Source organism: Sinohyriopsis cumingii, chromosome 2 (genome assembly GCF_028554795.1).
Source record: "Sinohyriopsis cumingii isolate HCF-2022 chromosome 2, ASM2855479v2, whole genome shotgun sequence".
Classification (NCBI taxonomy): Eukaryota; Metazoa; Mollusca; class Bivalvia; order Unionida; family Unionidae; genus Sinohyriopsis; species Sinohyriopsis cumingii.
In genome coordinates, this window is record NC_142962.1 from 104,123,379 (window position 1) to 104,267,557 (window position 144,179).

Sequence of the window (144,179 nt, forward strand, 5' to 3'; positions counted from 1 at the left end):
TTATGTAAATTTATATAAGCACAAATTATATCCCAGATATTTCATTGTTATAGTACTCATTATAGGCTATTAGGCAAATTTATAAAATTATTTAGAAGAAAATGTGTCGGCTGCAAAAGATAATTTTATTTGTGCATGGTTGTCTTTTTCTAGTCTTTTTGGTTTAAACCGCTTGGTTTCAATGTTCCAAGGCGGCTTAAACCAAGCCCTCTATGTCAGAATGCTCTTTCAAACTGGGTCAAAATTCAATGACTCAGTGGTTTTTCAGAGGTCATTTTATTCATGCCATCGTAAACTGAATAAAAAAAGTTATATAATTTTTCTCCATTATGAAAAGATGCTCTTTAAATGAATGTGTCTTCTAAGGGCTGTTCCAGTAAAATATACATGGGATGCAGGGAAGGCACTTTTAAAGTAGAATAGTCACCCATAGATGCAATTTAGAATTTTGTATTGTTTTCAGATGAACTCTTTGGGTAATCTGAGTAAACCAGCATACATTTTTTTAAAACGTACCTTCCCTGGGCAACATGTATGTTTAAATGGAATAGCCCTAAAGCATGCTTAATTGTGGGTTTTTTGTTGTTGCAATTTTGCCACTTTGATGAATAACAATTCTTTAAAAATATTTTCAGCTGTCATGATTCACTAAGCTAGAGAACATTTTGAATAGTGTTTGAGAATAATCCTGTTTGTTGATTTTAAATAGCTGCAAAAACCAATGGTCCTGATGATGCTGTAAGATCATAAGTTTCCAGGCATGAAATACTAGAATGAGAAGAAGAAAAAAAAGACGTTCTGTTTTGGTTTTGAAAGAAGACATATTTAATATCATTAAGTTTACAGTAATAATGAAATGTACAATGAATCATACCAAAATCATAGGTTTACGAGTCCAGAGATACACCATCTTCCATGTCACTGAAAGTTCCATCTTCAGATTCCAGAAAATCATCATCATCCTCTTCTTCATCATCAAAATGTTCTTCTTCTTCTTCTGTATTTGTATTAGCATTCTCCTTCTTGTGACTAGATCTTTTCTGATGTACTCCCTTCAGACTTGGAACACATTCCCAGCATTTATCTTTCCAGCAATATCTGGGATAAAACAAAATGAAAATTTTCTGTACATTATGCTCAGACAATCCAATGAAATTCAAGCTGAATATTTTTAGTAGAGTTGGAGAACTTTCAATCAACTATTGCATAATAGCTTACTGACCAATTCAACTGCCAAGAAAGTGTGGGTTATTGTGTAATTCATGTTTCATCATGTGTCCTCACACAAAAGTCAAACAGTGGTAAATTCACCACTATCACTAGCTAGTGTGTTACATAATAACACCTAAGCTGCACTCTTCTGCGTGTGTGTGTGTGATTCGGATTTTTCTTATCGCTACAATTTCTGCAGTATGGCAGTTTATAGTGATGTCTAGCACTAAGGCATCATGCTGCAGACATGTAGCATCATGTCCCACCCAGTCACAATATCCTGACACCAGGTCAACCAGTCCTAATATTAACCTCTTAATTTTGAGCACCTAGTGAGGAAGCTGTTAGTACCATTTTTATAAGTCTTTGATATGACTCAGCTGGTGTTTGAACCTGCAACATCCTGCATTTGACTTGGAAGCTCTAACCACTTGGCCACTAGAGCAGTCCCCAAAGCTGAACTTGGGGTGCTCAAAAAGTCAGAGCAGCTTCAAAACCTTGTGAGTGCCATTATACAAATTCAGATTTATCATAACTTCAAAATTTTTCCACCCAATTTTTGTAAAACCTTCAATATATACTAAAATTCATTGTACTTTAGTGGAAGTTTTTGCTCTAGTAAAAGGTCACATTTTACATAAACATCGGTGCTAACAAGTTGGCAGAGTGATCTCTGTGTTGGCAATTATTAATTTTGTCAGAACTGGGGCCATTTAGGTATTCCACAAGCACAGGTTGTCTAGTTAATTTCCAATGTATAACACAAAATTTAATATGGTCCATGATACTTCTGCTAATGATGACATACCATCCTTACTTGCTTATAAGTCGGGTCAAACTGCAAACAACAAAGGTTCTGATCTGCCATAGCATAATGTGCCAGCAGATTAGGGCCTATGTTGTTTATTCTACTGATTACTCCTAACAAACAGCACAGACCCAGATCTGCCAGCACATTATGTGACAGCAGATCTGGTCTGTGCAGTCTGCAGTCGGACTTCGAGCATAGATGGTATGTATGCTAAGTTACATTTCATGATCCTAAACATGCTCTAAAATATTCAGTTATAAACTATCATAAAATGCTACTGAAAATCAATCTAATGCAGATGCTTTATCATAATTCATACTTTTTACAATATTACCATGCTTCAGCCATAAAATATCCTTCACATGTTGCCTTTTCTTAATCATCAAGTCTAACTGCATCATCATCAGCAGCAGGAAATAGTTTTTTGTCGCATCACTATAATTACCAAAAGAGCTTCAGCTTCCATAAACATTCTCATAAACTTAACCTATTGTTCTAGTAAGTCTGCATTGACTTTTATTCCATTTTCAGTAATCAATGTGATTAAAGTTTCCAAGTTATAGTCCTCTAAATTAAAAAACATAGGTCACATGTCTCTTTTCTCATCTATATTCATTAGTAATTACATTTAGAACAGATCCTGAATCACTCATGGTTTTATTAACAAATACTTTACTTAAGTTTTTATGAAATTTTCATTTAATGATTTAACATTTTATTTCTGACATTTTGTGTGATCCTCTACCAACAGTGGGTTTACCAGAAATTTGTTTTTTGTGAATCACTGATCATGATAGAAAAGTTATTTTAACAATTTTTATTACATACTCTAACTCATAAATGAGAACAATTTAATTTCCAACAAGATAATGATTTAGGCTCTGAATGTAACTCGAAATTTAATAACATTAATCAAAGGACTGCAGATTTTCCATGACATACACCACAATCAGCAACATAACCATTAAGCTTAACACTATTACAAAATAATCAGATGCCCAAAAAAGTATCAGGATCAAATTGTCTCCAAGTAAAGAGTGGGATGTTTGATTCACTAAATGTCTAGAAGATCATTGTTTCAAGAAAATTATTACAGTTTGAGATAACTGATGGGTTCTGTTTACTTCCTCTTTCTTATTAAGGGGGCCCCGAGTGGCCAAATGGTCTAAAGCGCTCCCCGTTACAGACCACTGCATGCGTGGGTTCGAGTCTCGGGCTCAGCCAATGTGGGTATGTGAGAAAGCTTGCTGGTAGCTTCTCATGGGGCAATGGTTCTTTCTGGGTTTTCATGAGTTCTTCCTCCACCATTAATACTGGTCGCCATGTATAGCCTATCCTGTGCTGAAAAATGGTGTTAAAACTTATAACAACAACAACAACTTTCTTATTAAGTTCTGTGTTCAAGACAACATTCCAGTTACTTCCTAACAGTCTATGTAGAAAAAAGTCATTCTGTATAGCTTCAAATATTTTACGAAAATGTTCGGGCAAGTAATTATTTTGGCACATAAAAATTTGCCAAAGTTAAAGTTTTACAGCCAATTCCTACTTCTTAAATCAAAACTTTTTCTTCTTCATCTATCTAGTCAATTTTTAAACCAAAGTAATATTTAAACAGAATACAAACACAAGAAAAATTGTATCTTTTTTCATGTGAGTATAGTTATTAGGATCCATTAGTTTTTTAATATATACAGGTAATCTAAGTTTTACTTAGATCGCTCCAGTGACCTAAATGGTTAGTACATCCACCTCAAATGTGAGAGTTACAAATTTGAACCCTGGCTGAGCCATACCAAATACTTGTATAAATGGTACTAGCAGCTGCTGCACTTGGCATTCAACATTAAGAGGTTAGTGTTAGGACTGGTCTGCCAGGTGTCAGGATAATATGATTGGGTAGGACATAATGCTACATGTCTGTGTCATGATGTCTAAATCCTAGACATCACTATAAACTGCCACACTGCAGATATTGTAGCGATATGACTGGAAAAATGTTAAAGCTATGTTAAAAATCCAAAGGAATAATTATGCAACCACTAAAATTTACTCATTAACTCTCATTTTACATGTATGTGTACCCTTGTACAAACAAATAAACTCTCTTGTTCACTGACACAAACATTGCATACATGCCAACCCCTGGTGATGAAAAAGTGTAATCCAAATGGACAAAAAGAGTTATCCAAGCAGAAAAATAATAATCCACATATAACATGATAAAAATTCAATAAGCATATGTACAAAATGATTTATTTATCCCTCTGGACTTTTAACATCAATTAACTGCTTCAAGTTTTCATATAAAACACTTTGAACTTTAAAAAGCAACAGACTCTCATATTGCATTTCGAAACATTTTTTATGCCAGCTGAGACTATGAATGTTTTGCACACCAGTAGAGTACTAAGTGCTGGGTTACAGAGCCTGGATTTGAATTCAGTTTTACTTTTGTTAACAATACTGAACAATCTCTCACAGTCAGCATTAGAATGGTAAAGAACCAATATTTCTTTCATAACCTGACAGAGAAGAGGAAATTTATATCTTCCAGTCATTGGGTCTTTTTGCTGGGAAATAAGATGAAAAAAATCAACTCTGTCTGTATTAAGTAAATTCTCAGGTAGAGTGCCAACTTGATTCTTCACGAGTTCTCCTTCTAATTTATCAGCAGCCTTTTCTGCAGCAAATGGTGCATCATATGACAGAGACAACCTGATATGAACAATGATGGAGACATTTTTCAAAATATAGAATGCAACTCACTTATGAATTCCAGTCATCACTGATGCAGCATCAGCTGAAAACCCCATACTGTTCTGCCAACTTATATTTATTCAAAGCATTATCAAGCAAATAAAAAATTGTTTTCTCCAGTGGAATCTACTGTTAATTCTGGTAATGAAAGAAGAGTACTCTGACTTTGCCCTTTTCAATGTCAAATTCTCTTACACAGACTGGTTACAACTTTTTATCATCATAATTACTACTCCTGTCTGTTGCAATACTAAATGGCCCAATCTGTATGGCTTCTGCAATTTTAAGTGAAGTATCTTCTGCTAAAAACCTAACAATATTAGATGATTTTGTTCTTGCACATGCATATTTTCTGCAATTTTGGAATCAGGAAACATCTGTTGAACAAAGGGCCAATGTAGTCTTCTACCGCTAAGGGTAGTCCGTGTTCTATTAAGAACTCGGTACATAACACCTCTGCATTTATAAAATTTGTGTCCACAATTTAGTTCTGCTGAAAAAAAAGAAGTTACCTTAGTATTGGAGTTAGTAAAATGAGTTAATTCAAGGTTTCTTTGTTTTACCATGACCAATATTAAAATCATTTCCACACAGCCTGCAAGGGGCGTGAAGATGCCCTAGAATGGAATGCTAAAGTATGTAATTCATGTATTCATCTCTGAATCGATTTTTTTGTCTTTTCTAATCCATCTGTGAAAGTATTTCAAAAAAAAAATTTGCTCTAACACATGCATCAACTAGAATAAATCTGACTTGACCTTTAGCACCAAATACCTACAGACTGGTTCTGTACCAGATATGAATTTGAACAAAGAATCTGCAAGCAAAGATTACAAGTTAGAAAACTGGTCTGCTCTCTCCTAACTAAGCTATACAGCTATAAGCTATACCGAGGTCAAAAGTTTGAAACTAGAACCAGCCTGTTTCTCGGAAATAAGGCAGCTGCTATGAACAGAGCATAATACTGTTAGGAAAGTGCATGCAAGTCTACGGACAAGTATACTCTTATGCCGTAGTTACAAAGAAGCCGTCTTTTCTAGAATACGGCCTGTGGGATCAGTGGAATTCTGCAGTGTGGCTGTTTATTGTTATGTCTACAGGGGCATCATGCCACAGACATGCAGAATGATGTCCCACTTAGTCACATTATACTAAATTCAGGCCAACCAGTCTTAACACTAACTTTTTATTGCTGAGCACCAAGCAAGGCAGCTGTTAGTACCAATTTAATACGTCTTTGGTTTAATTCAGCTGAGGTTTGAACCTGCGACCCTCTGCATCCGAGGCAGACACTCTAACCACTTATGCCACTGGAGCAGTTCTTGTTTGTTAGAAGTCCTAAGGAAACTGAGTTTGAATCCCAATGAAATCCTAAATGGAAGGCTATGACGTATGCTGTGGTCAGCGTCGTACTGACATGTCAACAGTTCTTTGTTGAATCACAGAAAATAATATTCCTGTTTTTGAATTCTGTGTAAATTTTGATAAATGTCTTTGTCCAAGAATTAATTTAGAGCACTAGTATTTCCAGGGAAAACAAACTTGAAATCCAAATAAATTGAAGAAAACAAAATAATTAGCCCCAAACTGGTCACAACATAAAACACTTTGATCTCTCAAGTGTTATGGCAAGAAAAACTATTATTTCTCAAAACATCAATAATAAATCTTGCTACAATGCAAAACAGATGCCTGAATGTGGGTCAGTCCTGTGGAAAAACCAGAGTTTGTAACAACTGCTACATGTTATTTGCCATGTACTCCAAGTATGGCCTCAATTTCACTTATTGAATCTTACTCTGAGAAAGAATTATATTAAAAAATGTTGTTTACGACAACTCTCACCGATTTCTGAATCAAGGTCAGGAACTAGGTCAGCATTTTATACAATGTCTCTATAAAGTTGTTTAGGTTAACAACAAAAATCAGTCAGAACTAAACACTATTCCAGTTACATTACAATAGCAAGCAATGGAATAACAAAAATTTAAAACTAACAAACAAACAATTAAATTATATCAAATATAAAATAAATCAAATATACATAACCCTACCAAGTTTTCAATTAATTCATCCAATCACTATCAAGCTTTCACTCATTCTATCCAGTGGCTACCAAGCTTTCTCTTAGCCCATCATCCACAGCACCAAAAGTTTGCTTCATTGTACCCTTGTGGCATATTTTACGATTCTAATGAAAGTTAAGACAAGATGACAAGAAATAAACAGTACCAGCCTCTAAGATCTATGCGGCATATATTACCACTAATATTTAGTATAGTCACCTAAATTTTACAGTAGACATGCATCAATGTTTTGGTGCTGAATTGGTATAGAAATGGCAGAAAGGTGCACAGGTTTGCTGTTTAGAAAGTCAGTTAACTCAAAACCAATCTAACCATTTGGCCAGACTAACTTCAAGAATCAACACTAACACTGCAGTTTGAAACATCTATGTCCATCTGTGGGAAATACTTGTTAAAGTCATTCTGATTACCAAGAAATTATGAATAGAATTAACACTTATAAAGGTTACTTAACAAATTTTCTGAAAGATGGATAAACAGACATATGGACGGAAATCAATAATGCTACATGCCATATTAATAATGTGGGCATAAAAAGACAATTCAGAGCACTGCTATAACTCTCTTACATATTTGACAGCATAGTGTAGTTTATATATCGTGTTGCTTACTTATTTATACACACCTGAATCCCTGTTTCTCTAAGGCCTTCCTAATAGTTGTTTGTGATGCATCTATCCCTTTTTCTTTCAGTTCTGTTTTAAGGTGATTTAAAGATGCTGACTGGAATTTACTTTGTAAATCAAGAACAGTTTTTCCAACCCATTCTTCTTCAGCACTACTAAACTTTTTATTGGGTTGATATTGTTCCTTTTTCTCTTTCTTAACTAGGCTTTTCACAACTTTCTGAAACAGATAATTTTGGGATGTAGATCTACAAATTATCACAATACATAAATACACACTGTGAATTATAATATTTTAGAATATAAACATTTTCACAGATACAGTCAATTTCAACTAGTGACACAGAATTTTCGTAAGTAGTTAACACTAAACTATTCCAATACATGTACCTTATCATATCCTATTTAGTGAAAATATTTTCATGACTTTAGTTTCCATGCAATAACATTTTGTGACTCAGTAAAAAAATTGTGACTTACAGTAGATAGATAAGTAGATAGACAAATAGGGAATACGTAACATATTGTGTAACAGTATACCAAAAGCACATTTCACTATTGTACACATAAAAGGTAATGGTTATATGATAATAAAATGAAAATCATTTTCAGATTGTCAATCAAATATCTGATAATTTTAGTGAATTAAAATACAAGTACAGAAGAATAAAACTCACTGGATAAGTTCTGATGATAAGTAAAGGATATTGTTAAAATATCTGAAGTGACTCAATTATATTTAGAGATCAGACTTTAAACTTTATAAATTGATTGTCAAGTTCTGGCACCTTTTCCAAAACACATAATCAGTTTGAGTACATACTCAAATGAAAACTTGTCTCTCTAACAACTTGCACAAAGTCCAATTTATGTCAATCCATCTTTGTAAAATCAATGTGCTGCCTAAAATATCATAAGTAATGAGATGAAGCCACTTGATGTCTTGGTGTATCATACTGATATAAATTCTGGAAGACATTTGATGTAAAATGATGTGGTTCTGATACATGTTTCTTTTTAATAAAAAAGAAAAACGATTAATACACCATTTTAATCATCATAAAAACAGCCTCATATAAGAATGATATAGCCAGTGTGAAAAACTTGTTGCCTTAAACTGGACACATTTGCTTTCTGTTGCAGAAAACAGGAATGACCTTATAACTGTCATACTCAAAATTCATTCATCAAAATACTCTTTCCTTTGCATATTTTACAAGAGGATAATCCATGGTTATCTAAAGGCAACCTGCTTAAAATCTGGTTGCCAAGCAGATTCTTCTGGTCATCCTTAAAATTACTGTAGTTGCCCCCAAAGATTACGATGATCAAAATTATTCAACAACTTTTGTCAAATATATTTAGTTCTAATTGCACACAGTAATATTGAATACTTGTAACTATTCATCAGTCCTGCTAAAGATAAGTGTCAGAGAAGTTTACACACATATTTAATCTATCTGAGATCAACAAATAAAAGACAATTAAACAAGTTTCCCTTTACTGATGTGTCGTCCGTCAGCATTCTAACAGTCTGCCATCCTTGACCAGGAACTTGTTAATACTTATGTTTATCTTAGTTTACATCATTATGGTTAACATTATTGTTAATCCAATACTATATGTCCTGTGTCTAAACTGTCAGGTAACTGTCCGCTTTCAATTTTGGAATTTTATTTACACATTATGCCACAAGCCAATATTAGATACAACAACAATTGCTGTATGTTACATTTTTAAACTTGCTATATTCATAATGCTAACATTAGCCAACAGAAATGTGTGCCCATTTGTTCAACAGACCAATCATAAAGTGCAGTACACAATCACGGGCATTCATTATCCCTATTTTTCATGGAAATTATGCCCAAAATGTTGCTATAAGCAGTTCAGATGCTTTATTTAAATATATATTACAAGGAGGGCACTTCAATGTTCATATGTCATGGTACATATCGTGTTTATATTTTTTAAAATGATTAATATTGTATTGCATCATTAGCAGTAATGCATGGTTCAATTAACAAGAGGCCCAAACTGGGCATGTTATTGTTTACCTGACTTACATAACTAAACTGTTGACCATTTCACTAATCAGGCTTATGTAGTATTGTAAGAAGACATTCCATTCAAACTATCTCCAAAACTATGCTTTACCAATTTTACTATATCCTAAAAAATTAAAAAAATCTGATATCCCAATGCCTAGGGTTCCATTAAATCTAGTTTAGGGCCCCTCTCATACTATACGCGAGTTACCTGTTGGTCCTGTCCCCCCCCTAAAAAAAAGGTGTTATTTACTCTGCCTGAGAGAAACATTGCACATGCCAACAAAATGTTGCATTTTCATTTTAAGTTCTTGAAAGACAATGGTAAATAATAAATATTCAGCTCCCTGCCAGGCACCATATGTAGATCCCTCCAAATTAGGAAGATTTTCTGCCTAATTGTATCAAAAGTAATACATAAACTTTGTTTTTGCAAAGTGAATGACGTACATGACATATGAATGGTTATCTTCGCTAGCTTTGTTTCAATATATTAAACTATCTACACCTTGGTGGCTCAATAAGATATTTCATTGCTTTGTACAAGCAATATCTATATGATTGAGACAATGAGAACACACAACTGGAATGGACTCTTAAATAGGCAATTTTCCACTGCCAGTTTGTGTCTGCATAAATACATCCTTTCTCTTAAATACACCTGTAATGGCTTCTCTCTGGTACATAGTTATACTTTTGATGTTAAACTTACAAAGTATCCTTCTGATGTCAATTGCCTCCACCATTTTTTGGGACCATTTACAATGCACAGTTGTTACACACTACTGGTTACTTGCAATTACATTTTAATGGAGGTAACTTGTGAAATAATGTCACCAGTAAAATTCACTGAATTAATCTCATTGATCAACCAAGGTGCATATAGGTTAACATTTTGGAACCTTGGCTAGCAAAGATGATGAGTGGGGAAGAGTACTATTTATGTTCTCCATATTTCATTTCTAACCTAAAATTAGTGCACACTTGTACAGTATGAATAATAAGCTGTCTCTCGCTGACTTGCTAATACATTGGTCATCAAACAAATCAAGCAGTACCAAGTGATTGTTTGACAGTTAAGCAAAGTTTGGGTATCAGCAACTTAAAAAGCTGCTGAGACAGTCTTTTTCATCCAAAAGGAACTAAGACATAACATAATATTTAATTCAGCAAACTCACATGGACAGAGGTGAGATGTGTAAGTGACTTGTAAAGGCGACCACCTCAGACCACTAGTCCTCCCAGAGCCTCTCCAAGCAAAGAACAAAAAACAAATATAATCATTACAATGTCAAACTTTTATATAACCTTTACTCTGTCAAAAAAGGGTAAAAAACCTTCACACTAGACCATCATCACGGGACACATCTCAAAGCAAAGCATCACCTCCTTTGACATGCAAGAGTTTATACTAGGATTGATCTGCATTTCTAAGCTCAAGATTGGCACATCTGTGCAACTCACTTTACATGTGAGACAAAGTTGGCTGGAATATCTTGAATGTTTAGAGAGCAATGACCCATAAAAATGTTTACTGCCAAACAGACTGATAGACACAGCAACTGATATATCCTGAATGGGGGGGGCACAATACACAACAAGAGAGAGTCCTCTGCCCAACCAAATTGCCTGTTTGGAGAGAGAATGATTTATGGATGATTTGATACAGATGAAGTTCATATTTACCAAGAATATACTGAATTGATCAGCATCACATCCTCCAGAAATGAAAACGTGAATGGTGGATTTGATGAAAAAACAGTATAAAAAAATATTAAAACTTAAGAACTGCGAACATAACAGACATATATAAATTTATTCACTAGAATATGCTCATCAAATTTCAGAGATACCTTCAGTGCATTTTTGCCCCAGAAACAAAAGAGTGGATAGCTGATGGATGGACAAATGGACCAAAACATTAAAAATATTTAAAGTGAAGAGCCATGTAAAGCAAAAGGCACATCTATACCACTAGTTCAAAGAGTGTGCTAAATGTCAGAGAGTCTTGTAATTGATTCTGGAATTTTGCCCCAAAAAGCAAATTTTAAGTAAACTGTGTTTCTTCGAGAATACTTACTCAAATTACATTAGCAATATTAGCCTGCTACTTCATGACTCAAGCCCTACTAAAAGACAAAAATCATCTTTTTCTGTCCACCTCATATAGACATGGGGCCATAACTCTTGCATATTACCCCTCTTGCCACCACCAGGTGTTGCTAGTTTTTGGCTGAGCTATATACTAACAAGGATGCTCATGTGGTAGGGAGGGTTTTTAAGTACTGTGATTGGGTAAGTGTTCTTGGAGAAACATAATAACTTAAAAACTTGATTTCTCCTCCATATATATTTACACAAACAGGCAACAGTAGGAGGGAATGCGGAGCATCCGACCTCTACCTCAGGTATCTCGTTAGGGAATGATGGCTGGATTCCCCATTCAAGCAATGACTCATTCCATAATTTCATAAGCATCACAGCTTAGGGTCACTTTATCTGTGACCCCAACATATAGTTAAGAAGATAATTATTGAAATCTTCTTGCCTACAAAATTTCACTGGCAAATCCAGCGAAGCTGATAGGTTGTGTTGGTTATTTTAACTGGGTCTGGTGGCCATCTGTGCGGCTGCCACCAGACCTACCAGATACACCGCTCCCTCGATAACTCGCGCCCTAATCTCATGAGTGGTAATCTTCATGAGGCAATTCTGATCTTGTCAGACCTCAAAGCATATAACCTATTTCAGCCATGAAGCAAAAGCTTTAGGGACAATATCCTGTGTCCCAGCTTTCACAGAAGAAGGAGGCATTTGTACATGCCATTACATGTCTCTGTGCCTATCAAGTAGTACTTGAGTGCACCAACAGGGTTTTGCATGGCTGCTGCTCTTGACTTCTCCATGAAAGAGATTGAATGAATGATGACTCTGGTTACCGACAAATACAAATCTATTTTTGGCTACAAAGCCTGGTCATGTCAGAAGAACCACTGAACCATCTGATCTGATCTGATCTGAAGATAGTCTGGGTCAACAGACAGTGCAAGAACCTTGCTTACCCTACATGCTGAAGCTATAACTATTAGGAAACATGTTTTGTATGAAAATAACGTAGGCAAAGTGTGGGCTAATGGTTCAAATTGATTCAAACTGAGCCATGTAAAAACCCATTACAGATTCCTTTCTGGAAACAGGGTGAGGGATTTTGGTTGATTGAAATCAAAAGTGGCTAAAAGATCTGAAAGGTCTTTATCATGGCCAATATCACATCCTCCATGATGCCGGAATGTATTCAAAATCATGGAACGGTAGTCTTTGATAGTAAATGGGGCGAACATTCTCCTCAAAATAGCCAGAGAAAAACAGTTGGCTACCTGAGGGATTGAGGCATTCAAAGGAGCGATGTCATTGAGATGGAAGCAGTCCATGAAAACATACCATTTTCCCTTGTAAACCTTCTTGCTCTCCAGATTCCCTCCACAATCAAATGTTTAGAATGTTTGTCTCGCAAGGCTGTCTGGATGGGAGAAGCATGCAGAAGAAGATGGTGTGGGCAGGGATGGAATACCTCAGGCCATGTTTGCTTGAGAAAATTTGGGTTGGCCAGAATCTTCTTAGGCAGATCTATCACTAGATCGAGTAGACTGGTGACCCAGGAACTGTCTCATGGGGCTATCAGAATCATCTTGCATTTTTGGTATCAGAATTGGTGGGGGGGGTTTACTCCTTCCAACTGATCGACAGTGCATCCAAAGCCCATACTTCTGGGTCTGGGACTGAAGAGATGAAGGTAGGCAAGTTGTGATTCTACCTTAGCTCAAAAAGATTGATGACTGGACACCCCCAGTGGGCGCAGATTCAAGTACAGACCGATTGATGGAGAGACCATTCAGTGTGAAGGACTTCACCCTTTTGGATAGAGTGTTGGCCAGGACAATGAGTCTGCCGGGAATGGATCTGATTTGTATGCTGATATGGAGATTGTTGTACCAGCATAGAAACTGCCAAATCAAAACACACAGGTCAGGTGATTTGGTTCTCCAGTTTCAGGAGGTAGGTCACCATTACAGAGTTAACAGATATAATGAGTACCCTTTTGTCTGAGAGTCAATCCTTCTAGAAGGGAAAGGCATTGACGACAGCCTTTATTTTCTAAAAGGTTGATGTGTAGAGGCCGTTCTCCTATTTCACAAGTTCCACTGACAGTAGTGAAGTCTGCAACAGGTGGGCACACCAACTATCTGCAATGGCATTAAGTAAATACCATTATTTCCACCTGGGGCTTCTCCAGCGGGATCTCCATGGTCAGTCAACCTGGGTTGTGCCACTGATACAAAATTGATCATTTCTTAACTTGAGAAATCTAGCTGTTTTGCTAACCTTTTCTTCTTATACCTCAGTCTGGTTTTCTCAGTCAGACCATCTCAGTCATGGTGTCCACATGCTAGAACTACTTTTAAAATGAAGAAACCCTTGTTGTCTTCTGTGTGCCTGATTGAGTTGTTATTAAATCAAACAACAAAAAACAAAAAACATCCATATATCAACCTGAGACTTTCCAAATTTGATAACACACCATACAAAACATTTTGAGTCAGAGAACACATACACATATGTACACAAAGTCTAGCTATTTGGTATTATGCTAGAAACTATAGTTTGTTACATACAGAATGGTGAATTTTATCCTATGTGAAGGCATAATTCAAAAAATTTTCAAGACAGCATCACTAAATGCAGCTAAATCTACCTAATTAGTTTTAAATACATATGAAGAATTTTGTACTGTTAGATACATTTAATGACGCTGACCTAAAAATTTACTGAACTACGGAGAGGATAAAATTTGTGATGCTGTGCGGAACAAACTATAACAGAAAACACTGTTCCTGGCACACAGACTATAAACATCACGGCTAAAAAAATCCAAACTCACTCAAGAGCTACCCCAAAGACAACAACAACTAGAAATGTGTTATGTCAGGCAAGCAGTCTTCAAACTTTGTCAAAGAGCCCCAGTTGAATCAAACAGTGTAAACGAATGAAAATTCCTGCACTTACCAATCAGAGTGGTTCATTCATCAGTCCACATGCTTTTCCACAAGAAGATTTATATGCAGCATATCACTGCACTAGTAATAGCAACATCTGCCATATTTACATGAAAGAAAATATTAATTTTCAAGAATATCGTGAGTTAGAAATTTCCTTTATCACTACAAACTTAGAACTGTATGGTAGTCTGTACCCAGTATTGTAATTTATCGTACCATTGCCAACAATAGAACTTTTTCCATTTGATGCCTTCTAGGCTATAATTTGAACTTAGGCATTTCAAGCATTCATTGACATTTCTACTGAAATGGCACAAGAAGGGAAAACAAAGCATAAATTAGCAATGCAGCATATTATAAACTTGCTAAAACTAACTCCCGTTACTAACAGAGTAAGTGAAAATAGTCAGTGTCAAATTATTATTTTCTACAAGCCATATCGTCATTGTAGATGCATTACCAACATTACAATTTATGCTGAAATAAGGTTCATTTCTTGCTCTTTTTAACTGTTTGTTTGGTTTGTTGATCAAAATAAGTGAATGAACAGTAATTTGCATCTAAAAAAAGCCACATTTTCACGGTTGGTCAAGATTCGGTGAGCTGAAGGCCTCACAAAGAAAGTAATAAAAGTTGAATTCTCTTGGGAAATTCCATTCTAACTCCAAAGCCACCAGGTCAACACCTAAATATAGCACCACATTGTAGAGCAGAGAACGGCCTTTATTTTCATATAAATTTGAAAAATATATGTATAAATTAAATTTTCTTTGTGAGCTTCCAAACATAGGTTCAATTTTCCGACAAAATATCTCAGCCATTTACAAAAGATGATACCTATATGCGCTGGAAAGCCCAATTTTCACTGAATATAATGATATGCATGACTCTGAAGTTTCATTAATTCCAGTCAATCGCAAGTGTGTAAACTGCAAGGTCATATTCAAATGTTTCGATTCATGAACTGTGATTCCAAATTAAATGACTAACTTCACATCAGCAAGTGATCCAAATTTTGGTCTTGTGTGTGAGAAATTGCAATAGCATATTGGTAAGTATTGTTTTTCTTGCTTTTCCAAACTATTATGAATATTTGCATGCATTTCCTTTTTATATTTTAATGGATTAAATAAGATACTCTTCAATAAAATGTGTGTGTACACTGCGACAGGAAGTTCACAATTACCATGTGCTAGCACGATATCTTGCATTCCAAGACTGCGAGAGTGATTTAATTTTAATAAAAAATAACTACCTATATTGATTCGATGAATTAGTAAGATGAGTGAATAATTAATCATTCTGTACATAAATATTTTGTATACTGCTTTTTTGTTGGTCATTTCCTTAAAGTTATTGGATGCATATAAACCTGAAGATGGTTCCTCTCTTACGACGTATTTCTTCTTTCTGTTGTTTTCATCAAAACATTTCTAGGTCGATGTTTCATTGTTATTTTTAGTTGGTCTCTCTGGGAAATCAACACTTTTATACTGTTATCATACATGAATAGTAATTAATTTGTCTGTCTGTCTGTTTCTTGGCTATATAAAAAAAAAAAAACACATTTCCATCCTCAGCATTAAAATATTTCAGATGTGTCATGATTTGGTATAATGTATAAATATATCAAAACATTTTTTGGGTTAAAAAAAAAACTGAAATGTGCTCACAAAGTTAAAATATCTAAAATTATACGACCTGAAGATCTCAATCTAAAATATACAAAAATAACTTAAAATTTTGATAAATATTTTAACCATGTAATATATCTTAAGTTTCAAACTGTGGAAGAAAATATGACAGTTTCCCAATTCTTACACTGATACAGGTCTTATAAATTATTAACTGTGCTGTTTTGCATATTTTAAAGAGAATGAAGACTTCCACCTTATGTCTTAAGAGAGAAAAATAGCCCTTGATAATCAAAAGCAAGATGTCATCACCTACAAGTTTTTTTATCCATCTCCATCTGCTTAAAAGTAAATTTCCTGTCACTTCTGATCAAATTCAAGAACTTTTTGAAAAAATTTGCTCAGCCTCATGTCAAGATGATTTTAGGCATACAGTGTTTTATCTACCCAAGCATCATGGGTCAAATACGCAAACTTTTCCAATTTGATGCACAAAAATTGTTGCCAGTACATAAACTGACGCACCTCAATGTTATTTCTCTGATTAACATAAAACAAAGGCATGGTTTAACTACTTTAATGGCTAGGTCACAACTCTCCCAAACAGAGAAAACACATGCACACCAGCTTCTTACACTAATGTTATCATAAGACAGAGGGTTATAACTGAGTGTAGAGCCTGGAGATAACCTTACCTGACCTGTAACTGTCAGATCATTGGTACAAACTGGATCTTAGAATCGTATCTTACCACACCAAAGAAAGAGTCAGAAAATAAACATGTGGTTTTAAAGTGACTCTCATGAGAAACTATTATTTTATGCACACCCTTGTCACACAATGAAACAACAATTTCAGTTTGTTCAAAGTTTCATCTGGCAAACAATTTTTGTTTCGACAAGTCTGATGGGCACCTCACTTTGAATACAGGATTGGCCTGAACTAAAATAAGAGGTGCCCTGGGTGTCAAGCTATCAGATTTTTTGTAGCACTGCTGGTGTAGATAAAAGATCAGTGAATTGATTGTTGCATTTTGTGGTCACTTACTCGGCCTTCTGCCTGTTTTCGTAACTTACATGTTTAACACTTTTCCCAGGATTTAAAATATCCAACAGTATGCCTGGAACAGCGCCAACTTTAAGTCTAGGCCTGGCATTTGCGTATCCTAGAGCTGCCATTTTTTCAGGATCCTTCTTGTAACATTCCTCTGAGAAATGCAATGAGCAGAGAGTGCTTTATGGTGTTGCTTTGAAATTGACTCGCTTGTAATAATGTATCCATACTTTCTTCATGCCTTTATCTTTTGGAAAAGAAAAAATGTTGTACACTGGCTTTTCTTAATGTGCTATTATACCTGTAAGCAACACAAAACGGCATTGTCTTTTACTCTGGCAACTCCCACTTGGGATGCTGGAGTCGCTACTATGACGTCACATCCTGAAAGTAACCGAATAGGCGCAGAAATTTTGCATACAAGGTCACAGAAATAAAGCTCCTAGAAGATATGCCAATATTAAAATATTGGCATTACGGTCACAGACAATACTTCAGAATAAGGTTTTCTTCTATAGTGCTTTTATTATCATTCTATATTTCCATTGATTTCTGGTCTCCTTTAACACTTTTAAATTTTTTCAAACAATGATAAAAAAACGAGAAAAAAAAACAACAAACAACTGACCACAGAAATCTACATGGGATGGGATGGCATCAATTTTGCAAATACAGTGATATACAGTTACACATAATTCATTTTTGGATAGGCCCTTTCCCCCCCCTTATGACCAGCTAAAATAATGTTTTCTTTGTTGTTCCAAGAGCAATTACAAGACATATTCAGCCAATAAAATTGTAATGGTTGTCCCTTACATTTTCAAATGGCTCTGTCTATTTTTTAATTTTGCATTTGTTTATATAGGGATCTGTGCCAATGGCCCACAAGTGTTTTTAATGGAAAGCCTCATGCCAAAGTTGCTTAGAATGTATTCAATCCTTTAAAAGTTTGTGAGTAGAAATGAGATTCATTACATTCATGACCACTCCAGTGGCCTAGTGGTTGGAGCATTTGCCTCGGATGCAGGAGGTCACGGGTTTGAACCCCAGCAGAGTCATAGGAAAGACTTATATAAATGGTACAGGCAGCTGCCTCGTTAGGTGCTCAGCATTAAGAGGTTAGTTTTAAGCCTGGTGCCAGGATAATGTGATGGGTGGGACATCATGCTACATGTCTACAGCATTATGCCCCAATGCTAGACATCACTGTAAACTGTCACACTGCAGACACTGTAGCGATATGACTGAAATTTTTTTAAAGCTACATTAAAAATCCAAATCAAACACACACACACATTACATTCATAACATGACATGTTACTGACAGTCATTGGTAACACTAAATACCTTCTCCACAGATAAAAAAAGGGGCATTTAAACAGTAAACTATATGTCTATCATACCTGCACTGGATCAAGCTCATCTAGCCTGCGCTTTATAACTCCATAGCTAAGCTTGGTTGCCTTCGCTAATCTTCGCTTTGGTGAGCGTAGAAGTCTTGCTGCCCCTTGAGCCTTCTCCGTTTCAAACCAATACAAAACATTTTGCAATACCTCACTAAGCTGTGGAAAAAATTGATTTTTCTTTGCATGAACCATTATCTCAAACATTCTAGTGAATTAATAGAAACAAGTATTTGAGTATCAGAAAACATTTCTGTCTTTTAATTTAAATTCTAGCATGTTTTATCATATGACTAATATACTGTCTAGGTTAATATTACTATAACACAAGCCTTCTATATGTAACACATATGCTTACACCTCATGTATGCATGCATTGAGTTTAATGGCACATCAGCACAATCCTGGCTATATAGTTTAGGCAGACCCACAGTGCATCCAAAATAAAGATAAATGCAAAAAAAACTAAATTTCTTAAAATACAATGGCATAGCTTTTACATAAACTACACTCTTTTAACCCTTTATCTCATAGAGTGCATGGCATTTTAGCCCTCTGATATACACGAAGCAAAGTTACCCAGTGCAGTGCGTTATAAATAGAACACCTGTTACCTATTCAACTCCATACACATAGGCCTGCCTGTTAACTGTTAAGCTGTGTAGTGTATTTTATGTTTAACAGCAATTTTAACCATTTTACATTTTTGGTACACATCTGTTATGTATGAAAAAATTTAAGAATAAAGATCGATCGTTATAGCTCTGTAATTATTTTTCACATAAGAATTTGTTATGTGCTTTAAAATCTTGAGAGAACTTGTTCACCATCAAAGTCAGTGAAGCCGCATGACCAACCGTAGCTGCCATTTCTCATACTCGAAATTTACAAGTTCTTCATCTGCGTCTACATTACTAAGGCATTTGAATTTGATAATTTATAAAAACTAATTGCTACCTACATCAATATCAGAGCCTTTACCTAAGTTATTGAAGCTTTCATAGTTGTTGTTGATGTTGTAGGGTTTAACGCCATTTTTCAGCACAAGATAGGCTTTACATGGCAGCCAGTATTAATGGTGGATTAAGAACAGGGGAAAACCCCGGAAAGAACCACCAACCTACGAGAAGCTACTGGCAAGCTTTCTCACATACCCACATTGGCTGAATCCGAGGTGAGATGGCAGTGATCCGTAACGGAAAGCGCTTTAGACCACTCAGCCACTCCGGGCCCCAGCTTTCATAGTTGTGATTCTAATGAAAAGTTCTGAACAAAATCCACAGCCTCCATTTTGGAGAGTGGAGAATAAGACCTAGTTACTTTAAATAGCAGATTTCGACCAGAGCATAAATAGCAACCACATGATCTGACGTAATGGTCATTCACAGCAATGGATGAGGTATCTAATAGGGGGTTTTCCCTGAAGGTGGCGCTAAGAAAACTGGCTAAAAATGACCAATGTTTACAGCAGGCATCAAAAGACGCTTCCATGCAAATGGAGTAAAGGCATTCAAAAGGTGCTTACATGCAAATGGAGTAGAGGTGTCTAAAGGCGCTTCCATGCAAATGGAGTAGAGGCATCCAAAGGTGCTTGCATGAGGTAAAGGGTTAAAAGGTCCAATGCCTTCTCTGCATGTATGCATCACAGGGCCTCTCTTAATTACCTTTTATTACATGCAGGAGAAGGTATAGGCAACAAAATGTATAGGCATAATGAATTAGGCACTGAGTAGATCTGCCATATGAGTACACATTATATATAAAAGAAGTCGGTAGAATAACAAATGCATGGAATGAATGTTATGTACAGCAAAGTTCAAAGAACTGAATAAACCTTAAATGGCTTTGTCATGAATATTTTCATAATGAAGCACTCAACATTTTAAGAAATAATCCAAGACTTTAAATTTCTACATGTAGTACTGCAGATTCCCGCTATAATGCCATAATTGGGGTCCAAAAAATTGGATCGAGTTAATATCAGGGTCACGTTAATGTATGGTTTTACAGTATTTTACTTTATTCAGAGAAAAACTCATTGACACATATACATGTATTCATGTCTAATGTATATGATCAATAGAGTATCAACACAGTTAACTATCGTGCCATCGTGGTATGCAGTTCATCCATAATGCATGTAATTCCATTGAAAAATTGCACACATATTTACAATATTCAATAATTTTGTCCCAGATCATTGTGTCTGAATTCAACATCTAATATACAGCATGAACAGAGTATTAACACCATTTACTTACCATCTGATATCCTACCATCATGGCATGCAGTTAATCCTTAATACATGTAATTCCATTGCAAAAATTACATACATATTTAAAATATTCAATAATTTTGTCACACATCATTATGTGTCTGAATTCAATGGGAAAAATCAACAGCAAAATTAGGTTAAGAAAAAAGAAACACATATACGGTTCATTATGTTCCAGGGTCTATGAATGGTGTCTGTACAAATTTCATACCGCTAAAATTTTCTCATATGCGTTTCTGTGTACATTTATCCATTGCAAATTTCCAATAATTAACACTTGTATGACTACAGCAAGAATAATTAACAATGAACACATGCTTTCAGCATGCATATAACTTTTACTTCAGATTTTGTGAATATCAAAAGAAATGTGTGAAAACTACTATGCTAATCATTGTGCAATGTGCAGAGAATGACTTGAGTTTGTGAACTTGCTTTTCCATAACAGTAAATAATTTTTATAAAAAATAGGAAATTAATAACGAGTTCATAAACAAACACCATACCCATGTAAAACCCGAGAACTAAGTGCAGTAGACCTGCAATGGTCACGAGTCACTTTTATAAAAATATTTAAGCTGAATGCATGTACAATTTAATAGCCATTCAATTTCCAGCGAATAAAGCAGACATTATTTACTGGTCAACTGACTGCATCTAATAACATCACCAAGCCCAGCAAACGTGTTGGTGGCTTTCATTTTTTGATGTTTATTAAATTGTGAGAATCTTTTATCAACCACCGCATTGTCTGCTTCTTGGTTGTGTATGCAATTAATGAAGAAACACATGTCAGCTATTGTTTGAGCAATGATTGTATACAGAATTAATTGAAGACAATCACAAAGACAACTTACTGGCTTTACTCATGGATCAGTAATAAGTAACATTTCCGATAATGTTTATTTTGGCATAACACTTCAAGAACCTGGCGAAATTGTTAAATTTCAGAAGCTATGCCATGATCATATTATATTAAAATTCATATGCTAACTCTTCCTCATAATGATAATAAACATTTTACACACTATTTCTTGTACTTAAAAAATTTTTTTAAATTTCCAGGTACAAGAAAAATAAACGTACATGTATTTAACATTTCAGGAACCACGCCACAATCGTATTGATTACAAATTCATATGTGAACTCTTCCTCAAAATGATAATAAATGTTTTACACTATTTTTCGTACTTAAAAACAAAATATTCCTGGTACGAGAAAAATACATGTACATGTATTTAAAATTTCAGGAACCACACCACAATCATATTATATTCAAATTCATATGCGATCTCTTCCCCAAAATGATAATACATTTTGTGTACACTATTTCACGTACTTGGACCCAAAAAAATTTTTTTCATAAGCAAATGAATATACGCAAATTCGGGAGCCACACCATGACCGTGTTATATCTGAATTTGGGTCGCGTTATAGCGGGGTTGCACTGTAACTGACTAAATTTGAGTAAAATGCAAACAGTATCAAACTTAGTAGCAAATATTCTCACATACTCCAGGAACTGGCTTTTTCTTTGTTTTCTTCACGTTCCCTTTCTTTTCTGCTGCTGTTCCTGAGGAAGCCTCTGTTGTTATTGTTCTATGGATGGTTGCAGATGAAGAAATGTAAAAGGAATAAATTATGTATCCAAAAGTATATGATCTTTGTCATGCATATGTATTGGTTTGTCATGCTTGATCCCACTATAATTTTGTATGATATTACTGTTTACATACTGTTTTTGGAAGCCATGGAGAAAAATATTCTGCTAAAACTGAACATAAAACATGTGAATAGTAATTATGATATAAAATACAGTGGACAGAAGAGATAGGTCAGTTTAGGACAGATCAAGCAATGTGCAAAATATGGTCATGAGCTTTTATTTCAAATCTGGAGGATTTTCATCAACCCAATTTTTAGCATGAAAATAGATAAAAATAACTACTTAACAAAATGTCCTTTTTTATATCAAAATATGCACATCATCTGATTTCATCAGTCCTTTCACATTAACTTGTTACCTTTCATGCTGTCCTTATATATTTTAATTTAGCTTTAATTTTTGTTAATTGCAAACCAACAAAGTTGTTTAAGTTGTAAATTCATTCACCAAGTGACCGAGACATACGTATTACATACAGGGCACGGAGAAGCCAAACAGCACTTGTCCTTTATTCCTGGAAGAGCTAAACATGTCTGCGAACATATGGTCAACAAGTACCCATCACCAGTGAAGAGTAAAATTTGCTTGTAAAAATTCCTATTACTGAACATTTTAAGAAAAATATTTTTCTAGTTACACGCTGTTCATTTCCATAAGAATTCCACCCCTATAAAAAATCTGCTGACAGTGCTGTTTAATTCACGCAGGTGTATGAATTAATGGATTATCCCAGAGAAATAAGTTAGACTTTTTTATTCAAGAACTTCTGTACAGAAATAGACTGCAATAGAATTATAAGCAAAGAATATTGTCTGCCATGTCATCAACTGTGGGATCAAGTGGAAGCATTCAAATGTCATGCAGAATAAAACCAGAATCAAATTCCACTATAAACTTTAAAAAAAAATTTTCAACTTGTATTTTTTTTTGAAGTACATGTATTACAATTCTTAACTTGAATTAGGAAGGAGAATTATGTTAGTATTCATATTTTCATACTACAATGCACAAAATATAGCTGAACATAAATGATATATGGCCAATATTAACATAAGAAATCTGCTACTTCAGTTGGTTATAAACTTTAAATACATGCTTTTGAGAATATAATAAAAAAGAAAATTTGCTTGTCCATTGTGAATACTGGGCATGTTTCATCTTGTGGGTGAAAAATTATAGTGTTTTACACCTGACACAACCAAATATACTAGACTATATGTTTTCAGGAATATTGGCAGCTGAAAAGAAGGCATCAGAGTAACACTGATCAATATAAATACTGCACTGAAACTTGAGAATAATTCAAACTCTCCAGTGCCAAATCATCTTCACTAACCGATATGTTAACCTATCTGCACCTTGGTGGATCGATCCAATATTTCAGTGCTTTGTAATAGTGACACAGACTGGATTTAATGAGCTGCTCCCTTAATATGTAATGCCAACTAATTAATGTGTAACAGTGGTGTACTGTACATTATCCACAAATGGTGTAGGCAACTGACTTCAAAAGGATCCTTTAACATCGAAAGTATTACTATGTCCCAGAGAGAAACCATCACAGGTGTATTTGAGGAAAAGGATGTATTTGTGCAAATTTAACACAGACCAGCAGTGGAAAATTACTTATTTAGGAATCTATTCCAGTTGTGAGCTCCTCTTGTCTCGATCATGTAGAATAAAAATCTGAACAACTTGATTTGGATTGGACGCAGTGGCTTGCTGCCACATCCAATGAAATTCACAGAACCAAAGCACTGAAATATTGGATCGATCCACCAAAATGTAGATAGGTTAACACATCGGAACCTTGGCTAGTGAAGATGCAGATCAGGTAACTTTCAATTTTTTCAGGTTAAACATTTCGCAATAGTTTCAAAAAATGTATGGGCTGCATCAGAAAACTGATATAATAAGTAAAAATCAGTCTATATTACCTCAGTTCAATAAAGAAACATTAAAACTGCAAAAAAATGATCAACTTATCAACAAATATTATACACAATAAATGGAATAAATCATTTAGTCCATCATACACTACACGAAGCAAGGTGGACTATGTAGACCTTCAGTTTTCATCACTACAAATAAATGTGGATGAATATGACACCACTGTCCCAACAGTTACATCAAGCATCTTGATGCCAACAATCTTTCTGGTTGTGCAGTAACAGGGTTCATACAGAATTCTGAATGATAAATTCAAAGACTTTTCCCAAACTTTCAAAGACCATAAACATAGATTTCCAAGACCTATTTTTGCTAACATTTTGTATACAAGTTATGTTATATGAGAAAACAATGAAAGCAAAATACTACAATATTGTTTAATGATGAAATGAAACTGTACGGTTCATCAAAAGAAAGAAATCATGAAAACTCGACTACATCCAAATCTAACAACCTTGGACAATTTTATTTGTGATTATGGAAAGAAATTAAAATGTGTGGGCTTATTTCAATTTTCAAAGACTTTTAAAGACCTCAGGGTAATCCACTCTATTTTCCCAAACTTTCGAGGCCTTGAAAATGCTAGCTCATTTTTCCCAAATTGTCAAGGACCTTCAAAAACCATATGAACCCTGAATGACACAGCCCATGCCTGTTGGTGAGTTCCAGTGGATCAATCCCATGGATATAAGTATGACAGCAACAGTGATATTGGATAGTTTTATTAAATTCACATTTATATCCAGAAAGGCTTCACAAACCTCTTAAAAACTATCTGTGGGCACCAGAAGCACTGTCAGTGTCCTGCATGTGGTTGTCCCCATATCATTGCAAGATTACAAATAACACTAGATGCTAGTGAGCTAGTACCAAATCTACACGGCAAGCTCAACTATGTAGTTCACATATGAATTTGCAATTATATCTGCAGCTGGGATGCTATATGTAAAATCCACGAAGCTTTACAATTTCACCAGCACACATAGGTGGTTCTCCACATACAAACAAATACAAACCATCGTACTGCAGCAACCAGTGAATTTCATTAGGATTTCTTTAAACCAATGAACAATGCTGTGTTCGGCAAGACTGTTGTGAATCTTTGGAAACACAGATTGTCTGTGATAGTAAAAATTATAAGGCTTATTGCTGACCCAGCACATTGATACACATGGATATCACTTGGTGGTAGGTGAGATCATGTTGGTAAAAATTATAAGGCTTATTGCTGACCCAGCACACTGATACACATGGATATCACTTGGTACTTGGTAGGTGAGATCATGTTGGTAAAAATTATAAGGCTTATTGCTGACCCAGCACATTGATACACATGGATATCACTTGGTACTTGGTAGGTGAGATCATGCTGGTAATATGCAGCACTGACTTGATTTATTGGTGCTTACCCAGATTTTTGATCATTGTTAGAATCAAGTTGTATATCATTCCAAGTACCAGGGTATTTTCTTCACAGTGTTCAGGGAGCTTCACTAATGCAGCAGTAACATCAGTGCCACCAGGATTTTTGAAAATCTGCATTTGTGTTCCCAGTGATTCCCACAAATGTGAACTTCTTTGCACCACATCAAAATACAAGTTCCAGTCAGAGCAGTTCTGCCATTATGTGTTTGAATGAATTTTGTATCTGCAGTACAAGATTTCATGCAGCATCACACACAATATGAAGGCATGATTGTGTTATGCATCAATTGTATGATATTGAACATGACATCAAGAAAATGGAAAAGCTCTGATGCTTTTACCACCATCAACTTCTCTGGCCTAAACCATCCAATCATGGTGACATGCTTCCAAAATCAATCTGTGCATTGATTATTGGCCATTTCGCATCAGAGAAAACCAAAGTTGTTGTTAAATATGACTTTGAGATGGATAATGTGAGATCAGTTGTACATAATTGTACCATCAGCAGAAGATCAACTGTATTATGATGTAGTCTGAGATTTTATGATAGTGCTCCAGCCATTAACCAAAAAGCAAATCTTTCACTGATGATTTCTTTTTCACAATTAATGAACCTACTACCTTGATTACATTGAAACATGTGAAGATAATCCTGACAGGTAAAATTATATGATGTTTTAACACCAAGACAATGCCACAAGAATATTTTCCCATGGCTGACACAAAAACACACATGATCTATAAAACAATGATGTGCACATGTACAGAGATGCCAAAATTTACCTGTCAATCATAACAATCAGTTACCCAGGTACCCAATCAAAGGGAAATTGTATTAAATGCGAACCTTAATTGATTTGTTGTAGGTTCAAACATGACAAACCCCAAGAGAGGTATAAGTGTAATTATTACTAATATGAGTGGCAAAATAGCATAATCTAAGTATACAAAGAGCAATCTATAATTATATTACATGTCATACTTACAGAAAACTATGAATAACGTACATTTAGCTTTGCTACTTATCTGAATCTGAAATTAAATTTTTTGTCACAAATCGGATAAATCCATGTGAATTAGTAATTGCAATTGATAAATTATTTATGCATAACATTCACTTTAACTAGTCTACATGTCTACAGTAATCTGCGTGATTAGTGGTAAAGTCCAAAAATGTTGTATGACATCACTATCAAATTCTTATCTCAAAATTTTTCAAGTGCTTATGATTTTTTCCTTTTCTGGATGCAGCATGTTTTTAAGTTTAACAAAATCCCTCTCCTCCAACATTTTCATTCTTATAACATCCAACAGTCACATCAATCAAGCCCATTTATCACGATATCTGAAGCCATTTATTTTCAATTTAGACTGGTCCGCTACATATGTGGTATAAAAATATAATGAATCTGTGACACGTGGTTTCACATTCAAGAAACCCATTTGATTTCTTGGAACTGCTTCATACACATACTATAAATAGAAAATAAGGAAATTAGTTGGAGGTCTAATGATGAACACAGGGGCTCATATCATTGTTTCCAATTTAATGATCAGTCATATATGTATCATATAACAAAAAAAGTTGTAACTAGGTGCAGCATGTCATTTTCCTTTGGCCAATAAGAAGGCATTATTCCATTCAGCGAGTTGCACCTGCATATTAAGCAGGTGCAATCATGGCAATATCTAGAAGTAGTGTGGGAAAATGGTCTGGCATTCTTTAAAGGTATGAGTAACCCAAATTTTGGATAGGCATATCAAGCTGAATGCCCGAGCTAAGCATTGGTAGCAAATTTATTATGTTATGTGAAACCTAGCTTGAAATATGAGCATTGATTCTTAAATAGGTTGTGTGAGAAAGAAATGTCCTTCCTTGTATTATTATACAGTACATGACAAGTACATTTTAAACAATGATACAACCCCCTGTGATGATGAATAAATGCACACAACACAAGCCTCAAACTATAATCGTTATTCTATGTCTTGATTTGAACCTGGAAGCTTTTTTTTAAGGGGGTATCCGGTTGTCCGTTTTATTACCCGGGTTATTATCAAAGGGACAGGTACCTGGTAACATGGGTACCCGATGGCATCTTTACACATGTACCTAAATAATTTGAGACAACTCAGCTGCAAGATTCTCATGATATTTCTTGGCAATCACATGCATGGTCTCGCAAACACTCATTGGACCTGGTGTGCTGCCTACCACTTGTGTGATGAATTCAGAATATGCTCATGTGGATCACCTCCAGCCGTATAGTTGTCTGGCTAGTGACATGACCAGTGGAACAAGTAAGTATCACGCTCGTTTAAACAAATTTATTTGATGTATATCATGCCCACTGCCAGTAATGTCATGGCCATGTTCTTTGAAACTTCTTTGCAGTTACAGAGATGTAACCGCAGAACATGTGATAAAAGTTGCAGAAACCACCACAGCGATGGTTACCATGAAAGCCAAAGCTACTAAATCCCTGTGGTTCAAGAAGTGGCTACAAGTCCAGTGGTGGCTGAAGTAATGGTGCCATGCATGTGCAAGTATTGATACAGTCTGTTATATTTAATAAGCTTGGCCTAAAAAAGAATGAGGGCTGTTCCAGTAAAACATATACCTCCCCAGTTGGCACTTCAAAAAAAGTTCTGAAGGAGGTTGTGCTTCAACTATTTTGATTCCGACAGTGGAAGGTTGGTTAGGAAAATCACTTCTGTTGTGGGTTGTGTTTACAAAATGAGAAATTGCTGGTGGGGCTGTCAGAAGAAAATAGCATTAAAAACCCTGAATATATATCTAATATCACATCTAACCCCCGTCCTAATGGTCTAATGTGAATAAAACACTGGGTCAGAAAATGATGCCAGTACAAACTATGTCAACGTCGCGGATATAAAACATGTGCTTTGCATAGTTTCAATTTTTATTAAACTTTTAACTTTAAAAGTGCATTTTGCAATGGTATTCATGCTGCCAGTAGCTGTGCTGATATTTATGACAGAATTTAGTGGCTGAAAGCGCCACCTCAAGTACATGTCAGTACATAAAAAAAAACATGCTATAATAGCTGGGCGGCAATATCAAAGGCTTTGACTGGCAGGTGGGTGGGAAAATCTACTTTATTTACAGTGCTTGAATTCACAGGCAGAAAGACCCAGAGATGTACATGTGGTCATTTATAACAGTACATCAAATAAACAATTTGAGCTTTCATTATTGTGTTCATTTCCGAATGTAGCAGAATAAGCAGTGCACGTGACCTCAGAATCATGACATGCTGAGACTTAGATTTGAATGAGTATTTTGGGGTTCAAATGCAAACTGACGAAGATTGTAACAAGATTCAGGAGAGTGCTAAAGTTGCTAGAACTGATAGCTTGGATGGTACAGTAGCCAAGTGTAAGAAAGTGTGTGATGCCTAGCTTAGTGCTTTGAATAAGACCTTCCTTGGATTGACAAAATTCAGACTCACTCTGATGGACAAACAAGAGCTATGTCAGTGTTATAAAGAATGTAGAAATTAAACTCAATAGCAACCAATAGTTCTTATAATTTGCGTAGTTTTCTGGGAGGGCACTGCAACATTTGCTGGCTGGACTCCTATTTTTACCAAAATGGGAGTCCTGGACTCCTAGTTTTAAAATCCTAATGAGACCTCTGGAAAAATTTTCTTTTTGGAACAGAGATATCCAAGAGAGAATACCCATGGGGCCATACCTGTGAGATGTTGAAAATTGCACAAGTAACTTGTTCAGGCTAGTTATGCATATGCATTTCAGACAACAGGAAATGAAAGGAGTTCTCAGCACAGAATAATATTCATACACAGAGGAGGAGGATCATATTAATTTCACAAACAATTAACAGAATTATGCTCATAGGGAACATCAGAGAATCCCTATAGAACATAATTATGTGTGTGTAGATCTCTAGTTGGCACAACCACTATGGCAACAAAAGAATAACGAGACAAACTTTCATATCATGCAGATTTATCACCAAATGGAAGTACATGCTCTCTATGTGCAAAAATTAAATCACATTAAACATAAGAGACTGACTGATCTGTGTAAACTCAAAGCAAGATGATAAAATTTGTCCTGTTTGTGTTCCGTTCTTCCTATTTATATTTTGATCATGGTGATATTTTCTGCAGACCTTTTGGTACTTAGTTCCAAGCTGTCATTTGGTATTTGTATTACAAATTGGATTACTATTATCTAGTACACAACATTTTGAAGCAGTGTCATTAACTAATGATGAAATTGATGACAAAATACTTGATGTCATTCTGATTTATGGACTCTTTACTACACTACTAATCTGTTAATCCTGATTCTTTTTTTTACCATCTTCTTTAGTTTTACTGGTACCAGAACTTTTAATAAAATTGTAACTTCTATTTTCTTGCAATCTAAATATTTGTAATCATGTATTATTGTCAAAAGGTAAAATGTGCTTAGTTTTGTTGTAAAATCTAAAACTATTAATTAGCAAGGGACTAAAGTAAAAAGTGGGCCAACTTCATGTGTGTATACATTATTGCCATATTACAGTGTTGTTAGAATCAATAGAATAGTTGTACAAGATGTATTTTGCAAAGTTGTAGAACCATGATTTGTACTGTCACCACATAATCCATTTAAATAATAATATCATTATTTCTGCATATTCCTATCAGTATTTTCCCAGTGGTATTAATTTTCTGATCTGATGTTGTTTGTTTCTTGTGCAATTTTTACAGATCAAAAATCCTCACATTATCATTTAAAAAAAACAATGTAATCTGCACCAAATTGAGTTGTTTGAGAAGAAATTCATTTTTTTAACCCAAAAATCACTTAAGCTATGAATTCAGGCATTGAAGTCTCACATTAAATAACATTTGAAGTAGCCATGATAGTAATTTAAGATGCAACTATACTAGTTTCACCTTTGGTATATTCAAATCTTGAATTGATGGAGGAACGTGGCTCCAAAATAAACACATCAATTTTAGAACCTGTTCATTGACTATGAATCAAGTATATAATCCTATATAATCAGAGTCCAACTGAATTGTTAGAAATTTTTTAATTCTTTTGACATCATAATTAGCTGTCAAATATGGAGTAAACCTATGGTCTTTCTTCTATCCCAACTAAGACCCCACCACAACCACATGACCACGCCCAATGATATCACAGTAATAATTGCTATACAACTAGAGATGACATCTCTTTGAGTATTTTGATTTCAGTAGAGCCTTAACAGAGTGGAACAGTAAGAAAAAGTGACAGATATTTAAGTGTTAGAGAGATATTTAGCAATGACTATTCCTCCCGCCACTACTCCCTCACTGGAGATCACACACACACAAAACTTAGAGTAAATCCTGAAATCCTGGCAGCATCCCTGCAGGGGAGATAACTTGACTATTTAATTTTATTGGTCTCTGGTTATCCCATGGTATTTCTGTTACTTGAACATTATTTTACAGTGTGTCCAGTCAGCGTGGTCAAAAAAGGCTTACAACCATTGAGAGTTGTTGAAGGACTCACTACAGATATGAAAGAATGAAAACCATACTATAAATCAGTGAAGATAAAATAGAGTATATATGGGTTTGACTGTCCCGGATTGGTTGATAATGAAAGTAAGATTTTAGTAAAAAGAATCTTTTGACAGCTTGTCCTACTTGTAACTGAAAAAAGTGAGGGACATTGTTTTATTAACATAATTTCGATCCCTTTACAAATCAGAGTTTGGAAGACTCGTTACTGAAATCAGCAGCTGATTCTTTGGTGCAGTTTTGAAAGCACACATTTCAAATTTGTGTAGGTCCATAAAATGGTGCAGCTGTTATGGTTTTCTTTTCACAAAAGCTGTCATCATAGATGTGTCTATACTGATACAAATTTGATCATGAGCACTCAAAATTTTAAGTTATTGAATTTTAATATCATGGTGTTTGCAAAGGTTTACAGGGGGAACTGAATTAGTACAGCGAGTCCTGAATTCTTGAGTTTTGTGCAGAAACATGGAATCCAAGCAGAATACAGCCAGAAATGTAGATGTTTTTAATCTTGGATTTAGTCTCTCTGTTGCATTTCACATTGATATGCATATTCACAATTAGTACAGTACAGTAGTAGGAAAACTAAGTGATAAATTTAGATACATATCATAAACAAGACAAACAGTATGTGGGGGGACAAGATCATAAGAACAGGCTGGAATGGAGAAGTATAATAAAAACAATAATGAGTAGAAGTGTGCCTCTTGTTTTATGTTTGCAACATTATTTTCTCAGCTTCAGTAAGAAATTACATCAAAGGGAAGATAATAAAGTGTACAGTTAACTAAACCAGTGTGAATTTAGCTACTTAAAAGATGTATCAAATCAATTTTAACCTTCTGGTTATATCTGTTCTGGTCTGTTTCTGTCCATTCTGGTGATTATGTCCACTGAATCAGTACGGTTGGAATTTTTTTTTGCAAATTTGGCAGATTATGATTATCGGTATACACTGTACTTTAACCTGAGAGATGTGAATAATTTTATTTATTGGTTTGTTGATTCTGGTTGTTGCTCAATTCAAATGTATCATTGAAAAACATTGATGCATTCTCATACTTTGTTACAAATATTTATTACAGATGCATATCTCCAGATATTGGTGAATATAGCTTGAATAAGTTATAACAGTTCTAGCTGGAAGAATGGACATTATTAGAGAAACACTAAGAGATGCTAAAATGTAAACTTTTTGGCAGTGTGTGATGCAGGATTGCTTAAGACTTCTCAGTCTCACATGCTCACCATGAAAAATCCATTTGTACCAACTGATGATGACTTTTTGGTAACTGTCAGAAAGGCATAATTGATGATATTCAATGGTCTAAACAAATTACTAGAGTCAAAATTTATAAACTCATACAGCTGTGGCAAAAATGATGGGCTAGTACCTTTGCTGCTGTTGCCACAGTGGATTAGTTGGTTGATTTAGTTTGGTCTGGTTTTTTTTGTTTTTTTAAACAATATATTAGGTGAAGGAAGAACCCCGAAAGACCAACCCAAATTGGTTGATTTGTGACAAAAACTCTGTGAGATGTGCAAGTGATGTAAAAGCTAGCACATTAGTACACTTGGGCACATGGAGCCTCTGTTGATTTGATGTTTATCTCCAACAGCCAAAGTCATTTAGACATGAAATCTCGAGTTTCGGTAGATCATTATGGCCTTTACACCATTTTCAGATGAAGACTATATATGGCAGCCAGTTTTACTGCTGAAGAAAATCCAAGTTCTTTTGAGATGCCAAACACCACTTATGTAGAACTATTGACCTTCCATAAGTAACTGACAACATTCTCATTTACACATTGGAGGCAAATAATCACATGACAAGCATCTTGTACAACTCAGCCATGGAAGCCCCTCAGATCTGTATCACAAGACAAGCATCTTATACCACTCTGCCATGAAAGCCCCTCAGGCCATAGGTATAAGTCTCATATGAAAGACTAGAAGTGGGAGATAAAACCTGTAACAACTGGATTGAAAGTGCAGAATGTTACTGATAGGCCATCAGTGATGACGATAATGCTGTTGACAATACAGTTAACTGCAATTACATTGATTTTATGAGTACTCTGGGGAAAATGATTCCTTGACTTTCATCCATTTTTTAAAATCTAATTAATGATATAAAAATGTTTGACTTGCTATATTTCTTTTGTTTTTTAAAACTTTATATTATTCTTGCAACAAGCATAAAAATAAGACATCGGTAATTGAAATATATGTTCTTACAAGAGATGATACAGTGTAAAAGCAGGCAGAAATAATACAACATCACTTACACTGGCATTAATGGGTTTTATTTTCTGACAAATTATGTATTAAAAGTTTACCAAAACTTTTATTGAAAAAAATAATATCAAGGAAACATAGCATCTGACCACACATTTAGAGCAAAACAAGATTTAACTATTATTCTAATCAAAAGCAGCATGCCTGAGAACAAAGAAAAATAGCAAAACATAGCGATCACCTTCGTAAACACAGTTTAGTAAGGATACAAATTCATGATTTATGTATTAAAATAGAAATCCCTATTATAAAATCTGTATTCATGGACATTAAATTAGTAGGTATTAAGGGACTGATCAATGACATCTACAAATAATAAGCCATAATAAGCCACCATGCAAATTTGTGATTTCACAGTATCAGAGACATACATGGCTGACAAACTAACAAAAGGACAAAAGATTGATTATAATGAATGAATACAAATAAAAATATGCAGCAGATTAAATGATATCTAAGTATTCAGTGGATTACCTCATGCCAGCTGTCATTTAAATTGCTTCTGTTCCCAACCCAGTATTAAAATCGCTTCTAATGTCCACAAACCCACAGCCAGAAATTATGTTTAAAAATATGCTTCTGTAGGGGAAGTGTTTTTCGATTAAAACATATCTGACGGTGGATCATACTTTTTTTTAATTGCTTCTATTGTGGGTTGGTTGAATTTGAAAGTGCCTTCCCCCTGGGGGTATATGTTTTACTGGAACAGCCAATGAGAAGGGGTGTTGTCAAATTTGCTAGTTCTTGTCCTTTTGACTGGATAGATTATATAGCAAAACTATTATCTTACTTAAGAACCAACAAAGTAGCTGTAGAGGTTCTACTGGTGATGGTATTGTGAGGTTGTACCTTCTTACAAGGTGTCCATTTTATTTTATCTATCGTTACCTAGAGGGTGATCGCCCTCAGTATTGTTGCCCGAATTGAGTAAATATTAAAATAAAGTGTGAAATTATAGATGGAATAAATAGAGATCTGAGCAGATATATAGAACAGAATGACACAAGCCCCTGTACGTGGAAAAACAAAAATTTAATCAATTACATAAACAACTATGATAATACATTACATAAACAACTGTGATAATACATTACATCAGGAAGATACACTTCTTTTTTAAATAAAACTTTCACCGAATTTCAAACAAATATATTTATATAAATAGCCAATCTGTTTTAAATGATAGAATTAGTTCATCATATAATCGAGTGAACAATCAAAGTCATTGCCTTGTACAACTTCATAACCTGCTTATTCCAGTCCACTCCAACTTCACTATGGTGGTTCCTCAAGGTCCTTTTGCTTTTTCCCCTTTTCCAACCTCCCTACTGTCTTTCCTCTTTTTGGCCCTCAAACTTTGTGTGTGTAGGTGAATAGGTAAGTATGCAGATACTTTGATAACTAGGTACGTGGATACTTCAGTGGATAAATCTGTGGAGCTATTTCCCCTTTCAAAATAAACAGAGAAGCAACCTAAATCTTCTGTCAGTTGTCCTACTGGAGAACAGATCATTACTCCCCTCTCGTTATGTCAGATATCGTTCTATCGGAATGCAAACAGATACCAAAGGCTATCTAGTTAAACTAAATGTGGCAGACCATAAACAAACCTAGTTTCACAAGATTAATGTACTTCCAAATGGTTATTTCATCACCAATTCCCATTAACATTACATGAGACATAACAGTTCTGTTCTTGTCTCAATTACACAAATGAATGAAATTCATTACACGGCTTAACTACGTTATTTTTAGCAAATACACATATTCAAGTCTTTATCATCTAAGATCGGTGAATTCACACGGATTCATGTAACTCATATCAACTAAAGTAATGCATGAAATCTTAGAATATCCAATTCCTATACAAACAAGACGACAAATTCAAACAATTCGTCAAATATATACATGTATAAAGAAAATCATTGTACGAATTCAGATAGATGAACTCAACACAGTTATACTCATATTGAGAATATTGATCTATGAATTTAAACAAATAAATCCATGCAAATATAAGCAAATAAATTCAAGTAAATCATTATATTGGTATCAACTAACTACATGAAATTGACGCAAATACCTTGTGCTTTCAAGCTTTGTTCACTTCTACTGCCAAAATTGTGTCTGTTGACTTTCCAGACATCCGGCCCCTTTGACCAATGTTTTATGAGAGAATTTCTTCCAAATTCAATCTCGGAGTCAACTTATATTTTTACTCTTGCAGGAATAATGCAGACTGACTAGATTTTTTCAATGTGGGCAACTGAACCCCAAGAAATTATGTGTGGGAACCACACCCCTTATTTAGCATAACAAATCAGTATTAAATATATTTACTGCCTTTTATAACTAGGTACCAAAATTGTGGTCAGCATGGCTTATAGAATTCCAAACAACAGATCTGGAAAAACTCAGATTCTGACAGTTCTGATATAAAATCGAAGTTAACCTCCATTTTTCTAGTTGTCTAATGGTTAAGTAAACAAAGGCTTAATTAAGAATCACTTCCTCTCTTGACACAGACATTAGAAATCATTGCAGTATAGCGATTTCACAAACACCTGTCCCCATAAATCTAATTAATTGTTCTCTGTCCCAAATTAATGTGTTCTTCATAGATGGACAGAAATTTGCATCCTTAAAATAGCATCTGACAAATGGGTCTAATGGGTATATGGGGAGAAGTTTCAAAAGCCTGCGGCAATAGGCAAAGAGTGGAAGGAATTTCAATAATGTAAAAAATTATACAAGTTTAGTTGGGAGTCACAGAGGAAGAATGTTTTAGTGAGGGCAGTATGCCCATCAATGATTTTGCAACTGCAGGCCATGACCTCGTAGACAGGTTGGAAATGTTCATGGGATCAGTTCATGCTGCAACAATGCACCAGAAGTCATTAATGAGGCTGTATCAATTTGCCAGCTGTTACTCACCAACATCATGGAAAAGGGGATATTTCGCTTGTCAATTCACAAACTTGTCTGAGACATAGATGATGCATTGGATGATGAATTCTGTGTTACATGAAATCACTAAAAGTCATTGTAAACACAACCCCAGGTGTTACCTTGATGATCACGTTTTCATCAATTAAACCAGAATTTTATGTGATTTGTGATTTGGATTTTGAAGGTAGCTTTAACAATTTTTCAGTCATATCACTACGATGTCTGCAGTGTTAGGGGCATCATGCTGCAGACATGTGGCATGATGTCCCACCCAGTCACATTATCCTGACACCTGGCTGACCAGTCCTAACACTAACCTCTTAATGCGGAGTGCCATGTTTACAACAAAATGTTTGCAGCGAAGGGCCGTTAAAACTCAGAAATGGACATCAAGTAAATCTGTGAAATACTTTATGTAATCAAAATATAAAAAATAGTTTCTTTTACAGTATTATAAGTAGAGTGTTGGAGACTTTACACCAACATGCATGATAAAAACTTATCCAATTGTGTACACCATAGTTTTGCATACTCTGCTGTTTGTATCCCTCTACCGATTTTAACAAATAAAAAAATAATTGATATAAAAAATGCATAAAACTTAGTCATTTCATTCATCATTTCTAACCCTGTTTTCACTGAGAGGTCCTTAGTGCCGTCAACTTATTTGCATTTAAAACTGAATGGAAACTCTCAATGTAAACAAGCAGGCAGACTGTTTTATTATATATTTAAAAAAGTCTATTTTGGTATAAACCGTGTCGTCTGCATTTAATATTTGCAATGTTCAGTTTTAATAGTTCTAAAACAAACTGAACCAATATAAAGAAGAAACTTTTGCATCACATGTTCAAAGAAATGTAACTCCAAAGTGTACAGAAATACTGAGATTAGTACTGACATAAACTACATCACATACTGTTAATTGAAAATATAACCCCACCCCCGCAAATATGGCGACAATCTTACTAAAGAAACTCCTGTACGATTCGAAACGACAAGAAGTTGGCAGTGTTGGGACCTCATAGCGACAATCAGGTTAGAAATTAGAAATTGATGACTGAAATGACAAAGTCCTGTGCATATTCTTGATTCGTATGTTATTCAAGTTGGTTGAGGTACAAACAAACGGGAAATTATGTGAATAATATACTGTCGTATATTTTCGCGTAATTTTAGTGGGCACACTGTATATAGTTCTTCGCTGCGTTTCTAATCCCCTGACATTGAAATTAAATTTTAATCCGCTAACCGTTTAAGTTTATTCATGTTGCACCCAAAACAACAGTGTACTTCCTCATCCATATCTGACTTCTTGAGACAAATTTGCAAATGTTAAGTTTGAGTATCTTTGGTGAATCGCATCTTATGCTTTCGTGAAAGAAAATCGGTGCGAAGGACAATTCTAGGAAGCTGCAACTTTATCCCCTAGTATTCGCACACCCTCCCGTTTGTTTGTACACCCCAGCCGATTTAAAATTTATTTTAAAAATATCCATCATACATATATATATAGGATATAAAAAAATGCACAAAACTTAGTCATTTCATTCATCAGTTTATTATTTTTAACCTGATTTGCGCCAAGGTGTCCCAAACACTGGCAACTCACTGGTGTTTATAAACAAACGGAAACCTCTGTGTTTGCAAGCAGACTGCTCACTGTCCTGTTCTAGTTTTTAGAACAGTCCACACGTGCTCGACACGGGCTGGATTTTGAAGACGATAAAAAAGCAATACTGTAATCTGAAGGATAAAAACTCATACGGATGACAAAATTACCTCCCATTACCCCCTTGGCCCGTTCTGACAGTGACATAGGACCCTGTCTATCATGGTAAAACCTATTTTAAGATCTGTTGGAAAAGAGAAATACTGCACACTTTTCAACCTACTCGGACAATAAACTTGAATGTAGAAGTATTTCACTCAATATAGGGAAGTGTTTCTGAACGAGAATGAGACAGGAATTTGGGTTGACGTTTTGCGAAGCTAATTTAAGCATACAGTAACACTGATGACATATCAGTAAATAAACTGAAGCAAATAAGAAAGAAAATATATAAAAAGTGTTGAAACAGTAGTAATTAATGAAAAATTCCCGGTTTAAGCTCACTTGGCCCACTACTACATTGACCATAACGTTTGACCCTCACCAGTAACGTATACGCAATTACACAGGTTGCTGAAGCAGCACTGTTTTTTCTTCATACATTTTGGGAAGATCAGTTTCATCGTTTTACATATATTTTGAAGACCTCTGAGTGAGAGTATTTTTTCATAAATTTTTAAGAACACTCGGTCAGCGTTTTTTTTTCCCGCTTAAATTTTGAAGACCGTTAGGAAAGCTTTCTCTGTATAGCGTTGAAAGAACAATTGACAACTTAAAGCGACCCTAACGTCTAGACCCATTTTAAAAAATATTTTAAGAACGAGTTTGAAATATTTATAATAAATTTATCAAGTACTCTCGTTCTCATCCTCAAAACTTTTGTTTACCGCCACCCCACCCCACCCCCCACCCCACTGTTTTTGAGTTGCTGGGCCTAATCCCCTTCTGGAAAAAACTAATCATTCTAACCACTTTTGGGGGCACTGGTTGATACGGCATGTATGTAAACACGTCTGTGTGTACCGAGGTAGCTATTTCTAGGCGCTCGTGGTCGTTGTGACACAGTAGATACCATATAGTTAATAAATTAACGATCGTATTTCGTTATTCTGTCTCGGTGAATACATGTACTTATAAAAGCATTCTCGAAACTAAGATAGATCAACCAAATAACCACAGGCCCTGTGTAGTGTTAAATTTTGACCCTTGTTGAATTCTGACCCGCCGGGTCATTTTTCAACGACCGTGATCAAAATTTCACGTTAAAATTTGACCCTTTTTTAAATGTCCTGTTAAATAACGACCCAGATGTAGTATTACATTTTGACCCTCGTTGAATTCTGACCCGGTCGGTAATTTTTTAACGTGATCAAAATTTCACGTTAAAAACTGACCCTTTTTTAATGTCCTGTTAAATAACGACCCGTTCAGGTGAAATTATGACCTTAGGGTAAAATGTTCTGTTATCAAAACTCAACGTTGATTTTTGAACCCGTTCTAAAATGAAATCAACATATTACTCAATGAGCTGTGTCTTTCTTAATTTTTTTTTCTTTTATCTTTTAAGGAAACAACTGTGTGCCATAGAATGTTGTTAATCTGTCACTATCGTAATTCTCTCCGTTATACTTTTTTTAAAATGTCTCAAAATGCGGAACATTTTCAAAATAGCTGAACTTTGCTTTGGACAAATTGGACAAACTGATAAATGAATGACTATGTTTCACTTCGGTAAAGTCGCAAGGTTCAGCAGGGCAGGTAAAATACTCAACAGTATATTAGCGATGATCAGGAGCGTAGCTGCCAACAAGGCAGAAAGGCAGCTGCCTACACAGAATTTTGACGATTTTTTTCAATGGTTTAAGTTTCACTCACGAAACCGATATGAAATCTATATTTATATAATACAATACATACGGAAAAGATGATTCATTAGAAGCAAAAACACGAACAAGTTAGTAGCAAACTCGACTTTATTGAATCTGTTCATAAGAATTTGACGTTTTCTTTTTATTTTTACAGTATTAAAACAGTACCAAGGTTCAGAAAGTCTCAACAAGATGCATGAAATGCCATCTCAGACCCTCTAGATTGGTACAATGTTGCCCCGTACCCACACACACCCCACTCCTCTAGCAGTTCGAGGCTTCGCCATTCAACATGCCTAATCATCAGTCATATACTAGCTACGTCCCTTTCTTTTTTAAATTTAAGGCATACATTGAATATGTGCGGTAGGTCCTCAGGCACCCGGCAATAATAGCAATTAGGATTGTGTGGGAATGGTCCTATGCGCTTGTCATAACTGGTAGCCAGTTTGGTTTGACCTGTATATATTCTATTAATTATCTTTTGATCTTTACTTTGGAGTACGGGTGGTTTCCTGTTTCTTTTGACTTCATTAATGATGTTGTAAAGTTTCCTACCTTGGGTACTGTCATTCCATTTTTTGCTGCCATTTTTTTTTTGTCATTAATGATGTTGTTAGGCTGTATATTTCGCTAACACTGTAGTCTAATTGGACGTGACTAGGTTCATTAAGTTTTTGTTTAGCTATTGAATCTGCTCGGTCATTTCCTGATATATTTATATGGAATGGAATCCATAGGAATTCTATGTGCTGTTTATTGTTGTTTAAGCTTTTTAGCGTTAAGTTGGTTTGTTTCAGAAAATTTTCTCCGTATTTGGTATTGTTGTTAAGTATTGAGGAGATGACGCTAAGTGAGTCGCTTATAATTACTGTCATCGGAGTGTTGTTAGTCTCGACCAATTTAAGTGCTTCTTTTATGGCCCAGAATTCTGCCGTATATACTGAGCAGTGGTCGGGTAGTCTATATCCTACTTTGATGTTTAATTCAGGGATGACAAATGCGGCTGCCGTTTTGTCTGGTCCTTTAGTTTTTGATCCATCAGTGTATATCTTAAGGAAATTTGAGTAGTTGGTGTTAATTTCTTCTGTTGTGGTGGTGTGTAATTGATGTTCTTGATCCTTTTTATTGCCATATTTGGTGAGGGAGATATTGATTTTTGGCTCTTCGTTGGTCCAAGGTTCGGTTCTGAAGTGCTTGTTTGTTTTATGTTAGAGGTTTCCATTGTAGACTGGTTCTATAAGTTCGTTCACTAATTTCCCTGTAGGGGTTAGGTGTTGCAGTTTATTGCTAAATGGTTTGTCACATTTTTCTATCGCTATTCTAGTGGGGTGGGAATTTGATTGGGATGTTAATTTGTCTGCGTATCTTAGAATCAGTTCTTGTCGTCGGAGACAGAGCGGGAGTTCTCCGGTTATTACTAGGAGTTCCGCTAGAGATGTTGATGGTAGCGCGCCAGTGATTGTAATGAGGGCTTTTCTTTGTATATTGTCTATTTTTGTAAGATGCTGTTTAGGTGCTGAGTTGTATATTTGGCATTCGTAGTCTAGTTTGGATCTAATCAGTGCCCTGTATAGGGTTAGCAGTGTTTCTTGATTGGATCCTCTGTCGGTCCCTTTAAGGTTTTTGAGGAGGTTGAGGTCCCTATTACATCTTTTAATTAATTCTTTGATGTGGTGTCCCCAGCTTAAGTGCTCATCGTAATACATTCCCAGGAATCGTGCAAATTTTTCGCACTTAATTTCATGATTTTGTATTGTCAGTGTAGGGAGATGCTTATTTATTTTACGTTTTGGGGTAAATATTACGGCTATAGTTTTTTCGTGTGCTAGTTTGAAACCCCGTTTGCCAGCCCACTTTCCTATGTTGCTTAAGCTATCTTGTAAGTCTTTAATTATTTTGTGGTTGGAGGGGTTTCCTGCTTTCCATATTCCACTATCGTCCGCAAATTGCGATATTTCAGTTAGGTTAGATGCCAAGTTTTTATCTAGGTCATTGATCATGAGGTTGAACAGAGTGGGACTGAGTACACTCCCTTGTGGAGTTCCGTTTTCGAAGGTTTGTAAATCAGAGTGAGTGTCACCAACTCTCGTTATTATCTTGCGGTTCGTTAGGAAGTATTCGATGAAGTTGTACATTCGGCCTGTTATGGCGTAGTGATTTAATTTGGTTAATGAGCATTTAGTCCACACTAGGTCGAATGCCTTTTCAAAGTCTATGAATCCCTCTGTGAGGTTCCTGTCTGATTTCCTTTTGGAAAGTTGAATAAGTAATTATTAGTAGAAAAAAAATGAGTGTTTCTTTTAGGTCCGAGCGCTTTTTTTGGGGGGAGGGGGGTAATCATATAGGTAATGTAAGATTTGGGTCTTAGGGGAATGTTTTCCTTCACGTCCTTGCTTCAAGTATATATACGGAAATACTCTAAGTCTGGCTACCCATTGTCGACAAGACATCAGTGAAGAATGAGTAGCAGAATAAGCAAACTGTTGGAACTCCAGATGCACCTGTAATATGCCAGGCGCCTCCTGAATGAGCTGGCAGCGGAGGCCATTGTAGAAGAAGGACGAATGAAAGAGGAGGAGGAGCAGAGAAGAAAGAAAGAAGAGGAGGAAAAGAAGAGAGGGATCAGGTCTCACCCTATGATGAGACCTAAGTGTGAGGCGAAACCTGAGGCGAGGACGCCTCCACAAACAATAGTAACAGTACCACAACGTCAACCACAGCTACAGATTCTTCCACCAGTAGTACAATTACCTGTGGTTCGCCCAACTGAAAGCTGGGAAGAAGAAATAAGGAGGCCACAACATCCTAAACTGCGACATAGAAGAAGAGAGAGGGAAGTTTATAGTATCCCAGAGACAGAAGATCGGGGTGCTGAGGCTAATCATCAAGCCTCTTCACTCCCATCTGCTACAGTCAACTGGGATAATTACTGGAGCAGAAGATGTGTTTGTAGAGCAAGACCTGGAAGGTGCCATCACTGACAGGTGTATGTAGAGTTCAAAAAAAAACAGCCCTTTTCAGGGCTAATCAAAAACTCTAAAAAAGAAACACTATTCAATTTGCCAATGTGAGAATGTGGAGTAGTGTTTATATAAACACTCCCTCCTTTCCTGGTGTAACTGTGTGTGTGTGTGTGTGTGTGTGTGTGTGTGTGTGTGTGTGTGTGTGTTTATGTGTTTGTAAGCGCTCACGTGCGTTTGTGTGGATGAAAGATTGTTGGGCTTTGTAAGCGCTGAAGTACGTTTGTGTAGATAGTAGAGAGTATGGTTTTTTAAACCTTCACGTGTGTGGATAGTATATTGTGGTTATGTTTCTGCTTTTCAGTGTGTGGATAGTAGATTGTGGTTATGTTTTTAGCTCCTCCCGTGTGTGGATGGTAGATTTTGGGGTTGATTTGGCATCTCTGCGTGTGTGGGTAGTAAATGGTGGGTTTGTTTCTGTTTCTTGACGTGTGTGAATGGTAAATTTTGGGGTTTGATTTGGCCTCTTCTCGTGTGTGGATAGTATATTGTGGTTATGTTTTGGCTTCTCAGCGTGTGTGGATAGTATATTATGGTTATGTTTCTGCTTCTCCGTGTGTGGATAGTAGATTGTGGTTATGTTTTTAGCTTCTCCCGTGTGTGGATGATAGATTTTGGGGTTTGATTTGGCATCTCTGCGTGTGTGGGTAGTAAATGGTGGGTTTGTTTCTGCTTCTTGGCGTGTGTGGATGGTATATTGTATGGTTTGATTTGGCATCTCCGCGTGTGTGGATAGTAAATGGTGGGTTTGTTTCTGGTTCTTGACGTGTGTGAATGGTAAATTTTGGGTTTGATTTGGCTTCTCAGCGTGTGTGGACAATATATTATGGTTATGTTTCTGCTTCACAGCGTGTGTGGATAGTAGATTGTGGTTATGTTGTTAGCTTCTCCCGTGTGTGGATGGTAAATTTGGGGTTTGATTTGGCATCTCTGCGTGTGTGGATAGTAAATGGTGGGTTTGTTTCTGCTTCTTGGCGTGTGTGGATGGTAGATTTTGGGGTTTGATTTGGCATCTCTGCGTGTGTGGATAGTATATAATGTGGTTAGTTTTTTGTCTCATTACCTTTGTGTGAATAGTAGATAATAATGAGAAGACAAAAGTAGGGGATGTTTTCCTTCACGTCCGTGCTTTAGGTATAAATGTAAAAAGGGCCCGTCATTCGCGCCATTCTACGGAATAAGCGAAAAGAAGATGGTAGCAGTATCTGACTTGTTTAACCAGTTGAAGGAGAGTTTGTATTGGATGATAGATGCGGAGTATGTAGTGGAAAGACTTGGACTTTGTAAACAATCTGAAAATAGCCAGGGAGAACATTGAAGGGATGATAGAAGAAGAGGTAAAGAAGTTGAGAGGTTTCATCTCGCCTGAATATGTAAGAGTCGGAACATTGAAGCAGTCTCTTGAAATTGTTATCAAAGTCAGGTGTTTTTTGGATGATATCTTCAATTCGACAGAGTGAGCTTTTGTCAAAAGGGGACGGGACCATGTCCATAAAGCAGAAGAAATTATGAAAAGGGTCTTGGAAGAAGAAGTCAAGAACGTTAAAGACACATGGGCAAAAGATAGGAAAGAACAAGAGAACAGAAAGAAAAAAAGAAGCATTTGAGAGAATGAACAAAAATTGGATGAATGTCCAGGAGAAATATAGAGCGATAGGTCATCCAGACTGGATTCCTGAGTCGGAACACAAAAATAAAGGAATATTGGGAAAATTTAGGAGATGGATAAAGAAATGGAGAAAGTAGAAGAAGAAAAAGCAGAAGAACCAAATGACTTTCATGCCTAACCCTCCAAATAAAATTATTTTTTAAATGTGGTATCAGTGTTTATAATCCACGATATATTCCCATGTTTATTTCCCCTTGACGCTAGGCAGGCCCATGATATATTCCTATGTTAATTTTCCCTTGACGCTATACAGGCCCAGGTTGTACTTAAAAGTACTTGTCGCTATATCGTCCCACGGGACCGTGTAATGGTAATTCCCATTGTCACTATAACTCTTGTCGCCATATCGTCCCAGGGTGGTTTGTAATGCTAAATCCCATTGTCGCTATAAATCTTGTCGCCATAACGTCCCAGAGTGGTTTGTAATGCTAATTCCCATTATCGCCCTATCGTCCCACTATACTACTCTGATGTCTTTCTTTAAATGTTGGTCTACATCTGAAAGTGCTCTACAAGTGTAGGCAATAATCTTTCCATTATTAGTTAATAATGTGCCTAGACCGACAGGAATTGCATATACAAGTAATTGAGTTTCCTTATTAGGATCGAATTACGCTATTATTGCGTTATTTTATTAAATTCTGTTTGAGTTTTTCAAACGCTTTATCGTTTTTCACTCCATTCCCATGATTCATTTTGTTTGGTTATGGCTCTAAGAGGGTCATTGATTGTTTGATGGAACGCAGCAGGCGAAGTACAAACAAAATTACATTATATCCATTTCAAACATGGAAGATAACTATATTCATAATTTCATTACTACATGTACTGCATTACATTGCTTTTGTTGATTGTATACATACTAAGCATTTCCTTATTGACGACTCATAAACCCATGTATGCATAACTTAAAACAATATCTGTTAAAAAGTGACCCGGAAATCTGATCAAAATTCAACGCTGCGATCAGTTTTCAACGACTGTGAAAATCAAAATTCAACATTAAGAACTGACCCTGGGTCAACTTTCAGCGAGCGAGGCAACCTCATTTGGGCCCCACACTTTCAAGCAATGCAGGTTTTTTGCTTGGGGCTTCGCGATCATGCTTAATGCCTTGGGCCTGCACATCATAGAGCCGGGCCTGAACAACCCCATATGCATCAAGCATTGTAGTCTACCCATGTGCTGTCTCTAAATACGATTTACTTAACATAAACACATAGCTTGTATAAAATGCATAACTTGATAACAGATATTTGACTCGATTTACGCATTGTAAATTACTTACATATAATTAATTCACTGGTTTCGTCTAGTCGGGAGGGAACTGATCTAGGACTTCGCATCGTAAGTATTAGTCATATGTTAACAACTTCCCAATAAACATGGAACAAAGTGGCAACGATTTCATTACTGAGGGACTGAACTATTTAGAATGTCTAGTACCCAGTCTTAGACTGTGGTTTTGCAAAACCTTAAATTAATTACAGTAATGAACTGAATGCCGTTAATTATTTTGTCCTTGCTTAGTTAATTGTCAGAGAATCATATTACCATACATCTTTACTGTTGTTCTCAAACGTAGATTAGTATTTAAGTTACAAATACTATGACACTGAAAATCCCGATGGTTTTCCAAATACGAATCAGTTGAGGGGGCAAATTAAATGGACATAATAAAGGAAAGATAAGTATGAAATATTCTGAACTTAAAGATTAATTGATTAAACAATCAGTAGTAAGAGAATATAAGGTTTTACGCGCATTTTTTGCCACTTTTTTGACATTTCTTGAAACATACCAAGCAAGAGTAATTTGTTCATTTTTAAGGTCTCCAGAGACACTTTTTACCACTTTTTGTTAACGAAAATGGTTTCCGATCTTAGCCGGGGGGGGGGTCACCAAACGTACATGGAGCTGAAAAAGGAAGAAATAAGGCATATTCTATCAACACTCAACCACCGAAAATGAACCTATTTTGGTATGTGTTATAAACGGTCAACAAATGGCAAAAATTGCGCTGAAACATTCATATTCTCTTACTACTATAAATATAACCGTTTAACTGAGTGAATCGAGGACATCATAGTTTTTAATTGATAATGTCCCAACGCAAACGTATTAATTCCTTCCAAACAGTATCGTTTATCGTCAAATTCAAACAGGCCGGTTTTAATAACAGAGTTTGTTGTTATTTTATGCTGATTAGTTCTGAAAGTGCTAAATTGTACTTTTGATAGGTTTTGCTGTTGAGAACGTCATTGAAATCGACAAATTTGAACTTATCTTTGACGTAACTTTTTGGTATCACTTTTGCTTGTTTTTACCTCTTTGACGCGATACGAGCTATACAAGCGCACAGATAAAATTTTGTTTAGAAATATTGCTGGTGGTGTCCAGCGAAAAGAACTTCGTCGTCGACGTAAATAAGTTTGCCGAATCGATTCCCTGTGAAGTAAAATATACAACCGCGGTAGATAATCAGCGATAAAATCGTGTTGATCTTGCCCAGTCCGGCACGAGATGTGTTGCTGCGCGCTATAACAAACTAGCTGCTTTACCGTCAGTCTCCAGGTGCCTCGGTCTTCGTCCAGCACTTCCCAGCCGTCGGGTGGAATGTCGCATGCCTTCATGTCCCTCTTGCACACATCTTTGAAACGGAGTGAGGGGCGGCCGACTCTTCTCGTGCCAGTGGCCAGCTGTCCATATAGGATGTCCTTTGGCAGCCTCCCATCCTTCATGCGTCAGACGTGTACCAGCCATCGAAGGCGGCGCTTGCTTAGCAGCGAGTACATGCTGGGGGTACTTGTACGGTGCAGGATCTCGCTGTGAGGGACGCGGTCTTGCCAGCCGATTTTCAGGATGCGTTTTAGGCACCGTATATGGAAGGAGTTGATCTGGCGCTCTTGCCTCATGTAGGTGCTCTAGGTCTCACTTTCATAGGGAAGGGTGTTGAGAACGCAAGCCTCGTAGACTTGGATCTTGGTGTGCTCTGTCGGCGCGTTGTCTTCCTACATCCTCTTCGTTAGTCGTGCCATGATGATGTTTGCCTTTCCAAGCCTTCTGTCCAGCTCTATATCAAGCGAGAGAGTGTTGCTGATGGTTAACACCAGATAAGTAAAGTTGTCGACTGCTTGCAGGGTGACACCGTCGATTTTGATGGAAGGGGCAATGGTGGTATCTTGCATGCTGACGTTTGTCTTTTCCAGGCTGATGATGAGTCCAAACTGCTTGCAGGCATCAGCGAAACGGTCTCCCAGTCTTTGGAGAGCGTCCTCGGCGTGGGTCACAAGAGAAAAGTCATCTGCAAATAGCATCTCCCTGATGAGCACTGACCTCACTTTGGTCTTCGATCGCAATCGTGCCAGGTTGATCAGCCTTCCGTCGGACCTGGTGTGTAGATATATGCCATCAGAGAACGAGTCGAAGGCGTAGGACAGGAGCAGGGAGAAGAATATCTTCAAAAGGGTTGGCGCCAGCACGCAGTCCTGCTTCACGCCGCTGTTGATTGGGAAGAAGGCTGAGGAAGATCCATCACACAGGACTGTTCCCTTCATATCGGCATGGAAAGAGATTATCATGCTGCGTTTTTTTTTTGGGGGGGGGGGGCAACCGATCTTACTGAGAACTTCAAAAAGGCCCTTCCTGCTGACCAAGTCAAAGGCCTTGGTGAGGTCGCGTGGAGTATGGGGATCCTGGGCTGCCCAGATGTCAGGATCCCCCTCTCGTCCTTGCTGGTGGGTTACAAAGGAATGCTGAGCATGATATTTGGCACCAGTTTGGATGCAGGAGCTGCCGGAAGGAAGTTGTAGTCGACACTCAGCCGCCTTATGGGCTCCATTCCGGATTTTCTGTCTGGGTTTGCTCCCGTAGCCTTTCCTTCTCCCGAAGATATCCACAAGGCAGTGGAGCCATCATCCAGTGGCATTAGTACACCAGAAAAAGAGTTCCGATTGATAAACGTACTTTAAGTCACGCTGAATATCAGTAATTGGTATATAAAGTTGATTTCAAACAATTTGAAAAATGGTTATTTAAACAGTATTATATGTTCTTAAATACATCTGGGCCAAGAAATAAATGAGGGAGACGGCATGTGTCACTTTTTATAGATATCTTCAAAGAGCGAATATCGAACAAAAACTCAGCTGATAAATGATAGTTTTTATTTTTTTAAAAACAAAGTGTCAGTGAATTCATGGAGAAAAAATGTTTCGATAGTGAAAAGGTTAAAAATGTTAAACATTCTATTGAATAAGGAAAATCAGATAAAAGATACAAAACTTCATTGAGTGATGCAGTACTTCGCCAGTTGAAGCTAGCAGGGACGAAATAGATCTAAAGTCTGGATAAGCATATCCTGCTGTCTTACAGTAAATATACGTGGAACGACAAAGCATAAAATGGCTGAGAAAGTTATCAAAAATATAAATATTTTGTACCAAAGCTATCTTCCTAATGCCACCTCCCACCAGCTAGGGGGTTTAGGGAGCGCTATGAGCAGAGAATTTAAATTGAAATAAACGCAAGCACATTGGGAATTAGAACCCATGAACTTAAAAGATAAGTCTATACAAGCAAAAAGACCATTGATAATAAACCAAAACTAATTATTGTGTGTATATTATTATAATATATTCATGTTGTGTAAAATTAGGAGAATCCATATTACACTTATTTGCGCTTCGTTACATCAGGTATTTGGGCCACATGACTTCAAGTGACCAAAGCTTGTTACAGATACCTGCTTACATTATTGGTTTACAAACAGGTAGAAATGTTTAATCAGCTGTCACTTAAGCAAGCAACTTCTTTCAGTTTCTTAAACTTCATAACATAATCGAAACATTCCAAACCCCTTTTGACACAACCAGTATAAATGTACGTGGGAGCACTTGCATATATATATATATGTACGTGGGAGCACTTGCATATATATATATATATATATATATATATATATATATATATATATATATATATATATACATATATATATATATATATATATATATATATATATATATATATATATATATATATATATATATATATATATATATATATATATATATATATATATATATATATATATATATATATATATGCTGTTCATCTATTCAATCACTGATATTGTGAATAAGTAACACCAGCTTTACATCTCAATGTTTAGGCGGTAAATTCAAACCTAAATGTGTATCTTTTGGACTTTTGTAAGTTTTTGAAAACAAAAGGTTTAACTGATTGTTCTGGTGGCAGCTGATTAACTATTTATACCGATCTGTAAACATAGCAATGTAATCCATATACTGTATTAGTTAGAATGAAGTAAAGTCTTGAGTTTTAGTTGCACGCGTTTAAAGTCATATTGCTAAAAACATAATGTAATAACCAGGAAGGACACATAAACTTTAAGTAACAATTTAGCGTATGTAGTTGTTTAATTTGCTGAATAGACACCAACGCCACGTGGGACTCTTGTTCGATTTGCATACAATTAAGGGTTGTTGGGAGCCTTGAAACTTATATTTACCTAATAAAGTTGTTGGCATTTATGTATTTAATTATGCTTCATTGCGTTTTGATTAATAAAGATTAGAGACAATAAATGCAATGCATCATTATGTTATACATATCAACAAATCTGGCTTTTGCACATTTGGTTTCAATTTTCATAAAACATAAAATTATAAGAATTTATAGTTTTTATATATTTGTTTAAGGTAAACATTCAGAATTTTGTGTTACTCAATATACTCTAATCAAAATGCTGAGCGTAATCATTAAAGCATAATATAAACATTGTATTGTATATTTATATAGTGTCTTTAGCTTTTGGTCCATGACTGTAGATTGCAGTGAGATATACATAGATAATATATCTGGTTCCCTGTTCTATATATATTAACTTCTTGACAAGTTTGGGGTTATTTCCCACTGTGTGATCAAATCAGATGAGTTATATTACTACATAAGTTACGTAAGAGACATTGCAACTTAGAGTCGTCATAGAGTTGAGAATATGCATATAAGGTCAAAGTTGAACAATTAATCTAATTCCTAATTTTTTATTTTAATATTTGTCTATATATATTAATGTTGTGTTTAGATATAATTTGAGAGGAATGATTTGTTTTAGATTATTCATTGGACTTACAAAGTGCTCATTGATTTTGGACTAATATATTATTATGTGATTATTGTGTATTCATTCAAAGGAATTTTAGGCAATGCCTTTGTGATACATCAAGACTGTTGGCACTTCAACATATTAAAGGATATTGGTACTGGTACATAAGCACATTCGTGACCCGGAATTCAGTTCTATTGGACTTGTGATAAACGTTTTAAGATTATTGTGGATTTAATTCACAGCACTGTAAACTCGTATATTTTTATTTTGTAACTTATAGAATTAAATTATTTGTTAAGTTTTGCAAAACTTGCTGGTTTTGCTTCTTTCTGTTACTTAGTTTAAGACCATAGAGTCGTAACAGCATCTGCATACTATCTAGATGATAGCAAGGGTCTAATTATTTTATTGAAATTTAGAAATGACCTCTTGGGCCAGTCACTGAAATTAACACTGGCATTTGTGTCAAAATTTGGTACTCTTAAATACAACAAATGTCTACAAGAACAGTTATGTTTTGGAGGATCAATAGCTAACGGTTTAGTATCTACAGGGAACATCTATTTCTTCAAGTCATTCGATCCTAATGTGGCTGACAAGGAACGAATTCTACAAGTCGCTGGAGCAATAGCAAAGAGAAACTAAAAAAGAAACAAGACGCAGGATTGCTTTAATCAAAAATTGAGAGAACAGTTTAGTCACTCAGTATATGAACAATCCTGTACAATGAATTTTTTCTGTATTTATTTACTCATAGTGATGATGACTGTAGACATAGTTGAAGTGGTAAGCCCAGACTTGAAAAACAAAGGCGACATAAAGAGGACGATTTTTTAACAACACTGATGAATAAGCATAAATACATTTGCATGGTAGTTGTGATAGATGATACATGTTAACGTGTATGTTGCTTACAGGTTTGTTTTTTTGTTGTTTCATTTGGGCGGAAAGAGGGGGTGACGAAAGGATTAGCTATTTTACAGGTTTATTTTAGCTGAATAAATACCAAAGATGTCATTGTTTGAGAAATGCATAGCTTGTAACAAGCAGAGCAAGATACCGCGTGAGGTTAAATATATCATTCAAATACCTTACTGCATAACTCGCACACTCAGAAGCAAATTATTGATATTGCAAATTTGCATACCACAGCTCAGCCGAAATATCATGATTGATCCTGGTACTTTTATTCGTGTTTAACATGAATAGAAAAAGGAGATGCTCAAATGCAGTGGTAAACAATTTGAATGGAACGCTTGTTATGAGAGGTAATCATTTTATATGGAAGTGATTATCTCTTCAATTAAATTACTACAATATCTTCACTACATGGAAAATGGATAGTTACTTTTAATAACAAACGTAATTGTGAAAATGAAAAGTAAAGCTAAGGAAGAGATGTGGCCTGTTGGCATTGTTTGTCCCCTACACAATGGGATCTGAAAAATCGTAGTTGAATACCATTCAAGGGTTGCTGTTGCATAATTGTGTGTAATTAATGACAATGCATTATATATGAACAAAAACGTTGATGGTTTTCATTGTTATATACAGCATACTGAGTTTCGCTTATCATGTTGCACTTGTAAAGTGTCTGAAGGGAGAAACCTGGTTACCTTGGGTTCCCTGGTCATGGATTTGACAAGAACCATGGGCACTTACAGAGTAAAGTATCGCTGTATAGTTACAATGCAGCAAGTTTGTAAGGAAGGTCAACTTTATGTTTGCAATCAGAGGTATGTGAAATGCAAAGCTATTATTTATTGTTATCATTCCTATGTGATAACAATTGTTTTATATATTGAATGTTTGGAAAGTTATTCTACATTTCCAAAAGAGGCAGATCTATATTACATAATGCCATGTTATTGGATAGAATGTAGTTTAATTCAATTATATGTTGCATCCATTAAATGATGAGTAATGTTTAAGTTCTTACAATCAAGCAAAATTAATCTCATCAGACACAGATTCATGTATGGATGTTTTTTATTATAATAATAACCTCATACAGTTCACGCACAACAAAGGTCAATTCATATTCATGCATGCATGTTGTATATCATTATATTTGTATTTAACCATGTCTAATGTATTACTTAACTCAGCTATTGTATTTTTAACTGATTCATGGAGAGATGCAGAACTCTAAGGAGTTTGATATGATGTTGGTTCAGAAGAAAATATTAGTTTACATGTACTTGCAGTGAAGGGCTAATGTTTGGGACCAATGGGTCTGCTGCAAAAAAGGCTTCTTGAGGGATCCTTTGGCAAACTGGGTGATATGGGCCACAAGCATTTGCTCTTTAACCATCTATTAATGAGCTTTGGAACTGGAAATACCCAATGATTGTTGACTGAACACCATGAGAGACATATCAGTGTTCCAATTTTGAATCAATATAATTCAATATCATTATACAAATGAAACTCAATTATACATACATCATACATATTGATGAATCATACGTTGTCTACGTTTGTTTATAAATTTTATACATTGATCATCCCAGGTGATAGATCTATATATCAATCAGAAATTCTTGCTTGATTACCCGGTGAAGTTACATACTCTGATTAGTTCAATTTATGAAAGATATAATTTCTTACATCCATTGCTGCCTCCCGTGTGCTTCATTCTTCTAAATCCATTGATGGACTTTATGCACATTATTATGGTGTCAGATTTATTCGTTGTTCAGTTAAGTTATAATTTAACATCTCATGCACGAAACTGATCAGTGTCTTAGCTAGATTTGATTCCAACCAGGCTTCATCCAGTTACATTTGCTTAGACAAACAATTTACCAGCTTTATTAATAATAGATTTGTTCTTTACTTGGAAGATAATAACATACAGCATACTTAAGCTGCATTGGACCATGAATTAGCTCAACGTTTCATTTGTTGAAAAAATTTCATTTGTTAAAACAATTATCAGAATATATCTAAAAGCCCTAAAGAAAAACTACATTTTTGATGCATAGACTTCATCCGGGCATTGGATACAATATGGCAAAGGGGCTTAGTACTTAAACATAGAATATAATATAATAATAATCCATCCAAGAAATAATGTGTGTGTATGTGTGATGTTTCATTGGAATTAAATATTGGAAATGTGAGTTTGGTGGAAGAACTTATAACTCAATATAAGTCAGTAAAAAAACATTATTGGCAAAGGATGGCAAGATGATGAAGTCTGTTAATATGGTCATCTTCCAACCAAGTGTTTATTTGGTGAACTGCTGGGCGAACAACATATAAGAGTTTTGCTAAAGATAAAAATCATCCTACCTCTCACCACACTCTTGGGCAGTCAAGCATGGAGCATGTCATCAGGTCTATTAGTTACTGGAGGCAATAAGTGGGCTATAGTGGGAACAGTGAAAACTGAAAGCACCAACAGACTCAGCCCTGGGCATAAATGTTGGCTTATCAACAGAGGTTTAGGTGGCTGCAGCACTTAAGAAATTAAAAATGGAAAATCAGGTGGGAACTGTGGTATCATGACTGAATTGCTGAAAGTTGGAGGTGAGTGCAACACAGAGTGGCTAACCAGGAATTGTGAGAGAGACAGGTGATATCTGTTATAATTGGCAAGGGCAGCAGTTGGGACTGATTGACTATCAGTACATTACTCTGGACAGATCTTCACCCAATCCTTATGAAAGAAAATGTCCATTTACTGGAACTGTTCCAGAAAGAACAGAGTGGCTTTAACAAATCCACAAGGAATTCAACAGACCACTGCAGAGACATTACAGATTTGTTAGCAGCATTCTACAGGAATGTAATGTCACCCTGAACATTTTCTTGCCACCAATGGACAAGATGTTGGAACAAATGGCATGGAAGGGACTGATGAGTACAGCCACAGATGACCAAGCTTTTACTGGCCTTCAATATGTTGATGACATTGTTCTGCTCTCTGAGTTGCTACAGACCATACTTCTCAGCCTGGACATCATGCAGGAAGAAGCAACAGCTCATGGCCTTGAAATCAACTGGTGTCAGATCAGTCCAGAAGCTATCACATCAGCAAAAACACCACTGGGACACATGGTTGAGATACTGGACTTGTTCATGTACCTTGGCTGCTTGCTCCACTGCTGAGGCAGGAGGGAACCAGAGATCAGGCACTGAATCATAATCGTTCATGGCTACATGAAAACCATGGACAGATACATCAGGTGCCCAGAGATCTGACTTGTTGCCAAGATTTGGCTTTATAACATACAGCTTCTACCAATCTTGCCATACTGTGCAGAATGCTCACATTGGCAACAACTAAGAAGCTTAATATTGTTTATCAACCGTGCTACTTCAGCATCCTCTAAATCATTTACACCCAATATCGTATATGCAGAGATCACAGACAAAATGAAGCAACTACTCTTTGGCCACATTGCTAGAGCACCTGCTTAGGATCACAATCATACACTTAAAGATGCAATGGAAAACCAGTACAGGGGATGGATGTGTGGGAAGAACAGCAAGCTCCTGGTTTTGAATAGTGGAGGAATTTAACCTCAGACTGCACATTGGATGGCAAAAGACACAAGATCACATCTACTGGTGCCAACCTGCATCTACAGCAACTCAGCTATTTAAGCAAATTTGAGAAAAAGTATCCTTGTACAAAAGCCTTTGAATTTTTTTGCAAAATTTGTCAATTCACCTTCAAATTTTGCTGCTATTATTAAAAATTGAAAGACCTTCAAGTGACATTTGAGGAAAAGATATAAGCCTTAAAATCTTGGATGGCATCACACTTAGATGACTACCCATGCATTTAGCTTCAAGGGAGATATGTCAGGTGAGCAATGACACTGCTGCCTTGTGCCTCTCATCTGGTTCGAGTTTTCAGATATTTTGAGTTTTGGGGATTCAGACAAGAGAATGCTTACACTGGGATAAAAAAGCCTGTAGAGTAATGTCAAGTATTCGAGTATTTCATGTTTAAGTTTTATTGTCAACAATGTTTATCACAACTGAAAGTTATAATCATCCCCTTGCCAGAAGACTTGCTACATAGTTGTTTGTTTGAATGGCTCATTGGTTTATTGGTTTGTTACATATTCAGGACAATTGTTTAAACCAGATCAAAAATAGACATGTTTGGGAGCTGATTTATTGGATTAATATTTCTCTCACAAAAAAAATGGGAACATTAAATACATTTTGGAAACTTATATAGAAGAAAAGAAATAAAAAATATAGAAGTATTTTATAGTGATTTAAAGACAGAATGTCCGGGAGACTGATAACAGGCCACAAGTTAACATTTATCATCCCAGATTTTTATAGAAAAGGTGGGGATAATACGACATTGCTCATGCTGAAATGCATGCACAAGTTTGTTTATGCATGCATTTGTAGTCATCTCATTGTACATGTCATTAAAGATACCGACTTAAAATCATGACATATGATTTAAGGTGGTCTGTAAATGTGCACCATAGTTTGGAATTTTTATTCATGCCCTGGGGGCAAGGACTAGGTGATGTGGAAACTAGCATCAATTGAATATTTACATAAACTGCAGTGTAAAGTAATTTTTAAACAGTTTTGATTCTCTTGCAGTTCCTTCTACATGGTTTATGATAGTGACATCAAACTACGGAATATGATTAGAGATGGTCTGTACATGTGCAAGTGGTTTAATAATTTTGATTCATCCCTTTGTAGCTGACATTGGGGTGGGGGAACTTGTACATCTACAAAATAATTTACAAACGGTAGTAATTTCAGAAGTTTTGTTTTGCCCACAACTCCATCTACACAGCTCATGATATACTTAGGCTTGGGATATTACCTGAAATTGATCCACAAATGTTTTAGAATTTGAACACGTACGTCTGGGGTGGGGAAAGGCAAGTGAAAGTGGTTTTACATTAACTAACTCCACACATTTTTGTTACATATGTCTGATAACTGGCAAGTGTGATCACTGAGATATGTGTCCATGCAAATCAGATGGGATTTTTGGATGGGGCTGCTGGGTGATGCCCCAATGGTATACAGTTGTGGCCCCTTAATCTTGACGTTTTTTTTTTTTAGATCCCAGCAGATATATTTAAGCTTACTTGACATAAAAAGAGAAATTCATATATGCTACTGACATTAGTCCCAGGGTCTGTCTTTATCTCTGGGACTCATGCTCTTACCATCAATTTAAGCTACGGAGACTCCTAACCTTCATCTTTACACACCTTCTCAATGGGTCATTTAAGCATACAATAATAAATTGGGGTGCATATACAACAGTTGCAAAAGTAACAGCATCTATTGTACATTTACTTTGATTAATGCCAAAAAAAATTCTGTGCAATCATTTTCTTTGTGTGTGGATGAAAAAATAGGAAACAAAGCTCAGGGTAAATATTTAATGAGAAAACAAAATTCTGCAAAATGTACAATAACATAAATAAATAATAAATAAACAAACTCACTTGTTTTTGGGCTAATAAATTATGCAACAAAGAAACGTTAAGAAATTGTACTGCATCCATTATAGTTACTTAAAAATAATATGGCCATGGTTTGAAATAATATTCTTGTTTTTCTAGATGCCTACATATAATGCCCATATAGGATGCACCTAACCATCCAGCAAACCTATGTAAGCTTTGACAACAATGACTTTATTATACAAGAACAATAATAATGACATGACAAAGAAAATTTTATTCCATCTGCAAAATGGTTTTGTTTTTGGATCTTTTCATTTGGACTTTTAGTTCTGTTTTAAAAAATTACATTATTTACCCATCCAGATTGACTGCAAACCATTCAATCGCATACTGGTAGATTTCTTCAGAAATCTAAGCATGGTAAATCTTTACCAATCAGAACAAAAACAATAAATTTTGATGTAATGTTAGACAAAAGAGATTGTCTCTAATCTTGCTATTATCTATTAATGCTTATGGACAGTGCAGTCCATTAAGGAACATTACACTGTTTACTAAGTCAAGGATGGATACAATTACAGTACAACAACTATCTGGTTATGGTTTGAATGGTTTGCATACATACATACATACATGCATACATACACTAACAGGGCACAAATGAGATAAAACAATAAGACAATATACTTTTCTGTATGAAAGTAAAGGTTATATAATTAACTCATAACAACTCTTTATTCATTTTTTTTGGTTAAATCGTTTCTATTAAAATATGCCTAAAAGGTATTTTCAATGCCCAACCCATACACACCAGATTTAGCTGATGAAAGTCACAGATTCTGACCTGGCAAATACAGCCAGCATCTGAAGCATAGTTCATACATCAGTAATTACCTTAATTATCCATTACTGCTGATGCCTCAAATTAAAACCATGAAATCCAATCATCTAATTCCTATACTCTTTCCCATGTGCACTACAGTTAGTATGTTAAGGATAGCGTATCACAATATACAAAGTATAATCAATAATATGGAATGTTTACCATTGAATAAACATATTTATTGCAACTTTGAACAACACTTAATAGAAGTGACCTTCTGTTTAGGCTATGATATATAAAACATGGAAAAAATCTGTGATGTCATGGCTAAACACACACACACACATTTTAGTAAAGCACAAAATGTAGCTGACATTACTCTACTTTGGTTTTAATAATGTAATACTAAGATGCATCCAATTATAAAGTTTCATAATTCCAAAAAAAAACCATTGCCCAATAAAAATGATCTTTAAAACAAAACATTTCAAGACACTCACTCAAGCATGAAATATAGGTTACATAAATCTGTTTGCAATAAGGTGTCATACTTATCAAGATGCACCACATTGTTATGATCCTAGGAAGGACAGTATGCATAAAATGTACAAAAACTAATGTGTGATGCCAACAACAAAAATTTTAACCAGGCCTGTAATAGGTCATCATGCGCTTCTTTTGTTCTCTTTACTAATAGAGATGCACATCATCAATTTGATGGTTAAAGCATGAACAGTGTCTCAGAAATAAACATCCAATACAAAATTTATGCCAAGTCAGTGAAGTGTAAAATATGGGCTATTAAAAGACCTACTTCTACAAAGATGGAACAGTACTTGTCAAGATACACTGACTTGCCCTGTTTCATGATTCTACATCAGATAAGATGTCCACAGCATGTTAAAACATTTTGGCCACAAGCTCAACTCAAAAACTTAGCATAAATAAGTACAATATGAAATGTAGTTTACAAGGACCTTTTTGCATGAGTGTGGTAATAACAGATATGTATATGATTGTCTAGTTTAATGATTTGAAATGTTCAAACACAAAATTTAACCAGCAAGTGAAACATATTGATCAATGTAACCCATATCTGAAATGTGGGTGTGAATGCCAAAAAAGTTATGTGGTCATGAGCTAAACACAAAATTTAACCAGCTAGTGAAACATATGGTTCAATGTGACCTATATTTGTAATGTGGGTGTAGTGCTTATGCATCACCTGACCATGTTTCAAGGTTCCAGGTATATGTATTCAGGATGCAAAAAAGTTATGTGGTCATGAGCTAAATACAAAAACTTAACCTAATCCAGTAAAATGTGAAATGTAACTCATAGTGACCTTCTTTTGTTTTATGTGTGTGCTACTAATGGAAATACATCGTCATCCAGTTTGACGATTCTCTAGCATAAACATGCTTGTGAAATAAACTTAAAACACCAAACATTGAAGCATGAACTGCAGATCACAGTGACCTACCTTAGTAATGAGGTTTTAGCGCTTATCAAACTGCATCCTCTCATCATGTTTCACTATTCCTGGCATAATATTATGTATACAGGGGAAACAACCTGAGTTAAATACCAAAACTTAACCAAAAGTGTACAGGTTAGCCCCCTTAATACCCTTCCCAGGTAGTAAGTGCTAGGAATCCTACTCCCCACAGTTGCTTGGGACCTAGAAGGGAAGGAAACAAAATGGTTGAGATGCAGTGATGATGTATACATGTATATGTATTTGCTTTCATATGTGAAGCTGCCGATAACAACATTGGTTGACACCCAGGGTAATACAATAGCCCTCCTCAACTTTGCAAATGAAAGGCAGTTAGTTAACATCATCTTTAATCAACTACTAAAATAATTAAAATAACTTTCCAAAACATTTTGTTGTTCAAAGGCATGTCTTTTGTAATCTCATTTAAATTTTTAAATATTAAAACCACAGTATTTTGGCATGGTCAGAGTTTATATAGCCCTAAGCATTAAACTAATGATATTTATTAGGGACAAATTGATCAATAGTATAATGGTCCCACAATGTCATGAATCAAGCCATTACAAATAACAGTACTAAAAATTCACAAATCAATCAAAAGGATATATACATACATAGAACTACATGTTCTAACAAAACATTTCAAATGAACTAGTAGATCTTCTACCATTAGGAACATGGAAAAATCATCATTGACCTTAATGATGTCAAAATTAACTTATTCGAATTATGGACTGGAACTCTTAAGGTGGTTAATATATTGATAAATACTACCATTAAACTGGAATGAAAAAAAAAAAATTTTGGTACAAGCTCATCTTGCATGTACTTATGAAGACTTTTATCCATAACCACCAAATTTACAATCAAATTAAACATTACAATGGGTTCTGTTGGGACAGAGGAATGATTAATATGGTGTATTGCATCATGGGTCTCATGCCGCATTGCAGAATGGATTATATTGTTCATTGTAGAATGGATCCTATTGAATAATGCAGAATGAGTCCTGTTGTGCAGTTTATATGGCAATTTTACTTTTAAGGCCCTTTTAGCTGACCTGGCTATAAAGTAGCTTGAACTTATAGTAAGGTCACTGTCCATCCAATAACGACTTATTACCATTCTAGAGAATATAATCCAATTTTGATGAAACTTCAAAATAAACTTATATCATCAAGATCTTGTGTGAATTTAATAATGAGTGAGATACATGCATATTAATGAAGTGATCTTGGTTCTGATTGGTTAACCGTATTAACACCCTGGAGGCCATATTTCTGATCCAATATTGATGAAACTTAGAATACTGGATTAAATCATTGAGATCTTGGAAAGTCTCATATGGAACAGGTTAGATCAATGTTCTAATGATTATCTTGCATCTGAGTGTCTGAGTTTATTACCACTCAGTAGGTCATAAATCTCATCTGATTTTGATCAAATTTAGAATGTATGCTTGTATCATCATTATCTCACACAGTCTGGTAATGAGTGAGATCAACACTTATTAATGAAGTATTTTCACATCCAATTGGCTAAGCTTGTCAACACTGTAATGACAATTTGCAGTCAGAACTTTTTATCAATGTTCATAAATAGTTTTATATCATGAACATATCAAATGAGTTTATGGGCAAAATCTACACATTTTATGAGGTAGTATTGAATCTGATTGGCTGAATCTCTTATCATACTAGGGAATAGATTTATACAGGATTTTGCTCAAACTTCGTAAAGAAGATTATTTCATGATGGTCTTAAGTAGGTTCTGTAACAAGTGAGATCTGCATGGGGGCATTTTAACAAGGTGATGGTGCATCTGATTGGCTGAACATGTTATTTCTATAGAGACTGAATTTCTTATCAGATTTCTAAAAAAAAGCCTATAAGTAGGTTTATATCAACCAGACCTAGATAAGTCAATTGTGAGCTAGAGTTGCAAAATAATTATACCTTTATATTTGGAAAAAGCCTATGCAGGTCATAATGAAATAGGAAAAATCAATCTGATATAAAAAGGTTGGGATTATGTTCTTACAATACCACAGACGCCAGCATAGCGAAACAGGCAACTGCTTTCCTAAGTTATGTAAATCATGTGAGCAGTATTAGGCACACTTGGGTCTCTTGTTTTTATTAGGATCTTTTTTTGCTGAAACAAAATTGGTTTCATCTGTCTTAAGCATGTCTATAACTCAAATAGCAACACTTTAAAATATGTATTGATATGATATTGTGATTACTCAACCCTTAATGTTGTTTTTGTTTGGTTTATTCACAACACAACACTATTACATTTACATTATGATCTAACTTAAATTACAAACTTGTGAATAGGGACAGAAAACACGAAAATTAAAAATTCAAATCAATATGTTCTGATGTAATATGTCCAGCAAAGTAATAATTAGCAACAAATACATAAATGTTTTTTTTTTTTAAAATGGTACATAGTAATTGCACATTCACTGACAGACAAAATGTTGCTCCATCAATGTAAAGAAAATTTAATCCCAAATACTGGTTATTGGAATATAATAAAATATGGATGTGAAACTTGGTCCATTTTATATTTTTATGGCAAAGAATTCTGAAAAGATTAATTAAAACTCACAGTTTGCATTAAATTATTACAATAAAGCATTGCATTAAAATCTTACATAAAGAACCATTAAAGCTCAAAGTTTGCATTCAAATTATCATAATAAAGCACAAAATTTAATATACTGATATTTACTGTTGGAAAACTTGTGAAGTGTAAAATTAATGTGCTATGTTGAATTGTAATTGAAATATTTCAGCATTATATTGAATAATTAAAGTAATATGCATATTAATGCAGACTGATAATTACTACATGTACATTACATCCATTTCAGAATAATAAAACTATGTATAAATATATCACAGGATCAAGAACGGGTGTTAGAACATAATATTATTAACTTAAAATCAAGTATTAATTTCAGCAATTAAATTTAAAGTGGAGCAGCAGTGGCTCAGTGGGTAAATGGGGATTTCAACAAGAAATAAAAGTAACAGTGTCTCTTGTTAATTGGGGACTTCAATAAGAAATAAAAGTAACAGTGTCTCTGGTTAATTGGGGACTTCAATAAGAAATAAAAGTAACAGTGACTCTGGTTAAATGGGGATTTCAATAAGAAATAAAAGCAACAGTGATTCTGTGGTTAAATGGGGAATTCAATAAGAAATAAAAGTAACAGTGACTCTGGTTAAATGGGGATTTCAATAAGAAATAAAAGTAACAGTGTCTCTGGTTAATTGGGGATTTCAATAAGAAATAAAAGTAACAGTGTCTCTGGTTAATTGGGGATTTCAATAAGAAATAAAAGCAACAGTGTCTCTGGTTAATTGGGGATTTCAATAAGAAATAAAAGCAACAGTGATTCTGTGGTTAAATGGGGATTTCAATAAGAAATAAAAGCAGCAGTGACACAGTGCTTAAAAAACAGTGGCGGATCAATAAGAAATAATAGCAGCAGGCTAAGTTGGAAAAATAGCAGGTGTATAAGCACTGAGTAAGACTGCCTTTTCTTAATGAAAACTGACATATGTTTGAAAATGCTTTCTTGTATACTACAGAATTCCATTTAAAATTAATATTTATCAATCATATCACTGGGGTTATTCCTGTGCATGATTTTATGGGTTCCATCTTATTAAAAAGGAAAAATATTTTATGATGCAGAATCATGAGGATAACTAATACTGAATCTGATATTGAACCACTCCAATACGTCCCTAGTTCTTGAAATTAAATCCATATCTTTAAATTGCTGACTGGATAAAAATAAACAAAATGTAAAATTAAAGTCTTGAAAGAAATCATAAGTTGCCAGGTGACAGAATAATACAGAAAATAAACAAGCCTTAGATTTTAAAATAAAACACAAACTACTGGGTAAAATCAAGAATAAGTACAATCAATTTAAGAAAATTATATATTATGGTATGGGAAACCCCCTAGGTAGAAGATGCTAACCTATTTATAATACAGTTTATGTGCAGAAAATGTTACATATTATAAATAAATTAAAAATTTGTTTCTGAAAGAATTGTAGAAACTATACTCACTTTCAGTAAATGTTTAATATATGTCACAATATGTGTGATGGATTCATGTTGTATTTTACATTCATCATGTACTTCTATCTGCTGTAGTTAGGTCAAACCATAAACAAAATGTTTGACATGTCAATCACAATAAATATGCATATTACTTAGTTTCATGCCATCTCATTCACATTGCATAATTTACTAAACTCTGATAATCTGTTACAAACCAAAATTTGAATTATTATTCAGCTAAAAGTCAAGTGCGTGCCTTTCTCACCTAATTATTTACAGGTGATCTCAACTGTTGATCAAGATCAATCAGGTGTGAAAGGAAAGAGAATGAACATGTATGGTTCTCTTTGACATTGAATGGCATATTAAGCATGTGCTTGTAATGATAACATTAAAAAAAACAAGCATGTTCAAGGCTTAGACCGATCCTCATTGGTAGAAAGATGATGCTAATCTTAATTGGATGAATCATGTCTGACAAAATAGTGTATTCTATCAGCTTTAGAATGAAACATTCGTAAATTGTGGAATTGCAGGCAGCAATTCTTGTACAAATATATTGTGGAAAATCACCAGCTACCACCTTCTATTAAAACCTTTGGGTTAATGCATTAAGTTCATGATCAGCCGGGTGAGGGTTTGATTCCCACCTTCGGATCAGCCTGGATTGGTTACTGTGGTTTGCCCTTTTCTCTACTTGCCTCAGTATCATATGTCGTTTAAAGTATTGCTATTCCATAAACCACAAGCCAAACTTACTTTAAAGCAGAGAAAATAAAACGATCTGAAATAATGGGGTTTTCTTTGTTGTAAAGATTTTAATGGAAGTTTATGTTTTGAAAAAATTTATACTTAGTACAACTATTTAAAGAAAATGAAAACTGGAAGAAGAAAAAAACACTGAACAAATTACAAATAATCATCTAAACGTTAGCAGAACAGATCCAGAAAATGTCATCTATGTTAAAAGTGACCTGTGCAGGGATGATGGCATCATTGAATACATTTAAGATATTTGCTTGTACATGTACTGAGTAAATAACAAATATATTTCATACAGTGGGTGGAAAACTTTGTATTTTCATGAGTGCTGAAACCACAAATGAAAATATTTCTGTAATATGTCGACTACTCACTCAGAACAAGAATTTATATTTTCTTTTTAACTTATGCTCAATGATAGTGGCTGGCAATATTATAACAGAATGAGGTAAAAGATTCTTACAGTATCACATATGATAATGTTAGTGGTTTACCATTCATGTTCTGCTGTGTTTTGTGTATATTTACAGCAGTGGTTCCCAAAGTGTGTGGTACTGCCCTCTGGGGGGAGTTGGGAATACCGGGGGGGGGGGCACTAATGCTTAATAATGCTTTGTACAGGGTAAGGTAGGAGGCACTGAGTTTGGGAACCACTGATTTAAACCAAAAATATCAGTAGTAACATAATTATCTTTCATAATTCAAGCCAAAAAGCAAACAAACAACAAATTTAAAGAATCAGAAAAAGGAGCAATTCGTATGATTCGAACCTGATGCTCTTGCATGAGACAGTCATACTTAACATCTGACTAAGCAAACAAGAAATGGGGGTTCAAATTTTTGTTCATAATGTTAACTATAGGTGCAATGATATGCCCAAAACTGTGTTGCGATATATTGTGATATACCAAACAATATTTCAATAAGTAGTGCATTACAGTAACACTTAATGAAAACAATAAAATAATTACTATAACATTACCACTTGAAAAATACAACATCTTTAAGTGATGTTACCTTATAAGACATCAAATGGTAGTCAAATGAACATAAAAAATTAACATAACAATGAAACAAGTCTACAAACACATGAAAGCAGTCAAATTATTAGCAAATAAATATCTCACTTCCATTTCTGTGTTTTAAAATTCCCAAACTGCACCTTTTGCTTTTTTGTTGTGAACAATTTCACACTCCATTTTTTTAAAGGATTTTTTTTTCTTCTGAAAATTAAAATTCAGGTCTACACCCCTGTCAACTAACTTGAAAAATGATATCTAATCAATACATGGAGACAAGAAACGGAAGTTAATGTGATATAGGCATTTTCATCGGACTGACCATGTATTTCACATGGAAAATATCAGATGCAGCTGCTGTTTGTTTAAATGTTTTCCTCTCTCTTTATATTCTCTAAAGCTAAAATATCAACCATAACAGCAATGCTGCATTCTATGTTGTATGTATATTCTGGGCATTGGATACAAAAACAAATTATTTTAGAGGAATTGATGTATTCATGAACACAGACTCTTGAGTACTGTTTATTTAGTGTCATTACAAACTGGACATAAATATCTGTGGTTAAGTAAAATTTATAAATGAATATTTGTAACTGGAAAAATAGCCCTGGTCTTGACTTGCAATCCCCCAATTAAACTTTGCCAGAATAATGGTACTTTGTGCCCCATTTTACATTCCCTTGCAATCTTGTACTAAGCGTGGACCTTGGCAAAAAAGAAAATATGGTTCTTGACTTAAATTGGAAAAATTATGTGGTATACCTAGATTTGTTGGATGAAAGCAAGATCATGAAAAAATCATGCTAAAGAAAACCATACTGTGGTATGTATTGCCAGAACAGCAAACAGCAATAAGCCGATACATCATTGCACCCCTAATGTTAGAGATGTCTTTTGACAGCAGTGAAAGAAATATTTCTTCATATTTCACTAAAATGAATTATCAACATTATATTTATTAGAAAATCCAGTCATTCATGGCCTAGCATAAATAAAAGGTATTATTTACCAATTTTTTTTACCAGTATCTAGGTTTCGAAATAATGACATCGAAGAACTAAAGATAGATTTCAACATATATAATCAATCAAGATAAAATGCATCTGTATAATTCAATCATGCACATTCTGTATAAACCTATCATCTTTGGTAACATACTTAACCATTAAAACAAAGTATTTTGATAATATTACATCCATATTTTATATAAAATTTCTACATTAATCTGTAATTGGGCTGACAAAGATAACAAATATTCAACTTTACCAGGAATGCAATATCTTTAAATCTTAGGTTCAAGCAATTATTTATTCCTGTTCTTGTCTAACAGACAAGCTATTTTTCTCTTTCCAAGAAAAAAACCCCAATAAATTAAATAAATTTTCAAATTAGCTTCTGTGTGATTGTAAACTGAAAGCATTAATTTTGGCAACATAAAACAACACTAAAGCTAGAATAACTGATCCAGTACGGACTGGTCCTAGAATCAATGCTCTTGTGCCGTATGCTTTGGGAAACTCATTTAAAGCCATGTATATGCTGACTGTGACAAGAGCAAATAAAGGGAGATAAATGTGTCTAATTTGACAAAAAAGACTGCTAGCTGCCAATGAAGATCTGCAGAAGTGTAGAAGATATCCCAGAAACATCAGTAGAGGTATATTGAATGTAAGCAGCTGAAAAAGTGAGAATAAAGAATCAAGGTTGACTACAAATCTTATTTTCACTGGACACAATAATAAAGTGAAGTCCTAAAATAATGCTGCATTGTGGCATTAAAGACAATGCATTGAAAACTATTAGATACCAACCTAAAGAAAAAACTAACCATGAATACCTTGACTGTAAAGGAAGTCTTGATCTTTTTTGTTCAGTTTAAACATCAAATCATTTCTGTCAACAACATTTATTTTTACTGACAAAATATAGGTCCACAAAAATTAAGGCAAAATTAATGGTGCAGAAACAAAACAAAGCAAAGAAACATGGATGGGGACAATGTTTATCAATAAAAAAAGTTTAATAAACTTCTGAAGAGATATAAATTTAACCTTATACCAATGTTACCAAACATTTTGTTTTGGCATTATGGAGGTCAACAACGTTTTTGGTAAATACATACAATGCATTTGTTTTCGAAGATTTTACTATATTTTTCTGGGACATAACACTATGGCTTATACTCCTGTGAAAACTGCATAGAGGTTTTAAAAAAATATATTTTGCCTATCTTTACACAAGCATTGCTTCACATTTTAAGTTACCTTTAAATTCATATGCATCTTTCTTTTCCTACAAATTACACAATGTAAGTTTCATCAAAAACGAAATAAAACCTTCGTAACAAAAGATGAATTACTCAAATCATGGAATCATTCTAATAACGATTTGATCAGCACTAGCGTTAAGTGTTCATACGCACACAACCTGAAAAACTGAAACAAGTAGTTTTGGCTGGTGGTACATGTACATTTAAACTTCTGATGCTTTATTAGACTTCTAAAACATCATAGTAATTTGCTTTAGGCAGGTGATGTTTACCAAAGACCTACCTGAAAGACTCCATAAAGATATGTCACACAGGTAGGAATGTAGGAGCTCTTCACTATCAAGCCCCATATGAACACAAGTCCTGTATGTCCCTCTAACAACTCACCAACAAACCAAGGACCTGGAAATGTACATGCTGAGCATTAAAATAAAGCAACTTCTTTCAAGTCTTTATGTTTTGCAAAGATTGTGAAATTTGTTCAGCTGATATTAGTGAACAAAAGACTCTCAAAGGGGCTGACGCTGGAAAACAATTTCCAGGAATTCAAGATCAGACCAATTTGCCTTTTTAATTGCTGAGTGTTGATATCTTTGATATACATGATCAATAAGATTTTTTCAAATTGTCATCTGTGACAGACATATTGGGTGTAAGATCAGGAATAATCTCATTTAAGGCAAACACCGAGTTTTGGTGAAAACCCTGTGCCAATATCACCATCCATTTAGAAGGAATAGCATTAAGAATTTCAAGATGGCGCTAGGATATAAAATTGGTACCATTTGCATTTATGACCAATTGGATATAACAAAGTATTTGGGTTAAAACCTACACTGACATGATCAGTAATAGCAATAAAAAGATTTTCAAGATGGCCACGATGGTGTCACATTGGAAAATATATCAGCATTATTTTATTTGGGACCTACTAGACAGCTGAAAAAAGTCTTCAAGTAAAATTAAATGGTGATATGACTTTTTGATAAAAGGGTATAGTGGTAACAAGATTTTCAAGATGCCTGCCATGGTGGCCATATCTGATGTCAGATCAGTACTATTTTCATTTAGGACCAACAAGATTTTATCATTAATCTTCTGGTTAAAATCCTATACTGATATGATGTTCTTTTCAGGAGGAGTAGCTATAACAAGATTTTCAAGATAGTTATCATGGTGGTCATATTGGATGAATGACATGGCTTTTTATTTTTATTTGTTTGTCTTACTATAATTAAACAGTAACACTACTTGACCAATGGTTTATGGTCTTGACTTTGGCATGTCAAAAGATGTAATTTGTACAGAATAAGAAAACATCAACTGGCTTCTGAATTCATTTTAAAATGCTTTGAGGTGCTTTTTTTATACAGCAAATGACTTAATAACAGAGATTCATTAACAATACTGTTTCAAGATTATGTGCTGTAAAGATCATTGTCCATTTTTTTTGCTGATAAAGATAGCACTCAAAGTAGATCCACAATTAACAAAACAATATCTCTTTCAAAACAAGATGAGCAAAGGCTTTTCTGTATCATTAAACTTTGGAATTTTTTCTTTTATATCTCTCATTTCATTTATTAATTCTTCAGCTAACAAATTATCCAAGGTTAACAAATATTTTTGTTTTTAATATTATATTTACATATTAGACTACATTAAACAGATACTTAGCAAACAATCATTTCATATCTAAATTATCCATCAGTATTTTTCCAAAGTCATTTGAGATGTGAAATTGTCTTCTTGCTTCAGCTGATGATTCTTTTATTTATTTATTCTGTTTCATTACTTGATGCTGCAGTTAAAAACTAACCCCAAGTTAACAAATATTTATGTTATTCACATATACTTAGCAAATAATATATTGGTTGTTTTACATACTTAAATCATATATTTTCAGAAGTCTTTTGAAACATGAATGTCTACTTCTTAACTCAAATAGTGATTATTTTATTTCTTAAATCTCCTGCATCATTATCTGATGCCTCAATTAAAAATGTACCAAATTACTCACAATTTTATAACATAAATTTAGCAAAGAATACTTCGATCATTGAAAGTATCTCAATAGTACAATGGTAGTTTTCAATGCCATTTGAATCATGAACTTCTCTGCTTGAATCAATTATAACACATCAAAAACATGATATTATAAATTGTATAAAAAAAATTAACAGAACAATGTCTTCCTTATTGATGATTTTAATCTATTATTTTGTTTTTACAAGATTCCATAATATTTGTTATTTTTTCTGCAAACTTAAATCTTTTAAGAATAACTTGTTTGTTGTAAAATGCAAAGGATTTGAGAAAACATATATAAAGTTGTATGTATGAAATATTTTGATATATTTATTTATGATTTTATGCACAGATGGTGCATGACAAATTAGATGGTAGAAACAATTATAAGAATTATGGTACATCACTGCCTCACAGAGCAGTAGAAGCCAGAGGTCACTTGATTCTAAAGACATTAACTGGCACTGCTCATCTTGTTTCATACCCTACATAAGCAAATAAAAATATGCCACTAATTAGGATAAGGAGTAAACTATCAATATTGCTTTACATGATAATAATTAATTAGGCACTATAATTGCTATAGAAACCAACGATTAATGTTCAGATCATATTGAGCTTTGTAACTGTGCTGATTCTTTGTTAGTAAAAGAGTCTTACAAATTCTTTGGCACTTAAGAAAATTTTTAGAGACCTTTTTGGGGTAGTCATGGATCAACAGATATACTCATAGTACAACTTTAACAGCATTCGAAAATACAACTGCAAACTGTACTGACCCAAGTCTAGCATCGCATAATGCAATGGCAGATATGGGTCCATGCAGTTTGATAGGAGTAATTAGAAGAACAAAAAACAACATAGATCCTGATCTGCAGGTGCATTATGATACGGCATATCAGGATATATTTAATACAATTTTAGTCAACTTATAGGTGTGTATATACAATATATAATATAATTAAGAAGTAATGTAAAAATACATTATGTGGTTACAATGTTTAGTATGGAATGAAACAAAAAAAAAAGAAACAAGACCTGTTAATAGGATGAAAACATTAAACAATTTAATTGTATCTTCATATGAAACAAGATTTAAAAAATGTTGATGGCTAAAATGTTGTGGTAGCATGCAAGTATCCTACTGGGATGAAACTGTATTTGTACCTGAAATAAAAATACCCAAACAAAAATGAGGGCTATTTAATAAGTATTGTATACAGAATCTAGAAATGTGGTCAGCAGGTACAAATACCCACAGTAATTTAGCAATAACTGAAGAAACCTTGGTTAACATTGCAAGGTCAAATTTCTTCATCCATCACAGTAAATGACTCAAGCCAAATTTTAACTGAAAATAGTGACAATATGACTTCACCTATATCTTCTTGATATTAAGCTATTACGTATTTCAACACTGTTGAGTGACAAGTTAATAAGGCCACAAAACAAATGTAATACTATGTACCTCCTTCATTGAGAAACATTGGTTGGGGTAAGGGTGGGGTGTTTGCTAAAAAAGATTAATCTGCCATATTCAAGAAATTTTATTTAATAAAAAACAGGATCTAAGTTTGGAAGAAAATCACATACCTAAAGCTATGTAGGCCGCAAACAACACAAGTGGGTAGAAGAGACCTCCAACTTGAGAGACAAGCCATATTCTGTAGACCCACTGATTGAAACAACTAGACAGCAGGCCAATAGGAAACCACCTATCTGAAAGAGTTACAAAATATTTGTTTAGCGCATTTTAATAAGAATAGGGTAAATCTATTTGATTTTAAAATACAAGAATAAACCTTGATACATAATTGTCCTTAATTTCCTACAATCTGCACATATAGAAAACATTTTTTAATATTAAAATGCGCACTGCAACATTTCATGTATTGGATAGATGGCATGCAGATGGTGACCTCATGGATGCTATGGTTCCTCTGTAAGGACACTTACAACAATGTTTAGTCAAGTTAGAGTACATTCATATATATTTACAAATGTTTCTATTATATAAAGAGAATTTATACATATTAACTTTCTAAGTAACACAATATTTTTAATTAAAATATTCCATGAAAACATGCCATGACCAAAACCTATAGCACTTTTACTGGCAAATACTGCAATTTTACATTTTTACTTGGTTGCAATTAAACAAAGGCTTTATTGTATTTCTGCAACACTGATTATTCACAAACAAAATTTTGTTGGCATCAACATTTGTTGTATCATAGTATAATACAATTAAATTTAAAACATATATGCCTAAACTAAAGCTTTTTCATGGTTACAGTATGTAATACATTTACACAAGGCTGAAAATCATAGCTAAAGTTATCTATATTAAATGCTTTCAAAACAATTACAATGTAAAAAGTAAGACAATACTGGACAAACCATATTTTTCTTTCAACATAAAGTTAGGTAAAACGCAAAATGCTGATTTAGGACAAGTTCACGCTTCTTTTAGACTTTTAGACTCCTCAACCTAGAAATCTTATTTTTCTCATGAAAGTATCTTATATACATATTTGTGTGTTTTCACTGATGCTAATTTTTATTGTTAGTTGATGTGTCAGATTCACTTAACTTGCTGGTGTCTTATTTTACCCAAATTTGTATAAGTATGTAACTCAATATGTAAAAATAAATTTGATACTGACTGAATTTGTCTCTAAATTTCAATTTAGAATTTACCACTAAATCACAGAGGTTTTATTTTTATCAACTTTTCTCTGTATATTACCTGTCATATAGAAGAAGGTTTTGATATTGCTGCACTTCCGTAGTGATGTAAGGACTAGAATGTACACTAATGAGAGACAGTAGAATATAACTTTCAGCTGTAACAGAAGAAAAAATATATGCACAAACATAATCCAGACAATATTTTTTTCAAACTTTGATAGAACACTTGTAACTTAGTCGCAGAAAAATGATCAAACTGTACAAAGAACATTTTTAATAGATTCAGATATAACAGTTTGGAATACTTGATGATTATGAACATTTGCAAAGTAGGACTCCTATTGAATAAACCTCTTAAATGTTACAAATATATTACTATGAAGTAGAATGATATGTTTACTAGAGTGTGGGAAAGGAACAAGATGACATACAGTGGTCCCTGACTATACAGTCCATCTGTATACCAATGCCCCTCTTAATACTGTTTATTGTTGTTATCTGAAATAGTATTGTCATATATGATTGTAATTCAATATGTATCAACACATACTGTTACCTAGCATTACATGTAACAACTATCAGCTTGATTTGCAGTGCCCCCACATTTTCTTATAATAAATAACATGTTCTTAAAGTTGTTTTGTTTTTAAAACATAAGAGAAGGATCATGTATTTATGGTCTGATAAGAAAAGAAAATTTGCAAAGATAAGTAATTACCAGCTTTCACAGCTGAATGATGTTGATGCACAAACATGGATGCACTGGGAGGATACTCCTGGTGTAGAGCCCCACTAACTGGGCAACCATCTTTTTTAAAAACTGTCCCACATTTATTTGATGTAAATTTATGCTGAAACTGTAGTCCCACCTTTCATTGTTAGTCCATATCTATGGCTGATGCATCCGAATGGCCAGATTTATTGTCCCTCAAGAATGTCTAGTGCTCTTGAAGCATCTACAGACTACTGCTAACAATGAACTATTTCACTATTTTTCTTGTGTATGTAGCCAAAGTGGATTACAAACAATACAATTCACCTGCTTATTGGGCATAAGATCTCATTGAGGCTTATTTCATAGCGACTGACCATCAGCCTTTGCTAAACCACATATAAGACTACTAAAGTGTCATTTTTCTTAATACGATGTAAGGATTTTAATAATAAAGATAGTGCTGCAACCAGCCTAGCTAATTGAGAGTATGGGTTACAATACCTTTATAGATGAATTTATATCAATATGAACTGTAATATGGTAGTATCCCAAAGCATATTGATATACAGATATATCAGTATATCACTACCCTCACATAAAATGGGTTTGTTATGGATCCTATGTTTGAACTTTATTCACTGCTGCTTGAATAATTTTACTTAGTATGAATTGTCTACTGATAATCAATGATAATATGATTTGACATAATTAAAAACCTCATTTATGTGTTTATATGCAGTATTATGCCACATCCTTGTTGGAACATCCCTCAGTATAAGGTACCCTCATTATAATAGTTGTCACTTTTAGGACTCCAATGAATAGCATTATACAGAGGATTGAGTTGTGCTTGCTTGGTAACATGTCAGTTTGCACATAAGCAGTGAATATAAAAAAGATAAAAACACCAGGAACAGAACATGAGGATAAAAGATGGCTCTAATGCAGCTTAATCATTGTTCTTTGTTTTTCCCATCTTGATTATGTCACGTTCACAGCTGTAATAATGAAAACAGGGAATGTTTTCTTGACCTAGATTTTAAAACCAATTAGAAAATTCTACCTAAGTGTTGTGACTTGAGGTCAAATCAAATACAGTCAATAACTGGTTGACAGCCAGCATGTTGCATCATGACTACCAAAGAAATCAATGAAAACAACTTATCTGTTGTTCAACAGCTTTTGGTCATGAAATCATCAGTATTAAGTGTGACAAAGATGTGCAAGCTGAAATTGAACAATTCAGATTTCAAAAATGGAATGCAGAAAATGCAGTGTGAATCTTCAGTCTTTACAGGTGAAGATTCTGCAGTTGGTACAATATTTAATCACAACTCCAAGTATTCTAGAGGGAGATTACAGCTATGTGAATTGTCAATTTTTAATACTTTATTCCTTTTTGAAGTCTATCAAACAGTTTTTAAGCTGTCTGGTAAACATAAATGGTTGTTTCGTACATCTAGACTGTGCGTTGAACAAGTACAAAATCCGCTGATAAACCACCTGCTATATAACCATTTCAACTCAAATTGGGTTTGAAGGAATTATACTCAATGCAGTGCAAAGTATAGTTACTGACCAGTAATGCTCAACTATTTCTTCAAGCTTATAAAAAAAAAAAATCAATGATTACCTGAATTTATAAACCGCTCCGGTGGCCTAGTGGTTAGAGCGTCCGCCTTGGATGCGGGAGGTCGTGGGTTCGATCCCCGGCCGAATCATAAAAGAGACTTACAAAAATGGTACTAACAGCTGCCTCGCTTGGCATTCAGCATTAAAAGATTAGTGTTAGGACTGGTCAGCCTGGTGTCAGGATAATGTGACTGGGTGGGACATCATGCTACATGTCTGCGGCACGATGCGTCAGTGCTAGACATCACTATAAACTGGCACATTGCAGACATCGTAGCGATATGAATGAAAAACTGTTAAAGCTAAGTTAAAAATCAAAATCACATCACATCACACCTGAATTTATAGTTTGTTTGTTCTTCTAAGACCAAGAAAGAGCCCAAAATTTCTTATAATATTAAGCCACTGTTTCCTTCTTGCAACAGCATATTATACTTTACACCCACCCACCACATGAATCTGTTTCTAATTTACTGCAACTTGTACCAACAGAGCAGCATGGTTTTGTTTTTTTTAATCAGCTGTGCCCTTAGCATAAAAGTACATTTCAATTAATATAACTTTTAGACATAAGTAGCAACAGCTTATAGGCAATTGTCAGTGAAAATAATCAATGAATTTTCATCAAGCTGTCACCTCAGCTATCACACTTATCCGAGTACATGCTTTGTGGTTTTGTAGAGAATGATTCACTACTAATACTGCAATATTAATGCAAATATGTCACAACAAAGTGCTGATATTGCAATAAAGTGGTCCCTCACTATAAAGCCCATCTGTATACCACTGTCCCTCTTACAATGCTAGTGTGATCTTGGATCCCATTACATTGGGTGAGTCTTGTTTTGTCAATACTACTTGAATAACTTTAATTATTTCATGTAATGTTAGTTCTTAGATAATAAGAACCAATAATAATGTGAGTTCATTTCATTACATACCATACTTTTTGTTTTTATCCACTGTTATGACAAAGCCTTTTTGGAACATCCTTCAGTATAAGGTTTGCTCACTTATAAGGATAACATTTATAGTTCCAAAGAACAGCATTACAAAAAGGAAACATTACAATGTCTTGGCTCATAATAACACCACTAACACCAGAAAGGCAACCAATTAAGATCCTGAAAGTTCAATGATTCCATGTGTAGTCTTATTAAAAAGTTAACAACTGTTGAAATTTTCAGACTGCGCACTTGAGGTTGAGTTTATTACTAAAAAACATTTTGCTTTAAGAACTAGAGTTTTGTCCATTTCAAAACTATCTTACCATACTGGCAATGTTGCTATCTTACCATGCTGGCAATGTTGCTATCTTACCATGCTGGCAATGTTGATCATAAGCAGAAATCTTGGCCAAAATGGCAAGAAGGACTTGGTCCCATCAACAGAAAATGGCTGCTCTATCACCTTCCTGTTAAACAAGGAGTCCTGAAATCAATAAAATTAAAACTGCAGATTACACATACAACAAATGTCTTTTTCACAACTTATCTTAATATTTAACCTTGAAGCTGTAGTGTTTCAATGTTTAGCATGCCAGACTCAACAATAAGTGGTCTGTGGACTGGAAAGCTAAGCCCACATCAACCCAGTTAAGTCGCCTTGGTGTGTCTCTGAGCAAGACACTTTGCAACTATTGTCTTGGCACTCAATAGTCTGTCATGTGGTGATGTCCAACCAACCAATCACTTACCAGCTGTGTATTTCAAATCATTCAATATCATTAGAATGTCAATAAAAGTGTCAGATTTTCACACACAAAAAAGAGGGGGGGGCTATTAAAATTTTATGTTCCAACCTTGCAGTTAAATATAATGAGACCAGCTCTTATTCCAGACAGAACAAAATCTCATAAAACTGCAACTGTAGGAACATACTTAGACAAGAATCTTGACAATGCTCAATCCTACTCGCATATCAATACAAATGATAAATTCTGTAAATCCAAAATATACCCTACCTGAACAACAACTCGTATAGAATGGAGTCCTGTTTGATAGTCTGCAGAATTCCATGGTAAGACATAAAGAGGGCCCTCCACGTGAATAGCTTTACCAGTGTTAGTTCCATCAATATATACTTCTACATTGTTGACCATCCCTGGGGTGAAAACCAGTAACCTAAAATGGGAATAAAATATTTACTATTATAACAATGATATACATGCTGAGTACTGCTACTTGTTAGAATATTATGTCCTTCACCCCATAAATTTGTTTTGGTTTTTGGAGTTTTTTGTTAGCTAGCTTGTACATGCATGACTCTGTGTGAGCTGAAACTCCATTTAACTTTAGCTGTTGAGCAGTGAAAGTTAGAATTTGTTTAAGGAAGCAGTGTACATATAATGATTAATACACCAATCACATCTATAGTGATTGGAGATCAATTCTTGCTGATTACTAATTGTTATCATGATACTTATAACTTGTAAGTGCATGCAAAATTTTGTTTCCTGTGTTGAGAATAACATGAGCATTTGCAGCTGAAATGTCTGGACAGAAATAAGCATTAGGTTAGTTGCTCAAGTGAAGAAAAATCAATAATCCCTAATTTCACCCCTTACACTGCCATTTACTTCCAAATGGAAGTCATGTGGAACTACTAGCACAAATGGAGAAGATACATCATAAAACTTGATGTCAGCCCCGCCGCCATGATAAATGCTGTTACTGAAAAAATCGATATTTTCCACACAAAAATACATTCCAAATAAAGCTGATTCTTCATCACACTTGATTCAATATATGCAGCCTTCATCAGGTCATGATGTCAAATGTTATCTAAATGACTTCACTAGCATCAGAGTCTCCATTTTTTTATGCCAAGAAATGTGAAGGGTAAAACAATGAAGTGTTGATTATTTTCTATTATGACGCAGTGGTCTTAAAATAAGTAATAAAAAAAAGAACAAGAAGAAACAAGCTTTGTAAAATTCAACAATTAATTTATCTCCCTAGAATAAAAAGTGAAAACTGTAAAAAGACTGTACGGTATTGCAAAATAAAATCTTAAATAATCCTAGAATTTCGACCACAATTCCTAATGAATAAACTTCTGAACAAACTTTAGTGGTATTCTAAAATAAATCCAACATTGGAGTCATTGATGTGATTGTGGTGGCCTGTGTCATAGTGATGTGCCAACAGTCTTTTGTTGAATAACAATAATACAACCCAAGAATATATCCTTATTTGAAATTTCGCTATAATTGCAAGTCGATATTTCCAAGAATTTTATTTTTGAGCATTTTGTATTTTAAGAGAAGAATCATTTGCAGTAAATAATTTGAATAAATAAATTCCAACCCAAATGAACAAAATCATATCATCCTCTATTTGACCTCAGGTCACAACATCTTCTACTTAAAAAAATACCTAATGGAAAATTTCAGGTTCCAAATGTTTACAAAAAAATAAATAATTGTTGTTGTTGTTGTTGTTGTGGGGTTTAACGCCATTTTTCAGCACGATAGGCTATACATGGCGGCCAGTATTAATGGTGGAGAAAGAACCCAGAAAACCCCGGAAAGAACCACCGACCCACGAGAAGCTACTGGCAAGCTTTCTCACATGCCCACATTGGCTGAATCTTAGACTCGAACCGCCGCAGACAGAGGTGAGATGGCAGTGATCCGTAACGAAGAGCGCTTTAGACCACTCGGCCACTCGGGGCCCCAAATAAATAATAGTTATAATTAAAATGTCTATTAATGAAATCATTATAAAGAACAGGGTAAACACTATGTCTTTGATTCAGACCAACCTAAATATGTTTACTGATATTAATAACGATCCTAATATTAAACCCATACTCACAGAGAAAATATTGGCTATGCATTAGTTGTTTATAGAATTTTTTAAAAATCGAAAAATTCAAGTCAGGTAGAAAATGAATCTGATTTTGGACAAGGGGTCAAGTCCAAAATACAATTATCCGCTGCATATAAGGAAATAAAAAAACAAAAACAAAACAAACAATGCAAATTAAACATACATAACATGTTTCAACTCAATGAATTGGTATGAACTCTTTTAGAAATACCATATGGAAGAGAAAGTGTTGCCACTATTTTGCAGGATTATCAGCCGAAACTATTAATATTAAACATGAACACTTGATAATCATCCAAAGTCATACAAAATCATTTGTTTTAGATTGGCTCTATTAACAAATTTTGCACAAAAAAAACCTATATAAAATACAGGCATATGTCCTTTTTATGTTTATGTTGATTATAAAAAAGTGCATGTGTATGTTTACAGGAAAAAGCAATGAAAGGAAAGATTGAAAGTTCAAACACAAGAAATTAAGATGATGAAAAATCCTTCATTTTTTTTTACCTCAATCATTAATGTATCTTAACAATGTTCTTCCAGTAATATCAATTTATGGTTAACCACTTGATTAAATAAATATCATAAATTCTACAGATACTTGTGAGCTTGATTATATTTTTTGTAACATCAATGATCATTAATTTTAAAGACAGAAAGAGAAAGGAGGATTAAGTTATGTTTGTTTTAAGTATTTAGCAATACAAAAAGCAAGAAAAAATGCAAACAAATATGAAATTTTAAAAACTTTGTATTTTTCATAAATATTTTTCAAAATCACTTTAAAAAAATTAAATTAAAAAATCAACAAATCTAACTATATCCTATTTGTGATGCAAAAGAAAAGTAAACATCTCTGATCAAGAGTTATTGCCCTGTGTCTGTGGATATAGATGGGGAAAGACAAATTTTCATCTTTTAGTAGGGCTGGATTTGCAAGATCTAAATTTACACAGGATGTAGATCATAGACTCATTTAATCAAATACACAAAAAAGGGCATCTTTCCAATTTGTCAAAATTTGAGGGATGAATGCCCGTTTTTCATAAAGTGTTATGTATATTTAATTTGCTTTGTTTGTTTACTGGATTTTTAAAAAAATACTTTTTAAATTTTATTACATGCTATTTTATTGTAACATTGTATATTGGACTTGACCTTGTCTAAACTTGAGTTCATTTCTGCTTGACCCAAATTAACTTTTTTATTTTCTTTATTGTAAACAAGTAATACATAGCTAAATTATTCTATATATGTATGGGTTTAAAATCGGTATTACTGTGAATAGAAAAAGTAAAATTTGGGTCTAACTTTTGGAATTTCCTAAGGGAATATTATACATAATCCAGGTTCTTGTTTTGTACACATCAGGATCAATCTAGAAGGTTATTTTCCATTAGGTAATGTTTTATTTTAGAAAATATTAATTATGATCTGAGGTCAAGTAGAGAACTATATAATTTTGCAGCTGTGAGGACTTGGTCATTCATGCTTTAAGTTTTAGCAGAAGTGAGTTGTATGATGTGTTCAGTATTTTTTAAATTTCTAGTTGGAATCATTTTCTTCAAATTATTGAATTCAAGCAATTATGTTCTTTGACAAATACAGAAGTGCTCTGATGAAATCCTTGGTTAGAGACTGGAATTAATAGTGTAATCAAACCTGGAATTATATTTCTGTGATTCAACAAAAGACTCTTGGCACATCAACACAGTAGGATCTATGACAGATACATCATCATTGCCATCAGTTTTTGGATTTATTCAGGACTTTAAATTACTAGGACTTGTGTTTGTAATTCTTGGATTATTTTGGGATTTAATTCACAATACCATCATTTCTTTTTTCTCATTTTCATTTTTTATTTTTGGGAAATAAATTATTTGGTAAATTTTACAAAGCTTTCACTCTTTTATGTTATTTATTTTAAGAGCATACACTAGTAATAAAGACTTCTTTGAGCTAAGCAGATAAAATCAGTTGCAGATGACAGCACTGTGGAAAACTTGTTCTTGTTTAATATCAGATTTTCACAGAATCAATATTGTCTACAAGGCAAGAGAATTTGCCTTGTGCAGACCCAGAATAGGGACATCCAGTGGTTGTAGAATGTATATTGTGTGTAGTGGCAGTGCCAATAATTCCATGTATTTTTCATATGTAATCTTCATTATTTCTAAACTTGTGTGGCTTTGATGATTATTCAGCACCAGTCAAGCTGAGCCACAGTAATGTGTGTGTGTGTGTGTGTGATTTGGATTTTCAGTGTAGCTTTTAAAATATTTTCAGTCATATCGCTACAATATCTGCAGTGTGGCAGTCAGGGTTGAAGTGGGTTGTATGCTTGGTGTACTCTGATGTTTCACCAGATCAGTCACCTCATGTAGCTTACTGCTTTGCAGTTTCGAGCAATATCTGAGCCAGAACACAGGATATCATGCTCAAGCCCTTTATTCCTGGCTGAAGTGGGTCATATGCTTGGTGTACTCTGACTTCTCACCAGATCAGAGTTGCCTGATGTAGGTTACTGCTCAGAATTTTCAAGCAATCTCTGTGAGCCTTGCATTCGAATGCAGCGTTCCAACCTAAGATATAATTAAAGCTATTGTCTGGCAGGCAAAGTCGACCATCTTGATCCCTCATTAGTCCCTATTTCAGAAGTTTGGTGTTGCAGAGGCTCCACAGAATCTGCTAGGTCCAGTGGCAGCAGCACAAATGACCATCAGACCCAACTGGAGCAATCAACACTTCCTGCTAGCTTTGCTGGATTCATTGGTGAAATTTTGTAGGTAAGAAGATCTCAATAATCTTCTTAACCATATGTTAGGGTCACAGGTCAAGTGACCCCAGGCTGTGTTGCTTATGTAGTCAGGAGAATGGGTTATTGTTTGTATGGAGGAATCAGCCATTCTTCCCGAGAAGGATACCTGAGGTAGTGGTTGGATGCTCAGCATCCCTTCCTCTTATTACTTATTCTCCTAAAGTGGCTGGGAACGTATTCAAAGGAGAAAGCAGATTTGTAAGTAAATTATGTTTCTTCAAGAACACTTACCCAATCACATTACTTATACACCATCCCAACCAGTCCGCCATGAAAGCACCCTCATTATTATCTTGCTCAGTAAAAATCTGGCACACATGATGGTATCAAGGATATATTTGGATATTTCATGAATTGGTATATCCTCATTCACTATTTATGGCCACTTAGTGACAGGATACTATCCTATATGCTGCTATGTAATGACCTTGGGACTGATATTAAACAAAGAGTGGTGCAAGAAAATGCATATTGGCTTATACATTTTTAGTAATTTTGGATTACCTGGTACTTTGCTACATATTTAAGTATCAAACTTTGAACAAAATTTCCTACTGACAAGTGACCATCCTGCATGAAGAATAATATTTAATTACTGGATATGCTTGCGTATAAAGTAGGCACCAGTACAAACACCAAAGAATCAGATCTACTGTCACATTACAGCTCTCCCTCATTATAACAAATTAGTTTGGGTCCATTATAGTCAACCACATTATGTACAGAAGTGTACCAGTAAGAATAGTATTAAGAACGTAACTGCAGTATTGTGAAAAATGCATATGCAAAGAATCATGGTATAGCTGCTATGATCAAATTTAGTTAAATAATAATGTTTCAAAAGGAAATAAAGATATAATAATGTTGTTTTTTTCACCACATATTGATATACATGCCGCATATCAAGGTCTACACTGTTTGTTCTACTCATTATTTTATGCCATGTTCAATCTGGCTCTATGCCATTGCAATTAAGTGTGCATTACACAGAGGTAAATATGTTAGAATAATGCTACCTGATATGAGTTGAGGCCTGTATTCTATGGAGAGGTTCATGGTATGGTGATGAAAGAGCAGCATGTTTTGGATTGGTTATCAGTACCACTGGCCATTCACCCAGTACTTCATCAGTGAATGACAACAAGTCATGGTCAATGGCTAAAATTCTGTAGCTGAAATTTGTAAAATAAAATGTGATTCATGGCCATGCATAGTATTATAGAACTTGTAATATTTGTTAAATGTTCCTCATAAAACATCTTGAACAATATAATAACAATTAAACGTAACAAAAAAAAAATCAAAATACTTACTCTAGTGTGTCTACTGAAATCATTTATTATAGACGGTCTCTTCATGGTACTTCTGCTCTGCCAAAGGTTGGCTGATTTGCAGCAAAGGCTCAGAAGACAACATGAACACCTGTTATTCCTTTATTAACTATGAGACTTCATAAAGCATCCTGCATTTGGCCTTAAACTTCCTAATTCCAACAATAAGGTACTCTGTTAATAATAGGGGTGAAACAATTCATCAACATACCGATGCATCGATACTTTTACTGTAATGATACACATATGAATTCAAGAGATGGAGAATCAATATAAAATGATACTTATAATATGCAAGTTATTTTAGTCTTCAGCAGTCATGAATAATTATTAATTTGCCTTGTTACTCTTTAAATTTAGAATTCATCAAAACAGCATTTTCAGTCACAGGCACTCATAAACCTCTATAACTTTTGCTTTAAAAGTGAACCCATTCTTTTCCATGATAGGATTGGTGTTTTGTATATGATTGAGGTTATATCTATTTTCACTCACTGGGATATCACTGTCTGGTAAGCCTTCCAAACCTGCATATATCATGCCCATCAGATAGGAAGAGGAATAATCGTCACTGGTTTGATGGTAAAACCCATGTAACAAGCCTGAATTACTGGTTGATCTAATGATGGCATTTCAATGTCAAAGAACTAGCAGAGCCAATGGATGGATGGGTATGCAGATGGACAGCTCAGATGGATCCCCATGAACGATTTTTTGGTTGCTATGGGCTTAATGCCATTTTCAGCACACAATAGGCTATACATGGTGTCCAGTATTTTTGGTGGAGGATGATCCAGGTAAGCTTTTGCACGTGATGGGTGAACCTGATACTCAAACCCACATGGATAAAGTGCTACAATTGACCTTTGATCAAATGGTGGGATGGCTATACTGACAAACCAACCAGGCTGGTCCCCATAACATCAATTAAAAGATGAAAACATGGTTGAGAAACAGCTGCTTGGACAGCAAGGTAGACCAGTCTGAAACTCAGATCATGGCAGAAAAAGTCATACTGAGCTACCAGTGGAGGGAATGAAATCACCCAGAGTAAACCCATCTGCTTCACTGCAGAAAGATGTTTCCAGATGCCAACATCTCTGACACAGCTACAATCTTCTCACCTGAAATTCTGGCGAGGAATGAAAGGGTGGAAAAAGGTCACATCTGAGGTTCCCTTCTTTTCTTTTTACCAGAAGTACTGAAAAGACTGTGGACATGACTAAGAAAACTTGTAGACTAAATCTGTTCCAACCGGCTTGTGTAGATGCTGTAGAAGTCTACCACATACATCTAAAACAAGACTTCTTGTGTGTGTGTGTGTGTGTGTGTGTGTGTAATGTAACCCATAAGAGTCAGGCCAAGCTCAGACACAGTCTGCCACAAAATATTCAATATAGCTTAGACATGAAACAAAAGGAAAGATAGCATGGTTAGAGACTAAGTTCATAATAGCAAAAAGTTAAAAAATTAAAAAAAATTAAGCAATAAATCCTATAGGATATGATTAGAATGATAACTGCCTAATATTTCCTGAGAAATCCAACAGATTTTGGCAGGTGACATATATATTGTTACCTGTGCACAGTGAAAGCTTGACTAACAAACATCTGGTAGTTATAACCAAGTTATACTTTGTATCTTGAAATAGTTTCTTCCCATAGCTACTATTAATACAGCCTGTAAAGTGTCTGTATGGGAAATAAAATGTTTCATCCTTCCCATAGCTACTATTAATACAGCCTGTAAAGTGTCTGTATGGGAAATCAAATGTTTCATCCTTCCCATAGCTACTATTAATAGTCTAGACAGTGTCTGAATGGGAAATCAAATATTTAATCCTTCCCATAGCTACTATTAATAGTCTATACAGTGTCTGAATGGGAAATCAAATATTTAATCCTTCCCATAGCTACTATTAATAGTCTATACAGTGTCTGGATGGGAAATCAAATGTTTAATCCTTTTAGGGGAAATGGATACAAGAGGTAGCATAAGTTAACTTTTTAACTTTGAAACAAATACATAATTGGCTAATGTATTCAATGGAAATATGATCTGCCGTAACTCCTTTGAATGATGCTGGGTAATGCTAGCAATCAAAACCATTCAAGGACAGTTTATATTAAGCTTTAAGCTAATATGGTTGAAATCAAACAAACTTCAATAACACTATGCAGAAACCAAAGTTATGATAATAGGAAATCAGGGGCAATAACTCCTGTACAATATTGTACCTGTAGAGCCCTAGAAATTTACACCATTCAAGATCTCATCAATATAAGGTTGTACACCAAATATGGCTTAAATCCATTGATCCTTGGTAAAGTTTAGCTTTGGAAATCCATGTTATGAGGACAGGCATTAATGGACGATTACTCCTTTTCTAAAAGACACAAATGACTGAAAACTCAACTCATGAGGTCTCATCAGAACATAAACTGCAGAGCAAATTTAGTCAGCATTCAACTATTCCCATTAAAGTTTAAGTGCTCCAAACTGTTGACAGAAAGATAAATAGATTTACAGACAATGTCATTACTTTGTCACTTGGATGACATGGCTGAATATGAATATTTGTGGCAGAACAAGCTAAAATGAACTGTTGGAAACACTAATCCCATAATAAAATAATAAGTCTCTTTGTGATACTGAGCTAAAAAATAATATTTTAACATCTTCTGCACAAAATTATCTTTTTACAGTTGAAACAACAATCTGGTGTTATAGTGGTTTTCCTTTAGAAATATCTGGGTTTTTTTGTTTGTTCCAATGACATATTAGCATTAAAATTACAGGCTAGAATCAGAAGATGACAACATATTGCTGTTAGTAATAATGACTTACATCCTGGCATCTCTCCAGTCCCCAAGTTCCAGTTCCAAAAGCCCCGTTTTCTGTCTGGTGTACATATGGGGGACCAGATTCCCCAGGGTGTGAAGATGTCCACATAAGAATGCTGTTACATTTCTAAAATTACAAATGAACTTTCTTTAACTAAATACCTACTAAATGTTGCTTACTGATTCAATTTCCAAAGTAACAGGTAAATTTGCTTAATTTAAAAAGGTACTAGAACACAATGACACAAAATCAAACATTAACATGGACATGATATCAGAGTAAAAGATATTTGTACATAAGTTAAGAAACAAATAGCTGCAAAATATCTGTCTTATTCAAATTTTAAATTACCTGAAAATAAAAGGCATAAAATATAATTAAATTATAGACTTAACAATAAGCAAAAATCAGATGCAGGTTTCCCAGCAGACACTATTATCAAGGTCATACCAGTAAGTAATTCAAGCAAAACAGTTGCTATCATCAGTGAAATTTTGCTTCAACACGCCTGGAATGTGAAGTTGCAGTCTTTTATTCATAAAACATCTTTCTAGGGGTAAAAAAAAGTCAACAGATGACCTGCATTATGATCAGACTGCCACTTTTCCTCCACTCATCAATCATAGTCCTGAATTCAGAAAGGCAGTAAATAAACTATTAAAACTTCAGGCTGAATTATGTACAATTCTGCATTTCATTGTTTGGTTTTGAAATATCACTGCAGGTGGATTTTTCAAAACTATGTGAGGAAAACAGCAACTAAATAGTTTTTTTATGATATCCCTTTCTCATTTTCTTAGCAACTTGAACTGGACAGATACTGTATACTTTTTATGTGTTTTACCAACTTCAGAATGTGATGCATATATACCTCATTATTTGATGCAGATTCTGGCCTGACTCTGTGGCAATCAGAGATGTTGGATAGTGACCAAACCAGATTGTAACATTGCTGTCAACACTCTCCTTATTAAACTGTCTGAGAGCATCTTCTTCAGTCTAAAAGATAAAAGAAAGTTCTGTATTTAAATTTGGAAAATCTTTCAGTGAAATAACAAGTCCATAATAAAAGGAAAACTGTTTAAATTATGTATTGTTCTTGTTGTATTTGTTCCTTTTTTCGTAAGCAAAATCTAATGTCAGTCACTACAATTTTCTATATTTCTGTTATCTTTATATTTTATGTATAAGCATGACTTGTATTGAAACTGGATGTTTAAGGCAAGGCATTATATATATTATAAATATGATCATTGCGGCTTGTTCCTCTGTCATGCAAAAGCTAACTTAAGCTTGATGATAATTTCAGATGTGTTAGAAAATGAATTCTTCATGATTATCTTCTTTGTTTTTACAGAGAGACTTTAAAATATAAATCCCTATGTCAACCCCAAACTTTGTCCTGCTGTCTAGACCTTGACTTAATGACATTTCTGCCATTAGTCCAGTCTCTGTGGACCATTCAAATCCTGTGTTATGCATCTGAACACTATCACACCTCCATATAACCATTCAAACATCTAACATGGGGTGTGAAAGGTCTTAAGGACTATTTTTAGCCTTATAATCCCTGGGGATCTTAAATGTATTCTGGTAAAAAATAAATTGTGCACAAAATTATGATAATACACTTCTTCTAGAGATAAGACAATTTTTTTTATAAATCTTAGACCTAAAATAAGATAATGGATGCAATGACATCTTAATGACATCTATGTCTCATCTTTAGTGACAGGCAATACAAAAAGTAGATATCACATACCTACAGATTTCATTCTGTTCTTATGCATGGGAGTGTAGTCAAGGCATATCCATGTATCTGGGTGCAGTGACATGCATTCAATCTCTACTAAGAAAATCATGTTGTCTGGTGCCAAACATGTACTAAGACCACATAAATTTGAATTTCATTGTTGTACTTGGCTGACCAGACTTTACATATTTAAAAAACTGAATAAAAATCCATATTCTAACATTATGGTTAATTGAAACTTGGGTAAAAAACATATAATTATACTTTCTTAGAACAAAACATGGAAACATCCTGAACAGCAAGACAAAGGAGATTTTTCAACCTTACATGGACATCAAAGGTACAGATCATACTTTCTACTCTCTGCTAGCATACATAAGACTACCTGCAGATTTAATATCTCAGAGTTAGACCCATTCACCTTTCTTAGATAACCAAAGAAATTAAAAGGTCTCTTTGGTCCTGGGTTTGGGGTGGCATCCATGGCTGCAAATGAATATTTCCCATACTTTGTAACATGATGATGTACGTAGGAGGAGAAATGCTCTTTCCCTTGGGCAGAATATTTCCTGTAAATAATGAGAAAATAATGCAGAATATTTCCTGTAAAAAATGAGAAAATAATGCAAAGTCCTTATTAAGTAGTAAAAGAGAACAAGATAATAAATAAAAGAAAATTACAGTGATGCCTCTTGTTAAGATGTTTCTCTGAAAGGAGGTCATACTCTAATCATAGCCCACCCTGTCCAACATCAAAATACAATATAATGTCTAATTTGTGCCCCACTCATGACAGGCAGACCATCTCTTCTGTGAACCCACCTTTTCACTGCAGAAGAGCTGGGCTTGTAAAAAGTGGACCACTGCAGACTTAGGCATTTTCTATTATTTGTATTTAGGTGTTTGCCATACTCTAAAACAGTGACAACTGTCAGTCATAGAAAACACAAATAAAATTAAACCAACAACCAAAAAACAGATTAATTATAATAAACTAGATAAGAAGATTAACATAATTTTATACCTGAAAAGGTTGTTAGGATGGTCAATATCAGGAATATCAAAGGCATCTAAAATGAAAATAAAAACTAATTTATGACAATTAAACCTACTAAAAAACAATGAAGCGTCCTGAAACAAGCTTTTTATTTTAGCGTAACCATAATATATTTTAATGATAATTTTTCTCCTTGAATTCTTCACCAGTGAAGAAAACAGTTATTGCAAGTGAGATTTTCAGCTATGTACATGTACCACCTGCAGTCTTAAAATGTATATAAAAGTGTCCAGTGATGGCTATCTATTAAGTTTAAATATATGAAACATTTAAAATTACGTAACAGTGAAACATGTTTTTGGAGACCACCCCTTATTTCAACAAAAATGGCATCTCAAGACATGTGTTATAATATAAGAAGTCATTATATGAGAAATTAAATTGTGCCTGAGATTCCATATCACTTACTCTAAATTATATTATGATTTATTCTATACCTGAAGACTCTGACTCAATGCCAACAACAGTAAGTGAAATATTTAAGTTTAAATGTATATATCAAAATATCCCCCAAGGCCATGCACAACTTTTCTGTTTCCATAATTCAAGTCCATGTAACATCACCAGCGGCATCACAAAATGCAAATTACCATGGTTGTTCTGCATGGGAAGGAGGTACATCATTGTTTGATGTAGCAGTAAAAGTATGTCCTTGCTGTCTCAACATCATGAAAAACAGTATCATGTGACTTTGTTATCAGCTCAATGTCAAATGAAAAAGCAGCATATCAAATCAGTGAATTCTTTTGTGAAAGAGATGATACAAGACTATGCTCACAACTATTAAGACATATAAATAAAAACTGTATAATAAAACTACATAAACAATACCATATGCTGCAAGTTTCATAAGCAGTAATTATTTAAAATAAAAACTCATGACCCAATTCCCTTAGTAAAACATGGTTTTCTTCAAAAGCATGTTTGATAAAACCTTGGCTCTCTTCACAAATATGTATGAAGCAGACACAATGATATTAATCTTACTGTTGATGAAGATGTTCTTAGCTACATTTTATATTAATATATTTACATGAATATTTAAGAAAAAAAAAGATGTAAGGTTTAAGTCACAACACGGAAACAGAAACAGATATAGTATGCTGTGAGAAGTTGTTGAAAAATGCCCTGAAGGATACCGAGTTACAGCTAAAAGTGAATTTTATTATTTTAAGTTAGCCATTATTGGGAACAAGTAAAATTAAACTGAGAGAATAAGAGATTGAAAGAGGGAACCAATATCAAAAGATAAGGAACAAAGTAGGGGGCTAAACGAGTTGGTACATGCATTCTCAACATCATTAAAATAGAATATAAAAACCTAAAGATTTTATTATCAACAAAAAGTCAAATGAATATGCAATTTGCTGAATCTCACATTCCTTTAAAATAAGAGAGAGAGAGAGATAGATAGATAGACAGATAGAGCTATCTTTAGAATTGCTGAAGAGAGGACTACAGCAGCATAATTATGGATTCAATATAGGGATGGGCGCTGGTGGTGTAGCCTCCACCTCAACCCCATCTCTAACAATTTCAGACCTTGAGCGCATCATCACAGACCCGGCTGAGAGAGAAACTGACTGACAGAAACAAGAATGACACAGAGAGATTAGTCTTGGAATCAAGATTTTTTTTCTCCACATTATTATTCATTTAAGCAATAAATCTGATTCAGTTTTAATGGACAATTATTGATTGCTGGATTATGACTGGGGCTGTTAAATATGACATTCCTGTCAGATGGCTTCATGTAATATAAATGACACCTTTCTGAAACTGTTAATGATCAATTGTCCAATTATCAAACTTGCGCTAATAGTTAATTGGCAGGTCATAACTGAGACTGTTAATTATTACACTCTGACAGATGTCTTCTTTGAATATAAATGAGACATACAGTAAACACATATTGCATATATAAAACTCTCTTGAAATGATTTTTTTATTGTCCAAGTATAAAACTGGCATCTGGATATTACTACTTTAAAAAATGTGAAGAAATTATTAGGAAACACATAACTTGCCCTTTTTTGTGGTGATTCTGGCAAGATTTTGACACACAAGTCAGTACTAAACATAAAGATAAGTAAACATTTTAATGAAAATGAAAACAGGTGTCCAAAGTAGTGAACCATACTTAATGGAAATACACATATCACTGAAACAATATTGCAAACAAAATCAAGTTTTATTCGCCCAATCACTGATTATTATACATATCATGTTAAGTTCCTCCAATGACATCACAAGCCCAAGTGTACATATTAGCCAGTTTCCAAAAAGTCACTCTTCTGTTTCCAGACAGGTCTTAGTTTTGAAAGTAATTAAATAGCCATATCTCCTGATCCAGTGAATGGATATGTGTCAAGTCTTTAGAGTGCATGTGAAATAACAAATAAATTATGACTTCCAGTTCTAGTACATAGCATTCAGGTACACCTTTAAAAGTCTTGTTTCTCAAGACAATTACAGCAGTTGGTCTTTCAAGACAGGTTTTACTGTAAAAGTGTAATACATTTATTTTGCAAGCCTTTTTTATTGAAAAGCCTTCATTACATAAGAAATATGAAAAATAATCAGTGTACAGTATCCATATTTCAACCAAAACACCAAATTCACCTGCTAAGATAGCAAAATTTTAAAGTACAGTCAACCCCTCAAGATCAAACAAACTCAGTGTAAATTTTTTACAAACAAGGTCAGGTTCAAGACAGGGATTTCAGTTAACTGAGGTTTTAGTTTTGACAACTTTGCCTTGTGTTTCTAATTATACTCAAAGAACATATTCCTGGTATAATTTAGAGACATTTACATTACCATGGTTCCCCCGAATATCAAACCACTTGGCAGTGATCTTTTGGCACTTTTTGACCGCATCATAGTATGTCTGCCATTCATCAACATACTGGCGAGAGCCCATCTTGTCACTATCTTTAGCATCTGTCAAATCACCTAACAGAAAAAAACATTATCTAATGAGACCTTGCTATGCAGTCTGGAAGCTCTTGGGGCAAATGTTTTAAAAAAAATAACCTAAATCTTGAATTCTATAAAATAATTTTTAAAGTGAGAAATATGGAGCTTTTACCATTCTTGTTGCATTATTCAAACTCTTCTACAAATATATATCAGTAAGATAAAGCAGCATTAAATTTGCCATTTGACTTCAATTTTGTGATTTTGAAATTTAAACAGAGCTCTCCCTGTAGATGAAAAATATACTATTTGGTTGCATGCAACAGGGATGGTCCTGGCTTTTAAAAAGCTGTCGCCAAAATAATCGCCAACCTCAATATTTTGTCGCCAATTTTCAAAAAGTGTCGCCAAAAAAAGTAGTGTACATTTTTTCAAGTGTTAATTTAGTCTATTAATGTAACATGCAATGAAAATTACAAAAGATGGATTAGTTAATACGTTAATTACAACAAGCATTAACAAAATGTTACAAAGTGTTACATGAAGATCCGTCGCGATTTTAGGGCTGCCCACTTGTTGAATGCAGTTTCAAAGTCTAATTTTTCACATCTGAACATGCTGATTCTCATTAAATTCTCGAGAGATGAGATGCAGAGCTTATTTCTGATGTCAGTTTTTATGAGGTTCGTCTTACTGAATCCACGTTCACAGTCCTCAGTGCTGACAGGTGACACCAGTAGTCTCTCAGCAGCCCCCCACCCACCCCCTTATGGCTAGCTTCACAAAGCTTGTAGCGAATTGCTTCCTAAATCCCAAGAATGATCACTGAATGCTGTATAAATTTTCTCGACAAGAAAAATAGGATCTCCATTCCCACGAATGAAACTTACACGAGTCAACACCTGGCAATATTGGACCGTATATATAAGCATAAATTCACACCCAATTTAGGGATTCTTTCACTCCTGTATTTTGAGAAATAAATAATTATTATTGATTATGCAAAACTGTTTTTTTTTTTTTTTTTTTGCTATTTCTTGTTGCGAAGTTTAAGTCTCTGCAGCCGTAACACGGGACTGATGGCAAAAGGAAAAATCAATGAGTAAAATGCTGCACTGGCGACAGATGTAATTGTGATTGAGATTTTTTCCATTTGCTTTGTATTTATACACAGTAGTCGGTACTTCAAAGGTTATCAGTTTTCTATGAAGGTTGAGCAAAACTATTGTATTGGTATATGTATAAAAAAAACAACAGAAGGATTAGCCATACAATTAATTGTATCTATTCTATTCGCGTCTTCAGAAGTCGGTCAGTTGTAGGTATAGTGCGGTAGCATGATTGACTGTATCGCAGCATACAGTACTCAGCCCAGATGTCAGCATAAGCAGATTATGATGTAACAATGCACTGTAAAGATAGGGTTGTCAATAAGAACAAAGGATCGTTTGTGTAACAGATTGATTCCAATGCATTGCTTAGTCAAGTTTATGGCTTCCTTTCGTTCTGGCGTTAAATTTATTCAGTCCAAATCCATGATTGTATGTACAAATTAAATAACCAAAAAGTATGTCGCCAAAAAAATCGCCAGATGGGATATTTTTGTTGCCAATAAGGAAAAAAAAATCGCAATTTGCGACACTGGCGAAGCCCAGGACGATCCCTAATGCAAGATATTTTCATAAAGTCTGCATTTAAAAATTGCAGCTTCAACATGTAACAGCCATGACTTTTACTTATAAATATATATTTTTGTGTGGTGATTGAGAATATAAGAGATGAACAAAATTAAAGTTATCTGCTGCAACTTCTTGTATCCCTGAATAATTTCATTTACAAAGCTTACTGCATCATAATAATGATTTGTTATTCATAAATACACATAAATAATGTTAACTGAGATAGTATTTATTCTAACATATTTACAACAGTACTTCAGCAAGATAGAAATGAAGGGTCACCCCTCTCATACACTCTCAATGTCCTCCACTTTGCCCCTCAATTCCCTTCTCACCCCTCCCCTCTGCTCTTCTATAAAACACCTACTTAAATCTGTATTACTTTCTATTTATTATACTTGTGTTTCTTAGTCTTTAATGTAGAATAAACATATCAATGTGCTTTTGTCTGCTTCTACTTCTAACAAGATAAAATTCTTGATTTCAATATCAATATCAAGTTAATTAAAGAAAAGAAAATGTTCGTGACTTCCAAAAAACTGCCTCTTTTGCCAATCTTTCCTTACCCTCTTTATTCCAGGCAAACAGAACAAAGTGTATAACTATTCTACTGTTGTGATATTAAACAAATGATTAGAATTACCAGCTGGATGTAAAATATTTCAAAGAGGGAGCTAATTAATGAAAACTACAAGTGGCTAGTAGAGAATATAAGATTCTGAAAGATAACATTTAAAATGCATATCACAGTATGAGTTTGCTCCAAGTGAGATACAAGCACTGGTTCCTGTGGTTTAAGGATGAAATAACTGCACAATGTAAGGAATGAAAACATCTTTCTTATAGCCAAACTATTTTTGTGTTGTAGAGGATGGTATTTAGACTGTACTTTCAAGAAGTAGCATTTCATCTTAAAATTAAAGACTATAGGATGACAATTCTTGATAACATCATACCTGTAGCTAAAACAAACTCTGGCTTGATGAATCTGAGGTGACTCTCACAGAATCTAACCAAATCTGGTCCCCTTTCCTTACCATCATAACGGCTGATATGGATGTCAGAAACCTATATGTATTAAAAAAGACGAAGTTCTTATCACAGAATAATATATTTACATCTAGATATCTTATATCTCATGTTCGACACCAAGCAGCAGGATTTAAGATACTTAGAATATGTAATTGTTATATTCTAAATTATTTTAATATAGCTTTCCTTACTGTGACATCCTTAACTCAGATTTCATACAAAATATGACAGTATATTATCGCTCTCACAAAAAAGTACAGTCTTCTGTCACTTGCATTAAATTATTCCCAGCAATACAACACATAGTACAAATAAGATCAGATGAAATGCACTTTCTAACAGGTCAAATGTCAAAATATGCAATAGTACTTTCTCATGACTAGACCTGTGACATAATAACTGAGAATTAGGCAGTTTCTTAAAACATGTTAGAGTGGGGATAACAGTCTTGAGATCTTGTAAATATCCTTCATCAGCTCCATGTCAATTTGCTCTAAGTACTCTTTTGTGGCTACTAAATTTCTAAGAAAACATTTCTGTTTTCAATAGTTTTCTCACCTAGGCTCCTTATTTATAAAAAAAAACCTCACTTAATATTTATATCTTCTGTTTCATTGTGCTCTTTTGGTGAAAAAAAAACATAGCATCAAGTAGAGTATTATCCAAATAATGACAAAATAAACCTCAATAACTTCTTATACATCAAATGATAACACCAATTCAATTGTCTTTCAAAATAATGCAATGGTTTGTCTTTGAACATTGAATCTTGTCCAACAAATGCACACAACAAAAAAAAAACAGACTGTACTGTAAGTTAGGTTAGTTGTGATAATGTTTGCAACATCTGAGAACATGCTTCCTGGCAGTTATCAGCATGGGAATAACTACCCATAATATACAACATATAGTACTAACTTTCAGATATACTGTCCATCAGAAACTAAATCACATAAAAAAAAGTGTCCAGTTTAATTTATAATATTCTGTAATTTTCCTTGAAATAAGTGTTTCTCAAATAAGCATCATCTTGACTGTGTCTATAATGGCCAAGTAACTTTGATGCAATCTAAGAAAACATTCACATTTTACAAATATAAACTAAATATATATATTCTACATTGTAAAAGTGGAACACCTTCTTATTATTCTGTAGTAGGGCATTCAGAAATTGAACGTACACAAGGCATTGTAAACATTACACATTTCCTTCAGATGAATCAAAATAAATTTACATTAATTAATATCTTGAAAATTGAATAATGTTCATCTGTTCACAAAATCAAACTTGTCAAAAATATTCCCGAAGAACCTGTTGTAAATTCATGTGCAATTTTAACAATCTGATGTTCTGAATGGTTGGTATCTGTATGCCTTTTTATCACAAATATAAAACTTATCCCCCTTTGTCTCACATGTTCTTACCTATTAAGCAAAAGTGATCCTAAAACAATGGTGATGTTCTCTAATTAAAGGATGTTTTCAAAAAGTGAGACTTTCCCCAACTTATTAGGTCAAATTTAATGGTGAAGTCTACAAGATATAGTAAGCTTTCTTTTAAATTTTATGCCCCCAAAGTCTAGAACAGTCGGCCTGACCTCTGGTCTCAGATTTCAGTGAATTCATCAGGGTGATTTAGAAATGGTCAATGTAAACATGCATCTATATTATTTTAATTAGCAGACAGTGGCAAATCAGCTTTCAGGTTAACAATTTTCATAATGGTGTTTCTTTGATTTAAATCCAACTCAACTGCTGCTTATTTTAATTGTTGTACTTTATTATTTAAGCTACTGCATTTGGTGTTCAAGTGGATGATCGAGTGATTTAGGTATCATTATTAACAAGAGGCTGAATTATATCTTGTAGGTAATTTGGAGCAAAACCATGGTACATTTTAAACAACTGAATTTATGCTTAAAGCATCAATTATTCAAGCCATCCCACCTGGTTTCCTCATAGAATAATGCCCAAGCCATGCTTTTGGTAGCACTTCTTACTATTCTGATAGCCTCCAATTTTTTTTTCTTTTCCAATGATTCTTTTTCTTGCATAGTACAATAATCCCAGATACAATCAGCATAATCAAACATAGAAAGTACAAAGGGTGTATACATTCTTTCCAAGGACAAGCAATCCAATCTATATTTCAAATATTTTCAAAATATTTACTTTCTCCTAGGCCCTCTTGTATAATTAAAATTGGCATTGATGTAAATGGTATCTTAATAGTCCTACATGTAAGACCTTAATGCTGATCTTTATGTTTTGGGTGTCAGGGTCTTCTGCCTAACTAACAGCGTTGTGCAGTGTGTTTTGATACTGATTAACATCGTAATGAAAGTAAAATTTTCAGAAATATCTCACACAACTGGCAACTAAAATAATGGCACTTTCTACAAAGTAAAGTCATAATGTTTTAGTCAGACTTTACTTAATCTGATGTCTTTCTCTAATAAATTCAAATTCTCACAAAAGAAATGGACCTGTTTTAAGTTTCGTTGGCCTACATTTCAGTTGACTGGAAAGCTATGAAAGCCGGGAATGCCAAAATTGAGTTAAGTTGAAATATTATTCTTTAACAAAACAAACAAAAATACATTATGCCTACTGCAGGGATCGTCCTGGGCTTCGCCAATGTCGCAAATTGCGATTTTTTTTCCTTATTGGCGACAAAAATATCCCATCTGGCGATTTTTTTGGCGACAGACTTTTTGGTTATTTAATTTGTACATACAATCATAGATTTGGACTGGATAAATTAAAAGGGAGAACGAAAGGAAGCCACAAACTTGACTAAGCAATGCATTGGAATCAATCTGTTACACAAACAATCCTTTGTTCGTATTGACAACCCCATCTTTACAGTGCATTGTTACATCATAATCTGCTTATGCTGACATCTGGGCTGAGTACTGTATGCTGCGATACAGTCAATCATGCTACCGCACTATACCTACAACTGACCGACTTCTGAAGACGTGAATAGAACAGATACAATTAATTGAATGGCTAAATCTTCTGTTGGTTTTTTTTTTTTTTTTTTTTTTACATATACCAGTACAACAGTTTTGCTGAACCTTCATAGAAAACCGATAACCTTTGAAGTACCGACTACTGTGTATAAATACAAAGCAAATGGAAAAATCTCAATCACAATTATGTCTGTCGCCAGTGCAGCATTTTACTCATTGTTCTTTTCCTTTGGCCATCAATCAGTGTTACGGCTGCTGAGACTTAAACTCCGAAACAAGAAATAGCACAAAAAAACAACCAGTTTTGCATAATTAATAATAATTATTTATTTCTCAAAATACAAGAGTGAAAGAATCTCTAAATTGGGTGTGAATTTATGCTTATATATACGGTCCAATATTGCCAGGTGTTGACTCGTGTAAGTTTCATTCGTGGGAATGGAGATCATATTTTGTTTGTCGAGAAAATTTATACAGCATTCAGTGATCATTCTTGGGATTTAGGAAGCAATTCACTACAAGCTTTGTGAAGCTAGCCATGGGGTGGGGGGGCTGCTGATAGACTACTGGTGTCACCTGTCAGTGCTGTGGACTGTGAACGTAGATTCAGTAAGATGAACCTCATAAAAACTGACATCAGAAATAAACTCTGCATCTCGTCTCTCGAGAATTTCATGAGAATCAGCACGTACAGATGTGAAAAATTAGACTTTGAAACTGCATTCAACAAGTGGGCAGCCCTAAAATTGCGACGGATCTTTATGTAACACTTTGTAACATTTTGTTAATGCTTGTTGTAATTAAAGAATTAAGTAACCCATCTTTTGTAATTTTCATTGCCTGTTACATTAATAGACTAAATTAACACTTGGAAAAATGTACACTACTTGTTCTGGCGACACTTTTTGAAAATTGGCGACAAAATATTGAGGTTGGTGATTTTTTTGGCGACAGCTTTTTAAAAGCCAGGACCATCCCTGCTACTGGAACTGTAAAGCAATGTTTCGTTTCATTCAAGAAACATATCCGAAAAGATGAACCTACTTAAACTTACTTTGGCATACCTCGACTACCATTGCATTGCAACAAATTCAATGTATCTCAACAGAACATAAAAATGTGTCCACTTGCTAGTGTCATATTTTCATTCTGCCAGCATAAGCACAGCACATTAACTTTATTAATTGCACATAAATTAGTGGAAGAGTGTCGATATATGCTGGCAAATGCATGAGAGATTCCTGAAACTTTGACCACTTGTTCCAATGTCAACGACATCAGAACATGCTATACAAGGCCATTATTTGGATATTAAGACATAGCACTAAAATAAAACCAACATGTGCTATGGTCTTACACTGTAGGACTAGTATCTTAAGGATGTTATTGGGCACCCAGTATTTTAAATAATGTATATCATATTCAAGTAAATTGACTTATCTGCATTGATTTTTTAATCAGAGATTATCACTTGTGGGAGGTGAATAGTTTAAGTGCATATTGGCCTGGTATTATGCATGAGTATTTTAACAATGTGTTAAAATAATACAACCATTTTTGAAGAAAAATAACTTATCATCACAAGTACTATATGTCTGAGTGTTTAATTAATTTTTATATTATTGTTTATAGCCGCTAAAATAGCTCCTGCGAGTTAGTGTTTTTATCATGTAATGCAACTTCGACTTTAAATAAAATGTGTCTCCAGTACGTCAATGTCTACTGTCGATGGACACTTTTTACTTGTTTCTGCCTTTCCTATTATTACTTTTTAACTCTCCTACCACCACCTTATTTCCTATATTCTTTATCGAGCATCAATCATTATTTAATTGTCAAGTGAGACTGCATCAATGTAGATACAGATATAGATTCTGGGGGTGTACCTGAACAAACCAAAACAAATCTCTGAATTCATTTCCTGGATGAATATGATCATTTTCTTGAGGTACGATTTTTACATCTAGGTTATCATCATATGAACGCTACTAGAGCAGCACAAATTGATATAAGTATTAAAATAAAAGCCAAAAGTTTCATTGGTTTGTCTTGACTACGACAAAACGCTGAATTCGTTCTTCGTCTGCTGTACCTTCTTTGTAGAGAATAACTTTCTTAGACTGGTGTTTCATATTCGGAATAGATTAACATAGAAATTATATAATAAGAGGACCAGTCCAAAATATAGTAATGAAGTGATTAGGAAACACGAAAATAGCGATAATGTTGCAAATATTTAGATTATTTCATCATAATGGAAAATAAAGCTTTAAGGTCAATTATTGTATCTATTTTGGGATCCGTCTCATTTGCTGAAGTTGGTAAGAGATTCTTCAGATAATAAGTCTTGTATCTGTTCATTTGTCTTTCGTATTTTCAGTTTTGTCACCAGTGCTCGGTTTGAGCATCCAGATCTCGACACGGGTGCTTGACGCGAGTATAGTATAGTATGATAGAAGGGTCCTATGTTAGAACGTGTCATGGAGGTAGTCTGGGGTAATTTTACCACTCGGAATGACTATTTTTATTTCAGATTTTTTTTCTCAACATAAAGCTCGCGTCGAGCCCGTGTGATCTCGGATGGGTCCAGAGGTGGCTGACCGAGGAAAGCGTGATGGGTGAACATCAGGAATGTATATGTAACAGCCAAGTCATTGAATCCAGCCTTGCCATTGAATCTAGCATTGCCGTTTTCTTAAACTGAAACATCTGAGATAATGCTTGAATAAGTCGATAGAGTCAGCAGATATGACTTTAAAGGTCCAGTTAATTGATCTTTAAAGTCGCTTAATTTGTTTAATTGACAATAATTCTTTATTGTTCCGGACATAATCACCAAAAGTCGATTTAATTCGACATTTAGGTAGGTCAACTCCAGTTTTAATTGCACTCCTATTGTTTCCCACCCTTAGCTCAGTTTTATTCCAAAAGACATTAAAAATGGAGAACACATTTCAGATCTGTCAAGTTGAATACACTCTTGGTGAAAATTTTTTTTAAAAAAAACATTAATTTAAAAAAAAAAAGAAACAAAATTAATAATAATTGTTTTGACATACTTGAAAACTTAATGTTGGGAAAAAATGACTTTTTTGGGACAAAAAAAACGCTCCATTTTATGATGTAATAAGATGGTCGGAAATTATGATTAATACATTTGTCCCCAAAAGACAATAATATCAAACAGTACCCAACATTTGTTTCTGTATAAATGTTTGGATTATAAATATTTAGATCTATGATTATACAGTCTAATACAAGAATTAATATTGATTACAAACTTCTTACACTCCATAATTCAAAGCCTGCTATGATGATTAACACCAGTGATTCTGTTCACACCTCAAATTATTTTTTTCCAGATAGCTGGGCATATGGTCACTTAATCTCAATCTCTGCACAACAGAGTACAGGTCTTTTCCTCGATCTTTCCCCAAATTTATTTTTTTTCTTCTCAGTTCCAGCTCAGCTAAAATGTCAGCTACCCCGATTATACACAACCATGTCTAACCCATTGTTTCTTGTCTGTGTGTCCTGCTGGGTTCTCTACTACGTTTGACCTGTTAGGTCTTGTCTTTTGACTTTGGGGTGAGGGGAGACCAGTAGTATTTTATTAAAAACACTAAGTGATTTTGCAAAATAATGTTTATATCTAATGTACACACTCTAAAGTTCTGTCCACCTCTCCAGTTTCTACACTATCGTTAAGCTACGTGATTTCTTGATATTGTTGTCCACTCATAATATCTATCTGTCACTCCGTTATATCTATTAGGTATTCTGTCTCTTTCTTTTTCTGACTATAACTTTAAGTCATTTTATGAAGTTTCTCTGTTAAGTTCCCATTTCATATCTCAAATTTGTATCTTGTTCTCATTCTCTTCTTCTACTACTTTCTTCTATCTATCTCAGGGATGGTCCTGGCTTTTAAAAAGCTGTCGCCAAAAAAATCGCCAACCTCAATAATTTGTCGCCAATTTTCAAAAAGTGTCGCCAAAACAAGTAGTGTACATTTTTCCAAGTGTTAATTTAGTCTATTAATGTAACAGGCAATGAAAATTACAAAAGATGGGTTAGTTAATACTTTAATTACAACAAGCATTAACAAAATGTTGCAAAGTGTTACATGAAGATCCGTCGGGATTTTAGGGCTGCCCACTTGTTGAATGCAGTTTCAAAGTTTAATTTTTCACATCTGTACATGCTGATTCTCATTAAATTCTTTAGAGATGAGATGCAGAGCTTATTTCTGATGTCAGTTTTTATGAGGTTCATCTTACTGAATCCACGTTTACAGTCTACAGTGCTGACTGGTGACACCAGTAGTCTCTCAGCAGCCCCCCCCCCCCCTTATGGCTAGCTTCACAAAGCTTGTAGCGAATTGCTTCCTAAATCCCAAGAATGATCACTGAATGCTGTATAAATTTTCTCGACAAGCAAAATAGGATCACCATTCCCACGAATGAAACTTACAGGAGTCAACACCTGGCAATATTGGACCGTATCTATAAGCATAAATGCACACCCAATTTAGGGATTCTTTCACGCCTGTATTTTGAGAAATAAATAATTATTATTAATTATGCAAAACCGTTTTTTTTTTTTTTTTTTGCTATTTCTTGTTGCGGAGTTTAAGTCTCTGCAGCCGTAACATGGAATTGATGGCAAAAGGAAAAGATCAATGAGTAAAATGCTGCACTGGTGACAGATATAATTGTGATTGAGATTTTTTTCCATTTGCTTTGTATTTATACACAGTAGTCGGTACTTCAAAGGTTATCAGTTTTCTATGAAGGTTCAGCAAAACTATTGTATTGGTATATGTAAAAAAAAAAAAAAAAAACATAGAAGGATTAGCCATACAATTAATTGTATCTGTTCTGTTCGCGTCTTCAGAAGTCAGTGAGTTGTAGGTATAGTGCAGTAGCATAATTGACTGTATCGCAGCATACAGCGCTCAGCCCAGATGTCGACATAAGCAGATTATGATGTAACAATGCACTGTAAAGATGGGGTTGTCAATACGAACAAAGGATCATTTGTGTGACAGATTGATTCCAATGCATTGCTTAGTCAAGTTTGTGGCTTCCTTTCGTTCTCCCTTTTAATTTATCCAGTCCAAATCCATGATTGTATGTACAAATTAAATAACCAAAAAGTATGTCGCCAAAAAAATCGCCAGATGGGATATTTTTGTCGCCAATAAGGAAAAAAAATCGCAATTTGCGACATTGGCGAAGCCCAGGACGATCCCTGTATCTATATATACTATATCATAATCCCACACACCCTTTCCCTGCATAAAGAATGATTGGCTAACCGTTACTAAATGAAGGATAGCCCCATTCCCCCCAGATCATATCATAACTAAATCGTGCTGAAACAGCAGGAATATGACCCAGCTACTCAGATTTGTCATAATGCTGACCTAGTTACCCATATTTGTCATTGCTTCACCCACATACATCCCAGATATTCATGTTTTCCAAATTCTCACACCCACCATATTGCTAGTTAGAAACCTGATATTGGTACTGCTGTTCTGTTATTTCCTGCACATTCAATCTTGTATATTTTAAGTTTTTCTCACACTAAAAATCCCTTTGGTCATATATATATCAGCAATCCATAGACCAGAACCATTTTGCAATATGGCTAGCAAGAAAAAGCCTTGTATAATTCTCCAATTAAACTGATTTTCAGCCAGTAATAATGAAATAATGTTTTCAAGTCAAATAAATTAAAGCTTAAACTTTAATAAGAGAATAATGAACTTTGCAAGAGTATAATCATTGACATAATTATATTTTGTAGATATGGGTAATTTTTCTTTTTCAGTTTCCAAACCCACCAAATGTCCAGGACTATACTGTGGTCGTATCTATAATGGACAGGGAGAATACACAGATTGTGGTGTAAGTTTGCTTTTGTAAAGAATGTCAGAAGTGTCTCAAAAATATCACTAATGCTTGAGCAGGGGACAAAGGATTTGATGCAATTTTCTGTTCTGTTCTGTCTTCCCCCCCAATTTTGAATCCATTATGCCCCTTGGGTCTGCAATAATTTTAGGCACAACTTGAAAAATCCCTCTTTCAGTTTTCCTTGATTGATGTCCATCATGTTGGCATCCACCAAAGACATAAAAAAAACAGTTATTTGATAGTTAATTACTGGGATTTTTTGTTCGCAGACAACCATGCATATATATATATATATATATATATATATATATATATATATATATATATATATATATATATATATACATAGATTATATATATGTATATATATATATATATATATATATATATATATATATATATATATATATACACACATACATACATAGAGATATATATATACACATACATACATAGAGAGATATATATACACACACATACACACATACACATATGTATATATAGTCAAACCAGTCAATAGCAGCCTGGCCACCTATGGGATAAAGCAAAACTGACCTTTCATTTGTGAACAAATACAATGCACTGAATATCCTTATTATTATGATTAGATTGTCAAGCTTAAAATACATGTATATGTTGTTCTCTGCCAAATATGATTCACACAAGATAACTGATCCTGGTAATTTTAATGCACCCTATAAATTTAATCATTACTGACTTAAAATAATTACCGTGTACTATGAGAAAACAATAAATTCACAACAGATTTACAGTTCAAATGACTGTAAAACAGAGGACTGACTGAATGACCCCTGACCCACAAAAAAGGGATGTAACTCTTCATGTGGAAGCATTTGTTTAATATCAGGAACTACCCAGTTGTTCCACTTGTCAAGATGAAAAGACACTTGATTTACTTGTATGTGAGAAGACTGATGAATAGGAAGTCATAAAAGGATTTATATGACTATTCATTTATGACTCATGAACCAAAGCTTTGCCATTCTTTACAGACGTTTAAAAAGTGAATGACCCCTGACCCACAAGAAAAGGGATGTAATTCTTACAATCTCTTCTCAGAGAGGAATATTTTTTCTAGAGAGATATATTTAATTCACATACAAATAAATGGTGATATCAAACTATACAAGAAGATTACTTTTTCCTCCATCCAGTGAATTAATTACTTCAGCTCACTACCATAGTGATAAACACTACCTAGCCTTCAAATTTGACATATTGGAACTTTGAGTTACACTGTCAGTGTGACTTGAGTATGAGTGAAAGCAAGATAAGAAATGTATGCAAATTGATTCACATAGCAGAATCATGAAACATTTACCTATAGAAGTTTGCAATCTATACTACAATTCATATATTCTCCCAACAATGGATTACTGTTTAACTGTATGAGGATGCTGTGCCAGATCTCAGCTTGACAGGATTTATAAACTTCAGAAATGAGCAGCGCACATTATATTAGATACAGCTATTAATCATCAGTCAAAAACAGAGCATTAATGGTTTAATGTTTAATGTTTGATTATAACAGCAAATCCCTGCATCCCTACAGCTTTAATGGTTCTTTCAGTCACTAAGTACATGACTTGGGAAAGGATTGTACACAAGATGCAATGAAGATAAACATATAGAAAACTTGATGGTTTATATGTGGTTCAGTAATAATTAGATTATCATTTATCAACTTTTTAATAAATAAGCGAGTAGCTGTGATTAGATATTTTTCCTTACCAAACTATTCAAACTTTTGTTTATTTCGGCAATAAACTTTTTACCACTGCCATATATTTTATTTGTCCCTTTGAAATATGTGTTGTGTCCTGCAGATTTAAAAGACAGGGGAACACAGTGTCCTTGGGATAATATTTTAATAGATACAACAATTTGTTAACCAAAGGGTTAATCTGGTGCAAATGAAATTATACCAATGATAACAATATAATCAGTGTATTACTTTTGCATTCTGAACAGTAAGCATCCTCAAGTCATTGACCACCCATCAGAAGTTATGTTGAACATTCACAAAATCAGATGATAGGCCAGAGGGGAGGAAGTTTTTAAAAAGAAATTATTAGTTTTAAAACTTGTTTGTTTTTTTATAACGATTATTTAATGAAGCTCATACTATGTCAGAAATATGATAGAAGTGTATTTCCCTTCAAGATAAAGATGGGAGAAGTGAAAGAGTTTGAAGAGTAAGAGTGAGAATGAAGTGAATTGTAATTATAATTTTTCATCAAAAATGTATAATTATTTATTAGAAATGTATATTTATTTATTTATTGCAAATTAATAGTTTTTTATATTAAAAATGTCAACAGATATAGTTTGTATGTTTGTATCACCTTGATTCCATACTTAAAATTAGATCCTGTTATAGTTGAAATACAATAATTAGGAAGTGTTTATTAAGCTGATAATTATAAATATGTACATTTCCATGCATTAAACAATTTTAAATTTTGCAATTTTTTTTGTTCCAAGAAAACAATATTTCAAACTCTTGCAAAATCCCAATTTTTATCAATTTACTTTTGAAATCTTGGTACCAAATTCTTTACCAAAAGTGATCACATTCCAAAATTGTCCAAGAAAAATCTCTCTTGATGGTCGTTGATGTAGAGAAAAGAAGAGAACTTGGTGAAGACTGCAGACTATGAATAGATAACTTCTAAAATCACAGACATCATATGTAGCCTGTGTGTATTGGTGATACCCATTTAATGATATTCAGGTATCATGATATGTAGCCTGTGTGTATTGGTGATACCCATTTAATGCTATTTAGGTATCATGATATGTAGCCTATGTGTATTGGTGATACCCATTTAATGCTATTCAGGTATGTTTACCTGTAAATTGCATTTGTGTTTTCTTCACTTAAGTCAGGTTACACTGAAATGTTCCATTTGCCTTGAAAAATGCTAGCTGCATCATTATTTGTCCAGGAAGACACCAAACTGAGATTAAAACATCTAGCTATTATTACAACTCTATGGTTTTAATATAAGCAACAGACGAGCAAAAACCAGCAAGTTTTTTAAAATCAACGAATATTTTATTTCCCTTGAATAAAATGTGAAAATTTAAAAAGAACTTACAGTATTGTGAATTAAATCCCAAATAGTCCTAGAAATTCTTTCACAGGTCCAGTGTATGAAGTTCCAATTGAACTCCTGTTGTGTTCCAGATAAATTCTAATATTGAATGTGCTGGTATGCCTGTAGTCTTGAATGTTCTAATGTGTCAATGGTCTGAAATGTGATGATGTGTTAAAAGTCTTTTGATGTATCTCAATAATATTATCCAAAATGTCATTGTCAAAAGTCACTACAATTCCAAAGTCATGATTTAGTCCAAGAAGTATTAATGAGCACTTTGTAATACCAGTGAATAATTTAAATAAATAAATCCACCCAATTAAAATACTGAACACAACAAAAAGACTGATTCTACTTCGCATGTTAAGGAAGGAATGAGTAATTTTTCAAGTAAACATTGATATAAAAAGCAAAGACACAATAATAGAATCAGGATGTAGGTCAGTCTCCTCTGTAAAACATTCAAAGTTATCAACCAGTTTAGGAATTTTCAAGTGAAAATCTAATATTATATATTTAGATAGAAAAAAGTAAACATGTTTACCTTCATTAAATGACCTATTTAATCTATATTCATAGAAAAATATTAGCTATATTACAGTGTTTCACTTTATGCATGTTTGTGTATCAGAGATGCACGCTGAAGAATATTCATGCACACATTTTGTTGCCATGCGTTTTTTTTACGCAAAGGATTCGGATAATGCAGTGATGATTTATTTAATGTCCAATGCTTTGGATGAGGGATGGCATCATGTATACTTCGAGCAATTGCATAGACTGGTTCCCTGCTATTCGTATAGCAGCGTGCAATGCAGGGAGCATACAAAACAGTTAACCAGACTGGCATAGGCAATGTTATGACAGAGTAACTTTCCATAATCTCACGAGCTCTCACATGATTTCCATGGAGCTCAGCAATATGTCATCCAGATGTTTAACCTCAGTGCTTGTTGCACTTGAAAGTGTTCTCCAGATTAAAATGGTGTGCACTAAGAATCATTAGCGAAGAGAGTAAAAGGAGCAGAACACAAAAGAGTAACTGTGGATCCAACTTTAATGAAAAATGGAGAAAATAATTCCCCTGACTGGAATACAGCACATCCATTAGGATTATTGGTGTGACTTCTGATCACTTGATTGTGAAGACTGCAAAAGTGAATAATCCTTTCAATGACAGGGTTTAAGAAATTTTAAAAATCTGTCCTCGTTCACCACAAGATATCTGGAGAACACATTATCACCCAAGACATTCTTTCACAACAAAGAAATCAGTAAACTTGCAGAGACAAATGCATTATTTGGATTACAAAGTCAGGGGGTCATTGCAGATTTTGTTGGTTTTTTACTTTGCTGCAGTAAAAGAAAGATCTTATAATTCAAGTGTAACTTATTAGAAAGAAGATGAACCATTAGCCTCTGATTTTTGGATAAATGTGTTCAAGGATGAAGTACAATGAAACTGATGATAGTACACATTTTATGACAGGCAGTAAATTAACTGCCATTTGGTTAAAAAAGATTTATTTGGCTTTTTGTATTGGCTTATATGTAATGTGTTGGTCTATAATATTGCTACAAAAAGATGTGCGACTTTAAACTAAAAGAAAAATGAACTAATAAAATTGTTCTTTGAATGGACAATGCATTTGTTTGTTAATTGTGCATGTTGGTTTATTTGTATGTTTAGGGAGAAAGTATGTTGTACAAGTTGCAGTATCCTATTTCGAGCTGAAAAAGTACAGGTGAGATGAAAATTTATCAGTACATTTTTGACCCGTACATTTTCTTTGGACCCTGAGTTCTGACACCAAGGTTTTTTTTTTTAACCCTCAATTTTACTCCCCTGGGGGATACACTGTATATTATGTTGTTTTCAAAATATATGTCATTGGACAGGTAGACCATTTACTTAATTTTGGACTAAGGTCATTTACAAAACACAGATATACATAACATAATCATTGAGAAAAGCCAACTAACAGTACAAATTATATATACATAACACTGTACATAATCTGTCATGTTTACTTCCTGTAGTCATTCACTGATTCATATTGGAAAGGCTATTTGATTGGTTTATTCCTTTTAGTGAAAATAATGTTTTGCAACAAAGTAGGTGCATGTTGGGGTTAATTTTTCAGTAGACACAGTTAAGAATGATCATCAGTTATCATTATGTGCATAACATCGATCTATGCTGGTTTATCTTTTTTCTGTACCAGCTCTAGGGACCACTGGACATTTCATATACCATTACCAGGAATCAGATCTTAAAATGTGAAAATGCATCTTTTAGGGTTAATCTCAGAATATTTGATCTTTTAATCCCATCAAGATCCTCTCATATTTAGGTAGATTTTGGGAGGAAAAAACTTTTGCATATCTTCAAGAGTCGGGTTCTCTCACTTTGGAGATATGGAGAGACCCATCTTAATCTATGTACTGAACTAAAGAGGTGCTTAGGATAAAGAGGTGCTTATTAGTGTTGATTGACACTAATCTTATCCTTTTGCTTCTGTTGAATTCTGATCCAGTACATAATGAATATTACTTTTTACAATTATTTTCAGGCCTGCCCCCGTGGGTACCAGCCTGACAATGAGTCATTGTGCCAGAAATGTGATTCAGAACCAGCCTTCTATGACTGGCTGTACCTTGGTTTCATGGCTATGTTATCCCTGATACTTCACTGGTTCTTCATTGACTATACCAATAACAGAAAAAGGTATAATGAAGGGAAATAATTTTTTTCTGCATAAAATCAATTTGTGTTGCAGTAATTACAGCAGAATAGCCATGTTCCAAAAAAAATTCACATGCTACTGTCTATATGTTTTATATTGGAATATTATATAATTGTATTTTACATTTATTCAGATTTGTGCAAGATTTAAAATATAACAAGTGAAGTACAGTATAACCTGTGGTGAGTGACCATTCCTGCCAAATATTGTCTCTGAAGAAGTTGGTCTCACATAACAAGTCATAACACTATAATCAATAAATCTTTGCATTATGAATTTGGTCTCTCAGAACAAGTGGTCTCTCAAAGCAATGATATTTCCAGACTGGTTTTACAGTTTAGATTTTTTTAATTTCTGATTTATTTTTCTGATTTGCAAATGATGATTGGAAAATTATATAACAAGGGAAGGAACTCTCTTGATTCAAAGACATCATCTTATTTGCAACAGAGATTTTTCATTAGAACTAAAGAATGATTGGAAACCAACTTGCTTGTTTCATGAGAGTTGACTCCCTGAAAACCTTGTTGTGAGTTGTATAAAATGAAAGTTTCATAAGGTTAAAGATAATTTCAAAATAAGAAAGTTGATTATACATTTCATTTTTTTTTTATTAGAAGGAGGTTTCTTTTTGTTCATTTTCATTTGCTTAGGACATAAATCTTTCATCTTACATGCTTTAAAATATCATTATGCAGTGGTGATAGTGGCATCAATAACATCATGGTTAAAGTGTTGTCAGAAAGTTTTGAATATCGTATATTCTGTAGAATTATGGTGTTCATTAAATGTGATGCATTCAGAGCATTATATCAAGGACCATTTAAGAGACCATGCCGAACTAAGTTCTGGACTAAGTGACTACTCTTCCCTGCTAGAAATGGGCAAGATGATTGGAAAATGAATCTCAAGGTACAGTCCTTTCTTCCTGAAATACATTTTTACAAGATGAAATATAAAATAAACTTTTTTTTATTACAGTCATTTTGCAAATCTCAACAGAGTAATAATTTGCTCATGCTTGTGACCCAACTGCATGGATTTTTGTTTCTATCAGAAAGCTTCATGTGCAGATTGCCAGCAGAAAGTTTAAAAGGCAATTTCAGACCTAAACAATTGTTTATTTGTCATAAAAGTTTCAGAAGCATAAAATGCTGTTTAAGCTGTCTTACATTACTCACTGAACAAAAAAAATATGCAAGAGTTGATACTGTGTTCAGAATATGAAAGAACTCAATGGCATGAAAAACTTGGAGAGCATTTGATGATACACCTCTTAGCATGGACACTGTAGTTTTTATAACATGAGAATTGAAAATTCCATACAGCAATCTAGACAGTCATCCTTTACAAATGTCCCCTTACTCATTTACTGTATCATTTACACCACCCGTACCTCATTCCTGCACAAAACTATACTGCTTCCAATGAAAAGCAGACAACATCACTTCCTGCAGTTTGCTTATTTGCTTCTGTTTTCAGATCCCTCATTATTCTTCACATATCAGCATTAGTAGAAACGGGAGTGGCTGTGTTGCTGACCCTGCTTCTGTCGGAGCCCATGGGGTCCCATCATGTGAGGTCATGTCCTGTTACCAAACTTGAGGATTGGTATACCATGCTATATAACCCAAGTCCCAATTACACCACTACACTGTACTGCACACAGGAAATAGTGTATCCACTGTGAGTTGATCTCACTTTATATTTTCATCTTTCTAGTGCACCATTGTACGCTATATTTTTATCTGTCTAGTGCATCATTCTATTCAGATCAAGTCCAGTGTTATGTATATTTTATTTATACCTGATTTAATTGTTTGTAAGTTTTAAAATCTTTTTATTTTTTTAATTTCATTACATGTCAAAATATTATAATTCTTTTTACTAGGAACTCAATACTTTTTCCAGAAAATAGTTTGACCTTGACTGTTCATTTTTGTAAACACACAACGCTGACCTGGTTCCCGACCTTAATTCAGAATTAGTAACAGCCACGTGAACGAGTTATTTTTAATTTTTTTTTATTGTAGGAATAATAAGGTTGAGATTGAGGCTGTGTTGGATACGTGACCCTTGACTTGTAAATGGTTTTTAGTGAAGTAAACAGCTTTTATTCTTGGAATAAAATGATTGGTTCTTATCAAGAACATACATGGGCTATGTGATTTTTTTATTTGTAAACATGATTATGCGACCCTTATCCGGGCATCCCTTTTGCATAAAATTCAAGTTATAAACTATCGTTTTAGAGAAATAATCACAGTCGGGCTTCTAAACACTGAGACATAAAGGTGTTTCTTTTGTTGTGTCATTTTGGGAATTACATTTTAATGTTTGTTCAGTTTATTTGGATTTGAAAGGATTAATTCGTTTCTCTGGAAATATATTTGAATGCACATACAGAATTATTGAACAAAACATTTCCAAAAAATTTTATTTGGATTTCCAAAACCGGAGGATTATTTCTTGTGTTTCTACAAGGAACTGTAGACATTGAACAGGATACATCATATGTCATCGCCTTCCATCCTGGATTCCTCGTCGGGACTCGAACTTGATTTCATTAGAACATTTCATTATTAGGACTTCTAAAATTTTATTCGTGGATTATTCTTGGATCATTTTTGGATTTGATTCTTAAAATCATAAGTTCTTATTTTTTTCATTTTTACAATATTTTCCCAGGGAAATAAATAATTTGTTAAATTTTTTCAAAGCTTGTTGTTTTCACTCTTTCTTGTGTTACTGTTTATTTGAGCCTGAATACGTAACATAAGAATTAAGAAAATATGATCTTTCTGAAGTAAAGGCTTCATAACAAAACAGGAAATAAGAAATATTTTGGTTCAGTATTTGGTAGAAAAGAATGTTTTGGATAAAAGTGCTTTGGTTTCGATCACTAAGTCTGTATCAGACTCTGACATAAAAGTAAAGGAATCAGGATTAATGACCTAGCTGGAGATACAAGGTTGTGGTTAATCCACTTGTAACTGACCAGCCTTGCTTAGATCAGAAAGTCAATCCAATTGAAAAAGAATTCCCAGCCTGTGCAGTTAATAGAGCTATGGCAAAGAAAGCTCTTGAGAATGACGTTGATAAGGAAATTATTCCTGTAGCTGACACATGTATTGGTCATGCTTTCGATGAGGTCACTTTCACTCCTTGCTTGGATCACTTGGAAGGTACTGATCACAGTGATCCTTTTTTAATGACTCATTCTCTTTATTCTAATCAGGGTGATAAATGACCATCACTTATCGTTGAACAGGAATAAGATCCTGAGATCTCCTGTTTGTTTCAAAGGGCCATTAGTGAAACTGAAGCTACTGAAGTTCCTGTCTGTTATTTCATTAAAAATGGAATTCTTATGAGAAAATGGAGACCTCCCATGGTACCTGCTGATGACGAATGGTCAGTGAACTATCAAATTGTAGTTCCAAAACCTTACAGTCAGGAAATATTTAGTCTGGCCCATGAAACTCCTTTGGCTGATCATTTAAGGTTTAATAAAAATTATCACAAGATCTTGACTCACTCCTTTTAGCCAAAAACCAAAAGTGATGTTGGTAAGTACTGTAGATCTTGTCATACCTGTCAAATGGTAGGAAACCCAATCAGAAAATTCCCAAGGCTCAGCTACAACCTATTCCTGCCTTTGAGGAACCATTTGGTAGAATTATGGTAGATTGTATTGGTCACTTACCTAAGACCAAGTCATGTCACAAATATCTTTTGACCATTATGTGTGTGTCAACAAGGTTTCCAGAAGCTATTCCTTTAAGGAATATTAAAACTTTGATAAAGTTTTTTTTACTCAATTTGGCTTTTCCAGATCTATCCAATGGGATCAAAGGTAACCTTTTAGGTCTGGAACTTTCCAACCTATTATGCTTGAATTTGGCATTCAGCAATTCAAGTCAAAAGTGAAATTATGGTTTGACAGAACTACAATAGAGAGAACTTTTGAGTCTGGTAAAAAAGTTCTGATTCTCTTGCTCATTCTTCAAAATTTTCTTCAGATTAGACATTATGGCCCTTACAAAGTTAAGAAGAAAATGAATGAGATAAATTATAATATTAGTGCTCCTGGGATCTAAATAAATTATAGGAGTACCAGTATATTGAAAGATAAAGCCAGGTTAAATATGCAATTAATTTAGTTGTACCTGTCCCACTCAGTGAAGATTTAAGGGAAGGAGTATCATCGGATTCTATTGATAATGGAGTGACAAATCTTCAGAATTCAGAAATTATGAATGATCTGGACCGGAAACTTTCACATTTGTAAGAGCAAGAAAGAAATTAACTTAAACAGCTATTAATTATTTGAATATGAGCACTTATTTCCAGATGTTCCTACAAGAACGAATAAAAATTTCCATGACGTTGAAATTGTTAATTCTAAACCTGTGAAACAACATCTGTACAGGATGAACCCTCTCAAACAGGAATACTGGAAAAAAAGAAATTCAGTATTTGCTGGAGAATGATTTTGTAGAGCCCAGTAAAAGTGACTGGAATTCACCATGCATACTTGTTCCAAAACCAAATAAAACTTTCTGTTTGTGTACTGATTATAGGAAGGTGAATACTGTGACAACAACAGATTCATTCCCATTACCAAGAATCGATGACTGTATTGATAAGATCGGGAATGCAAAGTATGTTACCAGATTTGACCTTCTGAAAGGATTTTGGCAAATTCCACTAATGGAAAGAGCAAAGGAAATTTTAGCATTCGTGACTCTAGATGGACTTTACCAAATTTATAAAGTAATGCCGTTTGGGATGAATGGGTCGCCAAGTACATTTTAACGTCTCATGAATATGATTACCTCTGGTCTAGACATTTGTGATGCTTACATTGATTATGTCATCATCTACAACGATACCTGGAAAGAACATTTAGCAACAATTTGGAAATTCTTTGACAGACTCACAGATGCAAGTTTGAACATTGACTTGGTCTTAGATGAAAATTTTCTTCTCTCATTAAACTCTTTTCTTTAATTTCAGGTATACAATAGTGATGATATACTATGCATTCTCGTTGCTGATGTTAATGTTGATACGTCCACTGGTTTCAGTCAAATTAGTAGAGAGCAGAGGAACAAAATCAATGTATGCTGCCTTATACTTTCTCCCCATCTTAATTGTTCTGCAGGCAGTATTTGGGGGCTTACTTTGTAAGTTTTGTTTAAATATGTTCTAATTAAATTCATTATAATCTTCATTTTTTTTAATGTAACTGATCTTGTGTACCAAAAAGTATAATTAATCATTTATATTAAGCATTTTGTAGTCTCAACATTTGCAGAAAGTGGTTCACTATGGATGACCCTTAATTGATGTAATGAATTTCTTTCTACATTGGAACTGGCCTGTATGGATTTTTTAGTTTCCTTCACTAAAATGAATGTAAAAAGCATACAAAATAGAAAAGTTAGCTACTGAATTGACAGTCTGGTGAATTTTTTATCTATAATAAGACGGACATCTTTTGTAATTGTGAGAGAATAATCTACCATATATACTCACTTATAAGTCAAGTTAAATTGCAAATAACAGAGATCATGATCTTTGTTAGCAATAATGCACCTGCAAATCAGGATCTGTTTTCATTGTTCTACTGATTACTCCTAACAAACTGCGGAAACCAAGATCTGCTAGTGCATTATGCTAAGACAGATCTGGGTCTGTACACTTTGCAGCTGGAGTCATCTTATAAGCAAGTATACATGGTAAATAGCTATTAACTGAACCAGTTGTAAGAAATCATATTAACAATCACTTTAGGTCTTTGCATACTGTTTAAAGATTTAAGTAAAAGATGACTCACAAGACTGAATCTGTATCCTCATTTGGCTGAGTTTGAATTGTTTTATGTTTACATTTTCAGATTATGCTTTCCCCTACATAGTGATTGTATTGTCATTAATCACCAGTGCTGTCAAGATGGTGTACTCTCCAGACCAGAGAAGCTTCAAGAGCTTGATCATTGATAACTTGACAAATGTTCGTAACCTGACAGTTTTAGCTGGACACTGGTTGCTTCATGCATATGGAATTGTCTCTCTGACAGAGCTCACAGAACCCAGTTTTCATGGACCACTCATTGCTCTTGTCCCTTTCCCTGTCATATTCTACATTCTCACAGTGAGATTTACAGATCCAGATAATTTAGACAAAGTAGTGTGAGGAAACTGAAGGGACATTTTATGAATGAAAATTTATTCCACAATGTGACAAGCTGACCTGAATAGTGCAAAGACAGGAAGCTGCAGTCTCGTGTTCAGTACCTGCTTTTGGCATTTCATTGACTGTCTCATGCCAGCATCTGCAATGTTGAGAGTATAGTTAGACTTTCTATTCCATAAATCTAAAACTGCTTTATAGACGCCATAATTGGCCATAAAAATAAAAAATTATGAATTCAGTCAATTTTTGTTAGCATGATTCTTGAGTGGTAAGGCATAACATGCTGCAATATGTATCATAGGAAGGACTTGACACTAATGCAGGAACACTTGCTCCAAGGCCACCAGATTTTCAGAAGGACCACCACTTTCCAAAAGCTGGGTGGTCCGTCAGGCATGTTTTTTGACATTATGGATATTAAATATATGTTTATCCCATCTTATAGAATTGTAAAAATCTTCCTTTTAATTATAAATATGTGAACCTGGCAAAAATTGAATGTGAAACGAAAATAAAACAATTATCATTCATATGCCATTGATGAACAAGTAGGTCTCAGCTTTTTTGTTTTTCATTGTCATTTGGATGCTCACCATAAATTGTCATTTGGGTGCTTACTTTGTTAATCATATAAGAGGATCAAGCGTTTGGGTGACTGACTTTTTGTTAAATGGTTTTGCATATTTGAACAATGTGGAGATTCTTTGACAATGTCTTTCCACTGCCTTGCCACTCCAATAAAAAAAAAAGACAAGAAATTTAAAATATGTGTGTGTGTGTGTGAAACATGGACACCCATATACTTGAAATTATATCAGCTGGACAAGGTTTCGAAAAACCTATCTAATGGACAAATATTGTCAGAAATTTCTCAAGACTGTTGTCGATACTTGTAGGGTCAGAAAGGAGCATATCAATTTATACATGCCAACCAAATTATGCAACACTGCATATAGATTATGGTTTTCTGCTACATTATAAAATAAAAATAAAGCAATAGAAATTGCTTTTGTCATTTTATTATTATCTCTTTAATTCCACTCATATAAATTTGAGAATATTCTTAAAAAAGTGACTGCTGCATAAGAATAGCATAAGAGTATTTTACTTATTTGCTATTTAAAGCAACTGTATATGACCCGCTTGAAAGAAAACAGACTGGTTTCTTTAAAAGTGATCTTTGCCTAACAGATTAATTTTATTGATCACATAGTTAGTTAGTGAACCAGTCTATGTTTTTATAGAAAATGGCATGAAATGTTGAGTGAAATGCTTTACAGTGTGAGTTTTGGATGTTATATGACGCAAATATTAGAGCAGATGGATCTTTTCAAACTTCTAAACATGTCAGATCAGAAAAAGTGACAAATCAACATCGCTTTACAAACTTTAAAAAAAGAATATGAGAGTATTGTAACCCATCACTCTGAGCACCTGACCATGACCATTACAAAATTCCAGTTCATGACCATTCAGCGAAAGTTTCACATAAATAATTTATCAGTATATTTTGTGTTTGTATTCAGGTTCTAATCCGTATGGATTTTGCCCTTTGTGACAAGAATTTTGACCAGCTGCAGAACCAAGTTAGTCCTTAAAATGTGTCCTTTTCATATGTGCTTTAATTCTGTCTTGTAATATATAGATTACACATTTTACGTCAAAGTTAGCATTTTTGTCTCTTATAATAGCAATAATTACGTTTATATTTGGGGGGGACAATGTATGTATAATTTCCTCCAGTCAGTTTTTATTAGTTATAAGTGATGGCTTCACTAATATGTATAACAAAAAGGCACAAATTGTTCTTTTGAGTTAAATGTTATTAACTTAATTTTATACTATTGAATTTGAACTATTAAACCAGAGATTTAAACTATTAAACCAATGATTTAAATTTAGATCTATTCCATTTATAATTTTGTAAACTTTTAAACCACCAATTTATCTTTAGGTCCATTCTAGTTTATTTAATATTATTAATTCAGTAGTTTAGTATTTCTTCTTAGGTTTAAGCTCACTTTATTGTTATAGAAAATGTACCCAAGGTAGACATTGAAACTATCAGTCATGCTGTAGTGGGCCTTATGTCAGAGAATTTTCTGGGAATAAATGGATGAAAAAGAATTGTTGCCATGGGAATGGATGTTGTGTCAGTGATGTTGATACTGCTGATGACAATGATGATTATGCTAATGATAATAAATACCAAACACAAGATTTGTCAGCATATAAATTGTTTATGAATTTAATGTAAACTGTAATAAAATACAACCTTGTTTGCATGTTTTATTTTATTTTATAGATGGTATATTTATTCAGTAAGGATAACCATAAATGATAGGGACCTTCTATCAGCCAGAAATTCAGCCAATGTGGGCATGTGAGAAAGCTTGCCAGTAGCTTCTCATGAGTCGGTGGTTCTTTCTGGGGTTTTCCGGGTTCTTCCTCCACCATTAATACTGGCCGCCATGTATAGCCTATTGTGCTGAAAAATGGCGTTAAACCCCACAACAACAATAACAATAACTATCAGCCAGAAGGACCCCACTTTTCAAATAGTATGAAGTTCTGCAAGCTTCCTACTTAAAATGTAAATGTCGAACCCTGATAGAGTTAGCAGGCAATGCAATGTAGCAATGCATAACATACTGCCATATGAATCATACAGTCAGCAGGCAATGCAGTTTGATGAATAATGATGTAATACTTCCTCGTGTCAGTTTTTATCTTTACTATGTAAGTCTGTGTCGGGGCCTCGAATGGCTGAGTGTACTAAAGCACTCTCCGTTACGGATCACTGCCATCTCACCTCTGTCTGCGTGGGTTCGAGTCTTGGATTCGGCCAATGTGGGTATGTGAGAAAGCTTGCCAGTAGCTTCTCGAGGGTCGGTGGTTCTTTTGGGGATTTCCTGGGTTCTTCCACCATTAATACTGGCCACCATTTATAGCCTATCATGTGCTGAAAAATGGCGTTAAGCCCTACAACAACAACAACAATAAGTTTATGTCTGTATGTTGGCATTTTGAGCATGCTGTATGGTTACTAGTAATAAAGGAAAATAGTGTGATCATTTTGCAAATTCTGCATATGGTTTTGTTACTAGTTATTCAATCTCTTTTTAAATATTTTACCCCATAAAGTCAAAATATTTCCAGATGGAAATCTTAAATACATGTAAGGGGTTTACAGTTAAGATTTCTTCTGCCATTTTGGTATTGCAAAGTATTATGGAATCAGAAGATACTTTTCACATTGACATTAGTGACCCCTGGTGGCTGAGTAGTCTAAAGCATTTACCTTTACCGATCACTACCATCTCTCCTCTGTCCGTGTTGGTTTGAGTCTCAGGCATGGCCAGTGTGAGTACATGAGAAAGCTTGTCAGTAGCTTCCTGTGGAGTGTGGATCAGCGGTTCTTACCAAGGTTTTCCTGGTTTCTTCCTCCACAAGTTATACTGGCTACTATGTATAATCTATTTTGTCTTGGAAAATGGCATTAAAACCACAGCAACAAAAACACATTGACATTATACATATAAATTTTCTATCAGGCCTAAATCCTTAATAAACAATAGAAATATTCAAAATATAATTCATTTATAAGTTTATATTACCATATCTGACTAAAAAGTATTTATTTTGTCTCTGAGACTAGTAGTGTCTTATGCTGTATCTGGGAACCAGTCTAATAATAAAATGATTTTATGTTTTATCAGGGAGACTTGCAATGTCTTTTTTGCTGCATCAGGGAACCAGTCTAATAATAAAATAATTTATGTTTTGTCACTGAGACTATTAGTGCCTCATGCTGTATCTGAGAGCAGTCTAATAAAATGATTTATGTTTTATCACTGAGACTAGTAGTGTCTCACACTGTGTCTGAGAACCAGTCTAATAATAAAATGATTTATGTTTTGTCACCAAGACGGGTAGTGTTGCATGCTGTGTCTGGGAACCAGTCTAATAATAGAATGACATGTTTTGTCACTGAGACAAGTAGAGTCTCTTGCTGTGTCTGAGAACCAGTTTAATAATAGACTGATTTATGTTGTGTCACTGAGACATGTAGTGTCTGAATAATAATATCTATGAGATGGATCATAAGACACAAGGAATGGTGCCAAAATCTTCAGTAATTTTTGGAGAAAGCTCTTCATTTTTCTTTTCACAGTGTTTATTCTTGTTTATCATGATGGACCACCTTTTAAGTGTTACTGCATCCGTGTATTGTCACAATCACGGTGCAATATTACAGGAATATTCTTTTGCTACATCCCTGTATTGTCACACTCGTGGTACAATATTACTGGAATATTCTTTTTGCCACATCCATGCATTGTCACGCGTATTATAATATGTACTGGGATATTCTGGCAGTAATATAGATACTGATGCAGTATGGCAATGCCTACAAATGAGTCATTACACTTCTACAGAGAGGACAGTTAAACAGCATGGATGTATCATTTATCATTCATTGTTCTACTAAGTTTAAAATTCCTATATAGCTGATCCGTATAAGTAGCATAGCTTAGGAACCATTCAAGATATTCTGATGCAGTTTGTAATTTTCTTGTAGACCTTTATTAAGATTCATCTCATCAACTGGATAGAGGTTTTTTTTAGCTTGAGACCTTCATGAGGGATGTTGCTTGCAATCAGCAGAATCGAAGAACCATTCAGCATATTCTGATGCAATTTGGGAAAAGCATTGTCTCGTAAATTTACATCCTTATATGGGATTTAGTCTAATTCATTACCTTGACTGTATGAAGTATATTGTACTACCAGTGTTGCCTATCTTGGAATCTACATATACAAATGAATATGCATATTTATAGTCTCAATGTATCACAGCCATTTTTTCTAGATTCTAGGCAACAGTTTTGGAGTGGGTTTATAGCACATACCCTGTGGAGCTAATTAAGGGGTCTAACATTGTATAAGTCCAGGTACATTAGTCATACATTCGTCTTGGTTAAGTTGTTGCATTTAGCTCAAGTTTTGCACCTTGTACGCACACTGTTATACCTGGCATGATAAAACTTGGTGAGGAGGATGTATATTGATGAGCAGTACACTCCCATCTCCATGGTTGGTCAATGTGACACGTAGTTCATGCCTTACTACTTAAGTTTTAAATCTTTATGCTAGAATCATGAGATGATTGTAGCATTTCTGTTTTTACAAAAAAAAATTCACTGTGACTTGGCTTTCATATTTTCTTGGTTTTTCTATTTATAGTTTTTTTAAATTAGGTCATGACCACCAAAAATGTAGAATGCTATGAACATAGTATTCTCCCTAGAATCAAAAAATTTGTTGACAAAGCATCTTGATAAGTACTGTACTTTTATTCCAAAAAAGACGTCTGTGACCTATATTTTATTGTCCTTTGACTTTGTTGAAATTTTGTGTTCAAAGGTCATTTATTGTGTTAGAATCACAAAAGTTTATTTGGATTCATCTATTAGTACTATACCCATTTAACCAAAGATGGTGACTGAAACCTACATTTCATGCTGTCCTGTCATTAGTTATGTACTTATGTTTTGCTCATGGCCACATGGGTTTTCCATTCTATAAACATCCTAGTCATCACAGAAGGCCCTTTATGACCAGTGTTGTTAGAGGTAGGGAATGCTTTTTTCATTCAGTGATAAACTTTCCATAATAATGACTATACATTGTTGTTGTAATGGTTACTCTCAGCAGATTAAGTGTATGATATTCGTGTGAATGAGTACAGGAATTAGATGACTGTATTGCATGGATTTCATCTTTGGCTCCAGCAGTAGCAAGATGATTACTCATTTTCAATACTTCTAATAGTGATCATAATCGATGTCACTCCAATGTTACTCAAAACCTATAACTTTCTCGCAGTAGAATCTGGCTTCATGCAATATAGTGATAATGTAGCTTTAACAATTTTTCAGTCATATCACTACAATGTCTGCACTGTGACAGTGTATAGTGATGTCTAGCACTGCGGCATCATGCCGCAGACATGTAGTATCATGTCCCACCCAGTCACATTATCCAAACACCAGGCCAACCAGTCCCAACACAAACCTCTTGATGCTGAGTGCCAAGCTAGTACTGGAAGGATTTTAAGCTATATTCTTCCCTACCAGATGTACTTGTTTATCAAATTCAAACCCTAACAGATCTGGGTCTCTGCAGTTAGAAGTGATAAGCATAATGAACAGCATAAGCACGTAAAATGTTGGCATATCAGGATGATTGTTGTTTTATATGAGTATATACAGAAAGTCTTTTTTGGATCTTTGCATATTTAGATAATTAGTGTTAAAGGAAATAGCTTTAAAATTAAATGTAACTCAAAACTAAATTTTAGAATATATACGAAAACATTTTGTTTGTTTGAAGTCAAATAGTGTGCGAACAAAATAATTACTGTTTTAAGATGTTTGCAGTTTTTATGTTCTATTTTAATGATCTTTTTTCGTGAAAAAATTTTGAATAAAATTGCTCATCTTACATCTAGTGAAAAAGTCTCAGTCCTTACCTTAATTGAAAGGTCAATATTTCTATGTTCTAGCAAGACAGTGGCAGGGCATAAGTATTCCAACTATCAATCTATCCATCTGTACATAAATCCTATAATGTTTGCTCAGTAGGATACAGCCAATAATGTGTTAAAATTAAACAAAACCCCAAAATGTGCAATTTTGGCTCTCCTGGTATAGGCAAGTGATATATATGTACTTTTATTTTCTGATGACCAAAGGAGGGCTGAAAATAAATCTGCAAGTTCTAAAAATAAAAGGGAAATAGAAGGCATGACCACATGTGTAGAACTGTGAAAACTGAACAGATGTACAGTAAACCTCCGCAACATGATATTATTTGCCCTTGTGAATGGGTGACATTTACTAGCTTTCTGGTCTGAATATTTACCAAAGATTATTATGAAATGAATGAATACAGTATAACGATGAAGCAGTTGACATCCCAAGCTAAAGACGGCTATTAAGAAACTGAATGAAAATGTTTATTTAACAAATAAGGTGTTGATGATGCAATTACAAGAAAAATAAAAAGTACAGAACATGTTCATAGTTCACAAGCATCTGATGCCTTGCTCATAATCATATACCACCCCATAACTGCAAAATTATTCACAAACTGTACTTAAAATGCTGATGTCAAATGATTCAGTGGTGCACACTCTAGTAGCAACAACTGATACTTCAGTAATGTTTTACATAGAAGGCAGTAACAATTCTGAAACCATGTGTGATTTGGTGAGATACTAGCTTTTTAATAACAGCAAAATCAGTGTATGAATGTTGAAATAGTTAGTGAGAAGCTGGATAATGCCATAAGTAATGTAAATGTCAAACTTACTTTTGAAGCAGATGACATAAATAAGTCATGAATGCTTAGAAAATTTATCATTTCTGAACATTATATAGTCCATACAAAAAGATCTGGAGAGAGGGACTGGTTTGATCAGTTGCAAATAGATCTGGAGAGAAGGACTAGTTGCAAACAGATCTGGAGAGAAAGATTGGTTTCATCAATTACAAACAGCTCTGGAGAGAAGGACTGGTATGATCAGTTGCAAATTGATCTTGAGAGTAGAACTGGTTTGAAACTGAAACAATTCTTGATAGTCTTCCAGAAATTGTATTGAGCCAAATTCTTATTTATTATAAAAGTATATATTGTACACTAAATAACATAAACTTTGTAAGCTCTCTTGTACAATTTTTGTTCTCATAAAATTGTTTAGTGCATAAGATATCTTATATGCTTTATGAGATATCTAAAACATTTAATCAGATATCTTATAACTCTTACGATGCCATACTCATAAAATTTCTAAGCTATCTTAGAAACTTTATAAGATGTATACTATATATAAGAAGTCATATATAAAATTTTAATTAAGATGTGTGTATGTGTTTTATAACATACTGTATATACAATTTAAGATATATATTATTACACACATGCACACACACACAGATATATATATATATATATATATATATATATATATATATATATATATATATATATATATATATATATATATATATATATATATATAGTGTAGTTGCAATATTGATTAAGATGTATAATTTACATGATATCCTATACAATGTATAAATTAAAAAGTTTATGTAATAAACACTTTTTGAGATGTTTGACTTTACTACTGTTTGGATGTTTATGTTATATCTTTTAAACTTAATAAGATCATTTTAAATAAATCAGATACTTTAAACAGTATCTTATAAATTACATTTAATAAGATATTTTATAAACTTTTAAGATATCATAAATTAATAAGATCACTAGCAGTCATTATAAGATATCTTAATTAAAAATGTATATGTCTTCTCAAGTATTTTAGATATCCTATTAAATATAACACAATTCTTCTACAGATATCTTTTAAAATTTATGAAATATTATATAAAGTTTATTAGAAATTTGTTAAAGTTTAGGAGATATCTTCATAAGTTTGTAACATATTTAGTTCTTGGAAAACATATTTATCCAAAAAACTTAATTTCTTATAAGCTAAATAATATATCTTAAAACTTTATTTGCTGTCTCATGCATTATTTAAAGATTATCTTTATTGTCATTACATAAGATATCTCGTGCATTTCTTAAAGGTAATCTTCTAGAATTTATTTGTAGTGTTTAATTTCCATGCGTATTTGAGAAATGAGCTTAAGTATTATGTAGAGAATTATGTAGATTGCTAGTTTGTGGTCAGAATTAATTTTGTAATTTGCTAATGGGTTACTTTGTAGAAAACTAGTGCATTTATTCATGTGATATGTTAGAATTTACACTTGCTTGAATTGTGAATTTGGAAAATGGTTGAAGTGTGTATGGATGCATGGATATATCAGAGCATGGATATTTGAATATTTGGGTACTTTGTATGAGTTGTAATATAAAGAAATGCATCTGAATGCTGTGATATTGTTAGTATAATGAGATTAGGAATGTATACTGATGTGATGCAATATATTGATGAATGTGTGAGAAGTAATTGATACCGTGCTTTTGTTACGACGTTGTTTTACCATACAAGAGCGTATGCGTATTTTGATGTGAATGATTGCCTGACCGAAGAAATTTAATAGCCGTTATCTGATGATAGACTGGGTGTATTGTGAAATGAGCGGGCTAAGGAAAATATTGTACTGTCCTTGTGTTTTAAGAGGAAGCTTTTTTTGGGGGGGGGGGAACAGTACCTTTATACTATATTTTATAGATATACTAAAGACTGATGACTATGGATTCCATTGTTATATTAATACCCCAAAACATTCGTTTAATTGCTTTGCTCTTGGATAACTTCATCATTACAGTTAGAACATTGGTTCAAATCATCAGAAGATTCATTCGAATAACAATCCTCACTCACATTTTATATCCGGTGATTTACTCAACTTCTGGGACTCCATTATTTTCTTGCACAATATTATCTAATATTTTATATTTTTCTGATAATAAGCTTGGCATAGTTTATTCCATTCCAGTTCTAAGATCATTCATATGTTAATCATTTTGTCAGTATGTTACTAATATATATATATATATATATATATATATATATATATATATATATATATATATATATATATATATATATATGAAAACGCACGTAGCATCTTTTGAGCCTCTGTGATAAGTCTGTATGGTGCATTAAAACGAAACAATGATTTAATTTTTTCTGCCACATGCTTTACACTGCAATCCTTGGGAAGAACGATGTCATTTTTAGAACCCTCCATCAAAATTCCTTGGAAATATTATTAGCTTCGATCACCTGAGTATTTTTCAACTCAATAAAATATATATTGATGATTACGCAAAAGATTCTCAAGCGTATTAAATCAGGCGACCGCAGATTCATGCATGTAACACTGGTGCAGATAAATGTAGCACCCGTAATCCTTGGCCTAACGTTGATTTTAACAAGGGATTCGCAGTCAGAGACAACTGCACAGATACTCATTACAATATTTGTGTGCAATTCACCTCAGTCACATATTTGGGTATTGTAGAGATGTTTGCAATTTTATTTTTGGGTCAAAACATAATCACATTACCCATTAATAAGAACATCGATACAATTCGGCGGCATGGTGCCGGTGCCACTAATGGCAAAGTTGTCATCATTTAGATTGTGGTTGCCTGCGCTAACCCCTTCATTGAAGACATAATCACATTTGTTATCATTTATGCAATCTGGAACCGCGTTATGGCCGTCGTTTCTTACACATACCATAAATGTGCACCTACAAAGTTATATTACGGGACCATTTACATGGCAAATAAGTACCCAAGATGATCTTACTTCACCAAAATATGTGTTCATGACATTTAAAACTGTAAGTCGAGATAATGACCAAACCCATAGTAAGATGATATTTGACTACTTAGAAGTGGCTGAAGTTTCTCTGCTGTTAAACGATCATCAGGAACCTTCTGGAGAAATTCAGCTTGACTATACAAACTTTCATACTGCAAATGCATATCACATTATGTGGTCGTAGATGGACCGGCATCAAACATTGATACTAGTTTGCAAATTTTTCAGCACAACTTCATGACACTATACCTGATTTATTACTTTCCACCGAAACACATGGTAATGCTCATGCAATCCTTTATTGACATGTTTTCATGCACAGTTAAGTGCAACTTCCAGATGGTAATTATCAATATTATGCTGTGATACTTTCTGACAATACGCTGTTGGAGGGTGCAGGTGGTCGAATGAGGGTTCTCGTTGCACCAGCGGAAAATTCATAATTAAACCTATTACGTATTTTAATTACAATGTCCTGTGACGAAGTGAAGTTCGGCATTAGTGGAAACTAGCGGAAAAAAATAAATAACACAATAATAACAATGTTGGGGTCAGACTAACAATTTCCCCAGAACAATTTGCTGAAAGTGACCCAAACACAACTCGTTCAGCTAAATGCGGCAGAACACAACAACACATCGATGACATTAAAATTATCCAAGTAAAAGGTGACACAAATGCAAAAGACGGGTGGAATATTTCCATTCCTTGCAGAGATTTCAGAGTCATGAACATCCGCGGCTCCAGCTTTGTATAACTGTGGCGTTAGGGGCGTCTAAGCTGTATCAGGAATGGCGCTGAAAAGGGCGCTTTGTGGTTGTATAGCCATCGTGGACCTGAAAGATTTATGAAAAAGGATAAGGCCCTCAACTACCAGGAACAAGTCGCAGAATACTATAGGGAAGAGGTCTCTGACTGCCCGACACAACACCCAAAAGGTTTTGCATCCATTGACCAATCTTGATTTACTCGCGATACCAAAGTCATTGAAGTCATTGAAGCATTTTCTTTGTGTCCTTATACGAAACGAACTTGCATGGATGGTTATACGCACAGTACAAACTCTGTCGGATGGACCAGTATTTGGTCATTTTGTTGTTGAAGGGTCGCATGCATTGGCGAGAAGTCTATCCCCGCAAACACTTAGTTCACACTAAATTACGGTTAATTTTATGCAAAATGTCTATTAACATTTATGGACGTTACTCAGCCCGACAACACAGTACTAACATAGATCTGAGCAGCTTTGCCACCATAGCGGATTTTACTGAGTTTACTAGTGGTGTTGTTCTTGCTGTTGACCCTGGTGAGCTTGTGATATTTCAAGATCAAGCTGGTAAACTGCAAATGTTTAATATTGACATTCAAGATATTATTGTCATGTTAAAACTCGCCGTCGCACAGAACCTGGCTGAGATCACTGAAAACAGAGATATTAGACATAGCGGCATTTCAATTGCTTATATCAAACAATATTTTGATGACACTAATGCTACAAGCAAAAAAATGTGAATGAACAGATCGCTTACGTGCCCATACCACCACACGGAGTAAGTTCATGGAGTAATATTCAAGGAATATTAATCAAAAAGGAGAGAAAAACACACTAACGTCTTAACTTTAGCAATTTATTGACTTATTTTAGCTTCTCTTACTGAAAATGGTTTTGACAGACACAAAAGTCACATCTTTAAGGTGCACGAGTCAGGATCATATCTGTTTATCATAACTGGGAGTAAATGTACTCAGGGTCGAAAGGGATTTTGGTAAATGGTGAGCAGCATCTTGATCATGATTGTATATAAAAATTAACAGGTTTAGAGGTATTAAGAGGTTGGAGAGTGATATTTTTAATTCTTACACACTTGTATTACCAGCATCATTAATCGCCAAAGATGAAATTCAGTTAGAAGCACTTAATATTTATCATGACGGGTACTTAACCATCTTTGGTTTTTGCGTTTAAGATTTGTTTTATTATTATATAGGTAATAGATTCAGATCGCGGTGATGAGGTTGCGGAATTTACTGATGGGGTGTTGGATCCACTGACAGCGGATGTTAATATCGATAACAATTTCGTTCCACTTCTCGATTACTATCTTCCTTGAAGTGCTGTTACCAGACCCACATATGAACTGGCGTATCATTTTGTTACGGGTCAAGTAGAAATTGGCGTTGGAATCTCCTTGATCTACAACAACCAACTCAAGGAAAATTTGTAATCATTGCACAGTCAAAACACTCTGGGAATGTACCTATAACAGCGAAGTGGTATTCGCCACGTTATCCACCCCGGTCACGTTCACTAATGATTATTTTACACCAACATTGACTCAAGTAAGAGAAAAAAGATCTGGACTGTTATTCAGCACTTGTACGGATAACAGTTAAAGGACAAAGATGATCGTTAGATGCAAAAGGTACAGGCGTAATCGATGTGTTTTTAAATGAAAAGGGCGCTAGACTCGGAGAACGCACAATCTCTGGAGATTTGCACTTTCCCCAAGAAGATATTTTCTATAATTTAATGACAATTGTGCCAGTTACAAAGGGTAACTGGTTAGAAGTGCGGGTGCGTATTGTACCTGGACGTTATGAGTACAGACAACGTCTGCCAGGTGTGCAATTGTACACGCAATTATATTATTAATTAAAGACTATGATGGACCCTCAATGTTACCACCCTTGGTGTCCATTTCTAAACTTGTGGAATCTCTGATTCTCTTGAACCGATGGTCGTATCGGCATGGAAGAAGTGTACTGAGGCACTCTAGGCACAATGGTAAATTCGAAACATGGTCCTGGCTCTCTGGGGACAATGGGGAATTTATCATTACGGAACAGTCAAGGGACAATGGGAATTTAGCATAGTGAATTTTAAAATGGCGGGTCTATAGAGGGACAAAATGTATTAGGCCTGTCTAGGGACAATAGGAATGGAACAGGTAAGGCGACATTTATAGCACAGACAAGAGACAAACACAAACAACTATACAACCGACAATTTTTTAATGCAAAAAAGCACACCTTTTCGAGGGATTTGAGTGGCCCTGAAAAGGGCCTTTGTTTTTGTTAACATCATATCGTTAACATAGAGGGCAACACATAGGTTTTCTTCTCTTCCTGATACTTCTTCTGACTTTTGGACCATAGATGAGAACTCTCTTCAAACAGCCTTGTCTCTGCACATGCATTCTTCTTTTCCAAATGCTCGTATCGGTGATCCGGATTGACCATGATGATCTGACATATATGGATGAGTCCATACGGAACAGCATTGATGAAACGAGAGTAGATGATTCTACTTTTGTCCACATCTTGTGACGAGAACAGGTGAACGGAATGCAGTGAACTGCAGTTATTTATAGTGGAAGTGTGGATCAAAACGGATTGCGTTTATTCACCAATCCAAACATGCGTAACAAAATTCAGTCACAACACGGAGTCGGTCTTCTAATCCAAAGAGAGCGGACTGGGACATTACATTCCCTTTATAGATGCGCTAGAGTCTGTGTGCAGTCAATCCATGCGAAACAGTTTTCAAACATGACAGAAACTAAGAAAACATTAAATTGGGGTGCACCGGCCATGCAGACAAGAAGCGATGGTATATTAGCGGCTACCAAAGTCAACGTAGGCCTACTTCCAGAAGAGGTCGATTTTAATTGGGATTTAGTCGATTTTCTTTCTTCTTCTCAAGAATTTGTTCCGGTACCAGTACCTTCGCCACCTTCTCCTTCTTTACCAAAACGTCGAGGATTTTAAAAAGAGACAGATAGAAGAATTGGAGAAATGTTTATAGCAGCAGAAAGAAGCAGAACAAGCTTTTCTCCTTCAACGGCAACAATGAGAAGAAGAAGACGCAAGAAGGAAACAACAAGAAGATGCAACAGCAAAGAAACAAGGTCTAAGAGAGAAGGAGGACAGTGAAAGTCAATCGGTAATGGTACTTTTACACATTTTAACAGATTTAAGGAGTCAGAAACAAATGTATCAGACTTCTTTATTACGACCTAAGAGAAAAAGACCTACCTGAGCCAAACAACCCTTCCCTGTTACTATACCTGCGATACCACCCCTAGTGTTTTCTTCTAAATCATCATCGACAGGAGCCAGTCCAGAAGTAGGCCTTGGCTGTGGCAAAGGCTTAAGACAGTTAAAGATGATTATGTTCCGTTCCTGAGTTTATTTTTTGACAGTCTGGACACTCTGACGACCAGTGTCCTTTCTTCTTACAGATATAGCAAGTATCTTGACTTTTATCTCGAAAGGAGGGTGTGTAGTCCAATGGCTTGTCTGAAGAAAATTTTCTTAAGAGTCTCGCGTTATCTGTCATGGCGGACAGTATAAGGTTAGAGTAACCATGCCAATTTATTTTATCGTATAAGGGCTTAATAAATTCAAAATAAGCCAAACTTCTTTCACAGCATGATTATACTTATGTAGTTGATTTATACACTGTTTGTTTTTCTGACTTTAGTGATGATATTTTTTGCTCCATTACATGATATGGGATCAGTTCGTAGCCTCAACCACAACAAAATCAAGTTGAGGCTACGACATCGTAGCTAATACAGTAGCTGAAGTCTTGGCACAAATTCATGCCAGTGATTTTGAAGATGACATGAGTGAGCCAGAATCCAGACCCATAGATTCTACACACAGCCAAAGTTCATCACCATTAGTAAACCCTAAAAAGTACTACCATATTCAAGAGACGTAAAAGCGCTCCTCTAGAAAATTTAGAACGATGGCTTACAAGTACACGGTGAAGTTTAAAGATTTCAAGACCGACGTACCACTGGAAAAAGCAGAGGGCTTCATCAAAGAGGTGTGGGATTCTTTGTTAATCAACCTGAAACGACAATGTCAAGCCAAAGAAGACAATCGCTTGAGACTTTCCATTCATCACGACAGTCTAAAGTCCCCCGTTTTGATCGAGTTTAGCAGCCGAGCAGAATTAACACTTTCCAAAGTCATCGACAAGATTCAACACGTGCTAAAATCCAAAGACAGGTTTCACATCACCGATGGAAAAGCCACTGTTTATGACCCATGTGTCTTTTCCCCAAGGTACCAGACGCAAAAAGATATTATTGGTGGATGATCTTCATAGCACCAAAATGACTTTCGTCTGAATTAACAACCCTCATAACCAGATGTGTTTAGCCAGAGCCATCGTGGTGGGACGAACGTATGCTGCCAAGAATGACACGGAAGAATGGAAAAGAGCCTGGGAGAACATTCGAAAATCGAACCGAACCAAACAGCAAGCAAAGAGAAGCAGAACTACTGTTACAACAAGCGGGGTTATCCAATGACACACCCTGTGGCATTCCTGAAATGCAAAAATTGCAAGATGCCCTAGCTCCACGCTACACCATGAAAGTGCACCCACATGAAGTGTGCAGACCTCTATTGTTTCAAGGCGAAGATTTCAAAGACGGAAAATACATTCATGTCTATCATCGTGATGAACATTCCGATGCCATCGCCAGTATCACCACATTCTTGCAATACAGTTTTACTGTGAGAAATGTGACTATGGCTATAGCGATCGAGAGCAACACAAGCATTGTGGATCGAAATGCTCAGGATGTTTGGCTTCTCAACCCTGTCAGGACGAAGGACAAGAACGTTTGCATTGTCCTGCTTGTCAGCAAACTTTTGTCAGCCCTGCTTGTTACCAACAACATTTGAAGACGGACGGTTGACAGCAGAAAAGTGCTTGTCGACTGCTGAGATTGTGCCCTACTTGTGGACAAAGCATATGTACCAATAATGCCAAGACACGCGTATGTTCAGGAAAGAAATGATGTCACATTTGTCACCAAATCGTGGACTTGGTGCACGAATGCTACATTCAAAAATACCATACCAAACAAGAAGAGGAAGATGACCAGAAAAAGGCAATTTCATCTTTTTCGATTTCAAATGCATGTAAGAGACTGTCATTCACATTCCTGTGTGGCTCATTGAGCTTGCGAAAAGTGCATCAAAGAGCCTGTCTTTAGTCATTGCCCTCACTTCACCAAGATTCATGGAGGAGGTGAAAAAATCTTTTGTGGATGAACACGCTAGCCGATTCCGTCCAATGGATCTTAGACCCAATCGACGAGCTGTGCAGCCAAGAAGACATCGGACGTTACAGAGATTGTGATCGCCATGCCACAGTGATGGCTCACAATTTCTCTGGTTATGATGGACAGTTTCTTTTGAGATACTATACAGAACAAGGGACCGAATGTCCTGAAGTGACTTTGAAAGGAACCAAAATCATTTCCATGCAAGTGGGTCAAGTGCAGTTTAAAGATTCGATGAGTTACTTGGCCATGCCTTTGAATCAAATGCCTAAAATGTTTGGAAAGACAGAAATGGCCAAAGGTTATTTTACGAACTTTTTCAATACCAAAGCCAATCAACACACTGTTCTACCCCATTTGCCTGAGGCTCAAGATTACGACCCCGACAACATGGTTACCGAACAACGAGAAGTTTTCTACTCTTGGTACCAGGCTAACGCCTCGGACCCTTTCGACTTTCAGGAAGAAACGTTAAAGTATTTTTGTTCCGACGTGGGTATTTTACGGTGTTGCTGTGGAACATTTGGAGAACTGTTCATGGAACACGGAGGGATCGATCTTTTGAAAGAAACCTGCACAATTGCCAAAGCGTGTTCCTTAGTGTACCACCTACGATTCATTCTCAAAAACATCCTGGCTGTCATCAGCCCTCAACGACCAACTTTGTCAAACGTCACTACTCGGTCAAAGCACTATGCTGGCTTAATTACCTGTGCGACAAGGAAGACAAATGGATCCAACATCCCCGCAACGAGGGGGGCGAAAAGTAATCGGAACGTATTCAGTGGATGGTTGGGACTTAGAAAACCCCAAGATCGTGTACGAGTTTAACGGTTGCTTATTTCACGGATGTCCCATCTGTTACCCTGAACGTGGCACTAAAAATCAGTTTTTACAACGAACCATGGAAGACTTGTACCAGGCCACTTGTCAGCGACGCTTGAAGTTAGAACAGCAAGGATACCAAGTGGTGGAAATGTTGGAACACGAGTACGATCACCGTTTGAAAACTGATCATGAGTTTAAACGCATCCTGGAGAGTTACAAGTTGGTGGACCCATTGAACCCATGGAATAGTTGGTACGGAGGACGGACAAATGCAACCTGTTTGCTGTACCAAGCCAACGAGAGAAATGAGAAGAAATCAAATACTTGGACGTATGTTCGCTGTATCCTTACGTGTTTCAATATTGTTGCTTTTCCGCAGAACTACCTCAATTGCTGTCGGAACACATCGATCTGGACAATATTCAACAATATGAAGGATTGATTAAACGCAAAGTCTTGCCTACCAAGGATTTGTACCATCCCGTTTTCCTCACCATTGCCAAGGAAAACTGATGTTTCCTTTGTAACCAAGATCAACCTTGTCATCATACCAAGGAAGAACGGATCTTGACGGGAACGTGGGTCAGCGTGGAATTGTTTAAAGCTCTGGACCTGGGAAACCAACTGTTAGAAGTGTGCGAAATTTACCACTTTCCCAAGACAGAACAGTACCACAAGGCCGACTCAGAAAGTCATTTTCGTGGACTACGTGGATGCCTTTTTGAAACTGAAACAAGAAGTCAGTGGCTATCCTTCCTGGTGCCACACTCCCGAAGACCAAATGAAATTCAAAGAGAAATACTGGGAGCAGGAAGACATCACTTCAGACGACGTAGAGAAAAATGAAGGAAGGTGATTGTTCGCCAAAGTGATGTTAAATTGCTTGTGGGGCAAAATGGCACAACGACAGTGTTTCTCAAGACAGAGTATTTGACAGAACCTTCCCGGTACCTCCAGATGATTCACGACAAAACCAAATGCATGAATTACGTGAACGTCGTTCGTGAGGATTTGATCTTAGTCAGTGACGAAGAAGAACTGAACTTTGTACAAGCCGACGAATTTGGAAATGTTATCACTGTGACCTATGTGAGAGCCCATGCTTGCTTAAAATTGTACGAAGCTTTAGTACTGTTAGGTAATCGCGTTCTGTACTTTGACACGGACAGTTGCATCTACATCGATCACCTGGGCCATCGTCACCCTGACATCGAAGGATTCTAAGTTTTGCTAGTAGCGGCCCTAAATATTAAGGCTACGAATACCGGGACAAAAAAGGAGAAGTGCACACTGAGTGTAAAGTGGAAGGATTGACTCTCAATTATCGCCACAGTTGAGTAATGAACTTTGGGGTATTGATAGAAGCCTTGCAGTCTGGACAGGATGGAAACATTAGAGTGACCACCTACGAACCGCATAAGATTGTACGTTTACCCACACACCAAATCGTCAGTCAACCTTATGAAAAACTGTATCAAATTGTGTACCAGAAGCTAGTGCAGCTTACCAACCACTTCACTTTACCATACGATCACGTCGATATTGGGCAGCATATAAAAAGAGACAACGTCCAAGACCGATAGTTCATTGATACTACCAATACCATGCAAGAAAGATGAATCCTTTTAAACAGACATCATTCAAATTTGGTGATTCTCAAGTGGAGTGCAATGCTGTGCCTTGCGATGAGAGCGATGCCGTACATTGTGACCTCAAAGATGCAGTAAAGCATCATGAGTAATAACTACTACTACCACTACACCTCCCATGGAAGGGGATGCTGTCCGTGTCTAACATGATGGATGCGAAATCAATGCCACTCGTTATCTTGGGCTCTTTACTGGTTTTCATGTTCAAAGTTATCTTCCACGTGAAACCATTCAGCTACCACCCTACGAATGTCATCCAAAACTGAAAAGACTCCTGCGGATTTCGCCCTACACTCATTGAAATGAACCTCTGAAAGACGAATATTCGTTCCCTTTGTGTTAGCCTGCATACTGCAACTTTGAAAGTCGATTCCAAACCTTCCAAGGAAGATGGCCTAAATATCTAGGAGGACCTACCCCCGAAGAACTGGTCAGAGCCGGATTTGTCTACACGGGCGAAGGGGATAAAGTCAAGTGCTTCAGCTGTGGTGTGTCACTTCACCAGTGGGAGTAGAAAGATTTGGCCTACCTGGAACTTGCTCGACGGTCTCCAATGTCACTACCTACCTTTAGTGGGACCGAGTCATTGAAATTGCATGCCATGTCTTTTAAGACACCAGCTTGGCTAGGAGTCAAATGTTGGACAACACCTAGACAAGTATTTAAACCCCATTTAAAAAATAATATTCAAGGATTACCAAGCGAACTGCAAGAGAAAATCTACAAGGAAGTTTGGCAGGGACTTGCCATAGCAAAATGTCAATGGGTGACTGTAAACCTTTTGTGTCGAGAAATTCACATAAGGAAAATGAAAAAGGTCAACTAACGCATCAGATTTCTCTGGATCAAGTGTGCGTTCATGCTATTATTCCAATTTAGACCGTTTACATCAGAAGATTCTATTGACATTCTTTACTGTTACCCTGTATGGCAGAAGTCAGAAATTACTCACTATGTTCATTACTTTCACTCTAGGAGAAGATTTTAAATAAAATAATACTGACTGACATGATCGTGGATACTTTACAAGAGAACATTCATGGTTTGCCTGTGGAGTTGAGAGCACGCATTTACCGAGAGCTGGTCAAAATGCAAGTGAAACGCAAAGAACAACTGCATCTGTTATGTCACCAGCATTTAAGCCACTGATACCTGAATGATGGAAAAGGGCTGATTCAGATGAAAACGTTCCAGTGGTCAGACATTGTTCAACTAGACAAGAACCAATAGACTTTAATGTCTACTCATCTTACTTGTTACATGTTGGCCATACTACAACGAGTACAAAGGAAGAGTTAGTGGGTTACCAAAATCTTTTACACTGTCAAATGTTATTGCCAGAGGAAACTTCTGTGCGATGTGGTGTGTCTGAGCTAGTGATTAAACAATTTGGTTTCGCTACTGGAGTACGATCAGTTTTGTGCAAAAAGTACACTTATTACCTCTGACAAAGAGGGTATAAAAATGGGCTACCATGCCACAACCTTTATCACTCATGATACAACAAATTCCTTGGAAGGAAATCAATTATACTATCCAGACAGTGGAGAATTACCAACACTTATCACATGATCTCTGTCCATTGAATTGGGGTTGACGTGTCGTGTTTTAGTGACTTCCTTTCTGCGATTTATTTTACCAGCCGATTCCTTGTGGACTCTTTACGAACAGTACTTGCCACCAAAAGAAACATGACAGTGGTCCCTTTAACCAGCACGAGAAACTCATTTCGTTCAAAGCCTTGTGTTTTCTTCTTGATACTTATCTACCTCTATGGGAAGAAAAGATTCGCCAACTTTTACTTACTGAAGATGTGTGTGTAGCTTGTGACTAACACCCTCACTGTATGTGACAAGTAAAGTCGGGTTTTAAGGCTTCAACCAAAGAAGTGGCAGTTATGCCCAAGAGTTGTGATCCTCAATTCAAACATCCAAGAAAAAAGGTAACTTTTAAATATGTGTTAGTGACAATGCTAGAAGAACCCATCACCGAGGGCAACCACTTTTTTCAGAACAGGACTGTCATGGACATTCCCGAAAGACCATTCCAGGAGGACACCTATGTGACTGTACCCCATGTAGAGACTCTAATAACATTACACACTGTCCTTAAGACACTTTGGTTACCAAAAACATGCTGTACATTGACTTGTTTATATTATACTATTATAGTTTTGATGTGTTTCTTATTGCTGTACTTTGGCTTTTATGTATTTTTGTCTTTTGTGTTGTTCCATTTTAATAAACATGTCCTGAAAAAGTATAAAAACTCTTGTTTTGTCTGTCTTCATGTCCAAAGTGATATTCCTTGCACTATGGCTACCTCTTCTGTCTCTGCTCCCTCTTCCTCCACTGTCAAAGTCATCAACGAACACTTAGATCGTGCCAGTTGGGAGGCTATGTATCTTCGCCATCCCTTTAACATGTTCATTGCTGGACCTAGCGGTTCAGGCAAAACCGAATTCGTCAAACGTTTGATCGAACATAAACATCATTTGATCGATCGGCCACCTCAGCGGATCATGTGGTGTTACAAAGAGTGGCAATCGGCGTACAGCCTCTTGTGAGAAAGCCAAGGCGATTCCATCATGTTTCTGGAAGGCATTCCTAGCGAAGATGACGGAATCGTGTCTGACCCCAGTCAAACCAATCTGGTCATTTTGTATGACATGTTAGGAGAAGATGAAGAAGAAATTAAACTGTGGTTTACGCGCAAAGGGCATCGTCGCAATGCTAGTATCATTTACACTACTCAAAATTTGTTTCAACAAGGTAAAGCTCATCGCACCATCAATCTCAATGCTCATTACATGGTCTTGTTTAAAAGCCATAGAGATAAATCGCAAGAGGAAGTCTTAGCCAAACAGTTGCAAACGCCTTGACCGACGTACGAGAATGCCACTCAAACCCCAAACGCCTATTTACTCGTGGATTTGACACCCACCCCCAAGTATTTGCGATTTCGTACCCATCTGTTTCACCTCTTGTGCCAAGACAGAGGACCTGTTGTGTACACGTCCTCGTCGATGACTTAACAAAAAAATCTATGAAAACCTTGGTCACTTTGGATCTGTCTCACACAGGGTCAACATGACGTCCCTTCAGTCTCATCTTCCCATCAAATTGATTCGTGACTTGTACGGCATCGGTCACGGGAAAGAAAAAACGCCAGTACTTGCTCGTGTCTTAGAGGCCAGTCTCAAAAGAAGTCTTACGATGGTTTGCAGTGACAGCACGTCAATTACTGTGCAAGGCATCATTCACATTCCTCATCAAACCAAAAGCTTTTTTGAGAGAAACAAAGTAGCCTTGACGCAACTGGCCGATCTCTGCATCAACACTCAAACCAAAAAGCAAATCATTTTGAAACCTGGAGGGAGCAGTTCTCTAGGAGGTGTCATCATTCGTTACCTCTTAAAATGGGATCCTAATGCCCCCAAAGTTCTCCACAAGAAAAATTCACTCCCAAAAAAGCCCAAAGAACAAAAAGAGCAATGATGTCAAGACCAGATCACAGCCCCGGAAAAAGAAAAGCCCACAGAAAAAGAAAAAGAAAAGTCCCAAGAAAAGACCCCAGAAGACATCTACTACCCACAAGAGATTACTTCGACCAGGATGCAACCTTACATTCGCAAACCATGACCTGCAGCGACGGTGATCACGTTTCCAGTAGCCTCAGGTTCTTCTGCTTCTCCGTTGTTGTGGATGCCTGCCAAAACAAATATGACACCCGTTCATCCTCAGTTGATGAAACAATGGAAACCCACGTCTCCAAAAACTTCTCCTCCAGCGGTGACACCGTACTCCACTTTAGCTGCAGTGGCAGCTGTTCGCAAAGTACCTGCCCCAAAAATCAAAGTCCAAGAGAGATCGGACATGTTACAGTGTTTACGATTGTCCCGATTTAGTCTGTTGCGAACCCCTCCACGACGTGTGATGCCTGCCATCACATTGATACGACGTAAAGACAATCAGCAGAAACGCGTTCCAGTGTAAGAAAAAGACCTGAGGCAAAGAATGGGAATAAGTGTTTTTGTGCTCTTGAAGGCCCAAAGATATCTCCCCAAGGAGTCATCCCACTTTTATCCCCAAAAGAAAGAAAAGAAAAGGACTGCCTCGTCATTTAGTCAAACATGGGGACATGTTGTCCTTCCTGTCCAAAGCTTCCCCACCCATGCAAGAGAAAAAACCTCATTCAAACTGCCTTCAAAGATGGCATCAATACCGTATGCAAATGTTGTGTGAACGTCTTGAAATGCGCCATACTTGTGTCTAAACACCAGAAAAAATGCTCTGCTAAACATTGTCACTTTCTTCGCCAAATGGTTCAAAAGAAAATACCCATTCGTCAAAAGAAGATGTTGCTACAACGAGGAGGAATTTTGCCTCTGTTGTTAGGACCCATGCTCAAATGAGTATTGGGAACATTGCTGGGAGGATTCATGTAAGCAAAAAGGACCAAGAAGATAAAAGATGCCGCTGAAGTCCAAAAATCTCAGGTGTGATCACTGAAATCCGATGGAAGGACGAAAACTGGGTTTAGTGTCTTATACATGATGGGTGGAATCCCATCGTTGACATGAACAAGGAACCCCACATTTGCCTCCCAATCCAAATTACACCAAGATGTCCCAGTTACAACACGAGTTGCAATCGTTGATGGATTGCAACGATTTGTCCAAAACAGAAAAATCGCAAAAGTACGGTCAACCCTTGCAACGTCTACAACTCTTTCACCAGAAAGCTTAAGACGAAACAGCTCTGCCCACTATGAAATATTTTAAGATCATGATGAAAAGTCCATCACCACCACTACCACCACCACCCTCAGTGGTCAAGAGAGACACAGCCCCATGATTGCCTGAGGAAGAAGAGGTACGAGAAGTCTTTCAAACACTGTCAGCAGCTCCCCTTCCTAGCAAGATTTCAGCGTCCTTGTTGACCCCTTCCCCAGCACCCCAATGAGAGGAACTGAAAGTTTGGGTTAGAAAGATGATGTCCTATCCTTATTCGATAGAAGTGAAAAAGAAAGAAGGGAAAGCAGAAGTAAAAAAGAAAAGAAGACTAAAGCCATTCCATTACCACCACCACCACCACCACCTTCAACTTCTACTCCCTTGGCACATCGGATACTTAAATCCATTTCCAAACCACAATTTCGCCAATCCAAAGTAGCATCAGCGAAGAGTGTGTGACTTATTAAAACACGGAGAAGCTGTTAACCAGCATTTACGGTGGAGTTCAGAAATTGTATCGTGCTGCCAAAACTCGTCTGGAAAGTCTCCGTTTACCTCAAGTGAAACGATGGTTACAAGAACAAGGCATGTACACTTTGCACTGACCCATTCGTCGAAAAGTTTCCAGAAGTCGCACCCGAGTGGAGGGCATCAATCATCAATGGCAAGCCTTTTTGGCTTCCTACAACTGTGGCTACAAATATTTGTTTTGTGCCATTGACATCTTTTCAAAATTTGCCTGGATCGTGCCATTGACTTCCAAATCAACCAGTGAGTTAATGTGTGCCCTCAAACTGATGTTGAAAGAAAGCAGTCGTCACCCTCTTTGATGTCAAACTGACAAAGGCACTGAATTTCTGAATCAAGCTTTCCAAAAAGTATTAAACAAACGAGTATCCTAGAAGTGACTTTTGACAATGAAGTGCTCATTTTCGAGCGCCTGTTTGGTACGTACCCGACAGTAATTGTCCCCAAGAAAAGTGAAGTGTTGGCAGCAGGAGATTGGTTGCACAGTGGCAAAACCAAACACATTTTCAACAAAGGTTACTTACCCAACAGCACCGAATTGCTTCGTTTTACTGGACAAGTGCGTAGTCGTCATCCTGCAGTCTATAAATTGGAAGACATGAATGGAGAAGAAATAAAAGAAACATTTTACTGGCCCGAGTTACAACGCGTAACCAAAAAAGAACACGAAGTGTACGACATCGAATGTATTCTCGAAAGGAGAACCCGTAAATTGGGAAATCGACATGTCACAGAAGTCAAGGTGTGTTGGAAATGATATCAAAAGCAGTTTTGATTCTTGGATCGACGCTTTGCAAGTCATCAACTATAAAAATAAGTGACTATCATGCCCTTCCAAAGAGCCTCAGTTACCACTACCACCACAGTGATCACTGCTTCACCCAATTCTTCACTATAGGATCTACAACAGCAACCCTTGTGGGTGTGGTGTGGAGACCATGTGCCTAAAATGCAAAACGTCTTTTTCTGCAAAATCTTTGTGGTGTATTGTGTCATCGGTGCAGCCATTGCCAATTTGAGTTTGCAACAAGGAGACAAACGATTGTGGACCATTTTACTGAGCAGTTGCATCGGTTACCTTCTTCCCAATCCTTCCCTGAAATACTCTTCTAAAGGGAACAACTGGAGCCTTGTGTCCAACGTCAGTCGCCACCCCAACAACAACAACATCATTTTGGCGGAGACATTCCTCTCACTTCCAGTGACCCCTCGAACAGCAACATAACTCTGAATTTATGAACAACAACAACCAGTTTTACTTGACACTACCCAGTGACAGTTCCATGTGGTATTTCCCCACGATGTTTTGTGTTGTTACACTGCCAAGTTACTTCAAGCCATCCAGTTGGATCACAAAGCCCATTGGGAAATGGCTTTGTTGGAAATCATTCACCCTACTCAAATAAAAAACATCAATGAAACTCAAAACATTTTGAGGACGAAGCAGTGCAACAAACCATGATTAACTCTAAACAACATCAAAAATTGATTGTGAATCGAGCAATACCCGGTACTACTCATACATTGCACATCTATCAATTTAAATTTAACTTAGGAGACTGTTTTAGAGGTGAAAATCTGGTGTAGCATTTGACAATGTTCTGTGTGTGTGATTAGGATTTTTAACGTAGCTTTAACAATTTTCAGTCATATCGCTACGATGTCTGCGTTGTTGCAGTTTATTGTGATGTCTAGCATTGGAGCATCATGCCGCAGACATGTAGTATGATGTCACACCCAGTCACATTTTCCTGACACCAGGCTGGCCAGCCCTAACATTAACCTTTTAATGCTGAGGCAGCTGTTAGTACCATTTTTGTAAGTCTTTGGTATGACTTGGCTAGGGTTCGAACCCATGACCTCCTGCATCCAAAGCGGATGCTCTAACCACTAGGCCACCTGAGCGGTCGACAAAGTTCAGACCACACTAAAAAATGTGTCATCATTTAGTACCAAAAAAGTGGCTCATCGCCTACTGTTGAATTTTGATAGTGAGGAAAAAAGTATAGATATTATGTTTTGCCCTGATATGTATGACAGTTTGGGATGGGACCTCAAGATGGTCAAGGATGTCAAGAACATAAGAGGTATGCCAATCATTGACGACAACTCGAAATTTGTGAAACATTTTCGTTCCCTGGTAGAACTGAACCAAGGGCTCAATTTAATCTTTGTGTACTCTGATGTGGTGGAGTACAACGTGGTGGGACACAGCTCCCTACCATTACTGCGTGTCATTCCTTTCAAAGTGGATTCTGCCACAGACAGGGACCAGGAAGGTGGAAACACCTATCACGTTCACCGTGAATTTGTGCATATTTTTCACTATTTACCCGTCAGTAAGTCATATTTCAACACTGTCAACATTGCTAAAAAAGGAGATCTGGGACAAAATATTACATTCACCAAAGGGAAAGACACCATGAAACTTCATTTTCGAAAAAAGATTCTCTAGCGAGTCATAGGTCATGTATCCAGTGTACCGAGGCATAGCTCGACAGCGAGGACATACTTTAGGAGATATGCTAAAATCAACCTTTTGTTCGGTGGCCCTAGTTTTGAAAGCGATGATGACACAAGGATTGCATGCTTTGAAAGATGCCGCGTTGATGCAAGGCAAAGAATTTCTCCAAAATGTCATCATCGACAAATAAAACCCTAAGGAAGCATTCTTGAGAGCAGAAAAAATGTCTTGCTGCAAACAGACAAAGACGTTTGGGGCTGACGAGAAGCACCTATAAATGCCCTGGACGCTGCCAAGACAAGCATTCCTGCTTCCCTGACGCAACAGCGAGGACAAGGCAGAAAAAGACAATAACGAAAACACCCCTTCAGAAGACTTCACACTCATAAAGCTAGAAAGACTAAGAAAAGAAGAATCGAACGAGACTTAGAAGTTTTTTGTTATTAAAAGTCACACACAGAGAAAAATGATGCATCGATAGTCTTGTGCCTGTTCCAAGTCGGAACTGGATCTGTTTTCCATGCCAACCACCATGATGACGATGCAAATCCCAATGGGTAGATTTTTACACTGTCTCCTCTTTGACAGATTCAGCTCCCATCGAGTTTGAAATCAAAGGACAGCCTGAAGATTACATCGATTTGAACAGCAATTACTTGTACTTGAAAGTCAAAGTTCTAGATAAGGATGGAGGTGCTATAGATGACACAGAGAATTTAGCTCCTGTCAGCAATTTCATGCATTCCTTGTTCAGCTCAGTGGATTTGTACTTGAATAACAAACTGGAAAATCTGTTGACATACGGAATAGACTCCAAGAACACACATCTAAATGCCAGATGATGATGCGAATCATTTTGAAGAATTAGTTGAAGAGAATCGTGGATTTATAGAGCTACGAAAGAAAATCATAAACAAGAAGAGCTTAGAACTGATGGATCGTTTGCATTTGGACATGTGCTTGCAAGGGAAGTATTTGCTGAATGATGTGAACGTCTGCTTGAGACTGAATCTTTGCAAAAGAGCTGGAAGAGACAGTGAACGTCATCTTGTATGCTGAATTTGATAATACCATAGAAATCAACAGTTTGAGAGAAGTCATTCTAGACTATTAGAAGCAATGGAAGACTGTAATCCCTCTTTGAATGATGGAGAATCAATGAAAATGGTATGGGAGAAGACCATGGAAGCAGAACCCTAAGACAAAGACGAAAAAGACATAGTCCAGATGGCCATAACAAGAACAACATTTAGTCTCCTGTTTTACCAAACACCTGGCAGAAAAAAATACAGAATAGGTCAAGAATGATTGCTATGGATGTCCAAACGATCATCCCAGTTAAGTGAAACACGTTACATGTCTGATGTTTAGTCAATAAGAAAAAATGGACGAGTATCTGGACTATGCTTGGAGTCTCATTTCGGAAGAAGCCATGTTGCATCGGTGGTATAAAGACTTGCATGATCATTCCTCTCCTTCATTGATGACTCTAGAGATCCATCACATCGAAGCTGTCTTGACTCAGAGTGCGGAGACGAAGCAAAGAGACAGTTACTTGTCAGACATTTTCAAACAAAAAGGCTGGATTGAATCACTTATCATTACATGTAATCAAAAACAACAAGAAAAAACATCACAAAAAATAAATACCTGGGAACTTTATTACCTTTTGAACCATAGTTCATACACTGCTTCTTGGAATCATGTCGTGTGTGCTAAAGATGAACTACCTCATCACAAACCTCAAGACCATCAAGCTTATGTCATCAACACGGACGACAGTCATCTCCCTGGAACACACTGGGTAGCCGTCTACTTTCCTAAAGAAGGTTGCGTGGAATATTTTGATCCGTATGGAATGCCACCTTTGGAAGACGACATCATTTACTTTATGAGAAGAAATGCCCAGACGACACAATTCAATAGTGTGAAATTACAAGGAACAGATTCATTGGTGTGTGGACAATATTGTGTGTATTTTCTTCATCAACACAGTCTTGGATATTCTTTAGAACATTTAGTGACTCATTTTGATCGTCATTCTTCTAGAAACGATGATAAAGTAGATCGATGGTTTTGTGACCATTAGGTTATCTTTTGTCTTCAGCTAGGAAACGTAGTGTACATCAATGGCCAAAACACTTCCATTCCTGGAAGTCTAGCTTCACTTCACAACGTTGTCAACCTTGTCGAAAATAATTAGTT

The 144,179-nt window shown here is 35.2% G+C and overlaps 3 protein-coding genes across 3 annotated transcripts; 1 reads left to right on the top strand and 2 right to left on the bottom strand.

The window, feature by feature from the left end:
- Nucleotides 1-796: 796 nt before the first annotated feature.
- LOC149805529 (uncharacterized) lies at nt 797-38,221 on the bottom strand. Its single transcript, XM_089950133.1, has 5 exons — nt 38,068-38,221; nt 22,481-22,565; nt 18,692-18,850; nt 7,496-7,716; nt 797-1,098 (listed from the first exon to the last, which is right to left on the bottom strand). The coding sequence occupies exons 1-5, from the start codon at nt 38,118-38,120 to the stop codon at nt 888-890; spliced, it is 729 nt and encodes a 242-aa protein (XP_089806259.1). The 5' UTR covers nt 38,121-38,221; the 3' UTR covers nt 797-887.
- A 19,274-nt stretch (nt 38,222-57,495) lies between these two features.
- Nucleotides 57,496-99,386, bottom strand: LOC149805530 (transmembrane protein 62-like). The gene is given in 15 exon segments (XM_089950135.1): nt 57,496-67,412; nt 68,289-68,407; nt 71,627-71,752; nt 72,783-72,879; nt 76,392-76,502; nt 77,035-77,194; nt 82,745-82,900; nt 85,907-86,029; nt 86,775-86,902; nt 88,078-88,225; nt 88,681-88,726; nt 91,534-91,668; nt 94,268-94,379; nt 99,205-99,315; nt 99,317-99,386. Coding segments are annotated over 15 exon segments (1,902 nt in total). The 5' UTR covers nt 99,359-99,386; the 3' UTR covers nt 57,496-67,124.
- A 104-nt stretch (nt 99,387-99,490) lies between these two features.
- LOC149805531 (JNK1/MAPK8-associated membrane protein-like) lies at nt 99,491-117,590 on the top strand. Its single transcript, XM_089950136.1, has 6 exons — nt 99,491-99,639; nt 103,157-103,233; nt 108,935-109,089; nt 110,591-110,794; nt 114,128-114,297; nt 115,011-117,590. The coding sequence occupies exons 1-6, from the start codon at nt 99,573-99,575 to the stop codon at nt 115,307-115,309; spliced, it is 972 nt and encodes a 323-aa protein (XP_089806262.1). The 5' UTR covers nt 99,491-99,572; the 3' UTR covers nt 115,310-117,590.
- The last annotated feature ends 26,589 nt before the right edge of the window (nt 117,591-144,179 follow it).

Excerpts from the sequence above, each read along its gene's own strand:
- LOC149805529 (XM_089950133.1), bottom strand. The coding sequence starts at position 38,120 with ATGGATGAGGAAGTACACTGTTGTTTTGGGTGCAACATGAATAAACTT. Across the intron at positions 22,566-38,067 it reads AACATGAATAAACTTAAACG|AACAATAACAACAGAGGCTT; the intron begins GTTAGCGGATTA and ends AACCATCCATAG. Across the intron at positions 18,851-22,480 it reads AGAAAAAGCCAGTTCCTGGA|CTTAGTGAGGTATTGCAAAA; the intron begins GTATGTGAGAAT and ends TTTTTTCCACAG.
- LOC149805531 (XM_089950136.1), top strand. The coding sequence starts at position 99,573 with ATGGAAAATAAAGCTTTAAGGTCAATTATTGTATCTATTTTGGGATCC. Across the intron at positions 99,640-103,156 it reads CGTCTCATTTGCTGAAGTTG|TTTCCAAACCCACCAAATGT; the intron begins GTAAGAGATTCT and ends TTTCTTTTTCAG. Across the intron at positions 110,795-114,127 it reads CAGGAAATAGTGTATCCACT|GTATACAATAGTGATGATAT; the intron begins GTGAGTTGATCT and ends CTTTAATTTCAG.